The following is a 135,249-nucleotide window of genomic DNA, read 5'->3' on the forward strand; positions in this document are numbered from 1 at the left end:
CTCGTCCTGAAAGTGAATCCAGATGACTGCTGTGGAAGAGCTCTCTCCTTTGTAGTTTGCTTGGGCAAATGCCATCACTGCTTCTTCTGTCGTCTGGCCCAAATCATTTTCAGCACTTCAGCTCTGCCAGAAATCCTCCAGACTCCGAGTCCTCAGAAACCCCCCGCGCCCCCGGGCCCTCCCCTGGGGTTAGGCTGGTAAACCCCACGAAACTCCCCTTCCTCCCCACTTCAGTCCTCCCATCCGCTGCCCATCCCCTAAACACCCCAGCCTAGGAGACAGTACCCCTGCATGTTTAATTTGGATGGGTATTTTATATTTCCATATCCTGCCATCTGCATGGGCTTTATTATTGCTATTTTTTAAACACTGAGCACTTCTTACAAGGTTTGATCTGTAACATGAGCCCTTGCGAGCCTACTCAGGCATCTGCTCCTGCAATCCTCGGAGCACGGCAAGCCGGAGACATCCTTCGAGAAGCAGAACTGGGACAAATGATCGTGCATTAGCGACGTGCCGGGGAAGGGGAGGATGGCAGATGCTGCCCGGCTGAGAAGGCGGCTCAGTGCTGGAGAAGAGAAAGGTTGGGAGGGGAGCACAGCCTCAAGCGCTCAGGAGCAAGTGCTCAGGTTTGGGACCTAATGGACAAAAAAATTCCTCCTCTGGCTAAGATCAAGTGAGACTGGGGGCGTCTGAACCCCAAGGCCTCGCATGCAGGACGACTGCCCAGAATTTGGGAGCATCCAAAGCCCCGGACGGACGGCCCAGGAGGAAGGCACAGAGCGCTCAGCCCGATTTCAGGACCCACCTGCACCAGCAGACTCTCCCTAGGCTTGAAGCAGGGTGTTTGCATCCAAAAGCTTTGCAAAGAGCTATTTTCCCAACTCTTCAGTTGGTCGAACAGAAGACGTCACGTCGACCCGAAGACCCTTGTCAGAGTTCAACGACACAATCCAGAACGCATTTGGCCTCGACACGGATGGTAAAAAAACCCGGACAGAAAAGTTCGCTCTGGGGGCAAATCACAGCTCAAAAACTACTGGGTTTTTGGTTTAATAAAACGCACACAGTGTGGGCCTTTCTCTGCATGAAATCATTGCACTCTGGAGCATTCCCGCTTGTATTTTTTTTTCCCCGGGGCTTGCTCCGAGCCAAAACCCCTGACTTCACGACTCCCCAACTGGCCAGCGATAAGCGTAGCCGGAGTCTTGGCTTGCGGCAGGAATCAGTTCCCAGAAAAGGCTAGAAACGATTCTTTCAGGGATAGCGGTTGTAGCCGTGTTTCGTCTAAAGGCATGGGCAGACAAAACTCTTGGGGTAGAGGCGGTATCTTTTATTAGACCAACTAGACAGTTGTAAAACAAAAAAAATCTTTCCTTACAACTATCTAGCTGGTGTCATAAAAGATCTCGCCTCTATCCCAACAAAAATGCTTCTTTGCAGCCACCAGATAGTTGCAAATAGAGAAAAAAAAATTGCAACTATCTAGTTGGTCTAAAAGACCTCACCTCTGCCCCAAGACAAACACTTCTTTGCAGCCACTAGTTAGTTGCAAGGCAAATTCTTTCCTTGCAGCTATCTAGTTGGTCTAATGAAAGATCTCACCTCCACCCCAAGAGACATGCTTCTTTGCAGCCACCAGGTAGTTGCAAATACTTTTTTTTTTTCCAACTCTCTAGTTGGTCTAGTAAAAGATATGGCCTCTACCCCAAAAGAAATGCTTCTGAGCAGCCACTAGCTGCAAAACCCTGTCTTTATTTGCAGCTATCTAGCTGGTCTAATAAAAGACCTCACCTCTCTACCCTCAGAGAAATGCTTCTTTGCAGCCACCAGAGAGTTGCAACCAAAATTATTTGCGGCCGTCTAGGTCAGGGGTGGGCAACCTGCAGCCCAGGGGCCGGATGTGGCCCGCCAGGCCATTCTACATGGCCTGCAGGGCCCCTAAAAAATTTAGATTAATAAAAATCAATATTTCTATTTTATATTTATAAACTATTTATACAAATTTAGATTAATAAAAATTAATATTTTCTGCCCCTGGCTGCCTGTCACGCGGCCCTCGATGGCTTGCCAAAACTCAGTAAGTGGCCTCTCCACCCAAAATAACTGCCTGCCCCCATCTAGTTGGTCTAATACAAGAGGTGCCCTCTACCCATGAGAAATGCTTCTTTGTAGCCACCTAGCTGCAAAAAAAGTCTTTATGTGCAACTCTCTAGCTCAGTGGTCTCCAGACTTTTTTGATCTCACACCCCTATCAGTAAAAAAATGTTGAGCACACACCCAATATATGTATATTTATATTCACCCACCCCGTCAGTAAGAAAATGTTGAGCACGCACCCCAATTTATGTCTACTTATATTCCTGCACCCCATCAGTAAAAAATGTTGAGCACGCACCCCCTAGACACGTATATTTATATTCCCCCACCCCGCCAGTAAAAAATGTTGAGCGTCCACCCCAACACCTGGCCATTTCCAGGCCTAGACCTAGAAGCTCCAGTGCTTTCTTGCGGCGCCCCAGCGGATGGCCCGGCCGCCCGGCCCCCTGCCCCAAGAGTTGCAACAACACAGTCCTTCTTTGCAACCGTGTGGCGCCCCCCCCCCCCCCCCGGGCCGGGCGAGGCGGTGCCAGCACGTTCCCGGCCTCGCCACTTTGCCCCGCCGCGCACTTCTTTCCGCCCCGCCCCCGGCCGGCGGAGCCCCGCCCCGGCCGCCCCATTGGCGGAGCCGCCGGCCCGGGCTCGTGGCTATGGCTGCGGAAAGGTTGCCTTGGCCACGCATCCCTGTGTGAATGCATGACGTCCGCAAGGCTGGCGCCAGGCTGTCTGGAGCTGCGAGTTAGATCAACACAGCTGGAGGGACAGGGACACAGCTGGGCAAAGGGAGCAGATTCCTCAACAAAAAATAGGCTTGTGAGAAAAGTTCTTCAACAAAAACAGTTCAAACAAAAGCCTTAATGACATCCTTTCATAAAAATAAAAAATGCGAGCGGGGGGGAGTGGGAACGGCGCGCAGCCGGCCGGGGGCACACGCGGCTCCCGCGGGGGCGGGGGCGCCCGCTCCGGGCGGGTTACGCATGGCCGGGGGCCGCGTGTGCAAGTGCACACGCAACGTGGGAAGCGCCGCGACGACCTGGGCTTTGCCCGTGCAAGGGACACTTTCCGGCCCCACGAGGGCAGCCCGGCGGCACGTCCAGGCCTGTCCCCCAGCTCGGGGCTGCCGGAGGCTCGCTGGCCCGCTGCAAAGTCTCTTTCGCTTTTATTTCCTTATTGCCTTTTTTTTCTCAAGGCCCTGAAAGTGAATCCAGAAGAAAGGCGCTGCATGCCAGAGGGCGGCGTGGGCAGAGTCAAGAGGATCTAGCAGGAAAGGGGCAGAGAAGAGTTTGGTTAAGAAACCCGGCCTCGCTTCAGCAGCCCCGTCTCCAAAGGCCTGCGGAAAGGGGCCGAGCAGCAGCTCCCGGCTTGGGAAGGGAGGGGGCCTTCAAAACCTTTCCCGTCACATGAAGCAAGCGCCCAAGTACAGATAAATAAATACATGTCAGAAATAACCCCATTGTGAAATGAAGAGCTTGCTTCAAAACATGGAAATTGCAACTCTACCCATGGTCCCACACAAGGGGGCTGGGAACAGGAGCTCTCCAAACCTAGCTACATGTCAGAGCAGAAGAGACAAAAGCCAAGAAACACAGGGCTTTTGGGTCTGTTGCAAAAAAACAAAGAAAGAGGAGAACCTCCCCCCCCCCCCCCCGGACCTGGGCCGCTCCGGAGTGCATTGGTTTTGCGGGCAGAAGAAACGCACTCAGGTGCCCACGTCTCCACCCCCACCCCGAAATAATTCAGCCTTGGCAGAGACGGCAAGGAAGGGACCGCTTTCCAAATCATCCCCAGGCCGCGGGAAGAAACCAAGCGGCGGCTGCCATCCTCAGCACAGGCCCAGAGCCGAGCGCAGCACCAGGCTCGCCACGCACGGGCCGCAGCCAGGGGGGCGACTGCCCCGCCCCGCCCGCAAGTCAGCACTCAGCTTCTTGCAGAGATCTGGCTTGTCTGAGAAAAGGCATCGCCTCTGTCGCGGGTTCTGCTCCCTCCTGCCCCCGCCCCGCCGCCCGGGGGCACCGCTTCCTCCCCCGGCCCCGCGCTGCACCCCTCCGAGCCCTGCTTCTGCCAAATAAGCCTGTACCCCCCTCCCCTACACACACACTCACACCCCGCCTCCCCTCCACACCCCCCCAAATGTTTTCTATCAAATAAGCCTGTACCCCCCTCCCCTACACACACACTCACACCCCGCCTCCCCTCCACACCCCCCCAAATGCTTTCTATCAAATAAGCCTGTACCCCCCTCCCCTACACACACACTCACACCCCGCCTCCCCTCCACACCCCCCCAAAAGTTTTCTATCAAATAAGCCTGTACCCCCCTCCCCTACACACCCCCCTAAATGCTTCCACAGTCACAGTTGCTGACCCAAATCTGTTTTCTCCATCCTAACCTCAGCTTTACCGCAATTAATTTTTTTCCCCCGGTCACAAGATAATTCCCGACGCCAGAGAGTCTGGAGGTCACATGAGCAGCAAATTGAGGAACAAGGCGGCACTAATTTCTCACAAGACCCCCCTCAGAACCGGCGTTTCCCGCCGGCCCGCGGCCGCGGGGGTGTCGGGCCCGGCTGCGGGCTTCCCCGGGCGCCTCCAGCGCGCGGCCCGTGTGCCCGGGGCGGCTCCCCCACTCCCCGGCGGCGGCCGCACGCTCCGCCGGCGCTTCCCCGCGTGTCGCGGCCGCGAGAGGAGCGGGGGGGGGGGGGAGTTTGCATAAAAGGGGGCGGAGCCGCGGGCCGCGCGCGGGATATAAGGGGCGGCGGAGGCTGCGGCGCCGCACAGGAGCGGCGCGGGGCGTGCGGGCGGGAGCGGCGCGGCGCGGGTGCGGGGCGCGTCCGTGCGGGGTGCAGGGAGGCCGGCCGGGCCGCCGCCGCCGCCGGCGGAGCATGAAGGCCATCAGCCCGGTGCGCTCCGTGCGCAGCTGCTACGAGGCCGTGTGCTGCCTGTCGGAGCAGAGCCTGGCCATCGCGCGCGGCGGCAGCACCAAGAGCCCGGCGCTGGAGGAGCCCATGGGCCTGCTCTACGACATGAACGACTGCTACTCCAAGCTGCGCGAGCTGGTGCCGGGCATCCCGCCGGGCCGGCAGGTGAGCCAGGTGGAGATCCTGCAGCACGTCATCGACTACATCTTCGACCTCCAGATCGTGCTGGAGGAGCAGGCGCAGCGCCCGGCGCCGGCCCCCGAGCCCTCGCCGCGGGCCCGCAAGGTGCGCCCCCCGCCCCCGGCCCCGGCCCCGCACCGCCCCCGCCGCCGCCGCCGCCGCCCGGCGCCCGCCCGGCCTGACTCTCCCCTCTCTCCGCAGCCCGCCGACCTGCGCGCCCAGGACGAGAGGAGCTTGTGCCACTGATGCCCGCGTGCGGTAAGCGCCCGAGCCCGCCCTGCGGGGCCTGGGCCCCTCTTCCCGGCTGCCTCGTGTTTGAGATCCATGTGCAGGGCCTGGCGGCATCGCCCCCCTTCCTGCTTCCATCCCTGCTCTAATCATCAAGGCGGTGCACCCTTTGCGGTGCCTGGCCAAGCCCCCTCGTAGTCGGGGGAGAGCCCCTTGGGAGGAAGGGGGTGCCCTGGCCTGCAGCGGTTCTCCTCGTCAGGGAGCTGGGAGAAGGGCTTGCCTCCTGTTTGAGATCCATCTGCAGGGGAGCTGGAAACGGGGGGGTCTCCTTCAACCGTTTGAGACCCCCGCGTAAGGGAGTTGGAAACGGGGGGGGGGGGTGTTGGTTGGAGCTGAGCAAGGGGGTTGGAAACAAGGGCTTGTCCTCTCCGGTCAGTCAGGATCCCTTTGCAAGTGAGGCTGTGCTTTGAGATCCCTTGGTGGGAGCTGGAAACAAGGGGCTGCCCGGTGGAGATGCGTTTGCAAGGGAGGTGGAAGCGGAGGGGGGTGTCTTTTATGGGCCATCCCTGTGCAGGGGAGTTGGAAAGAAGGGCTTGGCCCCTTCCCCCTCCCTTTTGGTGCCAATTAGCAAACACCCAGCCGAGTGTTGGTTCCTGATTCGTTATCAGCTGGAGGTAAATACAAGTTTCCTCTGTGGCGCCAGGCTGTCTGCAGACCTGCCTCTGATCTGCTCTGGAGCTGACATGTCTCTTTCCTTCTCATCCCCCCCCTTCCCCTCCACCCTATTCAGGCTGCAGGTGTGGGATCACAACACTTGGAGAGAGGAGGGAGAGCGCAGACTTTAACCCCCTGCATCCAGTCCTGCAGCCCTCAGCCTTTATCTTCCAGACACCACGGCTGTGCAACACCTCGCCCCAAGCATGGGAGGCTGCATTTGAATTTTCTAGCAACTGTCCGTTCCACCCCCACGCCCCTGTTCTTTGTTTCATATTTTACCCCCTTTCCTTCCTACCTGCCTGAAAAATAAAACTACACACGAGGAGCAAGGTTTCGACTTCCTCCCAAGCTGAACTGGAACTGGAGTCTGCGTTTGAACTGCCTCGCTGCACAAGGACTCGAGGAAAACTGAGGCTTGGACCGTTCCCTCCTGAACATCAAGTTACCTGCACTGCTAGCTCGGGGTTATGTTAGTTAAAAGAGAGAAAAACCCAACTATACTAGACTTTCCCACCCGTTGCATATATATATCTATTTTTTAATGTGGATGGACATAAATGAGACAATTCTTTTAATAGACTTGCAGAGATGAAGCTGTATGTATATTTTGGATTATAGCGTGATTTTTTTTTTTAAGTCCTTTTTTAAAAGGGGGGGTGGAAGAGGGAAGCAGTGGGTGTCTGATGCCTTCAAGAATACAAAACTGAGCTGTTTTGGGGCTGTAGCCTCATGTTTATTGTTGAACTCTATAATAGAGTATGACTTTTGTACCTTTTTTGCAGGAAGGTGAATTTCTGCAGTCATGCATTGTACTTGCTTTATAAACTTTTTATAAAAGTTAAAAATTTTTACGGAATAAAATGTTAAGGTTTGTTCTCTTTTTTGTTCAGTTTTTTGTTTGTTTGTTTGTTTGCTTTTTTAAGTTCAGTCTGTTCCCTCCAAGAGGAAAAGCCAGTTGGGTATGTTTGGTGGTGGCTTCTATTTATTCATCTACTACAAACTTTGGGGAGGAAAAAAGATAAATTACTAGGCCCCAGGAATGAGACCAATGTTGTCAGGAGTTGTGGTGGTGTCCCCTTCAAACTGCCTGAAGCAGATGGGTGACACTGAAATACTGAGGATAAGGGACCCAAGTAGTTGCATAGCACCGACTATTACTGTTTCTAGCACTGAATATTACTGTTTGTCCCTGTGATGTTAAATGATTTAAGAATTAAGCCCATGTTGCTCCACTTCCTGGGGCAGGAGCTCGGCAGGCATTTCTGGGGCTGTGTTCTAGCAAATACAATGAAGAAAAGGCTTTCTGTTGGGCACAAGACTGCTACACAGAGGAGCAGCTGAGCTGGGTTGTGCCCTAGGTTAGTTCCAGCAGGATAAGCCATCACCCAGTGAGGCCTGAGGCAAGAGTGCTAACTCTTTTAATTAACCCCTTGAGGTTTGTGGGGTTTGGAGGAGGGGAAAAACGACACTTGAGATTTAGAAGACCTAAGGGAAACTCCCTCTAAAAAAATAAAGCCTTGTCTAGGACAGTGCTGGCCTTGTATTCGAAAATCCAGCCTGCTCCAGAAATGACTGCTCCATTGCTAAGGGCCAAGGGCAATCCTGGTGGTGCCCTGTAGGGCAGTCCCTCAGCCTGGGAAACGGCATCTGTAATCCTGCCTGGGCCCAGCTTCTTCCCACTGAAGCTGTTCAGACTTGCCGCCTTGAGGCTGCTTGAGCCAGCTGGCCTGGAGTGCTGCAGTGCTTTCCCTGCCTCCTGTCTTCCAACCCTTGTGATGGCAAAGAAGTCGAGCCCTGCAAACCGGCACGTCTTCGACAGCAGCTGTCAGGAGAGCCGGTTCCCTCGGCGGAACAAGCCGGTGTTGGGCGCGCTGGAGCCAGCAGCGGGAATGTATCGCGGGGCTGCCTGGGTCCCCCGTAGGCCCTTCCCTGGAGCAAGGATGTGTTTGGCCCGTTGTGTTTCGTAGATTTAAAATGTGTTTCTGAATTTAAAAAAAAAAGGCCAAATTCCCATGCTACCTGCTGTGCTGCTGGACCAGGTCTGCTCTTGTGGTTCTAGTCTGGGGGTATTAATAAAAGCGTCCACTACGAGGAAGAAACCTGCGTTTGGGCCCGATTTCCCCAGGTACCTTTGCACGTCTATTTCTGCTTCACCGTGCTAATTTTGGAGAGCCTGGCTATTGACACCCTGCCCCTGGAGCAATATGTGGTGGCCTCTGGACGCCTGTGCTGCGCAGCTATGTGTGGTTGCTTTGTGGATGGATGGAGGCCAGGCAGCTGTCCTTGGAGACCCAGCTATGGTCGATGGTCCCCAGCCTTTCCAAGGGGGTAGATGCGGGGTTAGTGATGTGTGGGAATTACGCAGCCTTGGAGGAGAGCAGCTCCCTGGGCTGTCTCCAACCCAAACCGAAGGGGCGATCTTGTACTAGCAGTTGCCTAATTCGAGGGGAGTTTCATGCCCCTTCCCTTCCCTGACTTCAGACCCTCTCGCACTTCACTCAGTGACAAGGATGTCTTAGGGTCGATCTCTTTTATTGGACCAACTATGTATATATCCCAGTTACGTAGTTGGCCCAATAAAAAACACCATCCTAAGACATCCTTGCCTGTCACATCACTCCTGGACTATCACAGCTCCGACATCACTCTTACGCTCTGTGCAAATGAATTCGCCATGTGCCCACTGAAGCTGGGGTCTAGGAACAGGGATCGGGGTTGTGCCACAAGCAGTGGAACTAGCCCTTAAATCCAGGAGCTTACGTTACAGTTAGTTATCCCTCCCAAAGTCCCATTACCACCAGAACTGAATCCAGCCCAGAGCTGGCTCCACGCCCTGGCCAGCCATCCCTCCTTGTCCAAACGACGCGAAGCTTCGGCACTCTCTGCAACAGCTGGCCAAGGCCGGGCGGTTTTCACCTGTATAATTTTACAGTTTTCCACTGCCCTTGACAAACGGCCTATCACCCAGTTCAGGTGTGGCCCTGTCAAGGGATGCCAGCTGCAGTCACGTGGATACAGGCACAGCCGTGCCGCAGCTTGGGCTCAGATGGGTAAAGGTGGGGGACTGGCTAGCAGAAAAGGGCAGGCATGGGTTTGATGGGAGCGGGGTTGGCCAAGGCCAATATGGCTGTACAGGGCCTTGCATGCATTCACAACCCTGACGCACCAGCTAGTGCCCACTCCTTCCTTGCCAGGGCCCCCCTGTCGTGCTGGTGCCAGCAGGCCCGTGGCAGAATGAAGCCCTGGCTCTCCTTTGCTTCCTGGGTGCAGCTCTGTTCCCAGCTTCTCAAAGGGTGCAGGGTGCAGGGAGGTCACCGAGCTCTGGAGATGCAGCCCAGGTATTGCAATAGTTGGCTAGTGATCTGAGGAGGATAGGAAATGTCCCCTGACTAGGAAGGAAATGGCTGTGTTGTTTCACAGGAGATAGACGTAGGCAACAAGGTCTTTCTCCTCTGGGTCCACGGTTGAAACATGGCTTGACGGGTAAAGAGCAAGGGTCACTGCTGTTTCAGTGGGTTTGTGGGTGTCTGTGCGATGAACTGGAGCTCTTCACCCGGTTCCCAGTTAGGGATGCTTCTCCAAGGCCTGGGAAAGAGTGCCCTGGCAGGCTGCAAACTGTGTATCCCGGTGGCTGGGGACTTAGGAGACCTCAGGCTTTACTTTAATCAGTGCTACTGCTCCCTCCTGTGACCCTGGGCAAGTTCCCACACCTCTCTGCTTTCCTCTTCTATCCCTTTCATAGATTTCATAGACATTAGGGCTGGAAGGGACCTCGGGAGATCATCGAGTTTCTACTTTCTACTGGGCTGGTCAGCTTTCCAGGGCAGGGGCTCCAACAAGCCAGTGCTGCACTTCTGCTCAGGTCCTTCCCTTCGGCACCAACCCCAGCCTCTGTTCTCGCTGTCCCTGGGCCACCCAATCTGGTCTCTGGCTCCGCAAACAGCTCATGAGCTGTCCTGTGCTTGGGTGGTCTGTGCTGTCTCTGCGTACAGGCCCTTTACTCGGCCCCAGAGCCGCTCTGGTGGGGGCGACTTGGACATGGGGCTGGGACACAACCTCTGTCTTTACAGCCCACAAAGGTGATGCCTCCTGGTGAAGTCCAAACAGGCTAACTCTCAGACAGGGCCGGTGCTGGGAACACGCAGCCAGCCCAGGGGGGACCACACGGACCAGGAGAGAAACCCAACCAGGACCCCAGGCAGGACTTCAGTAATCACTCAACACTCAGCTGGGACTGGGCACCAGACGTGCCCCCCTCCCCAAGGCTGCAATAAGTCTCCTCATGAGCAGAGGTCTCAAGTTAAGGCCATTTTCGTGTCTGGGGCCACGTCTGTGAGTCTGCATGGTGCATCCTGGTAAGCCTCCTCCCTCCCAGCTGCTACGTCAGACACTCCCAAATCCACGGCAGGCATCGGACATGAAGGCCCCAAGCCTGGAGGCCTTGGAGGCCAGATGCGCCCCGGGCTCACTCGTCCTGAGCCAAAGGCCAGAGGAGCAAGCTACAGGGAAAGCTTGAGAGCAATCCTCCATTGCCGTGAATCGTGCGTGAGGCAGAGAGCCTCCCGTTGGGAAGCATTTGTGGAGCTGCCTCCAATGCAAGGGACAGGACTTCTCTCTCACTACCGTGAGCCATCCAAGGCCATGAAGAAGGGGATCTGCTCCCCACCTTCATGGCACTTTCTCTGCCCAGGACCTGAGCCCTTTGCAGTAGGGCGACCCTGTCCATCACGCGGTCCCCTACCTACCTGGTCCGGGGGGAAGATTGCCTCCTCCTGAGTCGCCACGTGCCCGTTGCTCACAGGTCACGCGAGACCCACGGCAGTCGGTCCAAGGTAACCCCTTGTTCTGCATGAACCGGTTTCCCCAGGGTTTGGGGAAGATGATGGGAGGATACGCGCTCTTCTGACAGCGCTGGCACAGACACATACCTCATCCCACGGGCTCCATCTCGCTTGTCTTTCTGGCTTCCCCTCCCACACCTTCCTTGCTATCAGCTCGAGCTATGTGGGGGAAGGATGGCGGGTGGAGCTGGAAGGGGTTAGATGCGGATCCCTGCGGTGTATGAGCCAGATGTCAAGGTGACATCAAGGTCACAGTGGAGGTATTCGAAGCCCGGCGCTTCTCATGCTAGGTTATTGTGTTAGCGTTCGTGGCTGATGACGGGAATCCTGGATTGCCGGCCAGCCTCTGCCCCCAACCTGGAGCGTAACCTTGGATGAGTCACGCGGGGCAAATTTTTCCAAGCAGGTGCTGGGCCACTACGAGAGCTGTCTGCTTTCCAGCTCTCACGGGTTGCAGGCAGGCGGAACTGAGATACTCGGATACCGAGCCCGCTGCCTGACCTCAGGGCAAGCGTTTTTTCCTTTATCTCCCTGCGCCCTTCTGCAAAATGCAGGCTGTCGCCCTGACCCCAGCATGCCGGGGACTGGGAGGGGGGAATTTGGCCTGGTTTGTAAAGCTCTTGGGTTATTATTTTGACACCCGTCCCTTTTATCTTCAGTCTGATTCAAGTTACTGGCTCCTGCTGCTCTGGTGCCTTTGGAGGGAAGCAATGGTGAGAAAAACAGCCCCTTGCAGGCTCTTGGATGCCCTCGAGGATGGTGATGGTGGAGGCCCTGGGAATACAGACACAGACAGAGGACTGGTCTCACTTCTGTCCGCGGCTGGGACCGGGATGTGAGCAAACAGGCGGCTCCTGATGGCTTTGCAGCGAGGCAGACAGCAAATGGGGGGGAATCGTCTGCCCCTTCCTCCCCAGGGCTGGATGCTGTGGACAAGATGTAATCAGAACTCGTGGTAGAGGTGATATCTTTTATTAGACCAGCTCGATTTTTGCAAAAAACCCCCCAAAAAATTGGACAAAAAAGGGTCCCGAGCCGTCCTGCCCCAGAGCTGGAGGGTCCCGCGGTATCTAGGCTGGAAGCCGGTCGTGGTAGGGCTCGTCTCTCGCCCTGTGCCCACGACAACGGGACTTTGATCTCCACCAGGCCCTTGCAGTGCTACTGTCTGGCATGTAATGACAACGCAGCTGCGATCAAGCTGTCCTGACCACAGCAATCGTTTGAAATGAATTTCTCCCCATCAGTCTCCAACAGTGTCCTAGCAACGGTGTCGGGGCTGGATCCAGCCGACTCCTGTCGGCGCCTTCCTAACCAGTCCATCGAGTTTCTTACTTGGGCAATACCGGGCAGGTTGTAAGAACTGCCCGAGCCACTTGCTTACAAGCCCAGGCCCGTGGCTGGGCACAGCAAGGGCATAGCCTGGGATTCCTGGCCCCGGGGGTAGGGTTGTAGGGTTTAACCAGGAGCAAGGACCAGAGCGGGGAGCACGGGGACGAGGAGTCCTGGGTCCCGAGTCTGGTGCACAGCTGGAGGAAGGAGCTGAGATCTTCCCCTCTGGGGTGCTGCGTGCAACCTCAGTCTAGTTGCCTCTCCTTTCTGTGCCTCAGTTTCCCCATCAGCAGCATCATTCCCCACATGCCCCATGAAGGCCCTGCAGTCTCTGAGCGCTGCTGATGTGAACGGGGGCGGAGGCTGGAAATCCAGCCCTGACCGCCTGCCCGGAGAGCTTTGCTCTTGTGCTGGGACGAAGCCGGGTGCAGCGGGGGGCTGCGGGCGGCACCGTCTATGGGGCGGCCCCAGCCTCGTGAGAGGAGCTGGGTGCGGTTTGGCGTCCGCGTGTCCTGGCCGCAGATCCCCCCGCACCTTGCCTGTATCCCAGCACCTGCCCGGCGAGGCCTGAGCACGGCCTGTTCTTTCCTGCACTTAGCACAGAGGGAAACCAGATCTGGGGGCGCGACGGGAACCGCTCGCTAACCCGTAACCCGGGCCCGGGCAGGACGGGACGCTGCACGCTCACGAGCAGCTGAAACTCCCTCTCCGCTAGAGTTACGCTGCAAGCCTCTCCGAGGCCAGGGACCCTGCCTTGCTCTCGGCCCCGTGCGCGCGGCCAGGCTGAGCGGCTGCAGCGTCCAGGGGACCAGCGTGGAAGAGACGGGTCAGAAAGGACCTGGGGGCTTGACCCCCCCAAGCCTGGGAAGTTTCTCCTCCCTCTGCAGGGCTGCAGCACTTGGAGGGGTGGCGAGGGGAGGGGAGGGGATCTGAGGGATGCCAGGAGGCCAGACTGCCTATGGCTCAGTGAAGGATGAGTTTTGGGGGGTCATGAGACCTGGGTTGTATTCCCAGCCCTGCTGCTGACTTTGGACTAGTTGCTCCCACACCCCAACTTCTCTCTGTGCCTCAGTTTCCTCCTCTGCAAACGAGTCTCAGCAAAGGGGACCGAGGCAGGGCATCGGGATGGGCGCGGGAGGCTGCAGGCGTAGTAGTAAGAAGGCGCGGAGGGGGCTGAAGGCTGCGCCCAACTGGAGAGGCTCTGGGGGCTGTGTCTGTACAGCACCTGGGGTGAGGCGGTCCTGATCCTGGCTGGCACAGTGGGGTGCTAGTGCGAGGAGATGCGTGCACAGCTCCAGCTCTCTCCACAGCACGGAGCCCCAAAAGGCCAAGGACCTCCGGGCCTTTTCTCTGCTTGCCAGGGGACAACCAAGGAGTTTGGGGCTTGGGATGACATCAGCTCTCCCTTCCCGCATGCGTGCTAAGCCTGCATGACAGGCCCCCGTGCTGCTTGGCTTGGGAATTCGGCCCTGCTTGGAAATAAGGTCTCGACCAGGGGGGTTGATCGTTAGCCTTGGGAAGTACGTCCCACGCTGCACAAATACCTGCAGACGCTCCCTCTGCGCGGGGTGGGGGACATCTGTTGCACTTCCTTCCTTTGAATGGAAAAGAGCAGGGCGACGGTCCCTGGCCATCCTAGGGGTGCCCCCTCCAGCGGGGAGCTTGCCCCATCCCCTAAGCTCAGCTGGGAGGGGTCCCCGCTCGGGTGCAGAACAAGGGGACCACAGGCCGTGCTCTTCCCTCTGCAGCACTGCAGGGCCAGGGGCTCCGGCACGGCGGCAGGAGGAGCCCATCCTTCAGGCGAGGCCTGCACCCTGAACAGCCACTTCCCAGCGTGCGCCAAGAGCAAGGGCAACGGACACTGCGGCCGGACCAAATCCCAGCTCGGGCAGGCGAGCGCATGCGACACTTCCTAACCCGAACGGTCGTGCTGGGCAGGCGCACCCCAGAGGTGGCCGCAACGCCGCGGCCTGCGCTCCAAGGCGTTGTGCGACTGACCGCCGGGGGGGTGCACCGCGCAGGGCGACCGGAGTCTTTAGCGCCTCGATCAAACCCCGTTCTTCCGGCGGCAGGAAGGCGGGGATGGGGGACATTGTCCCCCGTGGGCCCCCCCAGGCCGTGCCCTTGGAGGGACGGAGCTGCGCGCTTCCAGGCCTATAAAAGCCTCGCGGGGCTGCGGGCGCCTCCCCCACGCGAGCCGTTCCAGGCCGTTTCCCGGAATCGGGAGAGCTCTTTCCAGGCAGTTGCAGCGCGGTGACGGCCTCTGCTCGCTGATGCTGTTGCTTCTCCCTGGCGGGGACGCTGGGAAAGCCGCTGGCTGGAAACCCCGCGCCCTCCGCCGCGCGCACCCCCGGGACATGAAGCGGGGGGGCCTGCCCCCACGGGCGGCCCTGGCAGGCTTCTCCTCTCCCTCGCAAGCGGCCCCACTGCTGCAGGGCAGCTCCCGCTTTGCAAAGCCCCCGCGGGGCAGCTCCGGCTCTGGGGCTCCCCGCTCCCCTAGGCCTGCCCCTCTCCTGGGGTGATGGGGCTGGCTCTTACGGCGAAGCGGGGCTGGCAGGCGGGAGACTCTTACTCTGAAGCCTTCCCCCACCTGGTTTTTAACTCCCTTTTGTGTTGCAGGGGGAAGAAAAATATTTAATGCAAAGTTGCTTTAAATTAGCAAAATCCTGACACGGAGAACAACCCCAGCCGGCTGCGCAGGGCCTGCGCCTGCTGCTGCTGGCGGGTCTTGGCAGGGCCTGGAAACTGATGCAATCAGCTGTGATTAACAGAGGGGAGAGGTTTGAGATGACAACACTCCCCCACCTGTGTTTGCCATTGTGTTCCTGTTAGCTGTTTGCAGGTGTTTGCTGGCGCCAGGCTGTCTGAGCTCCAGTCCCGGCTCCTTCCCCCTCCCGCCCGCCCGGCTTTTCCATTTCCAAGTCCACTCTGCAAACAGAGCGAAGGCAGCCTCCTCCTCAGGCTTTACAGCCCGCTCCCTGGGCCATCAATTACCCTTGAAACCAATCCGGGGCAGATTCCTGCTCTGGGCCTTTCTGCTGGGGGAGGGGGCTGCTAATGGATCTTTTTCTTGCTTTTTTTTGGTTTAGTTTCAGAGAGATCCTCTCTCTCTCTCTTGCTCCAGTCAAAAGGACTTGCAAACGTTAAATAGCTCAGTGAGGTCTTTTGATCCGGCTGGAGGTGGGTGGTGGAGACCCAGTCTCCTAGAGGGGTCCACGTTGGGGTTCAGCCCAGGTCCCATGTGTATCGGGATCTGTTTTGGGGGGGCTGGGATTTTTGCAAACATTCAATAGCTCAGTGAGGTCTTTGATCCGGCTGCAGGTGGGTGGTGGAGACCCAGTCTCCTAGAGGGGTCCACATTGGGGGTCCCATGTGTATCGGGATCTGTTCTGGGGGGGCTGCCTCCTAGCAGAAAGGGTTAACGAACCCCCTTTCTTTCCAGGCCTTCCTCCCCAAATGTCTGGGCTCTGGATTTGTAGCACAGATTTGCTGCCCCGCTCCCCCGCAGCCTCCAGCCAGGCGTCCAGCATGCCCTGGCCCACTTCCAGCCGTGGTAATATTCCCTGTGGTATTTTCAAGGGAGTACAGGATGCCTCATCCCTTCCTGTCCTGGACGGTCGTGGGCTGCTGGGACGCAGCTGCTCGGTGCCACCCTCGCATGCCCGACTTCAGGCCCGCGTCACTCGCTCCGTGCTCGGGAGCCCTGTGCGCGCCGGGTCCCGGCTCCGGGCCACTGCCCCGAGCCCTGCTTTGCCCGTCCCCTGTGCCGCGGCACGGGCTTTGCTCCAGAGGTGCTGGCCTTCTGGAGGTCAGAGGGGGCTTCGTTAGCCTTGAGGCTGTCACGGACGCATCCAGTCAAGCCAGTTCCCAGAAGCCCAAAGTTGCACAATGCTTTACAGGGAAAATAACAGCACTAAGCACTCGTGAGGCCTTGTGGCCCGTCTCCGGAGCTGCTCGATGGAGACCTCGCACCGCCTTCTCTGCCATGATCCGTTCGTTGCCTGCTGTCGTCCTCTGGGGAGCGAGGGCCGTCGTTGTGCTGGATGGGGAAACTGAGGCACGGGGCAAGGGAGTGACTCGCCCACGTTTCCTGACTCGGTGCCAGCAAATGACCTGGGCTCGATTGAAGGCCTTGTGCAGCCATTGCCCGCGAAAGACGTGCCTCCTTTCCTGCTCCCATGCAATGGGGCGAAGTGAAGGCACGCCGTCTCTCCTGCCCCTGACGGGAAAGAAGAGACTGGAAACCAGGCGTGATGCGGAGCGGGGTTTCCCTGCAGGGGTGGGATGCGGTCCAGGACTCCAGGGGTGAAAGCCTGACCCTTGCGCTGCGGGCTGACCCCTGCCAGAGTCTGCAAATGCCTCCAAAGGGGAGGATCTCGGCTACACAATTTATGGAGATGGGGAATTGCTTTTGGGCTCTCCCTCTAGCTTGCTCTTCTGGAAACGAGGCTAAGGAGCATCTGGACCCCAAGGCGTCTGGGCTTGGGGCTTGCACGTGGGAAGCCTGCCGTGGGTTTGGGAGTATCTAAAGCCCCAGGCTGAAGAGGCTGGGAGGGAGGAGACTTGCTGGTGGCAGTGATTCCCGCCCCGAGTGCTTTGCAGGGGGGCTGGGAGGTGAGCCTCAGGGCCACCCTGCCCTGATTCTTGACCCCATTTCACAGGTAGAGATACTGAGGCACAGAGCAGCCGAGCGATGCTCCCAGAACCACGTGGCGTGAAGCAGCAGAGCTGGGAAGACAACGCAGGAGTCCTGGCACCCTGCCCTGCTTCCTCACCGTTCGTCTGGCTTCTGCTCGCCCATGGGGGATGTCACCGCTCCGCTCTCCTGAGCCCTGGCAGGAAACAAGGGACGTAACAGGTATTTCCATTAACGTGACGGAAACGGCAGGAAACCCTGTTACCCTCCCCGCAGTCTGGGGTCAGTGAAGCGACCCAGCCAGCGGGTTTCTACGTCTCCACCTATCAGCTCGGGGTCTGCTAATAATTGCTATTGATAGCCATCATATCCACCTCCCCGGGATTAGGCTGTACAGCGGGTGCCGCACGAGGCACCGTGTCGTGTGGGAAGGGGGAGGTGGACCCTGGGCCACAGGAGAAGCTGGAGGTCCCATCTCATCGCAGGTCTCCAAAGGGCTTTGCTCCTTTCCTGTGCAGCTGCTATAGTTGTTAGTTGTTTCACGCCCTCCCCCAGGGTGTCGTGATCTTTAGCCCCACTTCACAGAGAGAAAAACCGAGGCACAGAGCAGTGGAGACGCAGGGCTGGGCACACACCCCGCCCCCCTATCTCAGGCCGGCGGCTCGGTTACAAAACTCAGCGCGTCTACCCTAGGGTCGGTGACTAGATGGGTGCTGAGCACAGTCCCAGCCTGGCCTGGGGGAGACTTCCCTCCCGCTGCCCCATGCAGCCGCTTGTCCTGCAATGCAGGCCCGTCCCTTGTTGTCCGGGGCAGGAGCAGCCGGGCGCCGAGGTCCGTGGAGCTCGACCCCCCGCGGAGGCGGGTGCTCCTTACCGTGCATCCGCCTGCCCGGAGAGCAGCCTGGAGCCCTGGCCCCGGTCGCGCGGGGCGGGTGCGCGGTTCCCAGGCATCGCCGTGCAGGCGAATCCTTGCAGGCACCAGGAAGGAATTCCTCCCCCCGCCCAGCGCGGCCGGCGTTGCACAACGGGCCAGGTGCGCTGCGTGGGTGGCTGGGGCGAGATTCCCCGGGGCCTTGGGCACTGCCGGAGACGGGGAAAGCCTCCCCGTGGCAGCCGGTGCCAACCCCGGTGTGACTGCGGAGGTCAGGGCTCAGACCTGGCCTGACCCCCACTCCACCCACCCCAGCCACCGAGCTCTGCTACCACCCTCTGCCCCCATAACAGCCGTGCCAGGGAGATGCTGGTTGCCCCCGTGCTCCGTGAGATGTGGGGGCAGCCTGTGCTAGTCCCGCTAGCGCTGTCTCCGCCACTCCCCCGGATCCCCCCGTCTCCCTTCGGCGTGTGTCATGCTTCGAGCATCCAGCACCTGCCTCTCCCGGCGGCTGCTGCGGGATAGCGCCGGTCCCCGCCCCGATGGGCAGGGGTCCAGCGCTGGAGAGGAGCCGCTAACCGCAGCGGGTCGGGCGGTGGGGACCGCGGGCGCTGGGGCCGGCGGCTCCGGTTGGACCCAGGCGGGGCCTGGCACCAAGGGCAGTATGCAGCCGGGCGGTGGGTGCTGTCTGCTGCCCCAGGGGCTCTTGCTGGGTGCAGGGCTCCAGCTTTGGAGCCTCCCAGGGGCCTCGCACCCAGGTCTGAGCAGGGCCAGCCCAGGGATCCTGGGGTCTCATCCCAGCCCCCCACGCACCCGGAGGGGCGTTATAGCATCACCAGACACAGCCCCCCATCCCAGAGCTGCTACCTATATCAATCCCGTAACCACGGTTACGTGGGCACGACAATTAATTGCCCCTTCAATATGCAGCTGTGGGTCTCGTTAACATAGCCACGGCAGGGGAGGAATTAGCTATAATTATAGGCCTGGGCAGAGTCCCAGCTGCACCAGGGCACGCGCGCCTGGAGCCAACGGTCTGCTGGTATTTACCAGGGTTCGAGCCACGTCTGCTAAACCTCCGCTTGGGGCTGCGACGTGGAGCCAGCCTCCGTGGGTAGCTGCTGCCACAGCTGAGGGGTTAGGGTCGGGGCTGGGGTCCTGGGCATGGCCAAAAGGGTCGGAGAAGAACCTCCCCTCGCCCCTTCCTTCCTTTGCGCCAGTGCAGGTGAATGAAGCCAGCTGGGGGTCGGAGGATGCCAGCTTCCCCCAAGCCCAGGCATCCCAGCGACACCCTCCAGGGTTGAGCAGGGGCCGGTCTCCAGCACTGGTTTGCAGAGGCAGCCCCGGACACCTGGGCCTCCAGCTAGGTCGCGTCGAACCCGGCGACCCCCGGGTAGCCCGGCCCCACTCTGCACCCTCGCTGCTCGGGATCAGGCTGCGAGCCAGCGGGGCATGCTGCACCCCCTCCAGCCTGCTGTGGGAAACTGGAATGAACCAGGCCCCTCTCTGCCCAGCCGGACCCGTTCACGCGGCGGGCGGCCTGCTGCGCTCCGATGCTGCCCCCCCGTGGCATCCTGGAGACTCGGAGCCGAGCCGGGAGTTTGGTCTCTCGCTCTCTCTAGGTACCATATCCAAACAGGACATGGCAGATAGCAGAGCCTTTTGGCAGGTAGGGAGTGGAGGTGCAGAGAGGTGAGGTGACTTGACCAAGAGCATGCCGAGAGTCGGTGGCAGAGGCATGTTTCTCCCGCGTCCAAGGCTGCTGCTGTAACGGCAGGACAGTCCCTGCCCGTGGCGGGGGTGGCTTGGAGCCCTTGTTTGTGCTGTTGTGGTGGATGAAATGAGGCCACGCTGAGGTTTGTCTCCCAGCAGATCAGGCGGGACGAGACCGGTCCCTGGTGGTGCCGGAGCACCGCGGCCGCGGCGGGCTAGGAACGCGCCAGAGGCAGGGGGGTTTGTGGCCCATCTCTTCTATCCCAGCTGCTGCGTGGCCAGGGTGGGGCCCTGTCCAGGGGGGTCTCGAAGCCTCCCCCGTCCCCTGCCTGCCCGCTCCCCTAGGCCCCGGCTGTGAAGCCCTGGGAAGGGGAGGGCAGGTCTGCAAGCATCGCTGGTTCGTGCTGCTCTCTGCTGGGCTCCGGAGCCACTGCAGCGCTCACGTCTGGCTGGGAGCAGGGCCCTGGGGAAGAAAGACCCCTTGGGAGGGACAGCAGGCCTAAGCGGTGTGAAGGGCAGGGTGGCACAGTGGTTAGAGCACTGGGGGTCAAGGCCTTTCTCTGCCACAGACTTCCTGGGTGGCCTTGGGCAGGTCCCTCAGGGCTGGCTGTGCAGAGAAGCTCAACACTTTCCTCTGGGTGTGCGGTGCTGAAACACCTTGGACTGTGGCCACTCCGTGCCTCAGTTTCCCCCCTGTGCAGAGGAATAGCAGGGCTTCACTCCTGCCTGGGGTTGGGTCCTTCGCATGGCCCGCATCAGAGCTGCAAGGTCACGCTTGGCACAAATACACGCCGAAGCGCGGCAATTCCGGCTGGTCCCGACTGCTTGGGGTGGGTCTCACGCCCGCGGCTCTCCAGGCTCCGCTGCGCTCGGACTTCTGCAGCGTGGAGTCCAGTTCAGTCAGTCCCAGGATACCAGGGCCCTACGCTGGGCTGGGGGTGTGCACGCGGGGCGCTGACCCGGTGCCGGCAAGGTACAGCCGTGCCCACCCCAGGGGCTGGGCTGGATGCAGCGCCAGGAGGGGTTAGTGCACCTTCCGCGGGGGCGTGCCGCACGGGGACATCTCGGGGTGGGGTGACCCCAGACCTGGCCTGTCTGCTGCTCCCCGGCCGGGGCAGGGAGCGGTGACCTCGCGGCGAGCGGGGCAGTGATGACGTGAGCGAGGAAGAGGCTTCTCTGGGGTCAGAACAGTGATGTCACAATGCGGGCGGCCGGCCCGGCGCGAGGCAGCCGGGGCGGAGCGGAGATGTCTGCCCTGCTGGAGACCACCCTGGTGAGGGATGGGGGCGTCGGGGGAAGGGAGGCGGTTACCCCGGGACCGCAGGGCAGGGCGGCGGGCGGGGGCTGCGAGCCAGGCGAGGCGTGCGGGGCTGGCGTGACCGTGCGTCTCCCCCACGCAGCACCCGGGCTCCCAGCTGCCCAAGGCGGGGAAAGCGAAGAAAGCAGAGATGATGATCAACTGGCGGGACGTCGTGCGCACCCAGGTAGGCCAACCCTGTGGAAACCTCCGCAGGCTCGGGGGAGGGGGGGAGCCCTCCCCTCCGTGGTCCCTGTGGTACGCGGCTTTGACAAGCCCCCGTTTCCCAGCCAGCTGCACGCTAGGGATGGGTCTGCGCCCATTTCACAGGCAGGCAGACTGAGGCACGGAGGCCTGAGGTGCCGTATCAAGTTAGTGCCGTGGAGCACTCCGCTGTAACCACTGCGGCACGCTGCCTCCTGCGCGCCAGGCCCGCTGCGGCTGGCGGGCAGTGTGGTGCTCGTGCCGGGGCACCCTGGCTGCCTGCTGGGGCGTGCCGGAGCGGGGCAGGGCCCGCGCTGCAGCTCTCAGGTCTCCCCCCAGGGTGACGGGGACATGGAGGAGTTTGTCTCCAAGGTGTGCGCGGCCCGGTTCCTGAACCACTGGGCCTTCAAGCTGGTGCTGGCCGGGCTCATCCTGAGCAACGCCCTCGCCATCGCCAGCCAGACCGACCCCATGATCCAGCAGGTACGTCGGTGGGGTCGGAGGGGGCGAACGCCGGGCGGGGGCAGAGCGGAGCCCCCTCCACCCCGTGGCAAGTGGAAGCAAAGCCCTGGGGGTCCTCGGGAGCCCCGACCAAATACCTCCCGTGGGCATGTGGCATGAGTGGGGTAAAGAAGCCCATCTCCCATGATGCACTGCCCTCAAGCAGAGGGCAGGGTGGTGCATGATGGGATATGTAGTCTGACCCGGGGGGGCTCAGGATCTGCAGCTTCCAGGGGGTCGTGTGGCTGTTTCCTGGTCGCCGCATTTTTGTCATTCAGGCACCTTCCAAAAAAAAAAGCAAACCCTAACATTTTTTATTCACAGAGCAATGCCCTGCCCCTCTGCTCTTCCTGCAGCTTCTCTTCTGTTCCAATTCACCTCTTCTCCTTCGCCCGTTCCCCGCCCAGGCTTTTTCTCCCCTTCGGCATTGTTTCCGAAAAGTACAGCAAATCACTCTTTCTCCGGTGCACCTTTTTGCTCCCTATCCTCTTCTCTCCCTTCAGCCTCCTGCCTTTCCTCTCTGCCTATGTTCCTCTCTTACGCCTGGGGTCAGCACAGCATTTTGAATTGGGTGCAAGCACATCTCAGCAGGGCTGGTGCATGCTCCAGAGCGGAATAAGGCCATTGCCCCCCACGCTGTGAGGCAGGACAGATTTGCTGCTCAGGTCCCGGGGGGACGCGGACCCGACGATCGCAGGGCGCGAGCCGTGTCCCCCCGGGAGACTTTCTAGTTCTTGTCTTCTATTCTTTATTGTAGAACTACTTTGGGTTGTTCTCTGCCATAGATAACATTGTCCTGACTGTCCTTATCATCGAGGTCCTGCTCAACTGGTACAAAGGATTTTGGCTGTACTGGAAGGTGAGAACTCCGCACGGCCGCCTCGGTTTGAAATCCCCCGGGATCATTGCTGTTGCTGCTTATCGCCTCCATCCCACCGGACCCCTTCCTCATCCTCTCTGTGACTCGGTTTCCCCGTCTCAGCCTGTTTCCCATGGCCTACGGGCAGGGGAGATGGCTGCATGGCTTCACGCCGGCCTTGGGTGTCCAGACTCATCTAAGTGCAACTTATGACCATTTTGTGTTCGATGCTTTGCGATCGAATGGAAGCAGAGCGAGGGCCTGGCCCTTTGCTAGAAGTCTGTGCAAATTTGGCCATCTAAGGGGTTAAGTGACTCATGCTGGGTGAACATGAGGGAGGTTTAGGTTGGATATTAGGAAAAAACTTTCTCCCGAGGCGGGTGGTGAAGCACTGGACCAAGTTACCCAAAGAGGCGGTGGACTCTCCATCCTTGGAGGTGTTGAAGCCCTGGGTAGACCAAGCCTTGGCTGGGATGATGTCGTTGGGGCTGGTCCTGCTTGGAGCAGGGGGTTGCACTAGATGTGACCTCCTGAGCTCCCTTCCCACCCTAATCTGTGATTTTTCTTCTATGATCACAGTTCTCTACAGACAGGAACTGTTAATGAAATTCTTGGGCGTAGTTTCACAGTTTCCAGGGTCGGAAGGGCCCTGAGCAGATCATCGAGTCCGACCCCCTGCCACGGCAGGAAGGAGTACTGGGGTCAAACGACCCCAGCAAGGTGTTCATCCTAGCCTCCTCTTAAACACCCCCTGGGCAGGGGCCAGCACCACTTCTCTTGGAAGTTGGGTCCAGGCCCTAGCCGCCCTGACCGTGAAGTCGCGCCTCCTGATGTCTATCTGAATCTCCCCTCTGCCAGCTTGTGACCGCTATTCCTGGGCACTCCTGGCGGTGCTCGGGGGAACAGGGACTCCCCCAGTGCCTGCTGGTCCCCCCTGACTAGTTTGTAACAGGCCACAAGATCCCCCTCAGCCTTCTCTTGTGGAGGCTGAACAGGTTCAGGTCCCGTTGCCTCTCCTCGTAGGGCCTGCCCTGCTGCCCCCGACCATGCGAGTGGCCTCCTCTGGCCCCTCTCCATGCTGTCCACATCCCTCCTGAAGTGCGGCCCCCAGAACTGGACGCAGTCCTCCAGCTGCGGCCTGACCAGTGCCACATAGAGGGGAGGATCACCTCCCTGGACCTGCTCGAGATGCATCTGTGGATGCACGACAAGGTGCGGTTGGCCTTCCTGACCGCGTCCCCACACTGCCGGCCCATGTTCATCTTGGAGTCAGTGATGACCCCCAGATCCCTTTCCGCCTCCGTGCTGACAAGAGGGGAGTTCCCCAGCCTGTAGGCATGGTGCCGGTTGTTCCTCCTCAGGTGCAGCACCTTGCACTTGTCTGTGTTGAAACCCATCCTATTCACGTCCGCCCACCCCTGTAACCTGTCCAGGTCTGATTGTAGCCTGTTGCATCCTTCCAGCGTGCCCACGTCCCCCCACATCTTAGTGTCATCAGCAAATTTGAGCAGGTGCTTTTTACCCCCTCGTCCAAATCACTGATGAAGATGTTGAACAGTGCGGGCCCGAGGACCGAGCCCTGGGGGACCCCACTGCCCACACCCTTCCAGGATGAGAAGGACCCATCCACTACCACCCTCTGGGTGCGGCCCTCCCGCCAGTTGGCGACCCATCTGACTGTGTGGGTGTCTACACCACAGCCCCCCAGTTTCTGAATGAGAACGGGGTGAGAGACAGTGTCGAAGGCCTTCTGGAAGTCCAGGAAGACGATGTCCACTGCTCCCCCTGCGTCTAAGGATTTGGTGACCTGATTATAGAAGGCACAAGGTTGGTCTGACAGGACCTGCCGCTGATGAGACCGTGTTGGTTGCCCCTAAGCATGCAGTCCCCTGCTGGCCCCTCCTGGGTGTGTGCCAGCATAATTTTCTCGAACAGCTTGCCTAGGATTGAGGTGAGACTAACCGGCCTTTAGCTTCCCGGGTCCTCCTTCCTGCCTTTTTTGAAGATGAGGACCATGTTGGCCTCCTCCAGTCCTCCGGCACCTCACCAGAGCATCACGAGTGCTCGTAAACCCGCGCCGGGGTCCCGCCATGACCTCGGCCAGTTCCTTTAGTACTCTTGGGTGGAGATCATCCGGGCCGGCTGACTTGAATACGTCCAACCCCTCCAGAAGCTCCCTAACTAAATCCTCGCTAACCCGTGGCCCCGGTGTGCCTCCCCTGAGGGCCCGAGGGGGGCCCAGCAGGGAGGTGGCTGTTCTGGTCCCTACTTAGGAAGACGGAGGCAAAGAAATCGTTAAACATGTTAGCTTTGCCGTCTGGTGTGACGACCAAGTTTCCCAACGCGTCCTGCAAGGGCCCCACATTACCCGGGACCTTCTTTTTACCTCCTATGTATTTAAAGAAGGACTTCTTATTGTCCTTAATCTGGGAAGCTAGCCCCAGTCCCATCTCTGCCTTGGCCTTCCTAACTGCCCCCCTACATCCCCGAGCTACTACAGAATAGCCCTCCCTGGCGATGACCCCTTCTCTCCATTGGGTGTAAGCCTCCTTTTTAGCAAGGAGACATTCCCGGATGCTTTTGGTGAGCCACAGAGGCTTGTGTGCCCTCCTGCTCCCTTTGATCCCCGTTGGGATTACCTCCCTTTGGGCTTGGAGGATCGTCTCCTTAAGGAGCGACCACTCTCCTTGGCCACCCGGCTCCCCTCCCCTCCGGGACCTCAGCGCTTCCCCAACTATCCTCCTTAGCTCGCTGAAGTCTGCCCTCCTAAAATCTAGGGCCGCCGCCTTACTGCAGGCCTTTGCCACCTTGCGCTGGATGGTGACTCCCAGCGGGCGATGATCGCTGTCGCCCAGGCGGTCGAGCACCCGCAGCCCCCGCTCACCAGGTCACCTCCCATGGCCAGCACCAGGTCCAACAAGGTGTCTCCCCGGTGGGGCTGTGCACCCCCCGGGGTAGATGGAGGTCCTGCACTCTGGCCAAGACCCTGCGTGAGCGGTCAGACCTGGCCGACTGCTCCTCCCAGCAGATGTCCGGGAAGTTCAGGTCCCCCATGACCACCACATCCCTAGCCTTCACTGCCTCTGTGAGCTGGCCCAGGAAATCCTGGTCAAGCTCTTCTCCCTGGTTGGGGGGTCTGTAGTAGCCCCCCACCGTTAAGTCCCTTTCCCCTCGACTGCCTTGTACTCTAACCCAAAGCACTTCAGAGTGCCCCTCCCCTGACTCCTTGCTAATTAACGAGGATGTGTATTCCTCCTTGATATAGAGCGCCACGCCCCCACCCCTCTTTCCTGTCCTGTCCCTCCTGTACAGCCCATAGCCCTGGACATTCACCGCCCGGTCATGCGTTGCGCCCCACCACGTGTCAGTGATCCCCACTATGTCCGGGCTGGTGGCATTGCCAAGGGCTTCTGGGATGGGGACTTTCTAAAACCTGCTTTTTGAGGTGCTAGGGGCTGTGTGCCCTGCAGACTTTGACTCAGTCCAAAGGATGCCCCCCACATTGATCCGGCTGGCAGTGGCCCCTGCCCTTTGGGCGGGGGAATCGAAGGCAGTCCGCTGGTGCGAGCCCTGTCGTGCCCAGGCCGGTTGCAGAAACAGGTGTGCATCAGTCTTGCTGGGCCGTGACGGGCAGGCCTTGACTTGATTCAAAATGAGCTGATCCAAAGGTCGGGATTCATTTAGCCAGGGCCTGATTGCCCTGCACCGTAGAGTCAACCGCATCTGTGCAAACACCACAATTAAGCGGGGTTTACATCCATGTTGCCTGGATGCCAGTGCCGGCGTAAGGGACGGTCTGCTGGGAAACCTTTAGCCACAGGCCTCGGGGCGCTCCATCAAGGCACGGCAGCATTGCTAAACCCATCCCACTTGCTGGGCAAACCGAGGCCCAGAGGGAAGAAGAACTTACGCCATCTCGCACAGCTCGTCTGTGGGCGGGGTGGGACTACAGCCTAAGCGGGCTGACGCCAGGTCCGTGCTCCCTCCGGGGCAAAGTGGCCAAAAAACACCTTTGATTTTTCAGTTCCTGGACTGGGTCCACAGCTGGGGTCAGCCGCAGCATTGCACTGATTTCCCCAGAGAGCTGTGCAGCCAAGGGTTTGGTCTCGGCTCTGAGGCACCTCTCACACGATGGTGGCTTTGCTTTGTGTCACGGCTGCACCGGGAGGGCCCATCGGGGCGAGGGTGTCTGGGGCTAGGCGCCTGACCTTGCTCCTCGACCGGATCCAGGTTTGAAGCCTGTCGAGTGCTGCTCCATAACGGGGTTCGTTTCCTTGCAGGATGGCTGGAACATCGTTGACTTCCTCATCGTGCTGTATCTCGTCGTGGGTACGGCTTTCCCTGCGCTGAACAACCAAAAGGTCTTCAAAATTCTCCGGTAGGGAAAGAGCTCCTTTATCTTTGGGCCTTTATCAAGCCTCCGCGGGGCTGGGTCCATATCCCATTGCTTGGTCCGTATCCCTCTGGAGCTACCGGCTGAATCTGTAGCTGCCTTTTGAGTTCGAAACCGCCGTCCCACCTGACCTGAGCAGCCCCGGCTATTAGGTTGCACCCAGTTAACCCAGTACTGAATCCAAGAACTTGCATTTGCCTCTGGCATCCTTTCCAGGAAAGCACTGAGTCTAGATAGGAAGCCATCCAGAGAGCCCCCCAACCCCAGCGTTTTTGCCCCACTGACAAATTGTCCTCCCTGCTATGAATCCACGCCTTGTGTCTGGGTGGCTGCAGCCGCCGGCCACACGCCAGTGCCTTCTCCCTGCGCAGGGTCCTGAGTCCCCCTTCCTCTCCTTGTTCTCTGAAAGCAGGGGAGGTGGCGTTAGTTCAGCCTCTGGCTGGGAGGCCTTGTCCAGCCCTTCGCTCGCTCCTCCGGCTTTTCCTCTTCTCCTTGCCCCAAGCTCTTAGCATCACTTCTAAACCCCGCAGTGGTTGTCGGGGTGACCGGGGGGAGAAGGCAAGGAGCCCCTCTCACCCATGAGCCCAGGCTTGTCAGGGCCATCCAGGACCCAGCACCCCCAGGCTGCCCGTGTATCCCTCCCTGTCTGTTTGATGCGTCCCTCTGCCCCTCTCAGGGTGGTGAGGCTGGTGCATGTCTGCACGCTGGTCAGAGGCCTGGCCCGGATGATCCGAGTGATCCTGTGCTCCATCCCAGACATGTTCAACATCATGCTCCTGCTCTTTGCCATCATGCTGGTGAGTGAGTGCACTGGGTGGCTGGGTTTCTCCCTCCTCTGCCTTCTTTCATGGTCCCTGTGCTCTTCCCCTCCTCTCTTGTATGGGCGCTTGTACACATGACGCTTGTACTTGCCACATGTGTGCCTGCCACGGCTGACGACTTCTGTAGACATCTGTGAGCTGGCTCCGGGGAGCTATCGGGCACCGTAGCACAGGCATTGACCAAATAGCTTCTTGTGGGGTCGGGGTGCAGCCTGTGCAAGCTCTGCACTGCCCCAGCTGCGCTGGGCCCAAACCATGTGCTGTGCCATGTCCTTCCTGTTCGGCTGTGGGGCCGGGCGCCTCCCCCCGAGGCCAAGAGGCTCAAGCAGAGGTGAAGGCTATCCCAGTTGGAAATGGCATCCCAGAGCCTGGTGGGGGGGTTTCTGCAGGGACCACATAGGGTTGCCTGTGGGCTCATCTGGGCATTGGAGGAGGATCTTCATGGGTGAGGAGGCCCCAGAGTTTAAGACGACGCCTGGTTTGGGGAGCATCTTGCCTGTCTCTTGAGTCCTTCTCTTCTGGGATGTTTGGAGAGGAGGGGTGTCACAGGCTGGGGCTGGCTTATGGCTGGGGCCATCTCTCTGCAGGTCTTCTCGGTGTTCGGGGTGACACTGTTTGGCAACCTGGTCCCAGAGCACTTCGGGAACCTGGGGAAGGCCTTGTACTCCCTCTTCATCTGCCTCACGCAGGATGGGTGGATGAATATCTATAAGGACTTCAAGTGAGTGGACCTACCCCCTTTTTTGCCCCCTGGTCCCTGGAACAGACAGCGGCACTCACGTGCAAATGGCTGTGCATGTTGTGTACACGCACACACCAGCAAGTGACACCACAGCAAAGGTAACCCCTGCTAGGTGTGTGTGGGCCTGGGGTTGCCCCCCCCAGGGGGTCGAGGGCCCCAGTAGCACTCCTGGAGCTTGGGCCGCCTTAGCTGAGGGTCTGGCGTTTGGATCCTGCAGCGGGCAGCGTCATATCTGTGGACTCCCCGTGAGTCCTGGAAAGTCGGTGCAGTTAGAGCGCGGCACTCCAAGTCGAACAGAGAGGGTCCTGAGTGCTGGGGTCCAGAGGATGGGGAAGAGAATGACTTGCTTGCCCATGGGTGGAAGGTCCAACCCCAGCTTGGTGGGGACAGAGCCGCTTTTCCTTCCAGCTCAGTGGTCCGAGGGGCATGGGAGCTGTGCCCCATATTTAGGATGTGGGTGAAAGGACTGCCTCACGCCGGGCAGGCCCTGCAGCCTCTCCCGGCCCTCTGATATGTCCTCCACAGGAGGTCTATATTGAGCAGATTCTTTTTGGTGTTGGGTGGTGGAACCGGAGCATGCTCCATCCACTCCATGCATTGACCTGGTATTGCAGTGCTTCCAGGACCGGGGGGGGGGGGGGGTGGAGCCTCTCGCCCTCCTTGGGTTTGAGGCAGGGAGATCTGCCCCCACGGGTCCCTCTGTGGATGGCGCTGCCAGGGACCCTGGTGACCTGCTCCCTTCTACGCCCGCAGGAATGCAGGGCTGGTCTTGAAAGTTGGGGGCATCATCTACTTCTTCATCTTCCTCACGGGTGGAGCCTTCATCTGCACCAACCTGCTGGTGGCTGTTGTGACTTCGAACCTGGAGCAGATGCTGGAGGCTTATACCAAGAAGAAAGCCAGATGCCCCAGCCTGGCCATTGACTCGAGCTTGGAGGTGGGTGCTGGGCTCCAGTGGGCACATCCACGTGCTCAGGGGGCTGAGTCCTCCAAGCAGCCGAGCCCACGGAGCGGGGCTAAACGACGGCTCCCTTGAGTTAACGAGCCGCTGAAGAGCAGTGCTTTGCTAACCCTGCAGGCAAATGGAGGGGACAGCGTGTCCCCAGAGATGAACCTAGTGCATATGAGAGTGGCCGTGAAGGATCCCGTCGTGATGCAGTACCAGGAGCCGTGGACCCGTGGCAACTTGGCTAACCTGACCGAAGCCACCTGTGATGATTTCTCCCTTGTCCTCGAAGCCACCCAGGAGAACCTGAAACAGTACAAAGAGATCCGGGATGAGCTGGATGCGTAGGTCCATCCACCCCCTCCACTCCCCTCGGCTGGCTTTGGGAGGCCCCTAGTCCTTGGGATGGGTGGGGGCCGCAGAGCTATTCACCAAAGCAAGATGAGCCTCTAACTATGCGTAGGCACATCCCCACCCGAGAGAGAGATTTTGCCTGTAGGCTGTGGAGGGTTTGAGCCCATGACCTTTTGACTTGTTGGGTGATATTTCTGCATCTCCATTTGATGTGCCCTTGGGTGTTAATGACACCCATGGAAGTACCACCCCTTGGGTGAAGAAGAGTTTGTTGATGGATGGTCTTGACTTTGAAACACAATGAAGAGGGTGGGTTGATAATGGGTGAGGCTCATGACCTTGGCCCTGGAAGGGAAAACTGGGTGGGGCAGGGATATTCAGTGATGGTTAAAGACTCAGTTTCCTGCAAGGTAAAACGAGGTGGGGTTTTGGCATCTTCATCTGGTGACCGCCCGCTGCCCTCTTTCACTGAGGGCGAACTCCTGGGGTTCAGTTCTCACCTACGGTGGGCACAAAGGACCACTGCCAGCACATCTCCCCTGCTTTTACCCCTCAGCAGCTTGGTCATCTGCCTATATGCTAAGACTGGGCTGGTTGCATGTTGTTTAGAGCAGGCATCGCTGGGGCAAGAAGAGGTTGATTGAACAGAACTGAATGATATCTCCTTGATGGGGAAGACTTCTGGTCTGGTGCCCCTGGAGCACAACTACTTAGATGACAGCTTTTGGGGGGCAGCGATGTGAAAGAGGTGGTGCCTTGGCCTCTAGCCTGGGGGACAGCGTTTGGCATGAGACTCTTGGATCCAAATCCCAATGGAAAGGCTTCTCCATGGCTTCCACTGGGTTTTGGGTCATCTCTGCAGTGCTTTAATGTCTGGAACCTACTGTTCTGGAGTCCCAGAAGGGCAATTTGGGGAATGTCATGGGCAATTTCCTGAGCAGCGATCTTAAACTTCCATGTCCTACTGATGGAAGGGATGGGAGAGCAGAAGACAAGGGGCTCTTGTGGTGGGAGCCCTAGAGAGGAGATTTGGGAATGAAAACCTTGGATGACACATGTTTGTGGCTTTGAGGCTCTGGAAGGATATCTAGGGATGGATGGACAGATGGATTTGGTGATTTAATCTCATCGCTGCTTCTTTCTGTCTTGCCCCCACCCCAGAATAGTCCAGGAAATGAGGTCCCTCAGGTTCAACCAAGAGCAGGAGCAGGAGATGGTGCTACGAAACATCCAGAATGCAAACCTCTCGGGTGACCTGCTTGGCAACGAGTTGGCTTCCGGGCGGACTGGGGATATCTTGTCCACACTGATCACTCTGGATAGGGTATGGTCCTGCCCGGAGACCTCCGCGTCAGGCTGCGTCCTCATTCACTGAAGACGAGGGGCCAAGCGTTCACTTCCAGCTGGTGTCTGTCCATATCGGTCCATTTAAGTCAATAGGCCAGCCCTGCACTGGGGGAAGCCAGCGCTGCTTCACTGGAGCCCGGCTGCAGACAGCCAAAGTCAAGGGAACAACACTGATTTACCCCAGCCTTAGATGGGGATCGCACACGCTAGTAAAGCACTGACACGGGGACCGCGGGTCTCCTCAGGGGTGGCACGGGGCTGAGCCAGCAGTAGCCCGCGACCAGCGGTGCGGAGCTGATTAGTAATATCGAGATCCTTGATCTCACTTCCCACAGAAGAACCGCGAGTGCCTCCCAGCCGAGGTGGGCGTACTTATCCTCGTTTTACACGTGGGGACGTGAAAGGCTTGTAAAAAGTGCGTGCCCTTGTGTAGGCAGCGTCTGTTGGGACTCCAGACCAGCTCCAGAAGCAGTTGCTGAATTTGCAAGTTCATTCCTGCCAGGAGCAGTGTGCGGCTGCCCGTCGCCGCGTGGCTTCCTGGCGCTGGTAGCGGGAGTAGCGATGTCTGGGGGGGGAGATGTAAAAGCCTTCGGAGGCAGGGAAGGGACTGCGCATGGGAAGGCTGAGACTTTCAGGGGGTGCATCCTCATCCTCATCCTTTATCCCTCTCCTAGGCCAAGATCATTGACTCGGAGCATAGCGTAGGATCAAAAAATCCCATAGGGTCTGTGAAGATGGCCCACCTGAAGGCACGCCGTCAGTCGCGACCACCACCATAGCCAGGCTGGAGGAGAACTGCAGAGCTGCTCGCACGATGGATGGGCTCTGACCTTGCGCCGTGGCTGCCTGTGGGACAGCGAGCTGTGGACGTGGGCAGCAGGGCTGAGGTCCAGGGCGCAGGTACAGGGCGATGCGGACTTCCCCCCGGGGCAAACCCAGGAGGAGCAGGAGGCCGGGCCTGATGCTAGCTCTGTCCTGCTTGTCAGGCCCATTCGGGTGGCTCTGATGCGGTGTGGCCTGTCTCGTGGAGGGAGCTCGCCGTGGCGTGTGCCTCCAAAGCCCTGTTTGGGGGAGGAGAGAGGTGCCCGTTTCCAGAGGATGCCTGCAGTCAGCCACCAGCTCGCACCCTCCTTTCCCATACGTCTGGCTGCTGGAGAGCTTGCACGCGTGCAGGTAGAAACGGAGCCCTCTTAGGCATAAAAGCAGGTGGGCATGTCCTCTGGAAGGCACGCCTGACCTTCACCTTCCCAAGCTGGGAGATGCTCTATCCCACACCTGCATTTCTGCCCAGCCTAAGAGCATTATCCAGAAACCAACAGCCCTGCCAGAGTACGCCCGATGCTGTGACTGCGGGGGCAGGCACAGCGAGAGCAGTCGCGTAGGCATGCTTTACAATGAACAGTGTCGGGCGAGGTGCCGGTAGGGTGTATTGGAGTAAGACTCGTCAAGAAATACGTATCGTGTGTCAGATGACAGTGATGATTGAGCTGATCTTAGATCAATGGTAGTAAAGAGCATGGGACTGTGTCTGGATGGCTGGGATGTTTTTATTTCGCCTGGTTTGGTGTAGGAGTCGAAAGCCAAAGGCTGAGCCCCAGCGTGGGGTGGGGAAAGTAGGACAAACTAGGTTTACTTGCAACAGGTGCTATAAAGTATTGAGACTCCTCCGCTCACACCAACCGGCCTGGAGCCTGGGGCTGCTCTGCTCAGTGAGGTGAGGCAAAATAAGCTCCTGGACTGCTTTGCAGAGATTGAATGAGCTTGGAGGAGGGCCAAGGGTCAACCCCATCCTCCCCAGTTGACCTAGGGCCAAAAGCAGGACTTTGGGGTCAGGGAGGGCAGCAAGCACGGGGGAGGCAGGCAGAGCAAGGAGGGTAGGACCCCTCTCCACCCACCTGGATTGACCTGGTGCCCGGGAAGAACTTGCAAAAATGTCCTGCCTAGACAACATAGAAATGCAGGGGTGACCTGTTGCCTGCCGGGGGCTGCTGGGTACTAGGTCAGCCTGCATTGACGTGCCGGGGTTGACTTCGTTGCCTGCCCCAGAGGAGGAGCAATCCCAGACCTTGCTGCTGGGCCCAGGACTTGGCTCCATTCTTTCTCGCTCCGAAGACGACCCTGTTGTGATGCTATTCGAGCTGTTGGGTGCCCCCGTGGGAATCGGGACCCCTTTGCACATGCCCGAAGTAAGAGCCTGTCCGCACTGAGCCTACAATTCAAACCGTGAGATAAGGGGACTGGTGTGAAAACGGGGCTGTGTTGTCCCCTCAGAGGTGAACCGTGGCTGCTTGTGCAAAGGGGAGCTGATTTAACCCTCCCAGGCATCAGGCCTGACAAATGGCCTGGCTCGGGAAGGAGACTACAGACCTCTTCCCTTTGAATTCAAGAGGCGCTGTGTTGGCTGCACCAGCGTACAGCCACGCTTTCGAAACCCGGGACGAGCCCTGGAGCAGAGACCTGGTTTCAAAGCAGCCGGGGGTTCCCATCTCCTGGTGGCGGTAGGAACCGGCTTGCTTTGTCTCCAGGATTTAGGGCAGCTGAAGACAGCAGGATTCACAGCGTCTTCCACCTCAGTCTGCGGGGCAGAGGTGATTTCCCCCGGGCGCTGGTGCTTTTTTGGCAGTCTGGCTGAAGTCATTTCCAGGAGAGGGCAGCAGCGAGGCTCACATGAGAGGGGGCCTGAGCTGCCGGAGCCCTGGGCTGGTACAAGTCAGTAGTCTCAGGCCAGGTCCCACTCCCGCTGCTCGCTGCGGTGCGCCTAGGCAGGTACAAGTGAGCTTGTCCCACCCCGAGAAACCACTAATGCAAAAGGCAAGCGGCTGTTTGCCCTCCCTGCTGCGTGCGACTGGGCCGCAAGGCAAAGGTGATGGCGTATTAGAAAAGCAGAAATGCAAAAATCAGACCGACCTGGCTACCAAAAACACCCGTTCTTTAAGAAGTAGCTGCACTCATCACTTTTCAGGGACTTTGGGCAGGCTGGAGCAGGCTTGCATGTAAGCATCTCTGTCACCTAAGAGGTGAGGTTATTCCTTCGTGTCAGGGGCTTATCACCGGTTTGGAGAGAGGCGTCCTGCCATGGGCTCCGAGGCTCTGTGCAAGCTTGTGGGGTCAGGTGGGGTCTTTTCCCAGCCCCCCTCTCCAGCTCAACAGCTCGCTTCGTCTCCTGCTGCTACTGTACAGCGAGGAACAGGGGACGGGTGACCGCGCGTTGCCCCGGCTCCGCGTCTCCCCGCCGCTGAAGATCCCATCGGAGCGCCTGAAATCATGCAGAAAAGCCCCTTTCCCTCGCCAGGCTGTAACGAGCCAGGAGGCCCGTGGGGTGGGACCTGCGCGGGGGCGCGAGGGCATTTACAGCAGTAAAGCTCGGCGCCGTTTCCAGCTGCACCGGCGGCGTGTAGGTCAAGGAGACCTGTCGCCTCGCGCCTGGGCTAGAAAAGGGGTCCCGGGGTCTTGTTCTGCTGGCCACCCGGGGCCGGGAGGGAGGCCCTGGCTGTTATTCCCCACGCTGTGGGGGCACCGAGAAGCCGCGGCGAGGACGAGGGGCTCCCTCGGTGCAGGAGCTGTACGAGGGGGCAGACGGGACCGTTGCGGGAAAAGGAGCCTTGGAGAAGCGGGAGCCTGTGCCAGCCTCGCCGCGGCCCGCGCCTGGGAAGGGCCCTGGGGCACAGCTGGGCACCCCCGCGCGTCTTCCCAGAACCGAGGGAGCAAAGGTTGGCGGGGAAGCTCTATGGCCCGGCTGCTGCCCGAGGCAGCCGGGAGATGCCGCCCCGCCCGCCGGCGGGTGCAGTGAAAGGTGGTCCCCCCGAGGGTCAGGCTGGGCACGGGGAGGGCGGGGGCGCGCTGGAGCGGGTCCCCCGCGGCGTGGGGTTAGGACGGCTGGGACAGCGGACTCGGGGCTGGTGCTGCTCGCATGAGACGGGGCCTGGAGCCGCGGTTCTACCGCGCTTCCAGCGGGGGCGGCCGGTGCCGCCCGCGGGGCAAAGCCAGTGTCCCACGCTGTTCTCCACCGTGGCAACCCTTTCCCATGTTCTTGCGAGGCACTGCTGGAGCGGGGGCATCTCCACCCTGGGAGCCGGACAAAGCTCAGGCTGGGGCGGTGGGGTGCTTGGACTGGCTGCGGCGGGGGTGCAGAGCACGCCGAGCCCCTAGGGCAGGGGCGGCTGGTGCTGCCGCTCCCCAAAGGCAATCCGGATTGCGCCCCCCCCCCCCCCGACGCGGCCCCTTTAAGGCCAGAGCGCGGCGTGCCCACGCTGCCGCGAGCGGCCAATCAGCGCGCGGCGTTTTCCGCGGGAAATCCGAATTTCGCGGCACGGCGGTTTGGCCCTGGGAAAGGAAGCCGAAAGCCAGGCGCGGCGCGGCGCGGCGGAGAAAGGGAAAGAGAAAGGAAGCGGGAGCCGGCCCGGGCCAGGCCCCCTCCCCAGCCGGTGCAGGGGGCGCTGCCTAGCCCCGGGCGTCGGAGCACATAATGCGGCCGCCGCGCGCTTAGCGCCCCCGGCCCGGCGGGGCGGGCGTCCCCGCCCACCAGCTGGGCCTCGCGGAAAGGCCCCCGGGGGAGTGTCTGCAGCTGCAGGAAGCGGGGGCTCCTGCTCGGCGGCTCTGCCCGCGCCAGCCGCCGCAGGCCGGCATGCCCGCGCCGAGCCCGGCGGGCGCGGGGCCCGGCAGCCGGAGCAGCCCGCAGATGCACGCCGTCCCGAGCAGCTGCTTCAGCCAGCGCCCGCAGACGGCAGCCGCGGCCGGCGGCGGCCCCTATGCCACCCCCCAGGGACCGGAGCGCGGAGCCGGCCGCTCTGCTTCCGCGGGAAGGCTGCCGGTAACGTCGCGCTCGCGCCCTTGCCCTCGCGTGTCCGCGCCCCGCGAGCCGGGGTCCCGGGGGCGTGCGGCGTAACAGCGGGGCCGAGGCTCGGCCAAGTGGCTCGCCGCCCCGCCCCGCCCCGCCGCGGTCGCAGCCTGCCGGCGCCTCCCCCCTTCTTTCCGCGCTGGCCGCCCGGCAGCCGCCGCCGCGGGAGCGGGCCGTAGGAAACCTCTCGTCGCGTTCAAGAAGCGCGACGTGCGTCTCTAGCCCCTGCAGCAGGCAGGGCCTTGGGTCAGCCCGGCGCCCGCCGGCGCGAAGCGGTGACGGTCCCGGCAAGGCGTCGGCGTCGGCGTCGGCGTCGGCGTCGGCGGGGCCTGCGCGCGGCCGGCTGCGGCCTGGGCCCTGAAGGGCCTCGGGCAGACCCGCCATTCTCCGCCGCAGCCCTCCGGGCGCGCTCTGGGGTCGGGACCAGCGAGGGAAACTGCGGAGGGGAGCGGGGCACGGTGTCGGCCAGCAAGGCCGGGCCTGACTGCCCCCTCCGGACCCGGGCCTGCCTGCCCTCGGCTCGGCTCGTGGCTTGGGCAATGACTGCAACCCTGCTGCACGGCTCTGCGCTGCCCTTCGGCGGCGGCTTCCCTGCCCTGCCCCGGGGGGCGCCCCCGCGCCCAGCCACCGACACCCTCTGGGTTGCGATGCGGGGGAAGCCCCGCGGGACCTGCTGGGCGTCACTGGCTCCTTGCCGATGTCCCGGTGCGGGGCCTGGGCCCCGTGGCCGTGGCTGCCGCCCGGGGCACGCGCCGTCGGGCATCTGCCCGCCCGCCCGGGGGCCGCGGCCGAGCGCCTGGCGAAGGGTTTGCGTGTCGCTGGCGTCTCACTCCAGCTCTCGCGGTGGGGCTCTGGCCGCCCCGGGCTGGGACACAGCCAGGTCCCCCAGCTTCCCCCTCGGCCACTGAAGCCTCCGAGCAGGCGCCCCGGCCTCTGGCTCGCCCTTTCCCCGCGTCCTGCCGCGCCGCGCCGCGCCGTCCTGCCGCAGACCCGTCGCCCTGCTCAGCTCCGCCGTCGGCTGCCGGCTCCACCTGCCGCCTCCTCTTCACGGGGTGTCGGAGCGTCTTCGTGCTGCGGCAACGGGGCCGAGCGTGCGGCGCGGCCCGGAGATGCCTCGTGGCCTGCGGCAGCGCTGCCAAACTCCCTTCTGAGCAAGTGGGAGCGCGTTGCCTTCGTTCGGGGCGGCAGCCCGCGGAGACCCCGAGCTGGTCCGCGGGGCTGAGCTGCGGGCGGCATTACGGCCCGATCTCGTGTGGCACCTTCCTTTCATCTGAGGGTGTTAAAGCTCTGCCAGCTCCCATCCCATCACTAGCTCGCAGAGCTGTTGTCCCGCGTTAGGGCTGCCCGCTTCCCCTTTCCTGGTGCCCTGTGCTTGCGGGTGGGGAACCGGGCTAGACGGGGTGAACGGAGCCGTGCAGCTGCCAGGCTCTCCAGTCCCCGCCGGGCTTGTACAAGCTCCGCCAAGTTGCCGCGGCTTTGCTGCTGTGGGTATCCGGACCGGCCCCCGCCCCGCAGAGAGGGGCTAATCCCCCTCTGCTGTGTGTTGCGAGGGGCACGTGTCACACCCGGCGCTAGCGGCTGGCTCGGTCTCTGATCACGAAGTCAGTTCGCCTTCAAACGACTGCGAGGCCGTTTCAGAGCAGCCGCATGCACCGTTGCACCAGTCTAACTGCATCTCTTTTAAAATGTGCGTTTTGGGGAAGCCGGTGCAGCGCTGTGTGTAGCTCAGACGCCGAGTCTTGGCTTTTCTTTATATAATTAAAAGGAAAAAAAAATCTCCCTTTCCTGCCTGCTGTTAGATTTGCATATTGCAGGGTAAAAAAAAAAAATACAAGCCCAGAAGGCCACGCCGTGCGTCGTGCGCTCTGAACCTGAACTTAACAGCAGCCCCGGAGCGCGCAGGGCGCTGTGCTATGGTGTTAATTGGCCGGCGTCTCGTTTCCAGGCTTCTAAGAGAGTTTCGGGGTTGCTGGCTTCCCTCATTTCAAGGTTTCTAACGGCAGCCCTGCAGCGGCCTCGCTCCGTCAAGTTCAAGGCCTCTAATAGCGGTTCAGTGGCAGCTGCTGCCCCTCCCCGGTCTGTGCAGCTGCGCAGCCTGATGGCTCTGCTACCAAGCGGCCGGCGGGCCTGAAGGATGCGGGGCACTCGACGTGCTGCCTAGGCTGAGATCCTCCCTTTGTCCTAATGGGAGCTGCAGGCGGCGAATCGTGACCGGCGTAGCTGCGCGGTGAAGTGCGTGCTGCACTTCGCTGCCCTGCCCGTGCGCCAAGTCCGTTGCGTCTTCTTTTCGGGGACACCTTCGGCCGTAGCCGTGTCCTGCGCTTGCTTTCATTCGGAGGAGAGCGAGCCCGGTGTGTGACCTGTGCTCTCACATTGTGCCTCTGACCTGAATTCCTGGTCTCCGCCGCGGAGGCAGGCGAGCCCGGACACGAGGGCCCTGGCCGGGGAAGAGCGATTCTGTTGCGTGCAGTCGGGTCGGGCGGTAGCTACAGGGACCTTTATGCACTGGGTCTCTGCTCGGTGTGGAGATTAAGGAGGTCAGTACGTGTGGATTTAAGAAACACACCTGCAACTTCTCTGCGGTTTTGCCTTGCGGCCCCCCATCCCAATTTCCCGTGTCCTTCCAGGCCTGGCTGTGATGCTGAGGCTACTTTCTCTGCTCAGGAGCAGCAGATGATGTGTGTCGAGAGCCATGGTGTTGTTTCCCTGCACTTCCCAGTGACAGTCTTGCCTGGGCTCTTCTCTGCGGCTCCTGGAGCCTAGCAGCCTGCCCTCGCCTGCCCTGCTTCGGGAGGCTGGAGGGTCAGAGTCCATAGGAGAATCGGTTTGATCGGAAACCAGGCGCTGGTCAGCGTTTTCTCCTTGTGCAAAGGGCACTTGGCAGCGGTGGGTATTGGGACAAGGGGTAGGAGCCTGCACCGATGGCATCCCTCCTCGTGGCAAGGAGGCTGTGCAGGCCGGGCACACGGCGTCGTGACCCTAAGTGTTGCCCTGGGTTTGTGCAGACCCAGGAGCCACGTGCAGAGCTTGCGAACATGGCTCACAATGCAGGACTCCTGGGGCTTGTGGTCCTACCCCCTCAGCCTGCCCATCCCTTGTTAGCAGGATGCTTGCGAAGCGCTCGCTCCGGGACCACGATGACGAGAGGCTTCGCAGCCCCCTGCTTTCCGTATCCCCTTCTATTTCGGGTCGCAGGCTTGGAGCAGAGCTGCTTGGCTTGGCCGGTGAGTGCAGCCGTGCCCAGAGAGCGGTTCGCTTCGGTGCCCAGACCTGCGCGTCGTGTATGTGGGTGTCCTCGGGCCTGCCACGGAGGCTCACCCGGGCAGGCTTTAGGCACGGTCTCCCCGGCCGAAGGATGCTGGGGTCGCCATACTTTTTTGCAGGGTTTCCCCTGCTCCATCTTGAAGGCAAGGCATTGCACCCGCGGGCGTTGGCCTAAGTGCTGAACCCAAGTTCTCCCCAGCTGCAAGTCTGCTGCCCTCTGCTCCAGGCGCCACGGTCCCTGTCTGGGCCAGCCCTGCCAAATGCTTGCCTAAGCTGTCCTGGGGCTGGGGAGAGCCAGGGCGGAGAGGGCTGTGGGAAGAGCTTTGCTCGTGCTCCCTGACTCACCCGGGGGCAGCTCTGTCCTCCCTCCCGCGTGCAAAGGGTGTGCCTGGCTCTGATAACCCCTCCTGCGTTCCCACACCCGGGGAGGGCTGCTGGCAGGGCTCCGGAGACGGGACCGGCCTGGAGGCCTTGGCCCAGCACCGCCTGAGTGGCACCCTGCCAGCGTCCCGGGGCTGCCTGGGCTGGAGGAGCGGGGGCCGCCGTCACGGGCGTCACCCAGCTTGGCCCCGGGGCAAGGGCAGGGCCTGAAGCTTGGCAGGGCTCCCCCGCACCTCTCAGGGTTTTCTTCCTCTACCCTGCGCTTCGGTCTCCTGGCCCGGCTGCTGCAAGGCGCTGGGCCGCGGGCAGGATTGTGCTTTCTCAGCAGAAGACGGGGAGGTTCCTCCTCCTCTGCCCCCTCCGGCACGGCCGGGGCAGGCCCCGCGACCTGCCCGACGGGGCTTTCCCCACCCGGGTCGGGCCGGTTAAGCCCTCCGGGTGTCGCGTCCCCTCTGGATCCATCCCGGCCTCCTCCTGCCCCCCCGCGCCCGAGCGCTGCGCGGCTGTTAGCGCGGGCCCAGCTGGCCAGCTGTCGTGCGGCTAATCCTGCCCCGCGGGGCCGGACGGCAGCTCCGTCGGTGCTGGCCAGGCCGGCAGCTGCGATGGAGCTGCCCCGGCGTTCCCGCCTTCCCCGCGCCCCTGGGGCCTCTCGAGTGTCCCTCTGTCCCCGCCAGCTTGGCCTGGCCCCATGCACACGCGGCATATGCGTGCGGGGGGGCCGTGCATGTAATCTCCGGGCGGATCCCGATCCCCTCTGCGGGGGGGGAGCATCCCATGCTGTTCGCCTCCCTTCCCTGCCCCCGGGGAGCAGGAACCGCTGCTCCCCAGAGACCTCGACACCGGACGTATCCGGGCGTCTGGTGCTTGTCACCTGCGAGCTCGGGGTGAGGATCGGGGCCTGTGCCCCCCATCCCCTGCCTCTCGGCCTGGAGACCCATGATGCTGGGGGGGGGGCAGCTCGTCCTAGCTACCTGCCCCGGTGCTGTTGCAAAGCCAAGCTGCCCCCCATCACCCTCGCTCCTTCCTGTGGTGGCTGGGGGGGAGCTGCCCCAGACACCTGCCCTGCTACCAGCAGATGCCCCGGAGGCAGCGGGGAGGGGAGATTCCCCCGTTTCCGCCCCCGGTTGGGGAGGCAGGGCCCAGCAGCTGCGCCTGCGGTATTGCAGCTCTGGCAGGTGCCAGTGCATGTGCTTCGCTTTAACCCCCCGGGTGCCGGCGGTGCCCGTGGGTAAAGCTCACGGATGCAGGAGGCAGCTCTGAGTCCTCCGGGGCAAGGAGTAGGGGCCCGCAGGCTTGCTGGAGCGGGAGGGGTGCGCGGCTGGCTGTGCTGGGGTGGGTCTGTCTTGCCCGGTGCCCTGGGAGCCCGGGGTGACCCCGAGGCTGCCGGTGACCTTGACGCTGCTTGGCCCCCCGCTTTGCCCGGAAGGGGAAGCACTTGATGGAGCGCTAGGCAGCGCCAGGGCCTGTCCCCAAGCCGCTCAGGAAGCCATGTGGCAGCTGCCTTGCATCGCTTCCCCGGGCGCTCGTGCCTGCCTGCAGTGGGAAGTGCTCGGGGTGGGTAGCCCTGCAGGACTCCGGCCCCCCCCGCACGGGGCCATGCCCGCGAGCCCTGCGCAGCCCCTCGGTAGGCCAGGGCCGTGCTGACGGACCCCCTGCCCAGCCTCTGCACCCCCTGCGAGGGGCCAAGCCGCAGCCAGTTCCCAGAACCGGCTGGCGTAACCGGACGTGGCTCTCGCAAGCTCCTTCCTGCAGCTGGCTGTCTCCGATAGCGCGCCCAGCGCGGGGAATGCTGCCAGCTGGGCAGCCCTGAGGCCGCGTCCCTGCATCACCGCCGCGTGCTGGCCTCCGCCCCGGGCTCCTGTCCGGGGTGGGGGTGGAGTTGGGGCTTGCCTGGCTCCTTCCGGCCGTGGCGGGCACGGCCTGGGTCCAGGCCGCGGGGAGAAACAGATGTCCCCGAGGCTCCGGCACAGCTGCCCCGGGAGGCTCCCTTTGGCCCGCTCCGGAGAAGCTGCAGCTGGCCCTGCCAGGGGCTTGGCGGGGGGCCTTGGGGGTGGCAGGGGTGCAGTGCAGTGCCATCGTGCCACGGGGCTTTGCTGGCCTGGCTTGAGGGGGCCCGGGCAGAGCTAATGCAGCCTGGACTCCCTGATGGTGCATGGAGGTAAGGGTCTGTTTTGTGCGCCGGGGCCGAAGCAAGGTTGGCCGTGTCCCCGGCCCGGGGCCGTCGCGGCCAGCTGCGGGGTCTCCTGCGTGGCACTGGATGTCTGACCCCTCTCCGCCTTGTCTCCCCAGGCCAAAAGGAAGCTTGATCTGGAAGGGGCCGGCCAGCCGGGCATCCCCGAGTTCCGGACGCCCCAGGGCAAGGACCACGCGGTCAGCCGGATCGCCAGCCCCAAGAGTAAGTGGCGCAGGGAGGCGGTGACATGGGGGCAGATCTGGGACAAGAGACCTGCGGCTCTGGTCCCCGGAGCTGCTGGAGAGGCTTGTTGGCCCACGGGTCTCTGCAGGGAGAACTGGGCTGGTGGAGAAGGGGGTGCCCTTTACACCTCACCCGCTGGGCACCGCTGTGGATGAGCTCTCCACCCCCAAGAGGCCTTCTCCCCCTTGGCCAGACCACCTGAAGTGTCTCCTCTCTTCCCATGACAGCCCCCAAGTCCCCCGGGGAGAAGACGCGGTACGACACCTCTCTGGGGCTGCTGACCAAAAAGTTCATCCGCCTGCTCAGCGAGTCGGGCGACGGCGTGCTGGACCTGAACCGCGCGGCCGAGGTGCTGGAGGTGCAGAAGCGCCGCATCTACGACATCACCAACGTGCTGGAGGGCATCCAGCTCATCCGCAAGAAGTCCAAGAACAACATCCAGTGGATGTAAGTGGTGCCCGGGCAGGGAGTCTGGAGCCAGGCACCCTGGGGAGGGTCAGGAGGTCCAACGGGGGTCGTTTGGCTCTTGTCTGGGCCAGGCGTGACCCTCCTTGGGCTTCCCCGGGGCTCATGGGCTGAGGAGCTAGGTTCCTACGCGGTCTCTACTCGCCTGGTTTCTAACCCTGTGCAGACAGGGCAGGCCCTGCTAAAACTGGCCCTTCACGCCAGCACCCACTCTTGGCTCTTCCAACAGGGTCATAACATCTTGTGAGCCCCCTCGAGCCCTGGGCTGAAGTAGCCGGCCAGCCCTGCTCCGAGCCCGGTGTGCGCCAGGCTGGGGGCAGGACCGGGCCTGGTCCTCTCTCCCGGGAAGTCCCCTTCCCACTGCCCCCAGCAAGTTAAATGTGCCCCTGCTGGGTTAAATCCAGTGACGGCTCATTTGGCCTGTAATTTAGCCGGTGCAATAGCCCACGAGAGCTCACTGAAGCCAGAACCCCCCAGGATGCAGGAGCGGGGTTGACCCCCATGTCCCCCCGTCCCGTTGCATTAGAAAGGCCTGCGGTGGTGTAGATGAGCCACCAGCTCCCTGGGCTTAGGAGAAGCTTCTCCCATAATTATCCTCTGGGGAAGCCTCGTTCCTCCCCCGCAAGCAGTGGGTGCCATTGCACTGGCTGGTGGAAGGGGTCGGTCTGCCGGTCACTAGCACACCCGGGTCTGTGCCGATGCCTCGTGGTGTGCTAGGAGCTGCCTCTCTCCGAGGCACAGCTTGTCCTGGCCCAGGCTCCCACCACGGGCTCTCACAATTAGCTCTGCTTGCCCTCTCCAGGGGCACGGGGCTTTTCGAGGACACCTCTACGGCGGCGAAGCAGCAGGCGACGCGCCAGGAGCTGGTGGATCTCTCCAAGTCCGAGAGGACCTTGGACGGGCTCATCCAGGACTGCACCCTCCAGCTGAAGCGCCTGACCGAGGATGGGACTAACCAGAGATATCCTTCCCTGCAGGCCCGGGGTTACCGGGAAGGGCACAGAGACGTCTCCACGGAGGACGAGCCTCCAGGGGTGCGGGGCCCGAAGGGGGATCTCGAGGGAGGATGGAGTGGTCCCGAGGGACGAGCTTCTTCCCCGGGACGGGCTGGACTCCCGCTTCAGGGGCGAGGAAGCCAGGTGCCAGGCAGAGCTAAGCTTGACCCATGCTGCTGTTTGAAAGCAAGCTGGGAAGGGAGCCTGCTCGGTTTGGCTGGGGTTCGGCTCCTCCTCTGCCAAGGAGCCCCCGAGCTGCAGCCAAGAAAGCTTCGCCTCCAGCGGCCAAGGCTTCTGGGCCCTCTCCGGGCGCGCTGCCCCTGCGGTGCACACCTGTTCCCCGGCTGCAGCAGGCTTTGGTAGGGCTGCAGCTGGGGGTGGGGGATACAGGGGGGCTTGAGGCGCTGACGCCAGTCCGAGGCCACTGTTTTCTTTAACTCCGCGCCCCCCACGCTGGCGTACATCACCTACCAGGACATCCGCGCCATGAGCAACTTCCAGGAGCAGACGGTGATCGTGGTCAAGGCCCCTCCGGAGACGAGGCTGGAGGTGCCGGACTGCCACGAGGTGCGTGGAGCAAAGGCTGCTCCTCCCTTTGCTGTTACCGGTGCACCGGGGTGCTAGGAGCTGTACATCCCCGTGGGGGGTCCCTGTCTTGCCAAGCCTGATCGGACGAAGGAAGGAGGATGATGCTGGGGCAACTCAGCAACTGGTCCTGTAGGGACCTTAGTAGCAGGTCTGGGCATGGGCAGTGGCTCTCCTGAGTGCCAGCCCAACGCCTGTGGTCCGAGGCTTTGGAAATCCTCCAGCTGGGGGCATGCGCTTCGGTCATTGCCGCACGGCCGTGACGGCTCGGCCATGGCTCCAGGACACTGGGTGCCTGCTTCCCGAAGAGGCTGTTCACGGCAAGCAGACCTTGCCCAGGCTTTTAGCGCGGTGCCAGGGCCCCCTCCGAGAGCAGCACCTCCCGGATCGGGGCAGACGGCTCGTGGGCTGGACCCGCGAGGCCGAGCGAGTCGGCCCGGACTCTGCTCCGGACGGGGATGGCGCGGCTGGGCTGGGGCTCGTGCTCCCGTGGCTCTCCCTCTGCCCTGCCCGGCTTGCTGCCTGCCCTGCCGGCCTCGGGCAGGGGCAGGTGATCCCCTGGGCCAGCCTGACGTGCCCCCTCCCTCCGCAGGACAACGTGCAGCTGCACCTGCGCAGCACCAACGGCCCCATCGAGGTGTACCTGTGCCCCGAGGAGGTGGCCGAGGACAGTCCCGCCAGCGAGAGCCGGTTGCTCGAGCCCTCCCTCCAGGACAGCCGCAGTAGCACCGAGCCCTCTCCGGCCAAAGGTGAGGCCTTTGCCTGCCCGCTCTCAGGCTCCATCTTCCCCGGGGTTTTGCCTTTGCTTCCTCTATCTCACCACAGCCTTTGGCTGCCGTCTGTCCCCTCGGCACCCCCCGCCCCCAGCTGCCGGCGGGCTGCCACGTGGCGCCGCACAGGCCTCGCTTCGCGTACAGCTCCGGACCCCCGCGCCTGCCTCGGCAGGGATGTGGTGGTGGGGCTGGGGAGCGGAGGGTGCAGGTTGGCGTGGGGCATCGGCAGAGATGGGTGTGGGCTACTGGGGGGAACACGGGCAGGGCTAGCGGGGGATGTGGGGGGCCTTGGCAGGGCCCTCTGAGTAACACAGCCGGGGAGCGGGGCGGGGCAGGGCCACGGCTTTGCAGCCTGGAGGGGCCACGGACGTCGTGGCAGGGGGCAGGACCACGCGCGCTGGGCTGCCTGCCAGCTCCTCACGCCGAGCTCTCCGCTCTCTCCCCAGCGGCGTCCCCGAAGGTGGCCCTGCCCAGCTCCCTGCTGGGGGTGGGGGACGGGCTGCTGGACTCCCCGCACCCCTTGCTGCAGCAGACGGAGGACCAGCTGCCCTCCACCTCCTACCTGGACTCAGTCCCCTTCGTCAGCTTCTCGCCGCCCCTGGACCCGGAGGACTACCTGTGGGGGCTGGAGGAGGGCGAGGGGGTCAGCGACCTCTTCGACACCTACGACTTGGGCGAGCTGCTGCAGAACTGAGCTGGGGCCTCGTCCTCCTCGGTGTGGTACTAACGACCTCCCCGGCACCCGGGGCTTTGCCTCGACGTGTCTGCCTCCGGCCAGGGGCACCGAGACCTCAGGTGGGGCATGTTATACCCCGCTCCTGCCCCAGCCCCTGTCCTTGGTCTCGGGGGGGTGTCCTCACCCCTTGCCCCTGCCGAGGGCAGCACAGACCACATGTAGCTAATGGTGCAATGAAGGACCAAAGAGATGCTCCCCAGCCCGGCGCTCTACCCCAATGCACTGCGGGACCTGGACTGTGTCCATCCTCCCCAGTGCCTCTGTCTTCTCCCCCAACTGGGGAGACTGGGACTGGACTGGAAGCCTGCAGGAGACGGGGGCTCTCACGGCCTTGCAGCGCGGGGAGGTGGGGTGAGTGCCGCTGCTTGATCCTGCTCAGGTCTGTGGTGGGGGTTGTGGGCACGGCTGGTGGCTTGGTAAAGTCCTCGGGACCCTGCAGTTGCTGGTGGGAGCTGGAGCAGCTGGGAGGGACTGGCAGGTTTGCACCGTGGGGTCTCGCAGCGCCCTGCGGGTCTGGCTGCTGCTCCTGCCCCGTGGCCTGGGTCTGAGCCCAACCAGGGAGTCCCAGCAAGGCCTAGCTGGTGACTGCCACCGTGTCAGGCTTTGGCCATGACACCACCAGCCAGCTCAGGCCCTCCTGGAAGGGCTACGGTGACATGATCCGATGCATCGCCCCAGCTCACAAGGAGTCAGGGCTGCGTCAGGGCTTCCGGGCAGCAGCCAGAGGTAGGGCAGGACACGCGGCTCCTGGCTCCAGCTGCGCCCAAACCACCTTGTTCTGGGCACGCTGGGCTCCTGGCAGCTGCTTTGTCCTGGTGCCTGTGCTGCCGGCTGCACTGCAGACTGCTGCCAGGGGACCCTGGAGCTCGTGGCAGGTCTGTGGCTCCCATGGGAAGCCTGGAGCTCCCTCCGGTGCTTCCCTTCCCTGCCCTAGGGTCGCTGCGGCTCTGGCTCGGTGAACCCCGAGGCCCCCGTCACGGCAGGCTGGGCCGGGGCCCCTCGGAGTGGGGCGGGGAGCGGGGTCTCGCGCCCTGCTTCCTTTAAGAGGAGCAGTGTCTGCTTGGGGAGAGGCTTTTGTGGCGGGTCCTGCTGATTTCCTGGTTGGGATGGAGGGCCTGGGGGGACCCACACTGGTCCCCCACAGACAAGCCAGGGACGTGACTCCAACATCCGGCTCATTTCCGTGGCTTGGGTGGGAAGTCGTCTCGGTTCTGCGGGATCGGGGGTGGCGGGGCTTGCTTCCTCCGGGCAAGGCTCAGAGGGACCGAAGCAGACCTCCCAGAAGGTACCAGCCCCCCGGGCTCTGAGCCGACGCTGGCCCCCATCCTGAGCCAGGCATGGAGACCCTGTGTGCACTGGGGACCCCCGAGTTATTAACCCTTAACTCTGCTCCGTGAGCGAATGCAAAAGCAGCCTGGGGGACATGCACAGTGCGGCCACGTCCTGACGGTGCTTCTTGGTTGGGTCCCGGCCACTGGCCCCTCCTCGCCCATCACCTTCGGTGCAGGTCGGCTGGCCCACGCTGCCCTTTTGCCTGGCTCAGAGTGGTCTGGGCTGTGCGACCCTGTCCTCTGCCAGGCAGTGGGGGAAGCCGCCCCTGGCACCGAGCCCCCGGCCCTGCCTGCACCCTCCATCGGCCGAGGGAGGCGGGGGATGCAAGTGTCTAACGACACTAATGCACTAGTACAGGTTCAGGGCTTCCCGGACTCAGCAGGCCGAGCTCACCCTGCTCGCGAGGCTTTGATCCAGCTGAGGCGGAGAGGTGCCGCATGGGAGCGCGTTGGGTATACCCGGTAACCCTAACCCCTTCCAAAGCGCTGGGTGAGGCAAGCGGCTGTAGCGGGCATCGGTGGGCCAAGTTCAATTGAGACGGAGCCAACTCAAGCGATTTAAACCCCCTTCAAGCCCCCCATTTGGACAAAGCCAAAGTGGTGCAAAACCAGACCGAATGGGCCAGGGGACAGGAGCAGCGCAGGGAATCTGGCCTGCTGCGGCTGCCTCTCACCAGGGGCGGGGAAATAACCTTTTTCCTATAGTTTTATGTTTGAAGCACGACTCTGCAGAAACCCAGGGTGCTCTGAGGGCGGAGAGTGGCCCTCGCTAACGCCCGCCATGACGGCAGCGTTTGACTTGGGACCGGTTCGCGGTCGTCCTGGTTGCAGATTAATTCTTTGCCTGCCGGCGGCTGGCATGGCCTGCCTTCCTCGGAGAGGCTTTTCCACTGCGATTTGGGTGGATCGTCGCTCTTGGCAGAGCTCAGGCAGGTCTTACCAATTCAGATGTTTGGGAGTCGAGGCAGGTGTGAAGCGCCCGGTGCTGCGAGCGTGTAGCTCTGGTCCCTCCGTATCGCCACGCTTTAAGGAACCACGGGCGGTTGTGAAAGCGTCCAGCACCTCCTAGTTTCCCCTTGTGTGCTCGTTCCCCTCTGAAACCCTCGGAGGATTGTGACCCGGGCCGTGCAGCTGCCTTCTGTCTTAACGTTGTGAAACTGTACGTAATTATTGCACTGTATTTATAATGGAAACCACCTTTTTCCACGAGGGTCGTTTTCAAAGGTGGCCGTATTTAAAGCGCCCCTGGGGTGGTTCTCCTGTGTTGGGCTCAGCCGCATTGTGGAGGAGACCGTGTTTATTCAGGAAACGTGTGACTTTGATGTTTTGTGAGGTGTGTGGGGGGGTGGAAATAAAACTTGTTTTTCAGCTGATGGTTTTCTTGAAAAAACAAACCCGACCTGTGCTTGGTGCAGTTCTTTTGCCGCTATTCTCAGAGGGAAGATGTCCACGGCCAGGCTCCGTGCAGGGGCCGTGCAGGGAAGGAAGGGCTGCGGAGGGAACGTCTTATGGATGCAGCTATGGGGTTGAGCCCTGATGCAGAAAGTGGGGCCTGAAGCAATCATTGGGTTCAGTAATTGCAGGCATCCTATGAATGAGAAGAACGAAATAATCAACTTTAACTGTAGAGCAGTTGGCAACCGCTGCAGACCCTTGGTCTCTAACTAACTAGCTGCTCCCCAGTTCAGAGACTATCGTCCAGTTCCCAAGTTTTTCAGTCTCTCGCACCTCAGTGCCGCGATCTTTGCTGCCCAGGTTGCTGGAGCAGGGGCCATGCCCATTACTAGGGGCCGTGGCAGCCTGGGGCAGGGCAGTGGTAGTCTGCGAGGTGGAGATAACCCCGGGGGCCTGCGCTTTCTGGCTTTACCGGGGAGCTCGGCTGAGACGAGAGCCTGGAGACTCCCCTGAGGCCTCGGCCAGGCTGGGGTCGGGGCACTTGGTGGCCACGTCCCTGCAAGCTGTTGGGCAGAGCTGGCCAGGGACGCGTGCCCCAGCCCTGGCCTCGGCTTCGGGGAGTGCATGAAAGAGACTGGCATGAAAGAGCTGGTGACCGCGGGCGCTTCCCCAGAGCAGGGGGGGAAGCCTGGGCTCCCCCCACCCCCAGGCCCGTGCCTTTCTCCTGGGTTACCCTGTGGATCTTGCCTTTTTGCAAAAAACCAAAAAAAGTCACGTCTGCCCACGGACCTGGGAGCCAGAGCCCACCCACCACGTGGCGGGGGGAGGAGGGTGCTCCCGGGGAAGGGGAGCCGTGGGCTGAGGCGCGCCCCATGCTCGCCTGCGGGGGCAAAACACAGCTGCTCCGGCGCTGGAGGGGTTAAGCAAGGTCAAGGGTCACTTGAGGCTGGCTTAGGCTCCACCTAGGCTGGGGCCGGATCCAGCCTGAGCTTGTACTGCCACCTTGTGCCTCGCCGACGACACTGCAGTCGGGCTGCAAAACGGCTCCCGCGCCCCTCCTCGCTGCCTGTGGGGTGGACTGTCCCGCTTTCCTCAGTTTCCCCAGCAGCTGGGAGAAGCGTCTGCCTGGGGAGATGCCACTGCTGGTTCCCCACCCGGAGCCACCGTCCTGCGAGGCCCTGTCCCAGCCCTGCTAGCAGTGGGTGCCCGGGGCTGCAGCTGGACCAGGCTGGGGTCTGCTGGCTGTGGAGACTTGCCATTCCCTCCTGACAAGGGTGGACCACAAATGCAGGGTCACCCCAGATGCTTTCCTCCCTGCTCCCCATACTGTGGGGGAATTGCCAGGAAGAAACCACCTGGCCAGGCATAAAGCTGCTCCTTAGCGGTCCCGCAGCCCCCGCGAAGCCTGGCATAGCCTCTCCCGGGGGTCCTCCAACTCTCTCCCTGCCCTGCTCCTGGGGCGCAGCAATTGGCACGACATGCCCCCACTCCTCGCCTCGCTTGTTCTGCCCAGGCCACGAGGTCCCGGGTGCAAAGCTGTGCACGATGGAAAAACTCGATCTTCCCTGCAGTGGGTGCCCTGAGGCGTGAGACGGGCTCAGCAGTTATGCAAATACCAGCCAAGGTAACGGGGTGGATCAACTGCCCAAGGTGTCCTGTCGTGCAGGGAGGTGGGTGCAAGAGGCCAGGGCAGGTTGGAGCACCTGGTGCTTTGCCCTGCAAGGATCGGGGCACGTGGATGCACCCTCTTGCCGAGGAAGGACTGGTGGGGGCAGCACTGTTCTATCACGGCCGCAGTCCCAGGGCGCAGGCTTTGCATCAGGGAGGCATCTGAGGAGGGGAAACGGCCTCGTGCACCTCTGCCTGGCCAGCCTGGGCTTGATCCCAGTCCCATGCACAGCACAGACAGCTCTAGCAAACCCCAAGCCCTAAAAGACAGCAAGTGCCCTCCTAGTAAGCAGAGGCTGAGGGACCAGTGAGTTGAGACCCCCCCCTTGACAGCAGTCACCCCCCCCCCCTTGTGCCATGAATCCTGATGCAGTTATAAAGCCAGGTGAAGCACTGTCCCCATTTCACAGCTGGAAAACCTGAGGGTCAGGGGCCAAAAAGCATGACTGTGGGGCTGGTGTGGGTGGCTGAGATGGAGGGGCCTGGGCAGTTCGGGATTGGGGGCTGTGTACCTTGGCCTGGAGCTTTGTACCCTGGGGGGGAAAACCGTCCCTGTGCAGGCTCCTGGGTCCCCACTGTGCTGCATTGCTGCTCTCCACCCTGTACCTCCCTCGCCCTGTCCCCGTGGGTCACCTGGTGAAGGGGGCCCGGGAGGATTTGCTGCCCCGGGTCATTAGGATCACGTCTGCGGCCGTGGTGCAGCCGCAGGGGCGTCGATAGCTCAGCCCTGCGGGGAGACGTGGGACTGCCCAGGCATGTCCTCCTGGTCCCCGCTGCAGCGGTCCCCTTGGCCCCTCTCTCCCGGGGCTGCTCAGCTCGGCTCTTGGCTTTGCACGAATCTCGTTGGCGGGGCGAAGTCTGAGCCCCCGACTTCAGCTCCCTGACCAGCGAGGGGCAGAGCCAGGTGTTCCTGGTGCCCAGGTCTGTGCTCAGACCCCTGCCCCTTTTAGGCAGCTGGGGGTTCAGCTGATGCCACCCCGCAAAAGCCAACTGCACCCAGAGCCGGGGGCTGGATCTTGCCGGGCTCGTGCACCCCCCCAGAGCACGGCTGGCGCTAAGGGGGCGGCTGGACGGAGCCCAGCCCAGCCGCGATCTGGGGAGCGGGGCCAAAGGGCAGTGAGGGCCCCCTCCCCTGGAGGCAACAGCAGCTGGTCTAGCCCCATCTTGAGGGACCTTTCACCCTCCCCACTGGGGTCCCCACTCTTCCCCCACCAGTTCTGGCTTGTGTCTAGGTCCCCAGCCCGGCAGCGGGAGGGGGCCACGCCGGCGGGCGCATCCATGCGGTGAGGGCTTGCGGCAATTATGGAGCCCAGCGGGTCTGGAAACCCCGGATTCATCACATTCCTCTGGTTGCAGCAACAGGGCTGGAAACCTCGGTGTGCAACCCAGCCTCCCTGCCCCCTCCCTCTCCGGCCTGGTCCCCAGGGCCTCTCAGGCAGCCTGTTAACCCCTCCGCTGCTGGGCTCTGCTGTGGGGCTCATGGGGGGGACAGCAACAACGAGACCCTCTGAGGTACCTTGGGGCTCCCAGGGGCTCGTGTCTGGTGGCGGTGGCGTCGCTGTGAGCCCTGGAACCGTAGCCAGTGCCTGAGGGGTTAACTTCCACTGTACCCCAACTGGGCTCCTAATAGGGACCTCCTCGCACGCCCATCCACTCCAGGAGCCAGGGTCCAGCCCCACCGGGCTCCCCCGGCACAAATGCTTCTTGCTTTCAAGCACTCCAGGCCAAGGAGCCTCTGCGTGTCGTGTACAAGCGCCTCTTTGGGGCCACAGCCCGGGCAGGCGGGTCCCCCGGCCCCGTTCGCGCCCCCCAGCCCCGCGCTGCCTTCCCAGAAAGATGTTGAGTCAGAACAAGTCGTGGGGAGGCCACAGGCAGCTGCTGGCCCAGCCAGCAAGTGAGTCAGAGCGCCGCACTGCGCTGCGCACAGCACTCGCCCCCCGCCCTGGCACGGTGCGGAGCTGGCTCGCAGGACGCTCGGCGCTGCTCCAGGCTGCAACCGGGACACGGGTTCACGAGCTAACGAATGTCAAGGCACCGGCTGCTTTCTCCTCGGCCAGGCTGGGCAGGGGGAGCACAGGCTGTGAGCCTCCCTGGGGCTCTCGGAGGACTCCGTTTCCCTCCACCCTTGGGGGTGGTGATGGGGGCCAGGGAATCATACCACCTGGTCTTGATGGGTGGCACTTGGGTCTGGTTTTACTCTTGACTACGAGGGCTGAATATGTGCCCCGCAGATGCACCGGGCCCTGCTCTGCTCCGTTCGCGCTCAGCCCCTCGGCAGCTCCGGGGTTACCCCCGTGCGGGCAGGGAGGGGGCAAATCCAGCGTGCAGCAGGGAGCCCCTCCCAGGTGACCCGGGGCCACTGTCCCGACTGCATTCCTGGGCTCCGGATCCAGAACAGCCTGCTTGTTGCCTCTGCACCCGCGGCCCGGAGGGTCGCGAGTGACCGAGCCCTGATGGACTGGATCGCGGGGGAGCTCTGGTAGGGGCTGTCCCTGTTTGAGCTGCAGCATGACGGTGCCCGGTGGCATTTGCCCCCTCACCTGTGCTTTGCGCTTTTAAGCCCTCTAATGCGCCATGAATGCTCTGTCTCCCCACACCCAGTGCCTGGGCGCGTGCGCCAGCAGTCCTGCCTGCCCCCAGCCGAGGACAGCAGCATGCCCATCTGCAAATCAGCCCATTGTCTCTCCTGTTAGCACTGCCGCCCTGGCAGAGGCAAGGCGTGGGTGGGCCCACGGGAACGTGCTGCCCAGATGGCACCAGGCGCAGCCGAGGATTTCCTGGCCCGGCCCTGCGCTCGGAGCACTGGGATGCCCCCCAGGACGGGGCGGCAGGGAGGGGCAGGGTGCTGGAGCACACGTTTTGATCTCTTCCAGCGCCTGGGACGCTGGTGATGAGATCCAGGCTCTCTCTGTGGCCAGCACAACTTGCTTTTCCTTGGAGCAGGGGTGTGGGCCCCGGCACCCCCGCCAGATGCTGACGCGGTAATTGGATCCGTTTGTCCACGCGGCGTTTCCATCTGGAGACGGGATCTTCTTCTTGCGCTTCCTGTCCTAAATTGCTGCGTCCTTGCGGTGTGCTGCGAAGCAGCTGCTGCGCTCTACCCCAGACCTGGCTGCAACCCTGTGCCGGCCCCTACACTGTCCCTACACTATTCACCTCCCCGTACCCTCTGGCCGGGGTGTGCTGAGGCCCATCTGGTTAATGTTTGCAGTGCAGAGTGAGACTGTATTGAGGGCCGGAGCAGGGCTGGACCCTTTCAGACCTATTTTCATGGTCAAGGGGGTGAGTGGGACCCCTCAGAAAAGGGGCAGTGAGGGCAGACATAGCTCTGTTCAATTTTTGAGCTCTGGTTTCATCGGGGCAGCTTGAGCTGGACTGGAGACTGGGCAGAAACTTGCACAACTGGGGCTCTCATCTGATTTCCTGGGTGCTCTGGGGTGCCTCTGAGGATAAAGAAACTGGCTTTCCTTTGTAAGGACTCGTCTATGCTGCGGAGGTGCTCGGAGGAATGGAGGTATCGGCGCGATGCTGCGTCTGGAACGACGCACCTCCCCCAGGGAACGCTTTTGCAAGGTTGTGGTCTGATGCCCTTCCCCTTTTCATACCCCGAGCAACTCCCCTTCCATCATCCCCGTTGCCCCTATGGGTCCTTCCGGAGCTCAGCCACCAAGAGCTGCATTCAAGGCACCATGCCCTGGAAAGCTGCTTTCGGCTCCTTGCGCCCCATAGATCAGCTCTTTGCCATCTGCGTTTGATGGAGGCGCTGGACTGCCGAGGCAGAGTGTGTGAAGCGGAGCAGAAAGCTGTCTGTCGCTCGTGGTAAGAGCAAAAGAGGAAGGAGCAGCTTGTGGCTGAGGCTGAGGACCTGGATCCGGCTCCAGGCTCCTGTGCAGGCGCTGGGACTCGAGCTGCGCCACGCTTCCCGGGCGAAGCCCCGTTTGGGCACTTGTACACGGGACGAATAAGATTTCGCAGGACAGGGCCTCCGGGAAAGCAGTCGGGGCTGTCCTGGAGGCTAATGCAACAAGCAGGATCAAGAGCCTTGGAGAACGAGGAACCCTCCAGCAGCAGAGCACTGTGTGCGGCGGCAGGCCCCGAGCCTGATTTGCCTGAAAAAGCTCAACCCCCAGTCCAGACCTAGGCGACGGTGCTGTAGACGTGGGAAGAGCCCAGAAGGATTTTCTCTCTGGAGTTCGGTGTCGGAGGCCGCGCTGGCGGGGCGGGGGGTGGGGGGAGGCTGCATGCACTTTGCCTTTAACAGGCTCCGGGCCAAGGCTCCCAGCTCGCAGGCATATATGCATTGGCAGCGTAACAATATCTCCACGTGATTGCAATGAAAGGCTTCGCGGAGAGGGAGGGAGGCAGGCAGGCGAGGCAGGCGCTCACAAAGGCTCCCAAGCGCCTCTAGGCACTCGCCCCGAGCCGGCACCAGCTGGGATGTGAGGCTGCCCCTCGCCTGCTCCCCGCCCCGCCAGGCCCAGGGGAACCCGCCCAACATGCCCGAGCAGATCAGCGTGTCCGAGTTCCTGGCCGTGACCGCCGAGGACCTCAGCTCCCCGGCCGCCTCGGCCTTCACCTCCAAGATGCACAAGTGCCGGGGAGCTGCCAGTGCCCTGGAGGAGGTGAGTCACGGGGGCCGGGCTGGCGGGGGGCCCTGCCTCTCAGCCCCCTAGGAGTGGGGTCCTTTTGTTGTCTTCTTTCCTTGAAGTTTTCCCCCCAAATCAGGGTTGATGTCGACACGCCCTTGAGACCCCCACAGACCTGCCAGGCGACCCTCCGGCCAAGGGGCGACCTGCCTCTCCCCTGGGCTCACTGGCCTTCTTGCTGCGTTGGAAAGCAAGGCTGGCTCAAGCCCCCTGAAGAGGTTAGGAAGGCAGAAGCTTTTCCAGGGACGCCGCGGGCTGCGCGCACCCTCTTTGCCGGGATGGGAGCCTTGATTCAGGAGCATGAATCCCCCGGGGTCGCTTGCTCGCGCTCTTGCTCTCTGCTTCTGGACTCTCAGGCCCCTCCATGAGACAGGCGGGATGCCTGCCAGGGCCCCAATCCTGCAGAAGCCGATGCACTCGCTTACCTCCGAAGCGCGGGATTAACCGCGCTGCCTGCAGCCGGGGGGTTTCCAGCCTGACGGCGTTTGCAAAGGGGAACCGTAGAGAGATGAGAACTGCTTTTGAATATGGACGGTTTCGCTTCCACGGCTGCGAGGTAGAGCTGGTTCCTCCTGCCTCTTGGCCTGGGTGGCAAGGACTTTCCCTCCTGACTTTTAAAGGAAAATAAGCTGGCGAGAAGTTTCTGGTGCTGGCGGAGCTGGTTTGTGCCAAATGATTTCATAGATTTCATAGACATTAGGGCTGGAAGGGACCTCGGGAGATCATCGAGTCCAGCCCCCCACCCAAAGGGCAGGAAGTCAGCTGGGGTCATAGGATGGTGCCCCCAGAGCCGAATTTGAGCGGTTCGTGGTGGTTTGTGCTAAGTCCCCACGGGCCGCGGCCCTGCGGGATCTGCAGAGACCAGCTCAGCTCTGCAGAGCGCTGCCCTGTCCGTCTGGCCTCAGTGGGGGTGTCCACATGAGCCGGTGCGTTTTCCCTCCCTGGCTCTGCTGAGCGAGAAGGGATGCCCTTGGCTGGAGGTGGATCCCAGAAGTGGATCCGTGCGAGGCTTATCCTGTGCCGAGCAGTTCCTGCCCTTGAACTCCTCGCCCTGCTGCGTGCGAAGCTCAGGCTCTGAAACCAGCCCCATGATGGAGATGCGTCGCTGCAAACGGGGCTGTTTTGGGGGCGGTTTGCACCGCACTGGCTAGGCAGGGAGTTAGTCCGGGGACTCGTCCTGTCCAAGCAAAGGCAGCCTGAGCATTTCTGTGCTCTCGGCTACATGGCCTTTTTGATAGCTGAGCTATACAGCCCTGCCTCTTATACAGCTGACTTCGTGCCTGGGTCGTGGTGTGGAGCAGGGGACCCAGCTGGCAGAGAGTAGACGAAACATCACAGAAGGCCAGAAAGGGACCACACGGCATTTTGCAGCATGCAGAGGGAGCCCGAGCGGGTACGGTGTGCCCCAGCAGGCTGGCAATGGGCTGCCGTGCCCTGAGCATCCTTGGTGTTACAGCAGAGCAAACTCAGGCAATGGGTGTGCTGGGCCTGCGCCTGGAAAAAATCTGCTCTCTGGCCTACATGGCTGGGTACCAATGCGACCACCTCTGGGGTGGAACCTGGGGGTAGCCATGCGTAGCCATTCACAGGAACAGCCAGGAGGAAAAGCGACCAAATTAAGCCATTAAGCCTTGGCATTAAAATCCCCCTGGTCTGTCGAGCAACACCCCCGTCCCCGTAAAACAGACACCAGGTGATTTGCGATGGCGGGGGGAGGAATACGGGAACTGGCACCAATTTTGGATGCAAATCACGCGCTCGCCTGGAGCCAGAAGCCCCGCGGCCCTTTGCAAGAATCCCGGCCTCCGCTGCAGCTGGCGCCCAGGGATCAGCAGCGATGTGTCTCGGGGAGGACGGGGCCAGCCGACGCCTGGCTGGGCTCTGCCTAGCCCCAAGCCCGGTGCCGTCCAGCGAGGGCTCGCGAGGTCCTATCGCTGGGCCCATGCCCTCCGCACCTCCCTGCCCTCCGCCTCAGGGCCGCGACGTGCTGCCTCTGTTTCGGCTCCCACGAGACGAGCTTCCCCGCAGGTGGGGACTGCTCGTTACGCTGGTGTTTTCGGGCCGGGGGGAAGATCAGCTGAGCTGGAGAGGACGTGCCTGGGTTGCCAGTCTAACGGACGGGTGAAGCACCCTGGGTGTGGACGAGCCCGAGCGGTGCAGAAGCAGGCTCCCTGCGACGAGCGACAGGAGACGCTTATTCCCCGGAAAGACGCCGCCCGCGCCGAGCGGGGCCCGGCACAGCGCACGTCGAGGCGGTTGAAGAGCTGCTGTTCCGAGTGGAAAAAGCGGTGGAAATCTTGGACTCTTTCGGGGGGGAAACGGGCTCCTTCGCTCCAGCCTCCTGGAACCGGTTGGCCTCGCCGCCCCGCTCCCGGCGCTCGGGGCGTTGCAGCGGCGTGACTCAGAGGAGGAAAATGAAATGTTTTCGCTGGAAAAGGCGACGGGAAGCTCTCCAGTCGCTGCGTTCCCGTGAAGCGTTTCTGAGATCCGCGGGCTTTGTTTCCGGCCTGCTCCGTGGACGACGAGTAGAAATGGTGGCGCGTGGCTGCAGGGACACGTTCGCTTCGCCGCGGCTGGTTGGATGGAGCCCTGGTTTTGGGGTGTTTGTGGGGGTCGGGTTTGAAGGCCCGAACGCTGGACCCCCGCCCCTTCAAATGCCGGGTAAGGACCGGGGCACGCACACTCAGAGCACCCCCGGCCCGGGCTGTCACCCACCTTCAGCCTGCCGGCTTCGTCCCGGGTGTCAACCCGCCTTTCTCGAGCCTCCTTGACCACCGCCTGTCTGCTTGGCTCGGGGCAACGTGCTCCTCTTGAGCCAAGTGGACGGGGTCTGTGTGCGGCCCTCGCTGCCAGGAGCTTCGGCTGGCATCGAGGCCACAGCGTGAAGAGCGCAGCGGGCCCTGCCTGAGGAGCGAGCAAGGCAAACAGGTCCGTTCTCCCCATTTCCCAGGTGGGAAAACTGAGGCGCCGGAGTTTCTGGCAGGGCTGGGTCTTGAAGCCCGCACTGCAGAGTCTGCGTTTCCTTGTAGGAAGGGTTTCAAGGCAAACAGGTCCGTTCTCCCCATTTCCCAGGTGGGAAAACTGAGGCGCCGGAGTTTCTGGCAGGGCTGGGTCTTGAAGCCCGCACTGCAGAGTCTGCGGTTCCTTCTAGGAGGGGTTTTTTTTTTTGCTGAAAGCCCCACTGTGGCGTAGAAAGCTGAGCCTCAGGGGTCGTCTCCGCCGCCCCTTGCAGCACGAGGGACCTCCCGGCCTGCTCCACGTCTGCGCTACCCCTCCCCGCTCTTGGCGGGCAGCCGCCGGCCCTCCGCTCCCCGTCCTCCCCTCTGGTTTGTGTTACCGAATAAACAGAGAGCCGGAGTTGGAAGGAAACCCCAAACAAGCAGCCGGCGCGGGAGGGCCTGGTCGGCATCTGGCTGACTCCTGGAGGGGGGCCTGGCCTGGGGCTCCGGCCTTTCCTCCGCGGGGCTGCGTGCAGCTACCCCAGGGCCGGGCCGGCTCGGCGGGCCTCAGCACCTGGGACACGGGGCTGGTTTCAGGGAGGAGCCCAGGTCTCGGGTGAGTGCAGGAGGGCGAGGGGACCCTGCCCTGAGCAAGCTGACGTCCGACCCGGTCTCCCAGCTCCAGGCCGGAGTCCAAAGGACTGGGCCGTGTTTGCCCTGGGTAAAGCTGAGAGGCTGGAGTTCGTCTGGTGCCGGGTGCTGCACGTGCCTGGGGTGACATAGCCCCTGCCCAGAGGGATTGGTCCGACTGAGGGCGTCTGTAACCGGGCGAACTGAGATTTGGGCTGGTCAGGTGATTTTCCAGAGGCCAGGCCACGCATCAGTGGCAGAGCTGGGAATCGGGCCTACATTTCCGGAGTCCCGGGCACCTGTTCCTCTTCGCTGGGTCTCTGTCTGTCTTCCCTGTCCGACAAAGACACCTCGTTTGGGCCCGGGGCCTGCTCCTGGGGAGCTGCTTCAGACTGGCGGCTGGATCCTGGGACCACCCTCCAGCCCCTTTCCTCCGCCTCTGTTGCAGCATCCCGTTGCCTTCTCTCTCGGCCTGGGCTTGCTGCTGCTCGCTGAGGTTTCCCTCTGCAGCCCAGCACCGCTGCCCGCTGGCCGTGCCCGTGCCCGTGCCGTACCAGCTGACTCCTGCCCGGCGCGGCTGGCGTAAAGAAGGACTCCCATTGATCATTCACGCCGCGGAGGGGCAGAGAGGAGCGCTCAGAGCAGAAGCCCCCATCTGCAAGGCTCTGGGCTGAAGCACCACTCGCAGGGAAGCGCTCTGGATCAAATCCGTTTGCTGTCGGGGTCCTTGGGCGGCCGCTGTGCCCGTCTGCAGCTGCAGACGTCTCCAGAAAGATGCGTCTATAGGGGACCTCGGCCTCTGCGGAGCTGGTCTCTGCCGGAGAGGGGAGGCTCACCTCAGCCCCGCCAGACGCGAGGGAAGGAGGGGGCTTCCAGCCCTGGCGGGGCCCGCTCTTGCTTCCTGCCTGGGCAGCTCAGCAGGAGGTCAGACCTGTGTTGCCACGATGCCGGCTTGAAAGGATGCCCCTCTCCTCCGCAGCATCTCTTTGGAAAGATCAAGTGTTTTTGTTCAAGCGCTGGATTTGCCCTGGGAGTGAATCCAGAGTCTGTGCCCACGCAGTGGACGTGTCCCGGTGCGACTGAGTCTGGCACTTGCAGTGGCCCCATGCCTGTCTGCAGGGTCTCGGGGGGCGTGGGGGTCTCTCAGTGCTTCAGCAGCCTGCATGGGATCCCCGTGATTGATCCCGCACCCATTTCCAAGGGGCTGTGCCCAGCAGAGCCGCCCTGGTGCCGGGTTTGCTGGGCTAGCGGATGCGTTGTAGCCCCAGGCTGGTCCGTTGATGCTCAGGACTAGGTGAAGCTGGATGCTGCCAGCGCCCCTCCCTGTTGACTGTCTCAGTTCCTACCCATCATGCAGAGACCGGAAGCACATGCATGCACATGTGTGTGTGCACGTGCACGTGTGTGTACCGTTGCCCCCTGCTAGCAGACACTGGTGTGACGTTCCAGCAGCGCCGGCTGGCAAGCGAGGGGCCGTGGGGAGAGAGCCGGGCCGTGCGTCCGCCACCTGGGTAGGGAACTGCCCTGAGCACGGGCACTGATGTCTCCCTTCCTGCCTCGGGGAGGTTTTCGGAGGCTCCCCGCACCAAGACCAGGTCCCCGTGGCACAAACTTCCGGCTGCAGGCCTTGAACTCGGTGCTGCGTATCTGGGTTGACACGGGGCACGGGGTGACCAGACCACGGCGGCCGGGGCGCCTCGACGTGGCTAATAAAGCCCGTGGGCTGATTGCGTCGCTGGTGGGTGCACGGCCGCTGTGCTGTGGGACCGTGGAGGTCTCGAATCGGCTCCTGGCTCTGCGGTGACCCTCGTGCAACTCCCTGCCCACGTGCCTCAGTTTCTCTGTGGCAGTTTCGAAGGGGAGCGAGTTGTTGTGAGAGTGGCGATGGCGGGGGGGCATGGCTCCCATGAGCCCCCCCCATGGCTGGGAGCCCTCCAACAGCTCTCTGCAACCCCTGGCTGCGCTGGCAGCTGCCCTGCACATCTGCATGGGCTGGTGGCGGGCATTCAAAGGGGCTCTGTGTGGCCAGCTGGGCTTGGGCCAGGCGAGGGGGGTGCGGGGAGGATCTCCACCGTGCCCAGCGAGTCTGACAGTCTTTTGTGCTTGCAGAGCCTGGAGGGGGACCACGCCATTCTCCAGAGGATCAGGAAGTATGTGAAAGCGATCCACGGCTCCGGGCTCAGTAAGTTATGCTGCCAGATGCTTCGGCAGGCCCCGTGATGGAGGGAAGCCTGTATTGCTGCCCCTAACCCTACCAGATCGGGGGAGGGATGGGTCTTTCACCTGGTGCCCTGAGCTCTGCTCACCTTCCTCTTAATTCCCCAATTCATCTCACTTCTATTATTAGCATCCGTCTGCCGTGCGGGTCTCCACCACGCTGATGGCAGGAGGGGGCCTAGCTGAGGCCAGGGGAGTTCCCAGGTCATTTGCTGCAAGCAGACGGAGCTGAGCCCCGGGCAGTGGACTTGTGGGGCATGCAAGGGGCAGGATCGGGGTGGGGCTGACCCAGGAGACAGGCCCAGACTTTGGGGCTGGAAGGGGTCCGGCCAGGCCCCCAGCAGCCGTCAGAGCAACCCGGTGCAGCGAGGCCTTGGGGAAGGGAGGGACCTGCCAGGAGGGCAGCTGGGCTCGGGGCAGCAGCGATGCCCTTTGGACCGTGACGCTGGTGATTGTTGTGCGGAGCAGCTCTGGATTTCCCTGCGCCGCCTGCCCGGTTCCTGCTGCTGGCAGGTCCCCTCCCAAGCAAACCCGTGCCCTGCCCCGGGCTCTTCCAGCTGCGCGCTCTCCCGGGAGGGATCGTCGGCTTCCCTCTCCGTCCCCCCGGTCCACCTCTAAGCACCGGGCCAGCAGCAGCAATTCACTGGGGCGCCTGGGAAAGGTCCCATGCGGGCAGCTGGCACTTGCATGCTTTTGAAAGAGGTGGACGGGCCCGGGCCCCTAAAGCACCCGTCCCGACCGCTGAGCCACCCGTCCTGTCCCCCCGGTTGACGTGAGCGGCGTGGCCCTTCTCCCGGCAGGCTGCCGTGAGGCGAGGGGGCTATTAGGGGGGTCAGGGCTGGCGTGGACTGCAGGCAACGCCCTGTTCCTTTAAATAGGCCTGTAGTCCCACGCGCGAGTCCCCCCCGGGGCAGAGTGGATGACCCCCCAGCCAGGTCCGCCTCCTCCCAGCAAGAGGCCGTCGCGGCCTCCGCAGTCGACGAGCCAAGAGCGATTTCAGCAAGGGCGAGAAGTGGCCAGTCAGTGCACGCGGCAGCCGGGGGCAGGGACAGGCAGCCCGGCGGGAGCGGAAAGCAGAGCAGCAGACAGGGCAGGGGGTGCAGGGCAGGGAGCAGGAAGCAGAGCCGCTGATTGGGCAGAGGAAGGGGGTCTTGAAAGGGCGCAGGATTAACCTGCTGAGCAAGGGAGAGGCCCCCGCCGCCCCCCGCCCTCAGCGCCGCCGCGTGTCCTGTCCCCGCAGCGCACGCGGAGAACGAGGAGCAGTACAGCGAGGCCCTGGAGAGCTTCGGCAGCAACCACCTGGCCCAGAACAACCACGAGCTCTCCACGGGCTTCCTGAACCTGGCCGTGTTCACCCGGGAGGTGACGGCGCTCTTCAAGAACCTGGTGAGCGCGGGGGGCGCAGGCCGGACCCCCGCCCCCTGCCTCTTGCAGGTGGCCCGTCGACACCCCCTGGCCTTGCTAGGAGCCGGCAGGGAAGGGAGGCGGTGGGGCTGGGGCCCCCTCGAGACGGGGTAGGAGCAGGCACGGCCGCCTCTCCTGCAGTCTCCCTGCCCAGGCCCCGTCTTGGTCCCGGAGCCGGGCTGCATCCGTCGGGCCCCACAGGCCTGTTGGGGCGGGATCCCCTGCAGCAAACCCGTTGCCTGCCGTCTCCCCCTTGCCCGGGCACGCCCCAGGTGCGTGCAGCCACCCGCCTGTGCTCCTCTCTGCGTAGGGAGAGCGTGTGCGCACCGTTGTCCGGTGACGCGTGCGTGCTCAGGCACAGGTCGGCAGCCCTTGGACTTGCCTAGGAAGCGGGGGCTCCTGGAGCAGCGGTGCACGACCCCGGGCTCCGCGTGCTGTCCCCTTCCCTCCGCCTGACCCAGCTGAGCCCGGAGGTCCCCTCCCGTTACCGGCTCTAAAGCTTTCGGGGTCCAGCCACCTGCCAGCCTCCCGTGCGTGGTGGGGGAGACCTCCCAGCTGATGTGGGGAGCCACAAAGACCGCAGAGTTGATGGCTGGGGCTGCTCCCTTGCTCGCTAGATTGAGCGGGTCTCCGTCACGGCGGAGCCCACCAGAGCAGCTCCAGGCCGAGCAACGCATCTCCTCAAAGCGCGCCTGCCTCGGCCGGCTGCGGAAGAGCCAGTGCAATACGGGCATCTCCCTTTCGCTCCCCGCTGGGGGCTTGTTTCTGCCACGCGGTGCGTGCATGTCCCCCGTCCCTGGGTCTCTGACCTTGCTGGCCAAGAAGCGGATTGAAGCCCTGCGGAGACGTACCCAGCAAGGCCCCCTTGAAGGGGCAGGGCGGGGTGGGGGGCATGTGACAGAGCGGCAGCCCCATGCAAGCCCAGGAACGAGCATTTCCTTGGCATCTCTTGTTTGAAAGCAGCAGGGCACTGCTTGAGGGGCCGAACGAACCTGGGCGCTGGTTCCCTGGAGGCATTTGAGTCATTGCGGTATAGGAAGAGGGTGCTGAGAAGGGGCCTGGGACCAAGAGCCCTCGCTCTGGGGCTTTGGAGACTGCCAAGCCCTTGGGAACCATCAACCCTAAGCCCGTGGGGATGTCACCCAGCAGCCTGTGCAGCCCCCGGTCGAGCGGGTTCTTGCTCTGGGCGCAGGGGCAGATCACCGATGTTTGCCCCGGGTCTGCTCCGCTGACGGCTGCTTCGGTAGCTCCTCCTTGTTCTCTCCGTGTCACCCCAAGGAAGTTCCCAGCCCCGAGCTCTCTGGAGTCTGCGAAAAGGAGTCGAGCCAGTTCCTCCGGTTCCCGCAGGTCTCCCCGTTCACGCACATGCCTGTACGTGCCCTGCACACGCCCTGGTGCAGCTGTCGGCGTGCACGCACGGCAGGGGCGTGAACCCTGCAGACAGTGGAAACCTTTTCATTGCTTCTCCCCCGAGGGCGGCTTCTCCGGGCAGGCTTTTCTGGCCCGCTTTGTGAGCGGTGCCTGACGAGGGCGAGGGCTGGTACTCGCAGGGGACGTCCGTCCCAGCCCTACTGCTCTATCAGGGCCCGGCAGCTGCTCGCTCTCGCTGTCCACTGCAGGAGGCCGCGGTGGCCCGGGCCCGTCGGGAGCACGCGGCCCACCTAGACGGCGCGTCTGGCCCCTTCTGCAGCCTCCAGGGCAGCCTCCTGGCTCCAGCGACCGCAGCAACTCGAATGGCTCTCGTCCCGTCCTGCCTGCCCACCCAGGGGGAGCCCAGAGCGGGACCAGCTGTTCTGCCCCCGTGTGCCAGCTGCTTGGGGCAGAGCTGCCAACGCGGGCAGGGAGCCTGGGGTTCCTCCCGCGGGGGGTGCCGGGCTGCTCTTGCAAGCACCCGCATCCCTTTGCAGAAGGAGAGGACGGGGGGATGGCTGGCGGGGGCCGGGATGGGGGCGCCTGAGCCGTGCCAGCCTCCCCTGATCCCTTCTGTACCGGGCTGGGACCCCCCCGCAGTGATCTTCCCAGCCAGGGTCAAGGGTTGGGGTGGAGGAGGGGGAAGGGGCAGCTTAAGGCCTGAGCCCAGGGCGTGGTGGCATTGCCAGGGCTACAGGGAAGCGCTGCCCTGCAAGGGGTTAAGCGTGCGCGCACCAGGCTAGCTCTGGCCCCCCCGGGGGCTGGCCCGGGTTCAATCCCCTCAGGCAAGCGGGGCTGACAATGTGCAGGACCGAGCTCGCTCGTGCCCTTGCTGGCGCGGCCGGGCCACAAACCACATCAGCGCTCGGCCTGCTCAAGCCCTGCTCTGTTCCCACGGCCGAACGCGAGTCTCCGGCACCGGGGCGTGCCACAGAGAGACTTGTGAGAGCAGCTGGGAGAGCCTCGCCAGTGCAAGCTGCCCCGGGTTAGGTTTCGTCTGTCCCAGGGCAGACCCCCCTGCCTCCTAGCCTCCTCGGGCCCCTGCGAAGGCCGGGCACGCGGCAGAGCAGCAGCCCGATAAAAGCCCAGGAGCGCGCGTTTCCTTTGCTCAAGGGGCCAAACGAGCCCGAGAGCTGGTTCCCGGGAGGCATTTGGGGGCTGCACGCGGCCCGTGGCCTTCCCCCCAGCTCGAGTTCCCACGTCGGCTCCCTCGTCGACCAGCCGGTCTGACAGCCGGCGCGCACGAGGATGCCTAGTGCGAGGAAACCCAGGGTCTCGGGGTGGCACGAGGGGCTAGGGGCTGCCTCTGCCACGGGTAGCCAGCCCTGGTGCCTGGCTTTTCTAGGTGCAGAACCTGAACAACATCATCTCCTTCCCCCTGGACAGCCTGCTGAAGGGGCAGCTGAAGGACGGCCGGCTGGTGAGTGGGCGGCAAGCTCGCTGTGGGGCTCGGGGGGTGGAGGGCGTCCGACTTCCACGTGGTGCCGTCTCCGTCCCGGCGTGAGCCCTGCAGGCCGGCCCTGTCTCGGAGGGCGTCCCCCTTCGTTGCTAGCAGCAAACCCACGCGCCAGCGTGCCCCCGAGACTGTGAATCCCAGCCAGGACGCGTACCCGCCGCGCTGTGCCATTGCCCAGGAAAGCGGCACACAACGATTTAAGCTACAGGGACTCTCCCAGGCCGGACTCCGCACTGTTAGGTGTATCATCTGCACGGCAGCAGCGCCTGGGGGTCCTGCTTCGGCTCCAGGCCCCGCTGTGCTAGGCGCTGTACAGAGCGGGAGAAAGGCAACCCCTCCCCCAAAGGCCAGTGGAGAAGACAAACAGGGAAGGCTGATGCCCATTTTATAGAGTGGGAAACAAGCACAGAAACCACTGGGTGACATGCCCACAATGGGTGGTATCCGTGGCGGAGCTGGGCGGCCTTTATGAAGCAGCAGTGCTGGGCTTCGGTCCAGGGACCCGTAGGCAGCAAGGGGGCTTGTCCTTTGCCCTCTGCCCAGCTGCCGCAAGCTCCTGGGTGAGAGCAAGCCCTGCGCAGCGGGGTCGTGCCAGTCACCGGGGCCGGCCCGGGGCTCCTACGGGAAGGGCAGATCCGAGCCATGCCCAGAGCCCGCGGCAGGCAGAGCCGACGGCTCAGCGCGGCCGCTCTCTGCCCCGCAGGACTCCAAGAAGCAGATCGAGCGCGCCTGGAAGGATTACGAGACCAAAGTGTAAGTCGCCCGCGGGCGCTAATCCCCCTCTCCCAAACAACAGGGCTTTGTGTGGCGTCCCGGCTGCACCCAGGACTGTCCCCCGGTCCGCGGGGCCCCACAGCGGTGCCGGGGAAGCGCTAATAGGACACTGGGGTGCCCTGCCCTAGGAGGGAGGGAGGGTTCAGCTGTTCCCATTTAGCTGTTCCTAGGTTTTAGCATTGCTGGAGGCCGGCCTCTCCCAGGCCCTGGGGCCGGAGCCGTTCTCAACAGCACCCTCGGCCGGCCTGTCCCCCCAGAGCAAAGCTGGAGAAGGAGAAGGAGCGAACGCGGATCGCGGGCGTCATCCAGGCAGAGCTGTCGGCCGCGGAGATCACCGAGGACACGCAGAAGGAGCGCCGCCTGTTCCAGCTGCACATGTGCGAGGTGCGTGTCCCGGCTCCAGCCTGGGGTCCCCCGACCAGGAAGGGATGGAGCCAGCAAAGGCAGGCGGAGGCAGAGAGGGAGACATGCCCAAGGTCCTATGGAGAATCTGTGTCAGAGCCAGCTAGCGAACTTGCATCTCAAAGCCTGCACGGCACGGCCAGCCTCCCTGACCCCTCTCTAGGGCTCTGCCAGCTGAAGTCCGGCCCTGCCTGGCTTGATGCAGCTGCCATGCAAAGCTTGTATGCTCAGGGCTGCAGCCACGCCAATACATCACACCCCAGGCTTTGAGCTAAGCCTCCCTGAGACAGGCTAGTAGCCACTGCTGCATCCAAGAGGCGCTACGGCTGTGAGCACTTGCTCAGGACTAGCGCTGCTTGCACGGTTCAAGGGGCCCCGATAAGCACGTGTGCGCCATGGGGCAGGGGGTCTGCGTCTCCTCTTCCTTCTTGCTCCACTCACCCCTTTAGGAGAAGCCTGTAGGGCTGCAGGGAGCCCTTCTCCACCCAGGGGAGCCCCATTCAGAGCCACTGCTTGACGTGTGCGGGAGGGCCCCCCCGGTGACACAGCACCCAGCCCTTGGCAGGCTGGAGGTGCCCGTACGCCTGGGCTGGCGTGCAGGGGAGGACTGGCTGGGTTGCTCGGAGCCGGGCAGGGAGGAGGAGGGTTGAGGCGTAGTGGAGCCGACAGCCGCTTTGCAGCCTTGTTGTGGTTTGGGGCTCCGGCCGGGAGCCAGGCAGTGAGTCATGCCTTTGAATAGCTTCACTGTTAAATAAATAACAGCACATGGAAGCACTCGGCGCAGCGCCGGGGAGGGGCTCTGCGCGCTGCAAGCAGAGCGGAGAGGTGTGGACAGGACCCTGCAGCCTCTTCCAGGCCCCGGTCTGGAGTGTGCCAAAGGGGTTTCTCCCCTTGCGAGGTCCCTGAGTGCGCGTGGGACTTGCAGTTGTCTCTCTGTTGCCCTTGGGATCACCCCCGTGCCCCCATCCATGCCAGTCTGGAGAATCCCTCTTCTCTAGGAGCAGTGCAGGGTCTTTGATCCCTGGCCCAGCTGTTCCCATTATCCGGGCTTTTCCAGCCAGTGATTTATAAGCCGCCGTGCCCATAAGTTTCCCAAGCTGCTGCCTGCTCGGGGTGGGTCGGGATAGCCGGACCCTGTTCGGTCAGGGAGCTGCGCGTGCCCCGGCTGCAGCCAGCTCCCCATGGGGTGCTTCTGCCCCGGGGCCCCAGGCAGGCTGCTTTCGGCTGCTGGCTGCTTCTCCAAGCTAGGGCAGGACTGTGACAGCCTGGGGACGCTGGGGTCGGGGCCTGATGGCAGCTGGCTCCTGGGAGGTCTTAGGGCTGCTGCCGTGTCCATAGACTCCTGCTTGCATGGAGCAATTTTCTGAGTTTTGCATGGAGGAGATACGTTCAGAGTGGGCAAACTGAGGCACAGAGAGGTGAAGGGACTTGCCAGAGGTCCCCCACCAAGTCGCTGGCAGAGCTGAGACGAGAACCCAGGCCAGGGCACATTGCACCCGCCGCTTCGTGCCCCTTGCAGGGGGCGAGAAGCAAAAATATCCTGTCCCTTCCCGGCTGGGAGGCCATGTACAGGGAAAACGCCAGGATTCAGGCAGCCCCCTTCCCCCTGCCCCTTGTTCCAACAGATATGGGATCTTCCCAGGAAAATCCTAACCCTCGTCTAGCTGCCGGGGCCAGGGAGACCCCCCCTGCCAAACCGCCGCGAGAGCTTGCATTCGGCCTGGACCCGCTACAAGGGAGCGGAGGGGGTCGTGGGGTCAATTTAGGGTGGACGGAGCTCGCTCGCAGGAGCGAAACCCGCCTGGTTTGAAGGGTGCGAACGGAGCGGTTCCACCGAACGCGGGCAGCCGTGCCGTGCTTCCCCACCACTGCCTGGGACCGGTTTGGTGGAGGGCCGCTCTGATTCATTGGCGGGTCTCTTGTCTGGTCCCAAGAGAGTTTCTCTCGGCTCAGATCTGGCCGCAATAGCTTACTTGCCTGGCAGGGGACGTACCCTGACCACGATGGTGGCAGGGGAGATAGTGTGACCGAGGCAATGCGGTTCAAATGGCGCTGTGCAGTGGAGGGTTGCACCCTTGCCTGCTTGCAGACTTGACTCCCGACGAGAGCCTCATCGTTAGCCTCCCGCTGGCCAGCTTCCAGCGGGAGGATCTCGGCTCCGCGCCGACTTCATGGAAGCGGGAGACTCCTCCCTAGCTTGCTCCTGCGGCCGTACGGCTGAGGGCAAGTGAAACTCGGGGGCATCCGAACCCCAAGTCTCCGGGCTTGCACGTAGGATGCCTGCCGAAGGATTTGGAAGTATCTTGAAGCCCCAGGCTGGGGTGGAGGATACGTGTCGGTAGCGGGGCCACTTGTGGTTCTTGGATGATTCAAATGGATTTGGACCTGCTCTGGTTAATGAGAAATTTTCCTTAAAAAGAAAATTTAAAAAATTGACCCCAATAGCTTTGCTTTGCACCCAACACCAGGAGCTGAACCTGAGCTCGGCAGCTCCTTGCAAATGCTTAAGAGCGGGTCAAAAGGAAGCAAGAAGTCCCGGGTTTCTGCAAAGCCTTGCATGGCCCAATGCTATCAGAGCCCCTGCCCCCAGCCTCCTGACTCTGGTGTGTCCTCTGCGTCTCTAGTACCTGCTGAAAGCCAGCGAGAGCCAGGCGAAGCAAGGCCCAGACTTCCTGCAGAGCCTGATCAAGTTTTTCCACGCGCAGCACAAGTAGGTAGCACCCGACGCCCCGCAGGAGCTCACCCCTCCCTGGCACCTGGAGATGCAACTCTGCAGTAGATCTTGCAAAGCAGCGAGCGGCCAGGGTTCGCCTTGTAAAAACCTTGTAAAAACTTCAGTGACCGTGAACGCCTAGGACAAGGGTGTGGACCTTTTAATTCCATGTAGACCCCAATTTAGCAAAGCACAGAAGTCCCAAGAGAGCTTGAAAATGTGTGTTTGTCGCATATGGGTGACCTTAAGGAGGTGTGTTGAGTCACAGCAAGGAATATTTAACTAACAAGAGATCCGGCAAGCAGTCACTTTGCTCAGCGTCACAGACCCATTACTGAAGCAGTCTCTCTCTGCAGCAGTACAGCACCCTGCACGTTGCAACAGTCTGTATTTTTCCCCTATGTGGTGCATTGGTTCCTTACCAATTGCATCAACAATACATCCGGGTCCCCTCATGTGAGGACCTCAGGGTGTCTCTGGAGAAGCAGTATCCTGCATCTTCCCAGTGGGGAAACTGCAGCACAGAATTGACAAGAGTCTCACCCAAGGTTAGATAGTGGTGCAGTAGCAGAGCTTACAGTAGAAGCCAGGAGAGGTGACAGCAAGTGGCTGGGGTTTCTTCCAGCCCATAGTGGGGACGTGTTGAGACCTGGGGCTCTGGGTTTAATGCTGCCCCGATGCAGGTGCGGGCATGTCTGCAGTGCGCTCGCTGCTGTGCCATGTGGCCATGCCAGGAGAGAGCCAGCGTTGGCAGGAGCTCCAGGGTGGAGGCTGGATGCGAAGGGCCCGACTGCATTTGATGTACGGCGTTGCAATGCCTCTGCATAACCTTCCTCTCTCTCCCCTGCCCCTTCCCTCATTTCTCTCTCGCTTACGGTAACCAGCTTCTTTCAAGACGGCTGGAAGGCGGCGCAGAACCTGCACCCATTCATTGAGAAGCTGGCTACCTCCCTGCATGCAGTAAGTGACTGCCGCCGGGACCTGCTGAGGGTTGCAGCTGCCCAGCCCTCTTTAGGGTCATGCCCTTGATTTTGGTTTTGTTTCTCAAAGTGGACTCCAGTGCAGGGTGCGAACCTGCCGGGGGGAACCCCTGGGGACCTCCCTCGAGGCCGAGCTGGTCCCGGGCATTAGAGCAGTGCATTTCCCTTGCATGGCAGGGGGATGGGAAGAAGTGACGGTGACTGAAGTGTGCTGCGGGTAGGGTCCCTGGCAGGGGCCCGCTGCTGGCGCTGGGTACGTGCACAGCCCCTGCTCTGAATTTTAAACCACCCAACAGAGCCTGATGAAACAGCATCGACCAGCACAGACCCTAGTACAAAGCCGTGCTTCCCTAACCGGCTAGACCTCCCTGAATGCACCAGTGACCAGCTGGGGTTGTATTTGGTAGTCACTGGGGGTATCCAATGACCAGTTGGGGATGTAGTTAGCCTGAGACAAAAAGAGATGCAAAAATCTAGAAGTCCTGGTTCAGGATGATACCTTTTATTAGACCAACTAAGAAATCTCACAAAAATGATCTTTTCCTGCAAGCTTTTGGGCTTGCAGATTTCCACCTTCAGGTTCCTCTGGGGAAAAACAAAGTTTCTTTCCTACCTATGGCGACTTTTCAGCATCTTTAGTTTTCCCTGAGCCTGATGAAGGGCGCATGAGTCCTAAAGCTTGCAGAAAAAGATCATTTTTTTCCGAGTTCTTAGTTGGCCTAATAAAAGGTCTCATCTCTGGACCAAGACTTCTAGATTTTTGCATTTCTTCAATGACCAGTTGCGCGCTCCAGAGCAAACACTGCTGCCAGTTCGTGGCAGAGCCAGGCTGCCAGGCTGGTGGGTGTTGAGACCTTGCACTGTTTTTCCATGGGTACCTTTGCTTCCTCGGTGTCTGACGCATCCCAAAAGCCACGCCTCATTTGGGAGGGTATCTGATGGAGTTTCACACGTGTTGCCTGCAGATGCAGCTGCTCCGTGTGGCTCCCCTCCAGACCAGCCTCTAGCTGCCCTTCTCTCTCTTCTTGACCTGAGCGTCCGTTGCTAGCAGAGGGGTCCCCTCCTTTGCAATGCCTGGCTCGGCCTGGCCAGCTGTGGGGTCAGGCGCAGCTCGGCCCCTTGGCTGCCAGGCGGGCAGCGTGGCTGCGGCTGGGGTAATGGTCCCATCCAGCAGCTGCTTCTCTTCCCAGCTGCAGCAGGCCCAGGAGGAGGAGGTGAAGCAGCTCACGCAGATCCGCGACTCTCTTCGCAGCACCCTGCAGCTGGAGAACAAGGAGGTGAGGCTGCTGAGCGTGGGATGACCCGGTGCCTCGGCCGAGAGACCGCTCCTCCGGCTGGACAGGAGCTGCCTGCCTTGTGGGGGGGGTCCCAGGGCAGGGTAATGCTGGGGCTCAGCTGCTCCCGGTCCAAGAGGCTGTGCAGATGCCCGGCAGAGTAAGACGTTATCCCAGAGGATGCTGAGGAAAGGAGGGTGATGGGACCGGGAAATTTGGGACCCACGGGGTGCAAGGTGGCAGGAGCAAGAGGCAGAGCGCAGCCGGGGAGGGCTTTCGGAGGTAGTCAGGACGGGCACTCGGAGATCCGGGGTGATCGGAGGATACTTGGGGGAGACGCTCGGGGCTTGTGAGGAGGAGGTGGCCGGTACCGCTTTGAACTTTCTCCTCTTCCCCTCGGTGCGCTCAGGAGAGCCTGAGCAGGAAGAACTCGGGCGGCGGCTACAGCATCCACCAGCACCAAGGGAACAAGCAGTACGGGACGGAGAAATCGGGCTTTCTCTCCAAGAAGAGCGACGGGTGAGCACGAGACGCCCCCTCCGTGCTCCGGTTACAGGGCATGCTGCTTCCTGGGCCCGAAGCTATTAGTGGCCCGGGGGCTCCTTGCGGAAGGGGCAGGGACAGGTCACCGAGGATCAGGAGGTGGAAGAAGCGGTTGGGAAAGGGGGTTTTGCCCCGTGCCCTCCAGCAGGTCCCACTAGAAGCCGACAACGGTCCTTTCTGGGTCGGTGGGGTTGCCCATTTCCTAAAGGCCCCGCTTACCTCCCGCTGGAGCCCCGGCAGGGAGAACGGGACCCAAGGGCGATGTTGCCCTGGGTCAGGACTGAGGCCTGTTGCAAACCGTGGTCTTTGGGGTTACCAGCTTCCTACAAAGGCAGAGAAAGAAGAAGCCTCGCAAGGGGGTGGATGGGGCGGGAGGGATGAGGCCCTTGCAGCAGAAAGACGGAGACCTGGGGGGCGTCTCCGAGGCGCCTCTCATCCCACGTAGCCCAACGGGGCAAAGCTGTGCTGAAACCGTTGCTGAGAGGAGGCAATGGAGGTGGGTTCAGCCCTGGCTGCGGGGGAAGTGACATGGGGGGCACGGCGCAGCCCCTCACCCCCCGCTCGGCCTCCCTAGGATCCGGAAGGTGTGGCAGAAGAGGAAATGCGGCGTGAAGTACGGGTGTCTCACCATCTCGCACAGCACGGTAAGGCCCGGGGGCAGCCGGGGCAGCCTCAGAGCTGGCCCCCCGGGCTCAGTGCATCAAGCAGGACCTGGGAGTGATTTGCCCGGAGGCTGCAGGTTTCATCGGTTCAGACCCTCCATCCAGCCATCCTTTTCCTTCCCTCTCCCCTGGATGAGCACACGAAGAGCCGGCGAGGCTGCGGTCGTAGGCTCCTACGATCGTAGGGAAGTCAGGCTCTCCTGCTCTCCTCTGGTCAAGCCTCCTGCTCAAGGCAGGACCATCCCTGAGAAAACCCACCGCATAGATTTCATAGACGTTATAGCCATTAGGGCTGCGAGGGACCTCGTGAGATCATCTGGTCTAGCCCAAACTAGAAACCGTGCAGTGCAGATGGAAACCCTTGAAAATATCCATCTCTGCCTCATCCTGCCATGCTCAGCTTGCGGGCAGCCACCCGCTCGTAGCCTCTGCATACGGCCCGGAGCCGTGCAAAACAGGGTAGTTTTGTTTCCCTAGAAGCCCATCAAAGCTGAGAACCGAATCTGTTACAGGCTGTACCCTCCCAATGCCAGTCTAGCACTTGGGCAAGATCCGCTGTTCATGAAATGTTGGGCAAACCCTGCCCAGGTTTGGGTCTTAAGGATGCTTTAGGTTGGAGACTGCATAAAAACTCATCAGCTGCCAGTGGCTCATTGGAGAGCGAGGTTGTGCCTACGAGAGAAACCCTTCAGTGCCTTGTCGAGCAGAAAGAGGTGGCTCACAGACTAGTAGAGAAGCAGGGCTGGAGGGGCCTCCATAAGCCATCTAGTCCAACCTACCCAACCCAGCATCGCCAAACCATCCACCATCCGTTAGCAAAACAACAGTCAGCCCTGCTGCAGCCTGCACCCACTCAGCCCAGTCGTCTGAAGCCGGCAGGAGGCGGGGTGGGGTGAGAGAGTCGAGAGCCCCGTGAGGGTGCAGACAGTAGACAGAAAATAAGTAAAAGGGGCTGCCCCCCCGAGGCAGACGGGGCAACTTGCAGCTTGCAAGGGGAAAGCTGCGCGCACGTGTGCTGCAGCAAGGGCCCCGTGCGCTGGCCCTGGAGAGCAGGAGGAGGCTCGGGTATTGTCTGGGGATACGGCGGAGGAAGCCGTGGCCCGCCGAGACCGCCGGGATCTGGGCTCTGCCCCACGGGGACGTCTTCCTTTGCTCGCGGTCGGGGCCCGGTGCCTGCGGTGCCTGACGCTGACCGGTGCCCCGCGTCCCGCTTCTCCCTGTGCACGCGGCTGCCCGCGCAGATCAACCGGCCTCCCGTGAAGCTGAACCTGCTGACGTGCCAGGTGCGGCCGCACCCCGAGGAGAAGAAGTGCTTCGACCTCGTGACGCGTGAGTGGGGTCTCGCCTCTGGCAATGCGGCCGTTCCTGTCCGGGTCTGGGTCCAGGAGGCCATTTGGGCTCTCGAAGCCCCGTGCATCTGGTTAGGAGATGCCTCCCCCCCGCCGTCCGATGGTTACCGGCCGTCGGACCGCAGGGATTTCGTCCGCGAGCAGGCAGCAATGAAAGCAAGGCTATTGCAGCTGGGAAAGTTCCACCAGGCTCCGAGGCAGCCGCCTCCGAGAGAGATTTCTGCCCTGCCCCTTCCTCCAGCTGGTCTAATGCTGCCTCTTCCCCCCCAGCCCCCAGCTCAGCCCGCGCATCTCGGTGTTTCTGACCTCCAGACGCACTTCCCGCAGCCTCTCCCTGCCCAAGGATGCCCGTCCCGTGGGCCCTTACTGATGGCTGCAGACGTCCCTCGTGCAGTCAAAGCGCGGTCTGCCAAACCCGTGATTCTCAGGACGTAAACTGCCGGGTCTCTGGAAGTAAAAGCCAACAGCTTTACGCTGTGAAACATCTGGAGCTGGGGGCAGATCCTGCCGGGAGAACGGAGGCATCCTCGGACGTTGCAGGCTTGCCCTCACCTCTCCTGTCCTTGTCCCTGCAGATAACAGGACGTACCACTTCCAGGCGGAGGACGAGCAGGAGTGCCTCGTGTGAGTGGCTGCAATTAGCCTTTGGCCCTTGGCCGCGTGCAGGGGGCAGGCTCCTTTGCACATGCAAACGGGGAGGTGCAGGTCGTCTTTGCGTCGGCTGTCAGCAGAAGAGGCACAAGGCCTGGCCGAGCCCTGTAGACGCTGGCCTGTAGAGAGCAGCGGGATGGGGAGATGTGGGCTGGTGCATTGTCGCAGGGGGCTGGGGGCTTGCTGGGGGTCACTTCTGACCCCATGCAGGTTGTATGAAGGCCAGGTAACCTAGTGGCTAGAGCATGGCACTGGGACTTGGCACTGTTCCTAGCTCTGCCACTGTCACGACCTCAGGCAAGTCACTTAAGTTTTCCATGCCTCAGTCTCCACCTCTCTGAAATGGGGACAATGAGGGGGCATGTCTGCAACTGCTCTTCTGTCTAGAGGGGGGGGGTCTTTTTTGTTCCTTCCTCTGTGTCCCCAAACCCTGCCACTGACCCCTACCCCCCCAGCTGGGTGTCCGTGCTCCAGAACAGCAAAGACGAAGCCCTCAGCAACGCCTTCAAGGGAGACCCCGGCAGCTGCATGGCCGCGGCCGGGGGGGCGGCCGACGGCAGCCTGCAGGAGCTCACCAAGCTGGTCATCGGCGAGGTGAAGAGCCTGCCGGGCAACAGGCAGTGCTGCGACTGTGGGGCCCCAGGTAGGTCCTGGCCCCGCCGCCCCCGGAGCCGTCGCACTGCGTGCCCCTCTGCTCTCCCACCCCCACATAGGTGCTGGGCACCGTGGGTGGGGGGCGGGTCCCAGGCCTGGCAGCTCCCGGCAGGGCTGCTGGGTTTCTGCAAGGAGCAGCCCTCGGCCCGGGCCTCGGGAGAGCGGGCCTCGGGGCCGCGGCAGTGCTAGCAAGCGGGGCGTGCTGCTGCCTTGCAGATCCCACGTGGCTCTCCACCAACCTGGGCATCCTGACGTGCATCGAGTGCTCGGGCATCCACCGCGAGCTGGGCGTGCACTATTCCCGCATCCAGTCCCTGACCCTGGATGTCCTCAGCACCTCCGAGCTGCTGGTAAGTGGCTCCCGTCTCCCCGCGGGGGTGTCCTCCTTGGCATCTCTGCCGCTCTGCCCATCCCGAGCAAACTGGACACTTATCTCCTGTGACCCCAGCTGACTCCCTGCCCTTTGGGCAGGGGGCTGGACTCGATCTCCCCAGGTCCCTTCCAGCCCTGATGTCTATGAAATCCCCTCCCCGTCCCGAGCCCTGGCTAGAGGAAGGGATCAAGTAGCGTCCCCGTTCCCTTGGGATCGCTCCCCAGAGGGCCCGTGGCTGCTGGCGCTCGAGCCACGGCGGGTCCCCCACTGCCTGGTTTCTCCTCCGTCCCGCAGCTGGCAGTCAGCGTCGGGAACGCCCGCTTCAACGAGATCATGGAGGCCACGCTGCCGGCGCAGGGGAGTCTGAAGCCCTCGTCGGGCAGTGACATGTGAGTAGGAAAGCTCCTGCGCTCCCTGCCCCAAACCCGCCAGCCCTCGAGGGAGGTGGGGAGCCGGGGCCTCTTGCTGCAGCGGTGCCTCGGGGCTGGCCAAGCCTCTCCCTCCAGGAAAGGATGGACGGATTCGACGTGCCTGCCTTACCCTTGCTTCAGGACCCTGCAGCCAGGCACGGGCAGTGGTGTCTGCCATGCCCCGGCTGAGGTGGCACCTCTATGCCCCCTGCCCCGCAGGAGCGCCAGGAAAGAGTATATTGTGGCCAAATACATGGAGCGCAAATTCGTGCAGAAGACGGGCAGGGAAGACCCTCACCGGCTTTGGGAGGCTGTCCGCAGCCGGGATGTCTTGGTGCTGCTCCAGGCATTTGCAGAAGGGCACGACCTAGGAAAACCTCTGACAACCCCTGACGGCCAGGTGAGCCCTGCCTGGCTCTTGCGTGCACGGTGCTGGCTAAGGGCACCGTCTCCTCCAGGCCTGATGCCGGCCGGTTCCCTGGCGTCTGCATCACGGGAAACTTGTTCAAGGTGCATCAAGGCCATTGCAGGCCTGGTGGGGAGCCCAGCTCACAGCTTCCCACGGGACCTCCAGCAAACCCAGGTCCCGACCTCCCATGCTGGTGGGATCTGACCCAAAGAGTGTGGGCTGGAGCATCCAAGGCTGGTAGATGCCTCCCAGACCATTCCCATTTGGTCCCAAACCCCGTTTTCCCCTGGAGAAGCAGTGGGACCCATATACTGGTTCAGCTGGCTGCGTCTGGTCTCCCGAATGGGCAGAGCAGTGGGGTGAGGGTTAACCCTGCTGCTTTTCCTCCCATGGCAGGACCAGGGTGAGCTGGCTCTGCACGTGGCCGTGCGATATGCAGACAAGTCCTCCCTGCCGCTGGTGGACTTCATCATCCAGAACGGGTAAGGCTCAGGCCGAGGCAGGCAGGGAAAGGGGCACCCACGTCAGCGCTCCACACGCATCAGGTCTTGGGAGCCAAGTGCATCCAGGCCAGGAGCAAGCCAGAGATGGCTCTGGACAGTCAAAAACTCTCCTCCCCATGAAACCCAGCACCACCGGCCATTGGAGGGGGCTTCCCAGGTGTGGCCCAGTCTGTTTCCAAAGCCGGGGGGAAAATGCATGACATTGCAGCCTCCCCTTCCTGCCTCTTGAGAGGCCAAGCAAAAAGCAGGAGAGAAAATGTCACCCCAAGGGACCCAGGACGGCAAGGACAGCAGGGAGCTTGGATGTGGCGGGGTACGCAGGCAGGGATGCCTGCAAGGGAGGGAGGCGTGTGGGAGCCAGGGATCCAGGGCAAGGAGGTGGACTGCATGATACCAAGTCCCCGTGCCGGAGCAAACAGGCCAGTGCCATTCTGGGCTGGGACATGGCGGGACTTTCTTGATGGGTTTTTCCCAGTTTCATCTGCTGATGGCTTGCGCCAGGGATCTCCTAGTGGTTACCCAGCCAAGGGAGGCTCCTAGTCCCCATGCAGGGCAGGCCAGCAGCCTTCTTCCCATTTTACAGATGGTGCAACTGAGGCACCATGTGGTGAAATGACTTCCCCGTGGTCTCATGAGCGGGGCAGCACATCCCATGCTCCACGCGTCTCATTCTAGCTTGGGGGAGAGGCCCAAGACTCTTCTGGGGGGCCTCCCACATCCTTTAACTGCCTCTGCCTGCTTGCACAGGGGGAACCTGGACAAGGCGACTCTGGATGGGAGCACGGCCCTGCACTACAGCGCCCAGTACAACCAGCCCAACTGCCTCAAGCTGCTGCTGAAAGGGAAGGCCGCTCTCAGCCCAGGTAGGCTTCACGCCCAACTTAAGGGAATTCCTTCAGCATTTTTTCACAAATAGCTTTTCCCTTTTCTAAATCGGTATTTCAGCTAGAGATTATTGACCGCGCGGCTTGCTGTACGCAGCGTGCGGATGGAGCGTGGTCAGATATGTCCATGTTTCATAATCGCGTGTTACCCCAACCCACCTTCTGTCCGCACACACGCAACTCGCTAACCTGAGTCCAGTCCTGTTTTCAATCCTCGCCAGGCTGGGGGTCAGGGCACAGGTTTAGATTTCATTTTTGCCAATAACGTGGTAGTGAGGACACAGATTTAAGTGTTTTGCCCTGGGACACGTAGGCAGAACAGCCCAGTTCTCCCAGATTTGCCTGGGATAGAATTGGAGCAGTTCAGTGTATTGTTATGGTTGCTGGTATCATCATTAGCACAGCTTCAATTACTATTCCTGTGATTACTACTAATCATCTCTTTAAGAAGTCTGTGGCAGTGGGTGTATTGCGGGTGCATGGCTGCGGCCCTGTGGCACCCTCTGGGCACCCCTTTTGTGGGGATTCCCTGAGCCGGGGAGAGGAGTGGGCATTTTCTGGGGGCTCAGACCCGGTGTCCTTTCTACCCCTCCAGTGAACATGGCCGGAGAGACAGCCTTGGACGTGGCAAAGAGACACAAACACACCGAGTGCGAGGACCTGGTAGGTTGGGCCCTTCGTGGTGGGGTGTGTATGGAGGGGAGCGGTGCACAGCCCCTCTCTTGGGATGGGGCAGGGGTGCCTGGCATTGGCATGGGCTCAGCCCAGGGGGTCTTGTCCCAGGACAGAGGTGGGAAGAAGCAGGTTTGTGCTGGAGAGGAAGCCGGGGAGGGTCCTGAGCTATGAACTGGCGTCATGCACGCGGCAGGGACGGCAGCCGGGCCCTGCGTTGAGAGGTGCTTCTAGCCTTGTTTGCCTGGCCAGGGTTGGGGTGGGGGGTAGAGCACAGGTTGAGATTTAACTTTTGCTAGTAACGTACTGTGCAGTAAGAGTGAGTCCTCCAGTGTCTTCCCACAATTCCCTTGGACCCCCCCCCAAGAAAGAGCGGTCCAGTTCTCCCACACTTGCCCGAAATAAAATCAGCAATTCAGATAATTGGGATGACTATTGTTATTATTATTACTGTTATTCATTACACTAATCCATTCAGATTCTTGTTGTTTTTATCACTGGGACGACTATTATTGTTATTATTACGGTTATTAATTATACTAATCATGCCTTAAAGAACTCCGCGATGGGTCTCCCAGAGCCCCAGTCCTGCACTCACACACGTGCACACGCTCCCCGTGCGAATCCAGTAACTCGGGGCTTTGCACCATGGCCGCTCCCAGCGGGGCACTAATCACCCGTGTTACCTCTGCAGTGAAGACGTGCCCTGTTGCACTTGGGATTGGGGTTCGCAGCAAAATGCCCCTGCAGTAGACCAGCATCCTGGCAACTCAGTCGTGTGCTGGACTGTCGCAGGAAGACGGGTCGAGGGGAGCTGCATCCCGGTGGGGCAGTTCAGCTCCGAGGCGCGGATGCCACTTGGCTGCGGGGGCCTAACAGTGTCCCCGATGCCACGCGTGGCCCTGTTTTTCCTGGCAGCTGGAGCAGGCGCAGGCAGGGAAGCTGAACCTGCAGCTGCACGTGGAGTACGACTGGGAGGCCCCGCAGGAGTACGCCTACGACAGCGAGGAGGAGCTGGAGGAGAAGGTACCAGTCACTCGGCTGGGCTGGGCTGGGGGTGGGGGCATCCCCAGGTGAGGGCTCGCAGCCCCCTGCCCCACGTCACGCCAGGCATGCAGCCCCCTCCTCACAGACCCCCGTCCCCATTGCCCCTCGGCGCTGCGACATGCTCGCTGGGGGCTGGGGCTCGGAGGCGGCTGCGTCCCTGCAGCTGCGCTTGCGGAGCAAGGGGCTGGGAGGGCAGACCCCCGCGGGGCTCCCTCCCGCTGACGGCCGCGCCGCCCGCCCAGGTGAGCCCGCTGCAGCGATCGTTCAAGTCCACGTCGCCGCCCGCCACGGGCCAGCCCGGCCTCGCCTCCCAGAACCGGTGGAGCTGCACGGGCATGGACATCACCAACAAGACCTACGAGACCATCCTGGTCCCCTCGCGGCCCAGCCCCCGGCGCGCAAACAGCGAGGAGATTCCCCCGCCGCTGCCGGTCAAAAACCCTGCCCGGGGGGGCCCCCGCGCCAAGCCCGGTAAGCCCGGGCAGGGCTGGAGACGGGGGCAGAGCTGCGGGGGACAGCTGCGTCCCTAAACCCCCTGGGCAGCAGATTCGGGCTGAGCTTGCCGGAGCGTGGGTGCGTGCCCCAGCCAGGGGGTCTCCAGGAGCAGCTGTGGGTGTTAGCGATTGTGATGGGAAGGAACAACCAAGTGCAAGGGTTAGATGGGGCTCTTGGATCCCAAACAGAGCTGGGGGGGCTCTGGTTGGTTCATGCTCTGTCCTAACTCGCTCCCCCATACCTGGGAAGGGCTTTGCAGCGTACAGGGGCCACAGGTGGGCCCTCAGTGAGCAACCAAGGACCCAACAGGCTCCCAGTTTGACCAGCAAACCCACTGGGACACGCGCCCCCTGATCTCCCAAACCTTCCCTGCCCAGAGCTCCCACGGCAAACCTCCGAGCCCCAAGCCAGCAGCCCGCCGGAGGCCCCCGCCCTCCGAAACCTGTCCACGTCCAGCGCTCCGGGCACCTTGGACAGTGGAGCCGGCCGGCAGCTCTCCACCTCCCTGAGCCCCACGGAGACGTGGCGCGCGGCCTGCTGGGAAACCCACACGGAGCCGGAGAGCGGCGCCCCGCGGCGGGGGGCTGAGGCCAGCCAGGCCACGGGGCCACCGCCGGAGGCCGGCACGTCCCCGGAACAAGGGCAGCTCAACCCTGTCAAGTTCAGGTAGGCAGCGGGGATGGGGCCCCAGCTGGAGGCACTCCTGGGGGCGCGGCAGGGGCTCGGGGGCTGCGGTGCCTTCTCGCCACGTGCCGGGGGCACGGAGGCGGATGCGGTCTCAGGCCCGCAACGAGCTGCGCAGTCCTCTGCGTCCACGCGACGTGCGTGGCAGGGCACCGCTGCCGGTTGCACAGCGCCAGGCGCATCTCCTCCGCGCTGGGGACTCTGGCTGCAAGGACAGTCCAGGCTTGTGGCCTTTTTGGAAGAAGGAGAAGCCGGTGCTTTGGAGGGGCAGCACGCACAGGAGCAGGGGGAGTTGGGGGCACAGCACTGCCCCTTCCTCACTTTGCCCCCCACAGATCAGAGAGCACCCGCTCCTACCGGCGCATCAGTGGCAGCGCAGGGGGCAAGGCCCCCAGCTCGGCCCCTGCCCCGCACAGCTCGGCCGGCCCCGAGGACCAGCCCCCCGGCAAGGCACCAAGTCCTGCCCCTGTGCCCATGCCCAGGAGGTTTGCTCCGGTAGGTACCCGGCGAAGGAGGGCTCCCTCCCGTGCCGGCCCAGTCTCCTCCCAGCACCCCGACCTTGAGGACCCTGAGCTCCCTGCTCTCCGCCGTGTTGTTGGAGGGGAAGGGGATCCCTGCGGTCCCTCTCCCCCCACTGACATGCACTGCTCGCTGGGGCAGGCCAAGGTGAGGCAGAAGAGGGTGAAGGCTCTGGTGGACTGCAAGGGCGACCGAGCCCGGGAGCTGACCTTCTCCAAGGGGGAGGTGATCGTGGTGACCCGGGAGGAGGACGAGCAGAGCTGGGTGAGTGCCGCGGCGGGCCTGGCCCCCGTGCCCCTTCCCAGCGCTGGCCTGGGCTCCTCTGAGCCTGGCTCTCTGGCTGTCCCCCTGCCCAAGGCAGGTGACCCGTTGGATCAGGCGCTTCGGAGGGCTTCACGTGAGTGCAGGGGGGGATCGCCATCATGCTGCTGCACGCAGCTGGAGTCCTCCCATCCTCTGGGGTTTAGTCCCCACTGGGGTGCAGAAGCTGCCCACCCCTCGGCCCTGCATCCCTGTGGCTTTGCACCCTCCCACTGGGCAGCGTCCCGGCCTCGAGACGAGAGCCCGTGGCCGTGACCCCCCCCGCCTTCTGCTCCGGGTTTGCAGGTCGGCTTCATCGAAGGAGACGGCTCCAGAACGGGCATCTTCCGGGCCAGCTCCGTCCACCTGCTGCAGGACTGAAGGGTGTCCACCTCCCTTCCCCTGCAGCGCAGAGGGGCGGGGAGCTCTCCCTGGACCTGGCATGGGGCTGCCGGCTCGCTGCGTGCTCCTCGCTTCCCTCACCCCCTCCTGACCTGGCCCTCCGGAGACTGGGCGCCGCAGCATGTGGGGCCGGAGCTGGAGCTGGGTGGAAACCCCCCGCCACGATCCTTCTGGACAGCATCGCTTTAGGACCGGCGTGGGTCTCTCGTGCTGGGTCAGGCCGGCTCTGCCCAGCCTTGCAGCTTGCTGGAGGACCCGGACCGCAGGGTCCCGCGTCTGAATCAGCCTGGAACAAGCCTCCTGGCCCTGGCAGGGCTGAGGGCATTGCGGGGGTGGGGGGGCGAGCTGCGGGGGGGGGTTCAGTCTCCGGGCCACAGCTGGTTAGGAAGCAGAGAACCGGCAAGCTCGGTGCACAGGTGGGGCAATAGTTTTTCACCTCTCCATCCCTCCCATCCTTTGCCCGCTTTGTAACCCCGGGGCCCCTGGAGGAACGTGGACTCCTGCTCTCTCCTCCGGGGGCTTCATTAGGGTTGTTTGGGGGGGGGGGGGCGCCTACCTCTCACCACCCTCCTCTGGTGTGAACGTGAGAGCCCTGCTGGGCCTGGGGGCTGCTGTGGGGACCTCCTTCCCCTGCCCCAGCCCTGCAGCACCCCCAGCTCATAAAGGCAGGGCAGGCGAGGTCCGTCCTGCCGTGGGAGTCCTTCCTGTGGCCACCCCAGGGGCTATCCCCACGCTCCTTATTGCTGGCCCCCTTTCCTAGAGACCCCCCCAGACAGACGAATGTATCAGCTTGCAGCACGACCGCCCCATCCCAACTGCCTTCTCCACCGCCCGGCGCGTCCCCGCCTTGCTCCCGTCCCAGGCCGGTGTGCCTCTGGGGGCTACAGAAACCGGCGTGCCCGTAGCCACGTGGGCTGCTCAGCTTGGGGCATCTGACTGTGACCCCCATGCTGAGTCCAGCGCCTGGGCTTGGACGAAAGCATTTCAGTTCCTATGAGACCTAACTGCTACGGGGCAGGGCATGGCTCAGGTCATGCAAAGGGTTAATCCCCAGTATTGCCCCCTTCCCCACTTCTCCAAATAGCCCAGGAGCTGCCTGTGGCCCTTTCTGTTTCCTGCTGCAGGAAATGAGCTTGCGGTCTTGGCCCCGTGGCTCTGCCGTTACGCCCTGCTCCGGGGACCGTGGAGACCCTGGTCTCCGCCAGCAGCAGCCCCTCGGTTGCCCTCGTTGTCCGTGCCCTGCCTCCCCAGTGAAAATACTTGAAGGGAAGGGAAGGAGCTGAGCTCCCGATCCGTGCCAGCGGTGCCCCCGTCGGTGGCACGCGCCCAGGAGGAGCCGGCCTGGGCATGCGGTGGCGCAGAGGATACCCCAATTTCATGTCTCACGTGCATCTCCTCCGCCCACCCTGGAACTGTGAAACGCTATTTTTTTTAACTAGGAAAGTGCTATTTTTGGTGCTCGCAGCCACATCCGTGTCAGGCCGGGCTCAGACCGGAGTTCGGGGGCGGCTGGATTTGGACGCAGACGTCTTTCAGCCCCGTGGCTGGAGGATGTTGCTGGGCAGCGGAGCCTGGCCCGGGTTGGAGGCCGTGGCTGGAGCGAGGAGTCTCTGCTGAGGCTTCAGGGGGAGACGCAGGCCCGGTGGTTCTCCAGGCTTTCAGGTACAGATTTGGATCTGGATTATGACCCCACTTCCCAAAGGCCTGGGGCGCTGGTTGAAGGCCCTTTTTGAATGTACAGATTTTCCACCCGCCTCTTTTCACTCCCACCAGGCTTGGAGACAGCCAGGGAGTCTCTGTCCCGTGCCCAAAAGGGGCCAGGCTGCTACTTGGTTCTGCAGTCACTGGGACCAATGCTTCCTCCTTGTACGAGCTTCCCTGGGGATATGTGGGATCAGACTGCCCTATGTTAGAATTGTAAAGGGGCCTTTTTTTCACTGAATATTTCATCGCAGAAGGGGTATTTTATTGCTTTCCCTTTTGATTTGGAATAAAATTGATTTTTTTTTAAAATAAAGGCAAGGGGCTTCTGCTCATGCTGTAGCCAGAAAGAAGGGCGGAGATCTAGGCGTGTCCCCGGTCAGAGTGTGGGAGGGTGTCTGTCGTATGGACGCGGCGCCTCAGCCCCAAGTGCCGAGCAGATGGCAGCCCGAGCGGCTTCACCCCGCGCGGGTGGGGAAGGCAGCGCTACGCCAGCAGCTTACGGCCGAAATGCCAGAATAAGGTCTTGTCTTGGTGCTGCTGGGTGAATAGAGGTGGCAGAAAGGGGCGCTGCTCTAATTGCAGCTGGGCAGGCGTTCCTCCCATGAAATGGGCCTTCTAATAACTGAGGCTGGGGTTATGTCCCCTCCGTCACCGGCGCCCCGTAGCTTGAGGCTGGGGTGTTAGGCCTGCTGTATCTCAGCACGGCTTCCTGGAGCACCGAGTGTCACCCAGCTATAGATGTGGCAACTCTTTTGCTCCTTGCTCTCCAAAAGCCTCAGCATCTTCGCTGTGCAAAGGGCAAAGGAAAGTCGTCCTCTTGGCTCCTTTGAGGCAGTCTGCACTGGCGCAGGTTACTTTCATCCTGGAAGCGGCCGCCGTCTTCCCCGTCCTCCCGCCAGGCTCCTCAGCGGGGAGAGCTGAAGGCTTCCCCGGGACGTGGAGGCCGTGGTATCACCGTAAGGGACAAGATACCCATGTGCGTTCCCACCTGGCCCTTGGCATTGATCGGTCGCTCAGCTCTCCCGAGACGTCCTTTGTGCGTCCCGCCCGGCATGAGACCGCCGGGTGCAGCCTCGCTGTGTGAGAAAGCAAATCCCCGCTCCCCAGAGCCTGCGAGCTCTTCCGCCCGGCGCTCGGAGGAATCGCCCCTTTGCATGGCTCCGCTCAGGCCTGGATTCAGCCCGTGCCTAAATCCCCTCTGCTTCAAGGCAAGCTCAGGGACGCGCCGAGCTCATCAGCACCTTTGAAAAGGAAGCCACTTCTTTGCCATAATGCGTGCCCTCCTGTCCCCTGCAGCCGTTGTCCGGCCGTGCCCCTGCCCGGGAGAGCGCCAGCCGGACGCGGCTCTTATCGGTTTCCTTTTCAAAGCGCTTGGCTTAGTTTCACTCTCGATTCGTTTGCGAGAGCACAGTGTTGTTTCAGGCCTGGTCGAAAGTTGTTTATTCCCCCGAGATCTTGGAGAAGGAAGTTTTTCTGGCTTGGAGGGGTTTTTATTCCGCCTTTCCTGCCCCCCCAGGCTCTTGGCAGCGGTTATGTGTTATCAGCCACATGCATATCCTTCCCTCCGCCACCCCCAGCCTCCTCCCACGTGAGCTGCGCTCTTGAATAGTTTGGAAATACACTGCCTTGTTCTGAGCTTACAATTAACCCAGAAACTAGCAGGTAAGTCAAACCTGGCACTGACCTTGGACCCCCGGCAAAAGGTGTTGCCGGATGTATGTGAAGCCCCGAAGCTGCCGGTTCTGCACGCACTAAGGATCTTGCTCACCTGCAGGCGTGCCCAGGCTCCCTCCCTCGCACGCTGGGCCCTCTTGCCCGTGTGATTTTGTACGTGCTCTGCCTCCAGCTGACCCTCGGAGATGAATTCACGACATCCACCAGCTGGTCTTGGCTCCACGCCCTTGATGAAAAGGAGCAGCGGGCAGGCAGCTCATGTGTTTTCAAACACCCTGAGTGCAAACTTTCGCCAGGCCACCATGGCTGGCTGGGATCCTGCCTGTGCTCGAGGCGTCACGCCTGCCTGCAACACGGCCAGCCCGGGTGCACACGGGGGTGACCCCTCGGAGCTGGTCGGCCCGGGCCCGGAAGCACGGGGGTGGCTCACTAAGGCCGGCGGAAACTACTGTGTCCAGCCTTTTGGGAGAGTTTTGGCTAAATGAAATCCCTCCCCAAAGCACTTCTGATCCAAACGAGCTTTGACACAAATAATTATCAATGTCCTGATTAGCCGGAGGATTTTTCAGCGTTTTAAAACACTGCCTACCCAGCTGGCGTTAGCCCGAGCACCCCCCCCAAGAGGTTACTGTAAGTATGAACCTGTGGAGCTTGTTGCAGCGAGGGGTCAATTTAATACCCTTTCATTTTAGATGCTGTTTAGAACGAAAGCCGTGAGCCGGCTAGGGACGTTTCAGGGCACGCGCTGCGGTCGCCAGGCGTGACCACCCGCCGGGCCCGCGCGCCGGATGAGCCGTGCTCTGGGGGGCTGGGCACCGGGCCAGCGGGCCCGGGGCTGGGTTTCTGGGCGAGGTGTCCAGCCCGACGTCGCGCGCTTTAGATGGAGCAGCCGAGCACGTGGGGCCCCGGGCCCCGGCCCAGCCTGCGCGACGGGGAGCGAGGCCCAACGCGGGCGCGGGAGGCAGCGAGCGCCCGCGCTGGCGTGGAAACCTGCCCCTGTTCCCAGCCGGGGCGCTCCTAGGGAAAGCTTTGCCCTCCCCGGGGCGGGCTCCGACTAAGCGAGGTGGGCTCATCCTGCGGCCCTGCAGCCCCCGGGGCATTCCCACCCCCAGCAACTCCCACCCGCCTGCGGCCCCCGGCCCCGCCGGCCTCTCCCCACCTCCCCGCGGGCTCCGGGCTGCTTAGCCTTTAACTCCTATATTTAGTCCAGCCCCCCGTGCTATTTTGACTGCATGGCAGCCGTGTATAACTGGTCGGGGCCGCCACGCCTCCTTTTCTGCTTTCTCTCCGGCTCGCCTGCGCTCCCTTTCTTCCTCTCCCCTCTGCCCCCCCTTCCTGCCGAGCTGTCAGCAACTGCCCCCAAAAGCAGGAGCAGAAGCCCCGCCGCCCCCTCGTGCCCTCGCCCCCGTCCCTCGCCCCCCGAGCCCAGATGAAAGCAGAGCCAAAGTCTCCCTTCCGCGAGCGCCTTTCCTGCCAGTGCTTCGCCGTCGCGCTTCTCCCCCCGCTCGCAAAACTTCGGCGAGCTCGCAGCCAGGACTATGGGGCAAGCGGAGGAGCTGGCGCGGATCGCCAAGAAGCTGGATAAGATGGTGTCCAGGAAGAACCTGGTAAGACCCCCCCGCTCTGTCTGGGCTGGGGTTTCGACTTTGCAGCCCGGGCGTGCGTGCGGAGGAAAGGAAAAGGGAGAAACTCCAAGCGGGGCCTGCCGGGGAGGGCGGCTCGGTCTGTTGTGGAGCTTGACGGCCTTGAAATGCGAGGTCCCATGCTCGGGGCGCTTGCAGCCCTGCCGCTCGGGTCAGCAGAGCCAAGAGTATTCACCGTGGCGGCGATGGGGAGACCCTCGCCGTGCCGAAGGATGCTGCTTTCTCCTTCCGCCCGCTTCACCTGGGGCTTGCCGCTTGCCTGGCCGGATTCAGCGTCGAGCAGGGCTCTGGGCGCCCGGGAGCCCGTCCTGCCCGTGCCTGGGCGAGTCAAGGCTGCTGGCGTCGCCTCACCCAGCTCCAGGGCCGCCAGGGTTTGGAGGGGGGAGCGACAGGTGTGTGGCAGGAAAGCGGTCTGGGCAGGGGCTCGCCGGAGAGAGCAGGCCGGAGAGAAGGGCACGGGAGGGAAAGAGGGGGAAACAGCTGGGCTTGTTTTCTTTTTTTCACAAGAGCGTGCAGAAGTGCGCAGCGGGGCGGGGTGGATCTGAGCATGACCCAGGCCTCTTGCACGTCACGGTGGAGTGGTTCGGACTCAGGGATAAGCAGTCCTTGAGAACAAACAGGACAGGTGTCTCCCCCCCCCGGAGCTCTTTGGGTGCCCTGGAAGGCAAACAGGTTGGTGCAGGGGGGCCCAGCCCGCTCCGGCTTCCCACCCACCTCCCCCGAGGTCCCTGCTGCAGGGGCCAGGTGCTCGGCTGGTGTAAAGGGGCGTCCTTCTGGCCTGCAATGGTAACGCCAGCCCAGGATCTGGCCCTTGCAGTCAGGATCAGGATCAGGATCAGGTCCAATGTGCAGCAGAGGAGAGGCAGGTCCTTGAAGTTAATGTTTTACTCTCCTTCTCGTGGCCTTTGTCCCAGTGCAACGCTGTTAACCCTCTGCCGTCCTCTGCAACCCGCGCCAGCCGGCTGCAGGGCCGCCTGGCATCCCCCCCTGCCCTGCCGGGCACCACTTCCCTCCCCGGGACGCAGGCACGGGGGGCATCCACCCTGCACACCCATGAGATCAGCCACTCCGAGGGTGCGTGTGCGCGCACATGCATGTTTAAAAAGAAGGGGAAGGAGGTGAACAGCTTCTTCACGTGACCTCTTTGCAGCACAGAACGGGCCCCGGGGCTGGGTCCCTTGCTGCAGGGGGGCTGGAGCCTCCCTGGGAGCAGCGCGTACATGCACCAGGCAGTCTGCTCTTCCCTGCACCTCGCGCCGTCACAAAATGCCAGCCTTTGGCCCTACTGCTGTCTACAGCCGCCGGCCGCTCGGTCTAGGCACCTCTCGCTCCTGGAGGTCGGTCTGTCCAAAGGGAGCGTGTGCTGGGGGAGGCTGCGGGCCCTGCACGCGCACCAGGCATGGGCGGTTTCCAGCTAATGACCGACCACGAGGCCCCTGACCCGCTCCCCAAGACGCGCGCATCGGAGGTGCCAGACTTCGCACGCTATCGCAGGTATGCCAGGAACTCCCCGGGGGCAAACCCCTTGCAGTCCCACGGCTTCACCAGGGGCTGTTTCACGGGCAGGAACGGGTTCAAGCAGGGCCGGTGCTGACCACGTGTCCACGGCCGGACCTGTTACTCCTCCAGGTGCCACTTCCAGCTCATGACACCGGTACGGTGGGAAGTCTCCAAAGCTGGAGATCTGACCCCTTGTTCGGGGGGGCGTGTGGAAAAGGGTACGTGGAGAACGACCCCGGTCCTCGCCGAGTGCCGAGCGGGAGCTTGAATGAGGTTGGGTTGTTGGTCACCTATGAAGCAAGACTGAAAACAAAAGGCAGAGTCACGCATACCTTGCAAAAGAAGCCTTCCCAACCCAGAGCTGCGCCAGTAGTCCTTGAAGTGGGTGTCGCAAGTGCTGGGAGGCAAGAGCAGGGTGCCTGCCTGGGATCCATCCCCGTCTCTCCAGCTCCGTAGCACCCTTGTGTCACCCTAGGTGACGGGAAAGGGCCAGAAGTGTCTTTGCTCATTTCTGCAGACCGGGCCGCAGTGGGCCAGCTCTGGTCCCAAACTCTCAGGGGATGGGCATTTCAAGCTGGTGATGGTCAGGCCTCCAGAAAGGGACGTCTTGCAGCATGGGCGGTCTCAGGCTATAGGGCTTCTGCTGGGCTCTGGCACACCCCGAATTAGCCCCCAGCGTGAGTTTGTTGCGTGTGGGTTGATGGACAGGAGCAAAACTGCCAACTTTGGAGGGAAACCTTTGTTTGACTGGCCAGGCCCGGGAATGCCAGCTAAGAGGCCTCAGGCTTTCTTCTTTTAACCTCAGGAGCAAGGCAGAGGATTTAACGCAGCTTCAGCCATGAGGCAGAGCAAGACAGAAGGGGGACAATCCCTGGTAACCCCCGAACGTAAGCGCTCCCAGGCCCAGACCGGCCCAGGTACTAGAAGAAACCATCCTAAGAGCGGTGGTCCTTTCAGGGCGTGCACTGACTGGGCACTTCGGAGGCCAGGAAACGAACAGCGACTTGGATATCTGGAGCGATATAGTCTGTGGCTAAATCTGAACTTGTCCTGAAGGGAGTTCCCATGCGGAAAAAGGAGAGAAGCTGGGAGCTGGCGTGGCCTGCTCTCCTTCCCGGCAGCCATCTCAAGGACCCAGACCAAAGCAACTCAAAGCACCGGTAGCCCCCTCCATCAACAGGACCAACTCTCGAGTCTATCCACCCCCTCCATCTCCTTGCTGTATTTCTGGGGGACAGGTCTCCCCCTTGCACTCAGAGGTGCCGCTGTTAAGTCAGGGGTGGGTTTGGCTAGCGGCTCTGTCTGGATCCGGCTCTATAGAAGGGGACTAGTCCCAGGTGAGGACTAGCAGCTTTCCTGTGCTGCCTCGATGGCCACCCTTCATCCTGCCCTGCGCAGGGGCCGGACCCGATGGCTGCGCGAGGTCCAACTTTCCGACGGCCCTAGGGTCTCCTCCTCGGGCGCGGAGCGGTGTGTCTACGCATGCACACGCACAGACGTGGTCTCTAAAAATACCAGGGGATGAACATTACACTGAGCTGAGCTCTGGGACTATATTTAGCCGTAGGCTAGTGCCAAATTGCTGCTAGACCGAAGCACCGTTGACGTGCGCTGTCCCCCGGGCCGGGGGCTCGGGAAGCCGGGACCCCGTTTTGTTCCTGCCCTCGCTGCCAGTCCAAGCGAGCGCCGGCCTCCATTTCCCAGGGGAAGGCGAGGCAGGGAAACCAGCACTCTGGGCTGTCTTGTAAGCTGGGAGTCCCCCTTTCCGGATGGGCCAAATTCGGCTGGCTCTCGGGCGTGACGCTGTGTCCGGCTCTCGGCCCCTGGCAGCCCGCGACAGGCACCTGGCAGCTGTCTCGGCGCGGTCGGGCCGCGGCTCGGCGTCAGCTGCTGGCCTGCGGTTTCGGCAGGCGGGCTCCCACCGGAGGCATCCCTCGCCCTCCCACGGCCCGTCTCCCTCCTTGTCTGCCCTTCTGCGGGGAAGGTTCCTGGAGGAAGCAGCGAGCCAGGCCCCCCGTACGTGGAGCACAAAAGCCGTCCTTTGTCCTGGCTTCGGGACCTGTAGCTTGCTCGGGCTCCCGGTTCTCCGCGGCCGAAATCCAGGCCTGGACTTGGCGCTTGTGGAAGGGAGCAGGGACCGTTGCAGGAGCGGGACCTTGCAGCTGCCAAGCAGCTGGATCTCCCCGTTTTGGTGGGGGCTGGGCAAGCTCCCAGAAACGCGGGAAGGCTGGGCCCGGGCTCTCCCTCGCATCTGCCGCCGCGGGCGCTCTCCCTGCACCAGGAAATCCAAAACACGAGTGTTTAAAAGGAAATCTGGGTCAAAATGTGTTTTCTTTTGACTCCTGCCTGCCAGGGAATGCTGTTAACTCTTCCCTTCCCCCTTCCTGCCGGTGCGTAGTCCTACAGGAGCACCTTCGAGGTGCGCGTGCCCGTGGGCGTGCGTGCGTGTGGACCAGAAGAGGAAGGGGCAGGTTGGCCCCAAAGCGGGGATCTGTTGTTTGACCCTCCGATGCTCACATATGTGGCTTTTGTCCATGCTAGGAAGGAGCGCTTGACCTGCTGAAGGAGCTGAGCAGCTACACCATGACCATCCAGCTGCTGCAGGTGAGGCGGATGGGGTGCAGGGGGAGGCATCTAGGGCTCCAGCCTATGAAGGGTTACTTGGATTTGAGGGAAGAGCCAGCCCCCACCTCCCCCCTCTTTTAAGCCCTGCCCAGGTAGGCTGGCATGGAATTAAAGGCATTTTAAAAGCAAGGAGGAGGCTGCTCCCTGGCTCGCAGGAAAGCCGGGCCAACCACCTGAGCTTGATACCTCTCGGAGAAAGGCTGGAGAAAATCCCATCCCTTAAAATTCACCCTGCAGTCCCGTGAAAGGCACGGTCCAGCTCTGAAGCGGCCGCTCTCACCGCTGATCAGGAGACACTGGGGTTTCTGGGCTGACTTCAAAAGCCCGCTCAGGTTGTCACGCGGTGCAGGGTCTGCGAGATCTCCTGGCAAGGGCCCTCCGGGAGCTCCCCCTTCGTGCCACCCCCAGCGCGGAGCGGGGCAGTTTGCATCCACCCATCGAGGTTTATACGGCCCATCTTGCCATACCAGCTGTGGGTCAGACTCCAGCCCAGCTATCAGGCACTTAAGGGCACTTGGGTACCAAGGTAGCATCCTGCTCCCCCTGCTCAAACTGACGAAAAGCCAGTCGGTGCAAGAAGCTGGGTGGGTCTTTCCTCTCCTCCCTTGCTTTTTGGGGGCTTGGCTGCACGATTCAGATGATGGTGTGTTGCCAAAGTAGATGGATCTGAGCAGGGTGGGACAGCATCCCAGCTGGGTGCCCGAGTCTGTGTAGATGCTCTCCAGGTAAATCTGCGCTCCTCGTGCGGCTGTCAGCGCTCTGCTGTAGGTGGAGACCGGAGGCATCGAAGGACGGAGGACTTCCCCGAGGTTATACAGGGAATGGGCAGCAGGGCAGAAAGCTGACCCCACATCTCTAAGGCCCCATGCCATGCCCCTGCTTCCCTTCCTCCCCACTCAGCCGTCCTCTCCGATGTGCCTTGCACTAACCCGCTGTCCTTGTGCGCTCCCAGACCACACGGATCGGCGTGGCGGTCAACTCCATCCGCAAGCACTGCTCCGACGAGGAGGTGGCAGCCCTGGCAAAGCTGCTCATCAAGAACTGGAAGCGGCTGCTGGGTGAGAGACCCCGAAGGCATCTCTGCTTCGAAAGTTGGCCTCCTGCTCCCAGACTTCCTTGGGCGCCCGAGCTGAGAAGTCCTGACCCCCTTTTCCGCCTTCTCTGCTCTTGGTCCTCGGGGCTGGACGGAGACCCGTAGTGGCCAGTTTGGGAGGAGGGTGGAGTGGGTGAGGTCCGCCCGGCAGCACAGCGGTGCGTGGGCACCGCAGACTCCCTGCCGGCCAGGTCTCAGGCCCACAGACAGGCAGCTCAGCCCCGAGCTGTAGCCCCTCTTCCCTGCACCAGCCCTGACCCTGGTCGTCCTTGACAGTCCGGTCCTGGGACTCTGCACAAGTCCTGCCAACGCAGCGCGGACTTGCGACAAACTCCCCTGGGTCTCTCCAGCCCAGGGCTCCTGGCGTAGTCCGACCGGGATGAAATCGTTCCCAAGCTGGCCAAGTGCCATTCCCCCTTCCCTCTTCCCCCCTGTGTTAGTCTGGTCACCGACGGCCTGACTGATTTGCCCGCAGACTCCTCGGGGACCCAGAAGAAAGAGAAGGACTTGGAAAGTCAGAAGGATAAAAAGGAGGAGGAGAAGAGACTGGACTTTCCCAGCTGGCAGCCCGAAGGGGCCGACTCCCGCGGGCTGGAGCCCTGCAAAAGCCCGACGGAGAAGCACAAGAAGAAGCACAAAGAAAGGTATGAGGGTTCATGGTGGGACTACATGTCCCAGGATGCACCACTCGGAGCATGGAAAGTGGGGCATCCTGGGGCTCGCTGGCTCTGGTGCATTGTGGGAGTTGCAGTCTGCCCAGGTTGGGGAGCACATAGCAGAGCATGGACATTTTGGGGGGGTGCTCCTTGTTTCCAATGCAAAACCAGAATGGTCGAGCCAAACAGGTCGCTGTCAGGGGGGCAATGAGCCACCCCAGACCCCAAATCTCACGTCTGAAGCTGTGCTTGGATGGCGGCTTTCTTCCTGGCCCCGGGGGCTTTCTCCTCCACCCACCGCATGCCTGGGGCGGGGGGAGCATCCTGTCTGTTTTACCTGTGTAGGCCCCCGCTTCACCAGGACAGGGACTAAGGGCCTGGTTGTGGGAGCCGAGCAGCCTTTGCTTGACGACCCTGCCCTGACCGCGAGGGGGTCCAGACCCCACATCCATCTCCTGGTCCCTGGCGGGCCAGCGCCGGAGCGCCGATGAGATGACAAGTCTCTTGCGTGCCCTGCTCACCATCCCTGTAAGCGCTGAGCATCTGCCTATGGGGCAGGGCTGGGCTAGTCGCCCCACGGCACTGAGATGGAGAAACGAAGTCCTTCCCCCCAGGTCTGTGGTGGAGCACAGACTTGAACCGGGCTCTTTCTAGCCCTAGGGACCTGCCTTGACCACGGGAGCGTCCTTCTGCTCTGCAGACTTGGCTGCTTTCCTGTCAAGGCCACCAGGTTTTCTAGCTGCGTGCAGTCTCCCTGCAGCTCATCCTCTTGATCCAAGGCAAAGGTCCCCCTGAAGCGAGTGGGGTTAGGATCTGGCCTTGCTGAAAGATCATCCTTGCATTCAAGAGTCATTTCTGCATCTTTTCCTTTTCTTTTAAAGAGACTTGTCTGACCGCAAGGCTCTCGATGCGCTGCCGGGCTCAAAGAAACATTCATCGGAGCAGAAGCAGGACAGGTAAGCGCCCCCGTACCGCGTGGGCCTGGGCCGGGGGTGAGGGGACGACACGTTAGCGCAAGGGTCTCCAGCGGGATGGATGTGGTCTCTCCTGGCGTGGCCTGCTTTGCACTGTCAACCCAAACCTTCTGCTTTCTCATCAGGCCAAAGCAGCCTTTTCTATCCCCAATCCCTCTGTTTCCTGGAGAACAGCAGCCAGCTCTTCTCAGGACCCCACTTCTCAGACCTCCCCTCTTTCTTTCCAGGAAATCCAGCAAGCCAGGCTCTCACCCAGCGACCCCAAAGAGCCACTCTGCGGACAGCAAGCACGACAGGTACTGGCTCGCGCACCCACAGACCCTCCCTTTGGGGCACAGAGCTCAGAGCCACTTTTCCCAGAGCATCTCCCTGTGTCTGAAGGGTATTGTTTTAAGTGTATTTGTGAACTAAGCTTCATGATGGCCTGTGAGTTACTGAGTCTCTGTTCTGGAGATGGGGAAACCGAGGCACAAGTGTTACGTAGCTATTTCTGGGTCGCCTAAAGCCCGCTGAGATCAGTAGGCTTCCCGTCGTCTTCGGTGGGCCTTGGATAAAGTCCACAGGTGCAGCTAGGGACAGAAACCCAGGAGCCCCCCGGTATCCACACGGGCACCGTTGCCCCGTGTGAACCCACAGCGCAGGGGAAGGCAGCTGGACGCGGTCCCTCCCCGTTACCTCACCGGTGCCATGGCTGAGACCTGTCCAGCACTGGGAAGTGATTCAGCCGGTTCCCGGGGGCTCGTAATCGGGGCGGGCAGGAGCTGTCACTGCTGCGGCGCTGTGCGCGGGGGTGTCTCGAGCCCCCGGGCTGGGCAGCGGGGAGCGCTCGGCGGGGGCATGTCGCCTGCCTCCAGCGCTCGGGAACGGCACTGCGAGGAGGACGGTGTCCTCTGCCGCGGGGGGAGGCTGCGTGGGTCGGCGCGGTGCAGGAGGACGGCCGTGCTGGTCACTTTGGGGCTATTCCTGCCCTTTGCGCGTCTCTGCGCCACCCGAGGGGAGAGCACCGCGGAGCGGTCAGCACGTGTGCCCAGGCTGCGGCGGGCTGGCCTGATGGACGCTGGCTTTGCGCGAGGAATGGGGCTGGGGGCACAGTGCTGGGGTGTCCCCATAGCTGACGTCTCTCCTCTCTGTTCGCACCGTGCAGAGTGTCCAGCGACTCCAGGGGCTCCTCTGCTGCCTCTAAGAAGTCGCCCTCGGACAGCAGGAAGGAGAGGTGGGTGTTTGCTGGCTTGCTTGTGCCTTCTCCCTGGTGCAGAGGTGTGCCCACCCCAGAAGACCTCCCCTCCCGCGCAGAGTCACTGACAAGGAGGGTGAAGGGACCGGAGGAGGTCTCACCTAGTCCAGCCCCCTGCTCCCAGCAGGACCAGCCCCAACTACATCATCCCGGCCAAGGCCTTGTCTACCTGGGTCTTGAAAACCTCCAAGGAGGGAGGCTGCACCCCCTCTCTGGGGAGCCTGGTCCAGTGCTTTACTACCCTCTTTGTGAGAGAGTTTTTCCTAATATCCAACCTCAACTTCCCTTGCTGCAGCCTGAGCCCATTGCTCCTTGTCTTGTCATTCGCCCCCACTGAGACCAGCCCCGCACCATCCTCTGTGCAGCCCCCCTGCGGGGAGGTGAAGGCTGCTGTCAAATCTCACCTTTGTTTTCTCTTCTCCAGAATAAATCAGCCCAGTTCCCTCTCCTCTCCTCACCCGTCCTGTCCCCCAGCCCCACAACCATTTTCCTTGCCCTCCACTGGACTCTCTCCAAAGTGTCCACATCCTTTCTGCAGTGGGGGTCCCACAGCTGGACACAGGACTCCAGATGTGGCCTCCCCACTGGTGAATAGAGGGGAGGAATCACTGCCCTGGACCCGCTGGCACCGCTCCTGCCGATGCAGCCCAGGATGCCGGTCGCCGTCTTGGCACCAAGGGCGCACTGCTGGCTCCTATTGATCTTCTTGTCCCCTGTCCTCCCCAGGTCCTTTTCTGCAGAGCTGCTGCCCAGCCCATTGCCCCCAGCCTGCCCCGGTGCAGGGGGTTGCTCCCTCCTAAGTGCAGGACTTTGCACTTGTCCTTGTCAAACCTCAGGAGATTTCTTTTGGTGCAATTCTCCAACATCTCCCTCCCATCTGATCTGCATGTCCCCCCTCTGCAGAACAAGATGCCCTGGGAGCCAGCTCAGGCACGTGGGCATCCGTCTTGTCATCCATGGCCACTACATCTCAGCTTCAGGGAGCGTTTCCACCCCAAACCCTTGTTCTCAGTACCGTGTCTTCTCCCCAACTTCTCTTCTAGGAGAGACTCTGCAGACTCGAAATCTTCCAGCAGCACAGCTGCCTCCTCCTCTTCCACCCCTCCAAAGAGGCTGTCGTTGGAAAGGTAGGGCTGCAGGTCCTCATCCAGTTCTGCTAGCTGAGGGTGGCCCCTGGGTGGGGGATGTGAGGATCCAGGGCTTTATGGAGCCCTGTGCTGTGGCTGCTGAGGTCCCAGGGTTTAATTTCCCCTGGCAGAAGTGAATACCTCACTGCCACCGCTACCTGCGATGACTGAAGGGGGCTGCTGGGATCTGAGGGGCCCCCTTGTAGCTCCAAGGCGGGCAGTGTTGCCTGAACCCGGGACAAATTCACGACCTGGGACAACCCTAATGAAAGGCAATGGGAAGATTCCTATAACGGCAGCAGAGGCTGGGATGGGTGCTTCTCGCCGACCGATAACCCATCCGGTGCTCATCCAGCACCGCCTCAGCCTGCTCCAGGTCCTGAGAAAGAGCCCATCACTCTGCTACCCAGCCCAGGGCAAAGCTGGTGCTGTGGTCACCGGAGCACCTTGCCTGGCGTTGCATTCACTAATGCTTCTCTGTGTTGCGACCCCAGGAGGCCGTCTACAGGCTCCAGCCCAGTCGCTGCTCGGAAGAGCTCCAGCGATGGCAAAGAGGAGAGGTACGGGACCGTGGTGATGCCTACTAGCCGTGGCGGAGCTGGAGGGCACGCAGCCTCCGTGGCCCAATGAGGGAGGGTGTGGATGCCCCGTGCAAGCGAATGCTGTCCACCCTCCGTGGCCCAGTAGTGAGAGCAGCGATTCTCAAGGGGTTGAGACTCAAGGTACCCCCTTGTTAGACTCAGGGCACCCCCTGGAAACTGCCAGCTCTTAGCTTTCCCTTGGGTAAAACCGCTCTGGACTCGCTGGGTGAATCCCATGTAGCCGTTTGCAGCCCTAACAGGGATCGTGTCATGGGACACCCCTAAAGGGATCTTGCATCAGCCTGGTTGAGAATCACTGAGTCCGAGCACGTGCCCGGAGCTCGAGATACGCAGGTTCAAGTCCCTGCCTCCCCATGGACTTAGTCCCTCCCTGCTGCCGTGAGGGTGAATCCTCCAGAGACAGAGGGGCCGAGAGGACACTGGAAGGAATCGTTATAGCCCCAAAGCAGGAAAGGGGCTGCAGAGGAGGAAGAGGAAGGTCCAAGCAGCATTGCTGTCCCCGTGGGAGATGTATAGGACCCAGCATAGGTTGGAGGTGTGCATACAGCCCCTCTCGGCATTGGAGCTCTGGGGGCCTTGTGCAGAAGCAGACGTGGGGCAGACGGGGCTCGGGGCATGGAAGTAGCCCTGTCCCCTCCATTGAGTTGCATAGGGAAGCTGCTTTGGTAAGCACAGGGAGCCCACCTGATCCGGGCTCACGGGGAAGGGTCCTTGTGTCCTTCTTTGCAGACAGAACAGCAGCAAATCCAAACCGGAGACGCCCACGAGCCCCTCCAGCCCCACGTTCGCCCCCAGCACCTGCCTCCTGGCCCCCTGCTACCTCACAGGAGACTCCATCCGGGACAAGTGCATCGAGATGCTCACAGCTGCCCTGAAGATGGATGGTGAGCGAGCGCGGCAACCCCCTGCCCTCACGCCGAACCCGGCAGCGAGGCACCGAGCCCAGCCGCTGCCCCTCTCGAGGTCCCTGCCTCCGGCATGCTTGAGAGCAGCCGTGGGAGAAGCCCTTCGTCTGTGTGATGCCCTCTACCCTGATGGGGTTGGCATGGGTGGACCCTGCCTCTCCTGAGCTTGCCGGGCTGCCAGGGACGCAGCGTAGACGTGACCCAAGAATAGGAGCTGGACGAGGGGAGCTGTGTTGCTCTCCGAGTGCCGCATCTGGAGAGCGGGTGGCAGCTGAATGGCTTTAGTCCTCGGTTTGGTTGCTCATCCCTGGGGCAAGCTCATTGACTTCTGCCACGTCGCCCTTTGACACCCACGTGTCCTATTTGCAGAGACACCATCACAGTCAGGGGGGCCCAGATGTAACCTGCCAGCTTCTTCCTTGTCCCCGCTGCAAAAGCCATGCCAGCCGTTCTCTGCATTTCCAGTGCAGCAGGTTGTTGCTAGTAAGAGCAACCCTACCACAGCAAATCCTTGCGAGTGGGCCAGGGTGCCCGAGTGGGGAAAAACCTGTGGTTAAGTCCAGTTTCCAGCTGACCGGCTAGAACCATTTTTGTTTAAAAAGTGCTTTGAAGATGCTTGTTCCTCCCCACTGGGATTCTGAGTGTTTCGTGCCTCCCCCTCTCCTTAGATGACTACAAGGAGTTTGGCGTCAACTGTGAGAAGATGGCTTCGGAAATGGAAGATCATATCCTTTGCTGCAGGGATGGCGGAGGCTCGGCCCGGGCACGTGGTCCGGCAGCAAAGAGCTCCCACGCGGGTCATTCACGTAGATTCAGATGACGCAGCAGGGGCCCAGGGATGCCAGAAGCCGCGGTTGTGGTCCGGCAGCCACCTCGACGGCAACACCATCCACCAAATGCCTGCACAGACCCCCTCCAGCCCTTCGCTGCCCTAGACAGCGGCCGTCTTCCAGCCCGTATCAAGCAGGTGTCTCCTGCAGGGTGCCCAGACCCAGGCTATTTTGCACCCCAGTCGCTGCAGGGGACGGCAGCTTTAGGCAGCTTGTGCTGTGAGCAGGCACTGCCGCCTGACCAAGTGGGCTCCTAAGCCCCGGCGGATGAGGGATAATGCCCAACACACTGAAGAGCAGGCATCCAGAAGTCAGCAAGAGCTTCCCAGCCGCGAGGCTCGGGGTGCTATAGCTTCAGCTCCCCTGGCTGCAAGACGTGGCGATTCGCCTGCGCGTTGGCTTGTCATACCAAGGCTCTTTGCAAGCCAGAAGCTTTGAGGAAACCCCAAGTTATTTTCCAGCCTTGTAGGAGCTGGTGCAAATTAGAGTTAGGGTGGATAAACTGCCAGCCCTCCCCAGGGAGAGGCTGGACCACGCATGTCCTAAGCCCCGCATGAGACCAAAGGGGACTAGATGTCAACAGAACTGGGTCCAAACTGTGCCTGGGTTAAATGGAAGTAGCTCTAGGCCCATTTCCCCACGAGCCTGGCATGTCTGGCTCTCCTGAAAAGTTACGCTCACTTCTGGGGGGGCTTGCTTGAACCCCAGTGTCCAAACCAAAAGGCAGGGAGCAGAAGCCGTGCCCGGTGGGGGACACCCAGCCCCCTGCAGACGTGCTGTTCCCAGCGGTTCGGCCCCATCGCTGCCACTCCCCCGGCTGTTGCTCCTTGACGGGGCCACATATCTTCCAGGAGCTGAAGAGCACGGACATGAAGTACCGCAACCGCGTCCGGAGCAGGATCAGTAACCTGAAGGACCCCAAGAACCCCAACCTGCGGAGGAACGTGTTGTGCGGAGCCATCGCGCCCAGCCTCATTGCTAGGATGACCGCCGAGGTAAAGAGCGGGGTGGGGAAGACCCTGGAGACCGATGTGTGGAAGCGGTGGCTCCGGGAGAGACCGGTTCCTTTCCCGGCGTCCGCGATGCAAGCCGGGCAGAGCCTCGCCTCGCGGGGAGGCGATGGTGGACTGCAGGCCGGCAGGTGCCGGTGGCAGGACTGGATGAGCCATTGCCATCAGTGTTGCGTCGTGAGAGACCGGCAGAAGCAACTCCCCTGCAAGGCTGGGACAGGGTCCTCGTGTCAGCCAGCCTGGGTGACGCCCGAGGGGCTTCTGAGCCGACGCCTGGTGCAGGAAGGGTGGTTGGGCTTGGGGGCCTGCAGCCCGCGTGCACTGGAGAGGAGATGCCTACGGGTGTGAGAGATGGACCCAAGAGAAGATGCTAGAGCAGTGCCTCCAGCAATGTCCCTGTTCATCACAGGAGATGGCGAGCGACGAGCTGAAGGAGCTGAGGAACGCCATGACCCAGGAGGCCATCCGGGAGCACCAGATGGCAAAGACGGGCGGCACCGTCACCGACCTCTTCCAGTGCGGCAAGTGCAGGAAGAAGAACTGCACCTACAACCAGGTGACGGGAGTCCTCGGGGCGTCGTGTCCGTGCCCTCCTGGCCTGAGCCCCGGGGGGACGGCAAGCCGCCTCTCCCGTGCATGGTCCCTGCTGACTGCGGCGCTGTTTCCTCCTCAGGTCCAGACCCGCAGCGCTGACGAGCCCATGACGACCTTTGTGCTGTGTAACGAGTGTGGGAACCGCTGGAAGGTCAGTCCCCACTGCTCCCCCTTGATGCGAGCACACGGCAATTGCTTTATAGTTTCATAGTTTCTAGGGTTGGAAGGGACCTGAGCAGGTCGTCTTCAGATTAAGGCCAGGCAACCTCTGCCAGCCGCGGGCCAGAATGACCCATCGAGGAGCGGGGCCAGGACCGCTGTCCCCACGGCGGCACAAAGAAATCGCCCATAGCCAGATCCCTCTGCTGATGAAAACCTACATCTCAGCCTGGATCCAGAGGTACCATGGGCCAGATCCAGCCCATGGGCCATAAGCTGCCACCCCCTGCACTCGGCGACAGCATCCACACCCACCGTGGGCTCTACACCACCGTGCCCACTTCTCCCTTACGCGGTCCATGTGTTGCAGATAGTGCAGGGCCTTCGTGCCACCATCCCGCAGAAGTTCACTGCTCATCCCCCGACCGTGAGCCCCCTTTCCCCGTGTAGGACGTGCGCTAAAACTCCAGGCCCGTTTCCATCGCATGCTCTTGGCTTCTCCGTCCGAGAGCCTAAAAATACAACAGCATTTGCCCTTCTGCATTTCCAAACCGGCCTGCGTGGAGCTTGGCACGGTTCGTGCATCAGTCAAGCAGCTGCCTCTGGCCCCAGCGGGACAGGAGCCGCTAACGTCTTGCTTCTCGTGTGGGCTTGCTTGTCTTCCAGTTCTGCTGACGGCACTCGCCTTCGCCTCCGAGCGACGAGCAGGGAAGATCGAGCCTGACCGCCGAGGAGAGCGCGGCATCTGGGACGCGTTCCTTCGGGGCTGCCCCCGCGGGCCTCGGGGCCAGGAGGCTCGGGGCAAGGGTGCCGCCCGCTAGAAGACTGCTTTTTGGCTGTACATACTTTGAACGGCGTCGCCCCTTGGAAGGCCCTCTTAGACCCTTGTAGCGCGGCTCCGGGAAGGAGCACGTGCGTGGAGCGTGGCCACGGCGAAGGCGAGGGCGCCGGGGGCTTTGGGGTGTTTTTCCTGCCATCCTTGACCTCACCGCAGAGAGCCTTGTGGGGTCCGGGCCTGCCACTTACGCTCTTCTTGTTCGTTTCCAAGCTTGAGCTGAGCCCTGTTTTATTGGTAGGAGCTGGGTAAGCCCTGACTTCCAGCTGCGTAGGACAGCGCACGCGGGGAAAGGAAATTCCCTTGAGATACGTGGGGGGGTGTCGCTAACCCAAGCTCCAGGGAATTTTTGTTCTCAGTGGCCAAGTCTTCCCTGTCCCGGGGACTTGTGCTTGTTTCCCAGAGTCACCCTGGGTAAGGGAAGCAAGCGTTTCACCTCCTACCCTGCCTCCACGACTGCGGCAGATGTCTTGTCTCGCATGAGCCACCCGGGGGCACTGGCAGCACGTCACAGCAGCGCCTGAGATGGGCGGGGGTCTTTCCCCAGGTTCGGCCGCTCCAGCCCTGGGGGTCGAGCCTCTGACTTCTGCTCCAGCGAGCCGACGATGGGTACCAAATGCCAGGAGAGGTGGTTCCAGCTCCGGGATGCCACCGGAAGAAGCCGGCCCCACACCAGTGCAGGGGACTGCGCAAGGCAACCCGCCCCGCAGCCGTGCAGAGAAGGACCCTCGCGTGCCAGCCCCCCAGCCGCCCCCGTGGGTGCTCCGGATGACACCCCCGTTGCATGCTGCTCCCCCTCCCTTTGCCATGACCTAGGGCTGCAGGGGGGACTTGTCCCCACGCCCGGCCTGGTGACAACAGCTCTGCAGGGGAGGCAGCCTGCAAAAGCCTTGTCTGCAAAGGGGTGTCTACAGGCGCGTGGGGGAGATGCCAGTCTGCCGCGGGAGGCGCGTGCCCGAGGGCAATCCTAGCCATCCGCTGCAAAGCTCCACTTGCAAACGTAGGCTGGATTGAAGCACAAAGCTTGTAAACCGGGAAGGAGGGACCGGCCTTTGCACCGCCGCTCCGGTCCAGGGCACTGGGAATACCCCGGCCTCTATGGGACAGCGCAGAGATCCTGGTCACATTCAACACTCCCTCTTTCTGCACAAAGCGGGTGCCAAGTCAGGCTTAAATACCCGTGTTGGTGGGTATCTTTGTCCCAGGGGTGATGGGATGTAATGTGAAGTCTAGCTTGGATGAAATAAGCATTGTCCCTGCTTCCTGGCACCTGCAACCCCATCGGCGCTGGGACCCCCTCCCCTTAGCCGCTCAGATGCTCTTTGCTGTAAATGATCGCACCCCTTTGCCGTTGCATATCCTCCTGGAGGAAGGGAAGACCCCAGGAGAGCTGGGTAAGGAGCAGGAACCACACGGAGGTGGGGAGAGGGCTGACCCTAATGGGGGGAGACCGGAGCTGCCACCCCTTCCGTTCTCAGGCCTTGCATGCCGGCTCGCCTTCCTCCTCCTCTCTCCACCAGCCAGGTGCCCCCTCCCGTGTGCTGCGTGTGGACTTTCTCCAACTATATCCTGGGGGGAAAAACGAGGGAGAAAATCTTTCGCCTTCGAGCAATATAAGTGTACCAAGCACCCACTGGCTGCCTCGAGTGTTTTCCCTTCTGTCCTGCTGGAAGACGGCACGCTGGATCCGCGTGTGCAGCTCCGTGGTGCTGTTGGGCAACGGGGCGGTGGTGTTTCTCCAGTCTCCTCCGGGAATAATCCACATTATCGGTGTCTGCTGAACAGCAGGGAACACGCGGGTCTGGGTAAGAGCCCGGGATTGCATTTGCCAGGCAAGTCCAGGCACAGCCTGGGATCTGCAATCAAGCCCAGCATTTTCCAGCCGGTTTGATGACTGGGCGGGAGCATTAGTGCCAAGGCTGGGTTGTTCGGGGCTAAGATAGAAAGATGAACATGCTAATCCTTTCTACACATAAACTCCCAGGTAGCTATAGAGATTTATTCATTAAAAAAAAGAGAGAGAAACATCCAAACCGAGCAGACCCCTGTTACTTTCCTCTCTACTAGCATGGAGGGGTTAAAGTCTGTCAAAATGAGGTAGTTAAGAGAGGGTCCTTCATACCTCGACAGGTGCAACTGGGAGCAACTTGGCCATCCAGTGCTCAAGAAGCAGCGAGCTCAAGTTGCAGGAAGGGAAGTTTTAGGTTAGATATTAGGAAAAACTTTCGCCTGTAGTGAAGCACTGGACCAGGCCCCCCCAGAGAGGTGGGGGAGTCTCCATCCTTGGAGGTTTTTAAGACCCAGGTGCACAAAGCCGTGGCTGGGATGATGTAGTCGGGGCTGGCAGTGTTTGGAGCAGGGGTTGGACAAGATGTGACCTCCTGAGCTCCTTTCCAGCCTGAATTTTCTATCAAGAGTGACAAGCGGCCTCTGCGTTAGTTGCCCAACAGGTCCAGGGATGCACAGCCAAAGCCGCGGCACGCAGAACAAGCACTTGCCTTGCAGCAGGCAGCCCTGGCACCGGGGGCTAGCAAAGCTGCCTCTGTGGCTGGCCAAACTGCTACCCGATTTAAAACAAAAATAGGCATCTCCCTTAGAGATGTCCTTTTGCAGTCCCTGCATTGCGCCGACGTCTCCAGCCACTAACAGCAAATGAAATCTGTTTTCCCTCTGCGGGAAGCTTGGAAGTGCTGCGGAGGGGAAGGGGGTGGGGGAAGCCGAGCTTAGCAGCCTGGGAAAAGAGCAAACTCCTCAAAGATAAATGTCAGACACCCAGCGGACCTCGCCGGGCTCTGCTGACTTGGAGAGAGACGGCAAAAATGGCCAGTTCGGCGGTACGAAGAAACTGCTGAAACGGCGACTCGCCGCCTGGTTCCTTGTCGCGCTAACAACCCCTGTGCCTCTCGCCTCGCACGCCGCCTGCTTTTCTAGCGCCCCTATGTCACGTCTCTGCCGGGGCTGGAAGCACAACGCTGTCCTTCCGCCTCTCTTCGGGTGTAAGTCCCTACAACCCAGCAGAAGTCCTGTCGGGTCGCTGGCTTTGTAGACGGCCGCGGGCAAGTTCAAGCTCGTTGCCCAAATGTCCTCTTCTCCTCCGTCCGCCCTCAAGGAAGGTGGAACGGAGACCGTCCCCAGGCACTGTCCCATCTGCCACGTGGCAGGACGGCAAAGGAGCAAGCCGTGCCCAGCGCATCGCGCGCACGCGTGACGGCTCGGTTACGTCTAGCACGGCGAGCTCAGGACCCTGGGGTAGGAGGCTCTGTGCACGAGGACTCGACTTGAGCCCAGGCCTCATGGGGACGTCCAGCCTTTCCAGAAGGCAGTCCAAAGCCCAAACAGCTCCAAAGCCTCTCGTGCCACTTCGGCTCCAGCGGGTGACAACTCTCCAGGTCTCCAGGCCTAGCGGTTATAGCAAAGAGCGACCCGGGCAGAAGGGGACAGAGGCAGGGAAGCTGGCGCGGTGAGTGCCGCAGGAGAACTTGCTTCAAGCCGGTCTCGCTGCCGGGGTATAACCGCTGCAAGCCCCTCCTGTACTTCTTCCCCTGGGGGCTGGAGAAGGAGGGAGGACAGAGGACCTTAACATCTCCGTCAGCTCAGCTGTACAGACCTGCCTCCTTCGGTGGCCGGATGGAGATGTAATCCCGGCAGATCTTGGCTTTCTCACAGACCCGCTCTGGGCCCTGCTCCGGCCCGAGGTCCTCGCAGGCGAGAGATGCTCGTGGCTGCGCCCCATCCGCAGGACGCCCGCGAAGACGTGCCGGCCGCCCGGGCTCTCCAGAACGTGGTCGGACGAGCACTTCTAGCATGAGGCTGCAAGAGGAGGGCAGGGGCAAATGCGCACCCCGGACCCCAAAATATACCCTCCCCAGCTCACCCGCACTCGGGGATCAATGCTAGCGGGAGGTGGGGCTGAGCCCCGCTCTTTGAACGGGAGCCGAGCCTTCGCCGGGCCCCACGGGTGCTGATGCGGAGCATCCCATAGGAGCCAGACCTAGGGACTGGGGGTTTCCCTGCTCCTCCAGCTCTGGACCCCCCGTACCTCCTCCCCAGCTCAGGAGACAACATGATGCATCCCAGACGGCGCTCCCCCCCCAACCTTTCCTTTAGGCTGGGAGGAATCTGCAGCCGGGTCGTGCCGCAGGCTTTGCGCCCAAGCTCATCTCTCGGTCTCTTCCTCAGCCAACTCCCGGGACGGACAGACGGCGAGTTTGCAGGTGAGAGCAGCAGGCGGGACTGGGCCCTGCACCCGGTTCCCAGGCGAAGCAAGCGCCAAGGAGGCTCTGACGAGAAGGGAAAGAAGGGTTTTCTCCACCGATAACTTGGCTGCTCTCCGATGCCCACCTTGCCTGCATCACCCGACACGTCCGAGGGGAGATGAGATGCAGAGCTGTGAAGCCGAGTGCCTGGCCCTGTCAACAGGGAGCTGCAGACAGAAGTACCTGGAGCACGGCCCTGGACGCTGGGTCCCCGAGGCACTGCTGGTCTCGGCCGGCCTTCCCAGAGGGCTGGGCTCCGTCGCCTGGCAAGGAGAGGAAAGCAAAGCTGCAGAAGGTCCCCCGCCCGGGGGATCCCAGTAGCACAGAGCCAGAGATCTAGGATGCTCCAGGCCAGCAGTGTGGACCGCTGGTCTCAAACGCCAAGGAGGACGGATGGCACAGCAATGCCGCAGACTCCCCAGGTGGGCTGAAAAAGCAGGAGGCTTGCAAAACACGCCTCGCGGGGCTCTGCCCTCGGCCACCGGGAGCTGACCCAGCACACCCCTATGGGGGCCAGGCGCGGCCGGTCCAGCCGGCCCAGTAAGCCGTCTCCCGCAGCGGCAGGAACGGGACAGCATCCGAACGGGGAAGATCGGGGCGATCTGTTTTACCCTCCCTGACATCTGCCATCGCAGGTTTAGAGCAGCGGTTCTTGGCCTGGCGTGACTCACGGCACCCCTTGGGAGACTCGAGGCACCCGTGGAAATGTCGTCTCCGTTTCCACTCTGGTTTGGACTCCAGAAAGATCCTAGAGCAATTCTTCCGTTGCGGAGACCTCCAAAAGCCCCAGGCAGGTCAGAACGTATTTAATACAGTGGGTTCTTATTTACAAGCCCTGGATTGATCTTGTGAGTCACCTTACCGTGCTAACGTTGCGCGGCACCCCGCGGCACCCTTGAGAGGAGCTCAAGGCACCCCGGGGTGCCGTGGCTCCGTGCCTGAGGATTGCTGGGTCAGAAATAAGGTTTCCCGGAGTGGCGAGCAACTTGCTTTTTGGCAACCCGAATGCTGCCATTCTCACGTCGTCGCAGGACTGCCGACGCTGGGGACTGAAGGGGAACAACCGTGGCGTGAGCTGGCAGCACAGCTGCCCGCCTTGCCTTCGACCACCTTGCTGGGAGACCAGCAATCACCGGATCGTAACCGTGCTGCCAAAAAGATCGCTCCAAAGCTCCCGGGGCCCAAGAGACCTCCCCCCTTCCCACCGCCCGTCTGGATCTGCAGGTGAAGCCCGGCACGCAGCTTGTGCGTTCATTAAGTAATAACCCGATTAATCACAGCCCCCCGCCACGTCGCCTGCTGTTCTGATGCATCGATCTCCCCGTCTGCATCGCAGGGCGGCCGCGCTAGCTCCAGCCGTCTTCGCCGCCCGCCAGTTCAGGTGCAAACCTCTCGCGCTGCGATGAGACGGGCCCTGTCCCGGGCACTCGGCACAAGGCCCATCGCCCGAGGCTGACGGGAGGGAGGCCTGGCGAGCAGATGTATTATTATAATGTAGCCGTGTGGCTGTGGCACGGAGAAGCCCCAGCCCTGGAGGAGGACCTTGCCGCGCTAGGTGCTGTACAGACCGGACAAAAAGCCAGTTCCCACGCCAAGCTAGTTTAAAGCTTCATATGGGGCCAGTGGGAACGTTACTGCCCTCTGGGCAGCATCCAGGCTGCTTTTTAGCTAGAAAAGCAGGGTTTTCAATGTCCAGATCACTCTTGGGAAGGAAAACCCTTGGGGCCAAATTCCTCTCTGGCACCACGGCACTGGCCAGGAGTGACCACGGCAACCCCCTGCTTTGGGGAGGGATGCCGGAAGAGGTTGGAGAGAAATCCCTGGAAGGCATCCCATCCACTCCAGCTGGGGCTGAAGGTAAGTGGAGGAAGTGAAGGCAGGGCAGGAGCTGGCTCGGGACCCTAAGGACCCCATGCTGTGCAAAAAGGTTGTGGTCTCGAAGTTCCCACAACTTTTGGAGCTTTGGACGGGGTGACCATGAGGCTCCCACTGCCGATGCCTTCCCCAAAGGGCAGTGCAGAGGCTCCCGGGGAGCACCCCCCAGCAAGACACTGCCTGCTCTGTGCACCAGCTGGGCTGTCTTCATTGCTGCCTGGCCACAGCCATCAGATGGGGCTCACGGAGCGTGCAATGCAGAAAACCTCATATCAGACCCAGGAAGTGTTCGTCCCTGGGCCCAGGGGAGCGGCTGGTTCAGGTCCATCTCTAATTCTTTTGGAAATCAGGAGGCTACAATTGAGCTGTGCCCTCAAGAAGGGCTTTGCTCTGCTCCCCATCCCCTGCTGCTCCGGCGTGCATTGGGCACGGGTCTGTGAGCTTCAAGCAACAAGGTCACGTGCATGGAGCCTGGCGGGTCCTTGCCCCCAGCGCTGTACCATTTCTTGGGGTAAGAAGCCAGCAGTATACCCTGTGATGAATCTCCCCCGTGACCTGGGTTCAAGCCAAGATATTCCCTCCTTAACAGACCGACTCACAGACCACCCAGCATCCCTGCGTGCCCTTTGAACCCAAGCAGGCGGTGGGCAGGGAATGTGGGAAGAACCCAAAAAATAAGATGCAGAGAGAAGAGGTCGAGATGAAAGGCTTGTTGGGGGCTGGGAAGTAGAAGAGAGAGATCGGTGGGGTATGTCGGCAAACTTGGGAGCCTTCCGTTCACCTGTTATATGGCAAAGGGATTGCACTTGTTGGACCACCCATGGGTTGGGCCGAATCTATAGAGATGGAGCAAAGCCTATTTTATTTGATCAAACACATCCCCTGCCGCTGCGGTGGCCAAGGCAGGTGGGTCCCCGCTGTCTCCGCACACCCGAGAAGGATCTTATCAAGGGCTTCTTAGCGGCGGTGTGCAAGGAGCTGGACTAGCTGCCCTCGTGGCCCCTTCGGGATAAATGGCTGGACCCAGGAGTTCCCTTCCAGGCACCCACTCCCCAAACAAGAGCAGGCGTTGGCTTCACGATGGCAGATCACAAGGGCAGCAGTTACTGACTCCAGGCATTTCCACTGAAGTGTTTCTGAATGCGAAGCTATGCGACAGATTAGCCAGATCTTACCCCGTTGGCACATTGCACAAGGTATAAGACAGCGTTGCAGAAAGCAGGGCCGCAAAGGAGAAGCGATCAGCACCCATGGCTCTGGCAACCTGCTCTTTTCTCCATTACCCCTGGAAGCAGAGGGTCTTCTGGAGCAAAGCTGTCCAGGACACAGCTTTGGTCTGCTGCGGACCAACTATTACTGCATCCCCAGAAGCATTTTTTTCGTAAGAGCCCTGGGGACAGTGCAGCCAGTTTGTCTAGTTCCTCAGTGGAGACAGGGTGCAAAGGGGATCGTAGCTGGGATCGTGGAACAGTTGTACAGGGAACAGGTCAAAACCCCTCAACACGCTCTCTGGCAACAGATGGTGGTGTAGATATTTTAACTGAATATGGAAACGCAGGCTGCTGAAGCTCGTTAGCAGCCCAAGAGCAGACAGGGGCAATAAGCTGGCATCGATGCTCTCTGCCCATGCAGAAGTATCTTGGGTGTCAACAGGCTTTTGGTATCCAAGTTGTAGCAGTTTTGGTCTAGAGGAAAAAGCCATCAGGACTTGTAATACAGATGCAATCAGGCCCAACAAGATTTTTGCAAAAAAACAGGCTTTGGGGCCATTTCTGGAACAGGCAAGTGCTCTCTCTGCAGTGATTCTCAACCAGGGATTGATTGCCCTGAGATCCTTTCCAGGGTGCTGCAGGCTGCCACGCAGCATCAATACTGAGAGGTGTGCAAATATGATTCACGAGATAAGCCCAGAGATTTCATGCTCAAATCCATAGCTGTGCTAGGAACAGAAAAAAAACCTGCTCTAATATTTTTTTGTAGGCAAAAAAGAGTGAGAACCAAAAGCTGGCATTTTCCCAAGGGGGCCTTGAGTGTTTGCAGGGGGGTCTTGAGTCTAAAAAAGGTGGGGAACTATCGAGCTAAGGAAAGCATGGGAGAATAAGGCTGCGGCACTGGATTGAGTAGCTAGTTACAGTTTGCAGATGAGAGGTCAGGCTTTAGGGACCTGGGAACTGGCGCAGAAAAAAGGCTGGAGGGAGAGCCCAGAAGGCAGAGGGTGCAGTAGGACTGGAGCAAAAATGAAGGGATTTGCACCCTCCTGTGACCATGGGAGGAAAGCAAACTGTTGCCCAAATGGCACCGGGGCAAAGGTGGAACCAGCGACTTAAGGAAGAGGACTCAGGAGGCAGATCTGGTATTCGGCCATGCTCGGGGAACAGGGGAACCTCAGAAGAGTCTCATGGCCCAGGAAATGGGCAGTGAACACAGACGACTCTAAAAGGATTTCGATTTAGGGGAGGGGTACCACGCCAACCCGTCTGCCCCTAGGAAGCACGAAGGACCTTTCTAGAGCTCACTGGCGTCTGGGAGAACTTTCCCACACCGAACGCCCGCATGAATGGCAACAAACCCATCGGGAGCTGGGCAAATGAATGTGGACAGGCCCCCGGGCACCGGAGACAAAGCTCTGTGCATAGCCAGTCATTCAGAGGCAAGGTTTTGCAGCTGATTGGGTAGCAGAAGCTGATGCTTTTGACCGGGAGGGGGTTTACTGCCGGGAAGAGGAGGGATACATATAATACACGGTGGCACGCGTGTGCGCACGGCTGCTTCCAGGAGACCCTGTGCTAGCAAAGCGTTGCACCACCCAGAAATGGGCAGGGGTTGCAAGTCCTGCCTGTAGGGCAGGATCCCAAAGTCCTATGGGGTCCGTGGAGCAGCAAAACTCCCCATTCAGCCCCCAGACTTATTGGCAGCCAGTATTCATCTCACTTCAGCCGTGTGCCTGACCCTACAGCTCAGGGGTGGGGGGATGTGAAGTTCCTTGCCGCACTGAGGGGACAAAGACCTGCAGCAGCTGGTTGCAGTTAGCCCCGAGGTGCCAGGAGCGGGAGGGCCTGTACGAGCCAGGAGTGGTGGGCTGCACAGCTCGAGGAGGAGGAGGACGTTTCGGAGGAGCTGGGTGCAGCACGTTTCCCCCGGGGCGCTTTGGGCTGGCTGGAGCGGTCAGAGGAATCGCGGGGAAAGACAGCGGTGTACTAGACAGCACTTTTTAAGTACGCCCGTGCTCGCCGGCTCCCTTCCCCTGGGCTGCGTGAGACGGCCGGCGCGCCCCGGCGCCGGGACGCGATGCAAGCCAGGAGCCGGCCTGGCAGCTGCAGGGCCAGGCTTCGTGGCTCAGACCAGGTAACCTCCTGAGGAGCAGGGTAGGGTAGCTCCTGTCCCACGCTACAAGCTGAGGCGTGTTGAATCTGGCCTGCAAGTCGAGAGGAGACCTCGTAGGAAATGCCGGGCAGGAGAGGTGCCATCCCTTTGCTTGAGAGGTGAAACCACAGTGTTGCGACCTGTCGCTGTTGAGTATTTCCCAGCCGTGAGTCCTCGCTGCCCCGCCTTGGCATCGCCGACGCCTGGAGGGGCTTGTGCCACCCGTGCCTTTGCCTGGGTGCCTTCGCTCGCCTGGCACATCCCAGCGCCCTGCCCCCGTTGTCCAAGCTTGCGATTATTCCAGCAGCCCCCCGACGACGTTCAGGGCTCTCGTGCTGGGCTGGCCCTTGTGTTTTGCAGACGCCTGCTCTGGGCCCGTACTCGGGAGTGTGGAGATGAAACAGATCCGGTAACACGTCTCGGAGAAAGCCATTCTCAGTCTTCAGGCATCCAGGCTGGAGCCCAGGAAAAAGCAATCAGGACGTGTGGTAGAGGTGATCTCTTTTATTAAACCAACTAGATATTTGTGGGGGGGGGGGGGAAGAAATTTAATTGCAAGCTTGCAATTTTATTTTTTTTAAATCATTGGTTTAATTAAAGATATCACCTTTACCACGAGTCCTGATTGCATTCTCAGTCTTCTGCTTTCGGTGCCCTCCCAAGGACCTTGCCTCTGAACTCTCTGCGTTGGAGACCCCTCCTCTCCCCTCGTTAAACCTCATTTCCCATCCAGCGTTTGCAGAGGGCAATGCTCTGTGCACTCTCTTCCCACCTTGAACTTGCTCCGATGGCCCCTCATCCCACCCTTTCCTCGAGGCTGCTTTCTCTCTAGCTGACGAAAGGATACTGAGGGGCTGCTTATTTCCGGGGCTGCTTGTGAGATCAGCGTGTAGCCCAGGAGGGAGCCGGGGAGCCCAAGCGCCGAGGTCCACCCCAGCCATCTCCCGCTGCTCATCATCTACGCTGGATCAGTCCTTGCTGACTCCCTGCTCGGCCACGGCAGGTAAATTCAGTGCATCCAAGTCTTGCTCCTCCAGCACCTCTACCACCCCTCTGCTTGGGTGCCTATGGCAGCATCTAGCCCTGGATCTCTGCTGGGTCCATGTTCCCTCATTCGTCAGGCCACGTTATGATTTTGTGATGGCCAGAAGTGACCGGGCTGAGTACAGCACCCCTACCCCCGTTCGCTGCAATCTCTTCTATTACCCCAACGTTTCCCCATTGTTTTGGGCAAGAGCAGCTCTCCAGAGGCAATGCATGCAGGGCTGCATAGAGAAGTAGGGCTGGAAGGGGCCTCCAGAGGTCATCTAGTCCAACCCTCTCCCCCTCAAAAAGGAGTCAAGAACAATACCTTTGACGCAAAGTGTCTTGATGCCCATCTTGCTGGGGTCATCGGACCCCTGCGGTCTTTCCTGCCCAAGTGCAGGGGGGCCGGACCCGATGATCTGTATGAAACTATTTAAGAGACCAAGAATCTGACACCTGTAGGTAGCATCTTCTCTCTGGGGCAGGCGCCTCTGGCACCCCCCCTCCACTACAAAGAAATTCATTGGTATCAATCAGTGAGCGATGATGCTTCTAAAATAATGAGGTCATGTCTAAATCTACACGGTACCAACCTATATTGCCTTTCTAAGGTGTCTGCGTAAGCCCATTCCCCACCTGCTCCAGCCCCTAGAAAAGCAGCTCGTGCAGAAGGCGGGTGGGCTTGTTGTGGTTCCGGTGCAAGGCCAAAACGAGGGTGTATTATAGAAGCAGACATGTGTGACGGGCTTCTCAGGGCCGTGAGCAGGGTGGGATAGGTGTGCGCTTAGCTGCCAGGCAGAACGGGATCTGGCCCAATGCGCCCAGAGACTTCACTCAGCGGCTTTTTGTAGGACTCCCGTGTCTGCCTAAAGGGTCTGCTCAGTAGCAAAGCGGTCGCGGCATCATGGCACGAGCTCCTATGAGAACTGAAGACGAGGTCAGATTATATTCCCTGCAGGAATGGCTTTATCTGCCCCTGCAATGCAGTCCCCTCCTGCTGACTGCAGCAGCAGTCCATAGGTGACCTGCCAGGGAAGCATATGGGAGTCCTGCTCTTCATGCCTCTGACTGCCAGATGGTCTGGAAAGGCAGCCCGGCTTTGTCTGCTGTTTGCTTCTGGAAGACTTTATGGTAGAGGAGGCCAGAGGAGGCTGCTCAACAATCCTGGCATCTTTCTGGGCTTGTCTCAACTCCAAGTGTCTGAGAAAGAGTTGCAAGAAACTTTTTGTTAGGGCTCAAATGCCTGCACTCCCTCATTGAAAGGCTGCCATATGAAGGGCAGAGGCAAAGGACCCCCCAAGTCAGTAGAGAGCTTCTGTTGTACATCAGTGGGTCCCACATCCGGGCTGAAGCTTGCAGGGGTATGAGAATTAAAGTTCTGCATTGATTTGGGGGCCAAGACCTGCCCTGTCCCATCCTCTCCAGGCCGCTCCAGAGTGACTGGGAGCATTTTCAAGGCTGCTGCATGCACCTTGTTCACAGAGACGCTACGAACAAGCAATATCGGGCTGAGCCAGTAGCTAGAAGGTGCGAATTACTTCAGTGATGGAGAAACAGGGTGAACGGGAAAGTATTAAAGACAACCTGCCGAGCAAAGAGACTTCCTAGCATCGGAGAGCCGACCTCGTCCAAACACAGGGACCGGTCATCAGCGGGTGTGAATTGTGGCATCAGGTCTATTTACACCAAGGAAGTTTGTGGCCAGTGTCCATCTCTTGCCTTGGCCCCTCCACCTCCAACCATCTTGGCATCTCGCTGGGGAAGGCGTTGCGCTCCAATCGCTTCTGCTTCATGCCCGGACGCCGGCAGTGCCAGGAAAAGCGCCCGAACAGCAGCCGTGCTCTGCAGGTGCCCGGCTGTCCCCGCCGTCGGGGCCGGCCGGAGAAACCATTTTCAGCCTCTGTTCAAACTTCTGCTCAGACCGAGCTCTCTTCTTGCTACACTGGAAACAGCACAGGTCAGAGGAAGAAAATGATGATAGAAATCAGGCTTTCCGCCAAAGGAGACGCCCTTGGCGAGGTGATCAACGAAAAAAATCTTTTAAGTTGCTCCATGCCCCCCAAACCTGAAAAGTCACTTGAAAACTGCCAGAAGGACTCTGCTGAAACATTAACAGGGACCAAATCAGTGGCTCGGCGAAGGGCCATGCCATGGCTCCAGCTGTGAAGACAAACCCCTGGCGGCAAGTGCCGGGAGCAGTCCCGGATATATTGACTCTCTGGCCTCCAGCAGCATCCCGCTGCACCAAAGCTCCTCCGACCCACGGCCACGTCTCCTTTCAACTTCGGAGCGGTTTGGATCAGGCTGTCAAGGACATGAGTCTGCGAGGCACCGAGACCACAAACCCCCCGAAAAGCTGCTGGAAGCGGTGCTGGTTCAGGCCTCGAACCAGCCTCCGGTTTCTCCGCAGCGTTTGGGTCCTGCGGCTCCTGGGAGTCGTGCTAGCCGGGGAGGGGGGACTTTCCACGCTTTGCACGAGGAATCAGCCATGCCTGCTGCCACGGCGCATCCTTCCCTCCGACTCCTGCCAGAGGCAAAGTGCAGGCAGCTGGACTCCAAAGAGACTTGCCTAGCACTAGTGGGAGGGCTGGTAGCGGTAATGAGCTAAGTGTTGCTCATTTATCTCGTGTCCGCTCCGCTCGCTGCAGTGGCTCTGATTAAAAGCAGGGAGACCTGGCAGGCCAGGGGAGCCGTGGGGGCAAGGTCCCCGCCACCGTGACACGGAGCTGAGCGGCTGGCACGGGCTGCGGAGAGCAGCTGTGTTTCGGCTCCTCTGCGTCAGCGGGGCTGGCTGTGTGGGTGCGAGCGGCAGAGGGAGCAGATCTGCCTTTCGAGGCGCCGGCCCTGACCCGAACGCACCTGGGAAGGGAGACTTGGGCCTGCATCCAAGGGCCTGGATGGCAGCTTATTAAAGAGCCTCTTCGGGCGCTTGGACACATTATCGGGTTTTGCTAGCTAAAGGTATTCTCTGGGTTTTCTTTCACTCTTCACGACTGACGTCGCTTGGCTAAGGTGGGCGGCAAGCTGAGTCGGAGGACGGGGACTCGTCCGCCCGGGCGCGCTCGGGAGGCCGTCGAGACTGCAGAGCCCGCACGGAGACACGTGCCCAAGTTGCAGCAGAGTCCGTCCGTCCCACGTCGGCCTCGAGAGCCTGCTTTGGAGCCTGCCATGCTGTGGGTGCCCAAGTACCGGGTCTGGTTTCCCTGCCACGCGGTCCCGTAGGCTGCGGGGCTGGAAGCTCCCGTGCTGCGAGCCCCATCAAATGAAATACGAAGAGGAAGCAGATCAGGCTGCCTTCTCTGAGGGCATGCATGTATATGCATGTGCGTGTCTGTGTTTCTATCCTTGCAATTAAAGGGCGGCCTGCTGTGACCGTAAAAGGTGAGGCTTGGGTTTCCAGCACTGAATTGGCACTTGGAAGACTTGGATTTAATCCCAGGCTTGGCTGCAGTCTTATCTATTTTGTCCACTCTTAAATAAGAGGATGTCTGTTTTCCCCCATTCCCCATCTGTGCAAGGGAAATGGCCGTTTCTTTGCTTTGCCCACCTGGTTTGTAAACTTTGGGCTGTTTGAACCCAAGGGTTTGGGCCTGGCCTGTCTCTCCCCTCTTGGTTCTCCTTCCAGCGCCGACAGGGTCTGACTCCCTTTCTGCTTCTGTTGCTCATTAGTGTGCTGCAGTCATTAATAAACCTCCGAGGCAATTATTTACATTTGTCAAATGTGTGCGGCTTGATAATCTGCAATTAAGGAATATTGTGGATTGCTGGAAATGAGTAGAACATCCAAGTGACTTGGAACAGCGAGTGAGCGCGATGTGAAGAGTTTAATCACAGGGCGCCGCGCCAGCAGAATGCTAATTGTGCCCGCGGGCCAAGAGCGCCGGGAGCGCCCGCGGGTTCAACTCTCCCTAGAGCTGCCCTCCACCCCCCGGTCGCTATCATCATCCCGGGGCGTCCCCCTCTCCAAGCCGGGCCTACGTGAGCTAGAATGGGTGACAGCCATTTGCTCCCGGTGACTTCCTGCCCTTTGGGCAGGGGGCCGGACCCGATGACCTCGCGGGGTCGCTTCCAGCCCTAGTGTCTGTGACACTTTTCCCGTGCCCACAAATAAAACGGGCACCATGTTGGTGCGGTGCAGAATATCGAATAAAGGATTTCTGCAGGCTCGCTCACTCGCCCCCTCGCTGGCTACTTCAGCCACAAGCGGTAGTGCAAACCCTCTCCTCGCTGCTGCTCAGCCAAAAGCTGCTGCCAATTGCTTAGCAGCTGTGCGAGGATTGATGCCAGGCTCTGCCCCTGCTGTTGCTGGGCCAGTGCGAGGTGGCAGCCATTAGAGCACAGTGTCTCCGTGCTTCTTTTCCATCAGCTTCCCTGCTTAAAATAGACGCTCCAATTTTGGAGGGCTAATTTTTTGGGGGGAAAGGTGCGTGTTGCACGTGAGTAAATATAGCCTGTATGAAGTGGAGGGCCCATTGTGCGAGGTGTTGCGTTCTCTCGTGGTGTGATGGGTCCCTTCCCCACATGGGCCTGGGCAGCACCCAGGTCTGCAAGCAGAGCTGGCCCGGGTCTTGGAGATCCTGCCTTGCATGTCTAGGAGGTTTTTGCTTAGCCGAGGATTTATTGCGAGGGCTTCTCTTGCAATTCCACTATGTGTGTGCGGGGGGTGGAAGCAGAAATCACAAACACGGCCATAAATAACACACGCAGCAGCTGCTCGGCGCTAGCACCGTTGTGTGTTTTGCAAACAAAGGAGCCGGCAGCCGAGGGAATATCGGGAACAGCTGTGGAGAAGTGAGCAGTAAGCGAGGCTGCAGCGTATGAAAACCCAGGGAAGGACTGATTGGGAAAGGCAGGTGATAAGACAAATGCAAAGAGAGCGAGCGCCCAGCGAGCTCTGAATCGCCAGACAGGTTAGCAGCAGCCCGTGGGAGACGACGCCTGACACGATATCCATCGGAGCTGGGCCGTGGTGGGTGATGGCAGGGAGGAGTCCCCAAGTGAGATTGAAACGCTGCACAGATGGGTCCCCAGGCTAGATCTGTCGGGGATCCATCCGTGTAAGGGATGTCTTGGGGAAGCAAGCAAGCTGCTGCTCTGTGAAAGTCATGGCAGGATCTGTCCCCCCTGGCTGAACAGGTGTGACCTTTTCCCTGAGCTGGCATGCTCCGGGGCCAGGCCTCTCCATCCTCAGACTCCCAAAGGGGCGAGCTCCTTGGTAAAGCCAGAGCCGCGTTGCTACCTGACTACGTGTGCGAGGCTCAATGCTGCCCTTGGTCTGGCCATGCCTTGGTGGTGAGCGAAGCCCATTCATACTTGGGGCAGGTGAGAAAAGTCATGCATTTTATGGAGGCCACAAGAGAACCCATCAGGCAGGTAACGGAAGGGGCACAGTGGGGACAACTGGTTCACAGGATGGGTTTTATCCCTGGCCCTGTGCCCAGCTCGGGAGACTTGGAGTCTGTCTGTCCGAAGTGGTGGGCACCTGCAGTGCTGCAAGAAGGCAACGGGGTTGAGCGGGGTGGGGGTGTCACCATGTCTAGAAAGCAGCCCCCTTGGCTGCCTGGTGAACCAGGACAAGTGCAGAGCAAGGTGTGATTTCAATCCTGAATGGACAGGTGCTGTAAAAGGAGCAGAGCCGGGCTGTGCCCTCCATCTCCCTTCCTGGATTGGGTTGCTCCTACCAGCAAAGTGAGCTCTCCGCTTGAAAGGGGACATTTAGCTTTTCTTACCCCCCCCTCCATTTATGGACATCCATCCAGCAAGGCAAAAGCAGGAAAAGAGACACTCAGCAATTGCTTTTATTCCCACTAATCAGCACCAGAGCTCTCTCTTGGACATCGAAGGCAGTGCATGAGATTTGCACCAGTATCTTTCCTTGGTGCTTCACAACTGCAGCCGTTCGCCCGGGCCTGTTCCAGGTAGAAAGGGGGCACCATTACCAAGACCTGTCTCCGCAGGCTGGAGCATGCATTCAGGGAGCTTCATGGGATAGGCGTGAAGCTGGACCCGAAATCTCCACCAGTGAGCTCTGCTCGGGTAGAGGGTGATGCATGGGTTTCCCCGAGATGACCTTTGTCTCTGTATGTGTGCAAGTGAAATAAGAGGTTATTTGCACTCCGCCAGCTGGACATGCCACTCCTGAGAGCTCACGAGCCAGGCCACGGCACTCCTTCAGCTGCCCTGTTACATCCAGGCACTCAGTGCTGAGAGACGTGTATTTAGACCACTTCAAAACAAGTGCCGCTGCATTGTCAGAGCACTTCATTACCGTGCAGCAGCAAACGCAGCTTTAAAGCCGTCAGCGTGGTTTCGCGGTGGCACTTTCCCCCTGCTGATTTGGCTGCGGAGTCGGTGGCTCGTCGGGATCCACCCACGCCAGCGAGGAAGCGCTGCTCCTTGCAGAGAGGAGGGTGGTTCCAGTCTGCTGCAGGAGCGCCGTTCTCCTGGGAAAACGTCTCCTCTGAGCACTTCAAGGGACACTGCCTCAAGAGCCCTTTGAGCATGAGATTAAAGGGAGATCATTGTCAGGGGCTGCCGTGATTGCTGCTGTAATCCAAGCTAAAGGGATGAAAAACAGCGTCAGGCCTGACTTCATCCCTGCCTTGCAGCCATCACTCACACCAGTGCAGAAGCCCCAGCCTCCTTGCTTGCTAACACCCCCCCATCGTGGTACGTCATCCATGTAAAGCACGGCACATGTCCTGGGCAAGAGATTTGGCCCACTAGATCTTAATGTTCCCCCCAAACCCCAGCTGATTTTCCCCTAGTGACACGTGTGACTGTTTCAAAGGAGTTGTTGCCTTTAGGTTTCCTATGGGTACGCTGCACAGATCTGCAGGCTTGCTGCAAATACAGGGGGCTGGAGGGAGCCCCTTCTCTGCAAGGGACACCTGATCTCATTCTGTCCTTTGCATTTTTGCCGTCCCAGGTTGAAAAGCGGCATCCGGCGTTCACCTCCGCATCGACCTTTCGCAGTGGCTAAGGGGGAGGTGGTGGCATTTCTGCCTGGGGTGATGTAGCTGGGGCTGGTCCTGCTTGGAGCAGCGTTTGGACTAGATGTGACCTCCCGAGCTCCCTTCAACCCTCGTTTTCTTGGTTCTGTGATGCTGCCTTGAGCGGAGAGTTGGCCTAGACAATCGCATGGGGCCCTCTTCTCTCTTATCTGTCTAGGACAGACTAACTGTCCCTGCCAGTCGCCGAGGAACAACACCTTCCTCTCCTCTTTACCATGTAGTTTTTAAGGGTCTCTGCTCTGTTTAGTAGTCCCCCACTATCCTGTCCGCTGCTGAACTGAGACCTGATGTCCGTGTCAGGCCCAGGCTGTTCACTGCTGTTTATTCCTGGAAATTGCTCACAGTGAAAAGGTCAGACATTGAGCCTAAGGTTATAACATAATCAATACTGCTGCAGTGCTACAGCCAAGGCAGCCTAGTCTCAGCTAACCAGCGTGCTGGGCTAGAGGAGGCTTATTGTCAGGAGCGATTGACATGGATACAAAACAGGCCCCCAGCAGCTGTAAGTGAAAGCCACTCTGGGCATGTGGGTAGGGAAATGGGTGGGAAGCTAACGGCTGGTGGAAAGCGATGCATTCAAGTCAACTGCTGCATTTTGAGCTTCCCCTGGTGGAGCTCAGCCCATGAGTCTCAACCCCATCTCGCAGCAGGCATTGCAGAATCAGAAGGGAACTGGAGAAGGGACACAGGAATGGCTATGAGCTCCAAAAATGTCTCTAGCGCATCCAGGCAGAGGTTGGGCTGTTGCCTTAGACAGGAAATAATTAAGAGGGCCCATGGTAGGCCTCTAGGATGAAGGAAGCCGGCAGAAGAGATGCTTCCAAACCCAGGGCTGGAGGCTATTTGATGCACAGCAGAGGGATGGCACTGAGGCCAGAATGTGAGGACTATGCTGAGCTATAGATGCTGATGCTAGGGCTAAACCATCTGCGTATTGTACGGTTCCCTCTGAAGAAGCCGGTACTGACCAGTGTCAGAGCTGAGATATTGGACTAGATGGTCCTTGGCTTTGAACTACTTCCTACAAAACCCTGACCTGGAGTTCCCACTTCTAGCGGTGAGAAGGGCCTGCCCATCTGCTTGCTCCATAGCTTCTCTGCCAGGAGCCCACTGTGATTGACATACCTTTAACCTACATCCCAGAGCTGGTCCACAGGGCAGCACGTGGCCACATTCATTGGAATGAGCTTTTAAACTAGATGATCTCAAAACTTGGATTAGCCCGACTCCCCGAAGTCCTGTGCAATGCTCTTCATGTGCATGAATGTGGCCTCCACTCTGTTTAGCGTAATTCAGCTGGGAAGGTAAATGGAAGAAAGGCCACATCCATGAACCGTAAGAACCTCATTCAGTTTGACTGATCCAGTTGGAAATGTAATTCAGAGGGCCTTTCCTGGATGCCCTTCTGCTAACAACCCCAGCTCCCACAGCATCAGAGCTGGACTGTTCAGGCCTCCTGGTCAGGGAGCTAATGCAGGAAAGGGAGGCTGGATACCTGGAGGAAGATCCTCATGCTTCATTTGCACTTCAGGATGCTTCATTTGCTCCTGATGGGTGACTTGCTGGGCTTTTCGGGGCCTGGGGAGCCAGGATTTATCACTGCTTATCAGATGCTTCACTGTCTTTGCTGCTCTTTTTGTCGGTGCCTGGTTTTTAGGCATCAGAACAGAGGGAGATTTAATGGGTACATGTACATGCCACGATATTTGCCCTTTCATGCATGTCTGTTTGTGATATTTGCCCAACTACGTGTCTGTTAGCACGAGGGGGATTTCCCAACACTTTAAAAGTCTTTTTGGTGCATTAAAGTAAAACTGCTCCAACATAGTTCAGTTTAGTTTTGCTCGCCGAAAAGGAAGACTGTTCTGGCACGCAGCCCCCTTCGCAGCTAGGTTCTGTGTTGCTCTGTGCCCCTGCATGGCAGACAGTGCTTGTGGTGTAATACTTCTGTGTAGTAATACTGCTGCGTGCCTCAGCTTCCTTGACTAGCTTGTACATGGGCTGGGTTTGAATTGCACTTTGACTCTTGAGGGGTGGGGTCTGGAAAAAAAAAATTGCAAGGAGTAATTCAATCAGACACCCCCCCCCCCGAGTTATGATTTTCAAATCTTACAGGGGGGGCTCTTGTCTCTTGCGAGCTCCCCTGTAATTTGCATCCTGCATGGGGGAAAGGAGAGTTAGTAGGGTCCTTATGGGGCCTCAAGCTGCCAACCTACATGATGCACCACTAGAAATAACCTTGTTGATGCCTCAGGTGGGCCTTGACAGACAACCAGGCAAAGACATCCAGAGAGAGAGAGAGAGAGAGAGAGAGATGAGCATGAGACAGTGGATGGAGCATGCTGGATGGAGAGCTGGAAGGGAAAAGCCGAGCTAGCTTTGGGGTGCCTAGGGCTGCGAAGGTTGGACTGGGAGCAAAGGCACAGCTTCATCCTTTGGAGGCAGTGAGACCTTGCTTTTGCCCAATAAAGGCCTTGCATTGAGGAGGAGCTGTCTGCTCTGCTGCTGGGCATCGTGGGGGTGTCTCTGATGCTTGACCCTGCTTCTCTAGCATGCAGAAGGAGGCATACTGTAGCCTCATCACCAGCTGCCCAGACTAAATCTTGTACAGGCCCTTTTGCTTCAGCGCTGTGCGTGCAGCGGGGTGTCGGGCTCTCCTTTTAAGCCTGCAGCCTCTGACTTGTTCCTTCATGAGAGTCTCCCAGCACCGTAGCCAGGCTGCACGTCAGCGGCCAATGCAGAGGCACTGAAGCACGGCTAAGACTGCGGGGGATACAGCTGCCACATGCACTAGATGACACAGTGCAGTGGTGGAGACAGGCTTTTACATGCTGACGTCTTCGTGGCACGTGCAAAAGCTAGAACATCCCTGGCATATAATGCGTTCAGTCCAGCGGTGCATAGCCTCTGGGCTGTTACTGTTGTGAGGGGCTGGCTGGCAGTGACCTGGCCCAGGGGTTTTAAAAAGGCAAAAGATGATTGGAGGACTTGGGAGTCCCTTTCCGCACCAATCTGGTAATGATTTGGCCCAGGGGTTTTGAAGGGGTAAAAGACGATTGGAAGACTTGGGCGTCCCTTTCCGCACCAATCAGGCCCCAGAGACTCCCCCCTCCCCCCGTGTCCCCTGATTGGCCCCTTGGGTCACCTAGAGGCGGATAAAAGGGGCAGTGTGGGCTGACTCAGGAGAGACCAGTGAGGGCCAACAAGGAAGGAGCTTCACAGAGCTGGCAAGAGCTGAGCCAGCGGGGTGGGAGCAATGCCCCAGAAGAGCCTGAAAGAGCAGGACCTGCAGGCAGCAGCGGGACCCTCAGCAGCGCGGCGTGCGGCCGGCAGGTGAGGCCCCCCCTGGGCTCCAGGATCCCCGGGAGAGGCTCCCCCGCTCCAGCAGGGATCTGAGCAGTGACCTGGGGCATTCCCAGCTCTGCTTCCAGCCCCTCCAATCAGGCCAGGCAGCTCAATGTGAGGCCGGGCTCCGGGAAGGTCACAGCCTCTTGCAAGCTGCAGCAGTGGTAGCTGTGTGGCCGTGTTCCTGCACACTATGTGAGAGACCTGGCTTTGAGTCCCAGGTGGGGTGAGTGAGCTAACAAGAAGCAAATCTTCTTGCAGTGGAAAGGGGTCATTGTGTTTTCTCCTCCTCCAGGCCCTAAATTTCCTTGTCACTTGACATTTTGCATTTTGTGCCTTTTTTATATTTCACCAACCCGTATTGTTTGTTCTGCTGTTTGTGTTTTATATTTTGTTAACCCTGCTTTTTTTTGTCAATGATTGTAAGTGTCTAACCTTGGTTGAATCCTGCCCCCCTCGGGGCATTGCAGTATCCACTATACCCTCTGATGTATGCCTGTTATGTTCCCAGTATTCAAAGGTATGTGGTTAAGTCCCCAGTGGTTGTCTGGCTCTGCTCTATAGGGGAGGAGAGTCCCTACACTTCCCACAGCGCTTGTGCACCTGCTTTGATCCTTTCACTTGGAGAGGGGGGACCTCTTGGAGTACCGCCCGGGTTACACTGTAACCCTGTGCTTTCCATTCATTTTTGTTTTACTTTTGCCTTTTTCTTACTTACTTTTAACCCTTTTTTTTTTTTTTTTTTTTTAAATTTTGAGAAGCAGGGAAGCCCATGTCTTGGAAGAACCATGTGCCCTGCAGTTACAGGGCTTGTTACTGCCTTGGGACATCTTTCTCTGTGCAGGGCTGGGATCTCTGTGACCACAATAGTTGCATGGTCATCTAGGCATAGGATCCAGGCTGGCAGTTCTTCTCTTCATCTACATGCTGTCTGGGAGGCAAAAAAAAAAGGATGATGAGCCTGTTGCTCTGAACTGGAAAATGAGCCTGCCCCACTACAACCAGCCTTCTTAGACAACTCAATCACAGCGGCAGGGGAAAAAAGCACAGGCTCTCCTGCGGCCTTGGGGTTCCTCCTGGTTCAAAACCGATCGCTGGCTCCCCTCCAGCCTTCTGACACTTTAAATCTGGAAGGGTGCGTGCAACTCAGGGTGATTTACTTGGAAGTGGTTTTAATGACTTGTGGAGCTGAAATGGATGCGAGTAAGTACTTCATCACTACAAGTGCATGGTTTAATTTACGGCTGGGAAGTTGAAGCCTGCTATAATTTTTTTGCATGGTAGGTTTCTTTCCCAGAGGGGGAAAGAAAAAAATTTTTAACAGAAAAAGGATGGTCTAATCTGGTGTATTTAGAATGGAGACTGCAAAGAGCTGCCGCTTTCAATCTCGAGCATATATCTGCCATAAATCTAATGTACATCTGGTGCGATGGAGGAGGGACTCGTCTCTGCCAGCACCGGGCCATGGGATGAGGGCTGGGAGGAAATGATCTGAGGTAGGGTGTGAGGCTCTGGTCCTGAGGCTCTTCTGACCAGTTTTGTAGCATTAGCCCATGCTGGTATTTCAGAGATGCTGAGTTCCTGCATCTCCAGCTGTCCTCAGTCGGAGCTTTGGGTGCTCACCAAGCCCCTGCTCTAAGCCAAATCCTCGACCTTCTGCATCTGCCCCAAATTCTTTTGCTTTTTGCCTCCCCATGTGCAGTACTTGCTGCATGCTGTCAAGCAGCCCCGCCACACTGCCCCAGGGCGGCTGCATCTTGGTAACGGGGGAAGCAATTCTAGTTTAAACCACACAGGCTTTGGGATCCTTCTGGACGAGACGGACCTGCTAGTCTGTCCCCTCCCGGAGGCCGCCTGCCGAGAACATAAGGTGCCGTAAGGAAGTAACTGAGCTGGCGGGGGCCTGGCTAGCCAGGGAGCTATTCCAGGATAGTTGCCCTGGTTTAATTCACACGCTGCCTTCACCCACGTTACCTTTCCAGCCAAGACAAGGTCCAGTGATGCCTTTATACTCCTTTAGTTGCAATAAAATAGCAAGTGGGCAGAAGTGGCCACCTGAGGACTTACCTACCGTCTTCCAGAGGACAGGACAGTAAACTGAGGCACAGCCATGCCTTTTCATATAGAAGGAAAGTCTCCACGTGGCCATTTCAAGTGGATTGATGCAAAACAGAACAAGAAGCAATGGGCTCGAGTTGCAGCAAGGGAAGCTGAGGTTGGATATTAGGAAAAACTTTCTCCCAAGCAGGGTGGTGAAGCACTGGAACGGGTTATGTAGAGAGGTGGGGGAATCTCCACCCTTGGAGATTTTTAAAGTGTATTAATGCTGCGTGTGGCAAGTCCATCCTTGCCTGGGATGATGTAGCTGGGGCTGGTCCTGCTTGGAGCAGGGGATTGGACTAGATGTGACCACCCTGATGTTCTTTGATCCTATTTTTTAATGCTCACCTCCGGTTGAGTTGAATTAGGATGGATCTTCCTGCCTCTCGTTGGACTCACTACATAAGCATACTGGTAAGACCTTCCTCTCCCCCCCTGCTTCTGCAACCGGCCCGCAGAGAAGAACCACCTGGCTCTACAGACCTGCCTCTGGTCGGAGAGCTGAGCACGTTAGCGTGAACGCCCGCTGACATGGGATGTTCCTCAAGGTGCTTCGGTGCCGGCTTGCGTTCGAGTGCATCCGTAATCCCCCTGCCTGCCCCCACCAGGTTTCCGCACCCCCCAGCCTCTTTGCTCCTAGCCTGTAGTGCCCTTCTCCCCCGCACTTCCAGCCTTGGCAAAATAGCTCTGGCGGTTCAGCAGTTTCCTTGGCAACTCCGTTCCCCTTGCCCACTCAGCTGTGTTGCCTTTGCAAACCCGTTTCCCCCACTTGTCCTTCCCATCAGCCCCGGGAGAAGGGAGCAGAGACAAACGTGCAAGAGGCTGGGCTGGGCAGGGGTGTTGCTTCTTCACCTGCCTTCACAACTCTTCCCCCACCCGGGATGCCTGATTTCCAGAGCCGGGAGCCTCCAGGAGCACTTCGACACCTGTTGCAAGGTGCTGGAGCAATGCCAGGTTTCTTTTGGCCTTGTGGCCTGGTTACCAGGGAGGATGGAGCCTGTTCTGGCCTGAATAGCACCAGGCATTTTGATTGCGAAGCCTTTCTAGCAATGAACCAGAGGCCGGCTATCTGCCATGGCGCCACCTCTCCTATTCAGTTCTATGGCAGCCTTCTTCAGCTTGCTCCTCTGCTTTCAGGCAAGGAGATAGCACAACTGAACAGGGAAGGAGAGGTACAAAACACTCTGAAATCAATACCATGAGACACTTCCCCTGCTTGTGCCTATGCACCAGTGTGCACCTCATGCATAACTGTGGGGGCTGGACTCAATGATCCTCTGAGGTCTCTTCCAGCCCTAATGTCTATGAAATCTATGAAATTAGCTGCAATTGTGGTACAATGGGAGAAAAGCCTGGCTTGAACCAGCTTCTAAGAATGAAAATATAGGCCAGTTTGCTTCTCCTTAGTGCTGCAATAAGAGAGGAGCACATGAGGCTCTGCTATTACTTACCACTTACAAGACAGTGGGTTCATCTACACTTATTGCACAGTAACCAGAATTGCTGCGCAGTATGGGTGTGCATCTACACGTGCATACCCATACTGCACAGTAAATATGGCAGCTTACACCGACTTGAGCATAAATTTTGATACCTGCATCATCATCGTATGTATAGACGCCTTACTGCACAGTAACACTGTGTATGTGGACTGACTTGGGGCTAACTTTAGTCCCAAGTCAGTCCACACACAGCATTAATACACTTTAACACCTGCACATGTAGACACTGGCCTACGGGATAAGGAGGGAGAGGAGGATCCACATAGTCAACCACAGATGGCGGCACTGGTGTCATCGGGAAGGCTTTGGCTTCCACGACCACAGCCCGCTTTTTGGCGAGAGAGGCAGCGAGCTGCTGGGAAGAGCTGGCCTCCACCTCTCTCCCCTGGGGAGGAGGCTCTTCTCAGCTAGGCTGGCTGACCTGCTCCACCGGGCTTTAAACTAAGCCCACTGGGGGATGAGGGGACTACTGCCACTGCTGGCCCACTGAGCGACCCTTGCAAAGCCAGCGGACCAAGGCACTTAAGGGAGCCCACCCCTGCCCCAGCCCTGGCACAATCTGTGGGCAAGGCAAGAGTCCCCAAGCTACATGTCCCTGCAAGCTGATACTGGTGACCAGGGTGGACAACTGGAGACCCTCTGGGTTAAAATCCATGGGGACATGGCACAGGGGACACAATGGTGGGAGTCTACTACAGACCTCCCACCCAAAGTCCTGAGCTTGACCAGGAGTTCGCCCGGGAACTGACTGAGGCCGCTTGCTCCAGGACCTTGGTGGTCACGGGTGACTTCAATTACCCGGACATCTCCTGGGAAGATCACTCAGCTAAATCTGAGCGGGCGCAAAGCTTTCTCTCGTGCGTGGATGACCTCTACCTGACCCAAGAAGTCTATGGGCCAACAAGAGGTAAAGCGCTGCTTCACCTGGTACTGGCTACTGGGGATGACCTAATCGGTGACCTAGTGATTGATGGGAAGCTGGGTGACAGCGACCACGAGCTGATCACCTTCACCATCCGCCGTAAAGCTGGCAAGTCAGTCAGCAACACAGAAGTCCTTGACTTCAGGAAAGCCGACTTTGACAAGCTCAGGAGGCTAGTCGGTCTGGCCCTCAGGGACCGTGACCCCAGGGAGAGGGGAGTTCAAGAAGAGTGGTTGCTCCTCAAGGAAGCGATCCTCAGTGCACAAGCTAAATCTATTCCAACACGGAGGAAAGGCAGCAAGAAGGCACAGCAGCCCTCCTGGCTCTCCAGAGACCTAGCAGACCTCCTGAGGCTAAAAAGAAAGGCCTACAAAGGATGGAGGATGGGATTCACCTCCAAGGAGGATTATTCTGCGCTGGCCCAGTTCTGCAGGGAGCAAACCAGGAAAGCCAAGGCTGCAACTGAACTCCAACTAGCTTCAAGCATCAAGGACAACAAAAAGTCCTTTTTCAGATGTGTGGGGAGCTGGAGGAAAAGCAAGGGCAACATTGGACCCCTGCTGAACCAGATGGGACAGCTGACGCCCAGGAAAAAGCCAACCTATTAAATGGGTACTTTGCATTGGTCTTTCATCAGTCCCATGGGACGCCCGTGCCCGCTATGGGACAGGGAGGTCCGGGTGAGGGAGATCCCCTGCCCTCCATCAATGCTGACCCCGTGAAGGAACACCTTAAGGAGCTGGACACCTTCAAGTCAGCCGGCCCTGACAATCTGCACCCCAGGGTACTCAAGGAGCTGGCGAGCGTCATAGCCCAGCCCCTGGCACGGGTCTTTGAGAGCTCCTGGGGCTCTGGTGTAGTGCCCGAAGACTGGAAGAAGGCCAATGTGGTGCCGACCTTCAAGAAAGGGAGGAGAGTGGATCCGGCTAACTACAGGCCCATCAGCCTGACTTCTATCCCGGGGAAGGTCTTAGAAAAGTTTGTCAAAGAGGCCATCCTTAATGGACTGGCCGACGCCAACATCCTCAGGGATAGCCAGCACGGGTTTGTTGCGGGTAGGTCTTGCTTGACCAATCTCATTTCCTTCTACGACCAGGTGACCTATCCCCTGGACAAGGGAGAAGAGATTGATGTCTTATATCTTGACTTCAAAAAAGCCTTCGATCTGGTATCCCATGATCACCTCTTGGCGAAACTGGCCAGTTGTTGCCTTGGCTCCACCATGATCTGCTGGCTGGGAAATTGGCTCCGTGGTCGGACCCAGAGGGTGGTGGTTGATGGCAGTCACTCATCGTGGTGCCCTGTGACCAGTGGGGTCCCTCAAGGCTCTGTCCTGGGACCCATACTGTTCAACATCTTCATTAACGATGTGGACATTGGAGTCAGGAGTGGACTGGCCAAGTTCGCCGATGACACCAAACTTTGGGGCAAAGCATCCACGCCAGAAGATAGGCGGGTGATCCAGGCTGACCTGGACAGACTCAGCAAATGGGCGGACAAAAACCTGATGGTGTTTAACACCGAAAAATGCAAGGTTCTCCACCTTGGGAGGAAAAACCTGCAGCACCCTTATAGGCTCGGCAGTGCTACGCTGGCTAGCACTACAGAAGAAAGAGACTTGGGGGTCATCATTGACCACAAGATGAACATGAGCCTCCAATGCGATGCTGCGGCTAGTAAAGCCACCAAAATGCTGGCGTGCATCCAGAGATGCTTCTCGAGCAAATCCCGGGACGTCATTCTCCCCTTGTACTCGGCCTTGGGGAGGCCGCAGCTGGAGTACTGCGTCCAGTTTTGGGCTCCACAATTCAAAAAGGATGTGGAGAAGCTTGAGAGAGTGCAGAGGAGAGCCACGCGCATGATCAGAGGTCAGGAAACAGATCTTATGATGATAGGCTGAGAGCCATGGGACTCTTTAGCCTGGAAAAGCGCAGGCTCAGGGGTGATCTGATGGCCACCTACAAGCTTATCGGGGTGACCACCAGGATCTGGGGGAATGTCTGTTCACCAGAGCGCCCCAAGGGATGACGAGGTCGAACGGTCACAAACTCCTGCAAGACCGTTTCAGGCTGGACATAAGGAAGAATTTCTTTACTGTCCGAGCCCCCAAGGTCTGGAACAGTCTGCCAGCGGAGGTGGTTCAAGCACCTACACTGAACACCTTCAAGAGTAAATTGGATGCTTATCTTGCTGGGATCCTATGACCCCAGCTGACTTCCTGCCCTTTGGGCGGGGGCTGGACTCGATGATCTCCCCAGGTCCCTTCCAGCCCTGATGTCTATGAAATCTATGCAATTCTCACTTACTTCGCAGTAAATTTAAGCTGATTGTAAATTCATGTATAGACAAGCCCACTGTGGCAGAGATCAAGTGCAAAGATCAGGTGATTCATGAGGTGGTAGAGAAATGACAGGAAATAGGAACCAAAGAGGCTTTCTAAGCATGCCTTTGCTTTGCACTTAAAGTCAAAGCAAGAAACCCTCTTTATATCAGCAAACGTAAATGCCCAAGCTGGCAGCTTTGTTGTTACACTTTATTATAACCCTTTTAGACTAAGCAGCCTGGCTTACATGTGGCAGATTTGCACATACACAGAGGAGCCATTTCAAATTTTATGATGCATTTTATGTTAATGCAACAGTACAAAAAATTGCTATTAAACAAAAACCCTCAAACCTGACTCTCTGGGTCACTATATTGTTTTCCCTGTGAAACTCCCTATGGCTGGTTAAAAACCCTGCTTGGAATGAATGAAGAGGAAATATATACAGCTTAACTAAAATGCATATTGGCTATATTATGGTATGGGCCACGTGAAGCCATCAAATGCATTCTCTATGTGATGGTATTTTTCAAGTGTAAATCGGACGACTTGGCTATGTGGCTTTTTAACATGCTGCACCTAACCCACAGAGCTTTGAATCTGCTTGGAGGTTTCCCAGCTGGATGCTGGCAGTAACCCAACATACAGGTATACGTTTCATGAACAGGCATTTACATCTTCAATATAAAAAGAAACTTCCCAAAATTTAGTCTTTACTGTTTTTTTTTACTGTTGGCTATTTGTAGGAGACTTGTTTTTCCGGGGCTTTATAGGCTGAGCCAATACATTTCCCCAGGATGGTTCACTTGGGTTCTCAGAGTCCATTTTGTTCCGACTGGTGCAAATATATTTTCAAGAAGTAGATTCCCTTGTCAAAATTTCACCTTGGATTTATTTAATAAGGGAAATCGCAGCTTCCTGGAGAGGTGTGGGCTGTGGGCTGGGTTCTCAGCTGTAGCAAAGCCATGGAAGCCAGTGCAGCCAGTACATTGGAGACATGCTAGTTTACACCAGTGGAAGGCTTGGCCCAACAAGAATTTTCTTGGGTCTATTGACTCCTCAGTGCATTTTTCCCCCGAGACAGAGAATAAGTGTATACTGTTTCTGCTAACGTAGCTCCTGCAGCAGCTCTCGGCTTGTATTTCGTGGCCAAGTCTTGTCGTGCTGGCAATTCAGCAAAACAGCCAGGGTTTACTTGCAATGTGTATTAACTGGGACAAGTGTGCACATATTCCAAACGAATGGATGCAATTAGGCAGCGGGGTATGGGTAATTGTGGAGAACCTCTGCAATTATGTTTCAGGGTTTCACATAAGGTTTAATGGCGCTGTCTCCTAATCTGCATATGTCCTCAGCTGCTGTAAATCACTGTAGCGGCATCCGCTTCTATGGGACTGTTAATTGATTCAACCCCAGCCCAAGAATAGCTGTAATTATCTCCCACATAAGCAATAAGAGCCCTCCAGTATCAGGGCACAGGCCCTCCAGGTATTAACAGTAATAAGGAAAAAAATCTTGCTGTAGGGAAAGCTGTTATCCCAAAGGGTTTCTTGCACTTTCTGCTGGTCCTGGCCACAGCTGGAAATGCAAGGATGGAGCAAATGGCCAGAGCCCTGGTTTGGTCCATCAGTTCCTTTGCTCCTAGAAGCAAGGCAGGAAAAGAAGATACATGGGAAAACTGAGCCCAGAGATGGACAGCGGGGACTTCTTCAGTTGTAAGGAAGCCCCAATTCCCTTATCATCCATCAGAGCAAGGTAGTTCCCACGGGAACCCAAAGGAGCTGCTTACGTACGGCATGTCTACACAAGCACTTTAATGCGCATTAGCCTATTTTAATGCATGTTAAAGTGTCACTATTTAATGTGCATTAAAATAGGCTAATGCGCCTTTAGTGTCACTTTAAAAATGTAGGTGCCTCTACACAAGCAGCAAGGCTGCTCCGACGCACTGGAGCTCCAGCACGTTGGAGCAGACTCGATTAATGGCCGTGCTCCAGCAGCCTCCCACGTCTCGTGGATCAGCATCCCTGTGCTCAGATATGGTGGTGGAAGTGCTTGAACCAAAGCTCATTGAACAAGCTTTCATTCAAGTGCCCCTGCAACCATTTTTAAGTGCAGGGATGCTGACACACAAGACATGGTAGCGTTTTAATTACAGCAGCTCTTGGAGCTGCTCTAGCTAAAGCACCCACCCCCAGAGCATATGTAAAAGTGCTCACTTGTTAGTTGATGTGAATTAAGACAGGCTATTGCGCATTTTCTTAGGACCTCTCAATGGAAGTACTAGATTTAATGCACATTAACTAAAGCATGTTAATGCACGTGTAGACACACCCATAGCTCTTAGTACAAATTACAGCCTTATTTTCTCCCTCTTCCCTCTGGCTTCAGGTTGTACTTTGGAACTTGTCTTCAGTGTGAAGATGCCTGGAGCAGTGCTGCTGTCCCTGAGCACTCTTCAGCAAGGCACCCTGGGGTAGGGTTACCGTATTTCCAGTTCCCTGCAGCATGGGGGGCAGTGATAGGCTGGTGCCCTGCCCCTGCCCCCCCAGCCCTGCAGCATGTCTAGGCTGCCCCACTCCTAAGAACAAGGGCACTGGCCCAGCCATGCAGCTGCCCCCCATCCCTGGGGGCTCCCCCGGCCTCTTTCCCACTAGAGGGGTGGGAGCTTCCCCCAGCACAGCCAGGCACCTGCCCCCTTTGCACACCCACACACCCTGCATCGCACATACACACATCCCAGGCAGTCCCCCAAGCCCTGGCCCTCCAACTCCCACTTACCTGCATCCAGGTGCGGGGACTACTTGCACCCTCTGCCAGGTGCACGCCAGCCACGTGCATGTGCCCCTGCCTCCCACCCCCTCACCCCCAGCCCCAACCAGCTCCTTGCTAGGGCAAGCCAGGAAGTGCTGGGAAAAACTTTGAAGGTGAGCTGACCAAACTCCTGGACATTTGATCATATCTAAAAAAACAAACAAACCCGCCCAGACTGAGATCAGAGGATCCAAAAAGAGGACACGTCCAGGAAAACCCAGACATACAGTAACCCTACCCTTGGGGTGCCCCTTTAAGGCTATGTCGATGCAATCTGCTGCAGATTTGAATTGCACCAAAACCTCAGGAGAGCAGTAACGAGATTAAAGCCGGCAACATCTCCTGACCCCCGGGGCTGCTGTCAGATCCAGTAACCCAGTGAGCGATTTCAAGCAAACCCAAGTCCTCAGGATCGCCTCTGACGGGCATCCGGGTAGTACTGGCTGCGAGCGTTACTTCCATCTCACTGATTACTCAGGGTGGACGAAAGCCTGACTCACTGCGCGGAGGCGGGAGGGAGCGGAGAGGCAGAGACTTTCATCTGTGGACAGAGAAGCATGGTTTGTTTGCAGTGATCTGAGTTTCAGGGCATGATTTCAGACAGATACCCAATCCCTTACCCCTGCGTGCGGGCACACGGATGCACTGAGTCAACCACCAGCGCTTTTGTAGCCGCGTTGACCCGCTTGGAGCTGGAAGCTGCAAAAAAAAAAAAGATCCCACCTCTGTAGTCAGGGCCCAGATCTCCCACGTAGCTTGGCTGCTACTCAACAAATGGCTGGCTTTTGAAAATGGCCTGGCATGTGGGTTGTGGATCCCTCTAAAAGAAAGACCCTGCCAGGCTTATGGGTGTTGAAGAATTGGCAGCGTGGTCCTGCTCTGCTCTGGGGAGTCAGCCCCCTTTCCTTCTGCTGCCAAGGGGGCTGCGGCATTGAGGATCGGAGCCAAGGTTTCTCCACCGCTGCTTTTGCTATTTGTGCCATCCTCTTGCTGCCGTCGGATGGGTAAGACCCTGCTGTGTAGCTCTGCCAAGCGAAAAGCTGGACCGATTTGGGGCTCAACGTCTTTATGGATTTTAGGGAATTGTAGAGCTGGCAGGGACCTCAGGTGGTCGCGTCCAGTCCAGCCCCCTACTCCAGGCAAGATCAGCCCTGTCTAAACCGTGTTGATCTAATCCACTCCTAAAATCAGCCAAAGCTGGGGCCTCCACAGCCTATACCTAGGTCATTGATCCAGTTATTAATCTCCCTCAGAGGGGCAAAGTTCCTCCCAATATCCAGCTTAAGGCTTTTTTGCTGCAATTTAAGACCATTGTTCCTTGTCCTGCCCCCAACGACAACTAGTTTAGTCCCAGTCTCCCACCCTTCCTGTAAAAAGCAATCAGGTAGAGGCAATATCTTTTATTAGCCCAGCTAGATTTTTTGCAAAAAACAATTCTTTAATTGCAAGCTTTCAGGCACAAGCACCCTTCATCAGGCATCGGAGAAAATATTCTAAGAGTTCTCCCGGGTAGAAATGAAAGTTCAGATCTCATAGGAGAGTTGAAGCTTATCACCTAACAACTTCGAGGTAAATAGACTGTGCCAACTTTTCTCTGAGCCTAATTCCATATAAAATTATTTTTTTCCAAATGGGATTATACCGTACCTTCAACTCGCCTATGAAATATGAACTTTCATTTCTACCCAGGAGAACTCTTACAGTCTTTTTTGGCTGATGCCTGATGAAGGGTATTTGTGCCCAAAAGCCTGCAATTAAAGAATTTTTTTTTTTTGCAAAAATCTAATGGTCTAAAGAAGATATCACTTTTATCATGAGTCCTGTTTTTTCCTCTAGATCAAGAAATTTTGAACCATGGCTACAACCTGGATACCTGGCACCCTCCTTGTACACATGTGTGCCGTGGACCTTTCACAAGGAAACTCGGAGCTTTCCATTTGGAGGGGATCGCTGTTGAAATCCAAGCAGAGGACGCTGTCTTGCTGGACCAGTGCAGCCATACCTTGTGCCTTCAAAAAACCATGCTTTGCCAAGCTGGAAGTGTTGCCCGTCCTCCTGATCCTGGATGTCCGTCCGTCCATGCATTAAGGGTTATTTTAGGAGAGGCGCTGAGAGCAATCTGAGCTGTAAAATCCGAGCCCCCCCAACCACACACACAACATGTGCCTGAGCTTGGTTTTGCTTGCACCAGCATAAAGTGAGAATAACATTTGTAATGTCAGTGGAGTCGCACAGCTGCAAAAGCAGGGAAGTGAGTCGGGATCAGGCCTCTGCTCCTAAGTGGGTTATTAATCACTTCTGCCCACTCTCACCTGCCAGGAAAAAGACTTCTGGTGTCACCGAAGGAGTCACGGGAGTCGATACCTTCCACACACACAAATCAGTTCACACTACTGACCTGCAAAAATGCCATTGTCTCCCCTGCCCGCGCCCCATCTGCTTTCTCAACTTGAAACCAGGGGCTGCACGAGCCAGCTTGGCTGGACTTGCTTCTAGCACTACGACATCTTAGGGCAGGGGGGTTTCAACCTTTCTTCATATGAAGATCCCTAAAAAAAATAAATGGAAGTGCAGAGCCCTTTGAATGATAAGTGTGGGTGTTCACATACTTTTGATTAATCATAATCATCTTTCCATGCACGACAGGCTGGAAACCACTGGAAACCGGATGACTTGAGGGTCTAGGCTGTCAAGTCCTCAGCGGGCACCGGTGGACCGACTGCCACCAACTCGGCTGGAGCTCCGCTGAGCTGAGGACCTGGCTCCTGAAAGAGCCGTGCATTGTTTCCAGGCCCAGAGATCGATACCTCATTATAAAGCCAGCTGTAAAACTCGGGCTCTAAAACAGTATCAAATATTTATACCACAGACGGGTGGTGCCTGACGCAGAACAGCCCTGCCTTTCTGAGGGCGGCTGCATTCGCCCCTCGGCCTCCCTCGCACCCATCCACTGACACCAGCAGGACTCTTCGGGATTTGCACTGGTGCACGGTGAGGTGAGGTCATCGTGTAACAAACGGGTCAGCTGGGGAAGGATGTTCTGATGTCATGCTGCTCTCCCGGTTGGTTGGCTGGGTATGATGTCATACCTTTTAGGCTGGGATGATGTGCAACTGGAGCTGGGTGAAAACCAGTCTGAATTGGTACGGGGCTGCTCAGATGATCCCTGCTTCTTTCATTGGAATACTAATAATTGGACGATCTGTGAGGTTTTATTCCCCCCACAGCGCTGCGAGTTAAGGTCCATGGGAGGGGGAGGACTGAATGCTTCCAAAAAATCAGAGCCCAAGTGTGACCCCCAGGCTTTCCCGAGGGAGGAAGGATAGCCTCGTAGATCTAGCAATGCGGTGGCGCTGGGTCGAACACCAGCAGCGCTAGCAGCTTCCTCCCTGCCCTTGGGCAAGCTGCTGCACCTTTTTGTGCCTCGGTTTCCCCATCTGGGGTGAGGACACAATCCAGCAATCCTTCCGAGATCTCCAGATCATGGAGCTCGTTGGGGCAGAGCCTGCGTCTCGCCGCCGCCTGCGCAGCTCGGAGCTATTGAGTCAGAGCGATGTCACTACCTCTGGTTTGTGAGGTCACGTGCTGTATCCAGGGCAACGGGTTATGATGATGCCACAAGTAACCAATACACTCTGGCAACCTTTGGTTGCTGATGTCGGAGGGGGAGCCCAGGATGAATGTAGGGTGGGAGTGGATGGTCTGGTTCCCTGGTTGGCCTCTCCGAGGAGGAAACCCATGCCCGAAGCAAGCGCCTTGACCACACAAAATACGCTCTTCACACGATGCACCATTCAGCTGCAATGCTTCACGGGGTGAAGGAGGGGGAACAAAAGGGCACCCCATCCTTGCCTGCAGTGACAACAGGGGCTTATGAAAGAAATGTTTGCACGTCATAGCAGCAAACTCCAAAGCCATCGCCTCGCTCCTGAAACAGGAGGAGGGAAAGATGCAGATGTGATGCAGGGGTCAGAGAACATGAAAGGAGTGGTGCTGCAATCTGAAGGGGACGGATCTGTATCTCCCAAATAGATAGAGCAGATCTGGCTCTGATCTGAGGCACTTGCTGAATACTTGAAAGGAAGATATAATGGATGAGATGGAGAAAATTGCACGCCAAGTTCTGCAAATTGCGAGGGTGACTGATCTGAATGTCAAGATAGGGCTGGAGGAAGCGAGGAGGATCGCATCGCGGATGGAAACATATTCCCCACATCAGGAGATGGCTTTAGCGCAATCACTTTTTGTAAATCTCCCAATTAGCGCAGGCTCCCATCTGAGAGCTGATCCTTCCAGACTA

At 60.1% G+C, this 135,249-nt stretch overlaps 5 protein-coding genes and 1 long non-coding RNA gene across 19 annotated transcripts; 5 read left to right on the forward strand and 1 right to left on the reverse strand.

Annotated features, from left to right (window-relative positions):
• Positions 1 to 4,863: 4,863 nt before the first annotated feature.
• ID3 (inhibitor of DNA binding 3) lies at positions 4,864 to 7,023 on the forward strand. The gene is made up of 3 exons (XM_090058075.1): positions 4,864 to 5,303; positions 5,400 to 5,456; positions 6,217 to 7,023. The coding sequence occupies exons 1-2, from the start codon at positions 4,983 to 4,985 to the stop codon at positions 5,442 to 5,444; spliced, it is 366 nt and encodes a 121-aa protein (XP_089914201.1). The 5' UTR covers positions 4,864 to 4,982; the 3' UTR covers positions 5,445 to 5,456; positions 6,217 to 7,023.
• Positions 7,024 to 17,033: 10,010 nt separating this feature from the next.
• On the forward strand, positions 17,034 to 32,524 carry CATSPER4 (cation channel sperm associated 4). 8 transcript variants are annotated; one of them, XR_016443683.1, is made up of 12 exons: positions 20,667 to 20,806; positions 20,934 to 21,017; positions 21,362 to 21,517; positions 22,293 to 22,394; positions 26,675 to 26,772; positions 27,464 to 27,584; positions 28,196 to 28,329; positions 29,104 to 29,287; positions 29,429 to 29,640; positions 30,812 to 30,974; positions 31,672 to 31,897; positions 31,984 to 32,524. XR_016443683.1 is itself a non-coding variant. In XM_090058867.1 (11 exons), exons 2-11 carry the CDS (start codon positions 20,982 to 20,984, stop codon positions 31,774 to 31,776), a joined length of 1,311 nt encoding a protein of 436 aa, XP_089914993.1. In that variant the 5' UTR covers positions 17,034 to 17,171; positions 20,934 to 20,981; the 3' UTR covers positions 31,777 to 32,524. The 8 variants fall into 8 exon arrangements, 6 of the variants coding, with proteins under 6 accessions (XP_089914993.1, XP_089914994.1, XP_089914991.1 ...); XM_090058867.1 differs by lacking the exon at positions 20,667 to 20,806 and adding an exon at positions 17,034 to 17,171 and having other exon boundaries at positions 31,672 to 32,524; XM_090058868.1 differs by lacking the exon at positions 20,667 to 20,806 and adding an exon at positions 17,034 to 17,171 and having other exon boundaries at positions 21,374 to 21,517; positions 31,672 to 32,524.
• Positions 32,525 to 35,267: 2,743 nt separating this feature from the next.
• On the forward strand, positions 35,268 to 48,128 carry E2F2 (E2F transcription factor 2). The gene is made up of 7 exons (XM_090058871.1): positions 35,268 to 35,807; positions 41,769 to 41,874; positions 42,123 to 42,342; positions 43,163 to 43,321; positions 43,808 to 43,922; positions 44,533 to 44,689; positions 45,160 to 48,128. Exons 1-7 carry the CDS (start codon positions 35,622 to 35,624, stop codon positions 45,405 to 45,407), a joined length of 1,191 nt encoding a protein of 396 aa, XP_089914997.1. The 5' UTR covers positions 35,268 to 35,621; the 3' UTR covers positions 45,408 to 48,128.
• A 5,556-nt stretch (positions 48,129 to 53,684) lies between these two features.
• ASAP3 (ArfGAP with SH3 domain, ankyrin repeat and PH domain 3) lies at positions 53,685 to 83,201 on the forward strand. 6 transcript variants are annotated; one of them, XR_016443636.1, is made up of 27 exons: positions 59,241 to 59,569; positions 60,168 to 60,240; positions 61,516 to 61,661; positions 64,435 to 64,509; positions 65,249 to 65,298; positions 65,577 to 65,703; positions 68,346 to 68,431; positions 69,319 to 69,394; positions 70,605 to 70,691; positions 71,098 to 71,207; positions 71,806 to 71,875; positions 73,135 to 73,222; positions 73,818 to 73,866; positions 74,349 to 74,536; positions 74,764 to 74,897; positions 75,215 to 75,309; positions 75,427 to 75,730; positions 76,136 to 76,221; positions 76,990 to 77,105; positions 77,722 to 77,789; positions 78,717 to 78,824; positions 79,088 to 79,316; positions 79,718 to 80,006; positions 80,360 to 80,519; positions 80,685 to 80,807; positions 81,150 to 82,907; positions 83,019 to 83,201. XR_016443636.1 is itself a non-coding variant. In XM_090058407.1 (26 exons), the coding sequence occupies exons 1-26, from the start codon at positions 54,340 to 54,342 to the stop codon at positions 81,222 to 81,224; spliced, it is 3,138 nt and encodes a 1,045-aa protein (XP_089914533.1). In that variant the 5' UTR covers positions 53,685 to 54,339; the 3' UTR covers positions 81,225 to 81,566. The 6 variants fall into 6 exon arrangements, 5 of the variants coding, with proteins under 5 accessions (XP_089914533.1, XP_089914535.1, XP_089914537.1 ...); XM_090058407.1 differs by lacking the exons at positions 59,241 to 59,569; positions 83,019 to 83,201 and adding an exon at positions 53,685 to 54,465 and having other exon boundaries at positions 81,150 to 81,566; XM_090058409.1 differs by lacking the exons at positions 59,241 to 59,569; positions 83,019 to 83,201 and adding an exon at positions 53,686 to 54,465 and having other exon boundaries at positions 75,472 to 75,730; positions 81,150 to 81,565.
• LOC149859247 (uncharacterized) lies at positions 81,770 to 85,370 on the reverse strand. The gene is made up of 2 exons (XR_016443637.1): positions 85,266 to 85,370; positions 81,770 to 84,849 (listed from the first exon to the last, which is right to left on the reverse strand). It is a non-coding gene; the product is annotated as an uncharacterized LOC149859247 (long non-coding RNA).
• A 588-nt stretch (positions 85,371 to 85,958) lies between these two features.
• Positions 85,959 to 102,048, forward strand: TCEA3 (transcription elongation factor A3). Of its 2 annotated transcripts, none has more exons than XM_090058412.1 (15): positions 85,959 to 86,230; positions 90,308 to 90,370; positions 91,344 to 91,449; positions 91,960 to 92,128; positions 93,022 to 93,096; positions 93,342 to 93,410; positions 94,259 to 94,327; positions 95,392 to 95,475; positions 95,970 to 96,035; positions 96,807 to 96,961; positions 97,651 to 97,706; positions 98,652 to 98,807; positions 99,232 to 99,378; positions 99,496 to 99,567; positions 100,242 to 102,048. In XM_090058412.1, exons 1-15 carry the CDS (start codon positions 86,162 to 86,164, stop codon positions 100,248 to 100,250), a joined length of 1,365 nt encoding a protein of 454 aa, XP_089914538.1. In that variant the 5' UTR covers positions 85,959 to 86,161; the 3' UTR covers positions 100,251 to 102,048. The 2 variants fall into 2 exon arrangements, with proteins under 2 accessions (XP_089914538.1, XP_089914539.1); XM_090058413.1 differs by lacking the exon at positions 85,959 to 86,230 and adding an exon at positions 86,241 to 90,156.
• The last annotated feature ends 33,201 nt before the right edge of the window (positions 102,049 to 135,249 follow it).

This window comes from Crocodylus siamensis, chromosome 7 (genome assembly GCF_052110815.1).
Source record: "Crocodylus siamensis isolate JL-2025a chromosome 7, ASM5211081v1, whole genome shotgun sequence".
NCBI classification, from domain to species: Eukaryota; Metazoa; Chordata; order Crocodylia; family Crocodylidae; genus Crocodylus; species Crocodylus siamensis.

Coding starts and splice junctions, on each gene's coding strand:
- ASAP3 (XM_090058406.1), top strand. CDS start 59,363: ATGCTGCCAGCGCCCCTCCCTGTTGACTGTCTCAGTTCCTACCCATCA. Junction 78,825..79,087: donor AGGAGGAGCTGGAGGAGAAG/GTACCAGTCACT, acceptor CCGCCCGCCCAG/GTGAGCCCGCTGCAGCGATC. Junction 80,808..81,149: donor AGGAGGACGAGCAGAGCTGG/GTGAGTGCCGCG, acceptor CCGGGTTTGCAG/GTCGGCTTCATCGAAGGAGA.
- E2F2 (XM_090058871.1), top strand. CDS start 35,622: ATGCCCGCGCCGAGCCCGGCGGGCGCGGGGCCCGGCAGCCGGAGCAGC. Junction 42,343..43,162: donor AAGAACAACATCCAGTGGAT/GTAAGTGGTGCC, acceptor TGCCCTCTCCAG/GGGCACGGGGCTTTTCGAGG. Junction 44,690..45,159: donor CGAGCCCTCTCCGGCCAAAG/GTGAGGCCTTTG, acceptor CTCTCTCCCCAG/CGGCGTCCCCGAAGGTGGCC.
- CATSPER4 (XM_090058865.1), top strand. CDS start 20,735: ATGCGGGCGGCCGGCCCGGCGCGAGGCAGCCGGGGCGGAGCGGAGATG. Junction 21,018..21,361: donor GGGACGTCGTGCGCACCCAG/GTAGGCCAACCC, acceptor TGCAGCTCTCAG/GTCTCCCCCCAGGGTGACGG. Junction 28,330..29,103: donor AATATCTATAAGGACTTCAA/GTGAGTGGACCT, acceptor CTACGCCCGCAG/GAATGCAGGGCTGGTCTTGA.
- ID3 (XM_090058075.1), top strand. CDS start 4,983: ATGAAGGCCATCAGCCCGGTGCGCTCCGTGCGCAGCTGCTACGAGGCC. Junction 5,304..5,399: donor CCTCGCCGCGGGCCCGCAAG/GTGCGCCCCCCG, acceptor CTCTCTCCGCAG/CCCGCCGACCTGCGCGCCCA.
- TCEA3 (XM_090058412.1), top strand. CDS start 86,162: ATGGGGCAAGCGGAGGAGCTGGCGCGGATCGCCAAGAAGCTGGATAAG. Junction 94,328..95,391: donor TCGGACAGCAGGAAGGAGAG/GTGGGTGTTTGC, acceptor CTTCTCTTCTAG/GAGAGACTCTGCAGACTCGA. Junction 97,707..98,651: donor TGGCTTCGGAAATGGAAGAT/CATATCCTTTGC, acceptor TTGACGGGGCCA/CATATCTTCCAGGAGCTGAA.